Source organism: Uloborus diversus, chromosome 1 (genome assembly GCF_026930045.1).
Source record: "Uloborus diversus isolate 005 chromosome 1, Udiv.v.3.1, whole genome shotgun sequence".
NCBI lineage: Eukaryota > Metazoa > Arthropoda > Arachnida > Araneae > Uloboridae > Uloborus > Uloborus diversus.
The window spans coordinates 32,346,132-32,486,321 of NC_072731.1; the positions used below are offsets into that span (position 1 = coordinate 32,346,132).

Here is a 140,190-nt window from a genome sequence, read left to right on the forward strand (position 1 = left end):
AAAAAAAAAAAAACAATATGTATAAAATGTAATTTTTATTTAAAAATTGGGCCGAAGAGTGGAAGCTAAAATTAATCCCACACGACAAACTTCAATATTTCTTTTTAATGCACTCAAAAACATTTCAACTTCACTCCCAACACTTTTACTGTTATTGCATATTCTTAACCCATTCGCACCCAGCGTCATGCGGACGCTACGCAACAATTCCTCTCTTATCAGCCCAGCGTCACTTCCCTGCTACAAACTCTGATCGACGCTGACGTCCCAGCGTCACATATATGCTTTCTCAAAACGGAACGATTGAATTGAATATTTAAACGATAATAGATGGCGCTAAATGGCTATAACTTTGATCATATTCGAGTCACATGGTATTTGACCTTCATGTACAGGCTTTAATTTCTTATTTGGACCTCTCAATGGGATAGATTTTTTTTAAGTAAACAACAGTGAATCATTGCTCTGCGCATATGATTTATGAGGTCTCAATTGCTCTTGTTTATATCTTTGCTTCTCTTTTTTTGTTACGAGTAGTTGAAAGAGATATACAGCTAGCTGAATAAATAATGGGGGAGGGAGGAAGGTTAAAATATTTTTGCATATGTGTTCCAGACTTTTGAGATTCCCCATTCAATGAGACTACAGGAATGATTTCAAGTGGCACTGAAGTTTATGATTATTTTTAAATCCTTTCTATTATTCTTTTTCATTTGGAGATTGGAAAACTGCAATAAAAATGGTTAGCGAAGTGAGTGAAAGGGAGTGTTTTCGAGTGAATTATGAAGCAGTTTTGAGACTTGTCGCGTGGGAATTTAACTAGTTTAAATTCGTTGACCTAAGTTGTTTTAATTAAAATTACATAAGGAACATATTTTTTGCTACATTTCTTTTTCTTTCATTGCACACTCACGACGTCTAACTCTAACTTTGTTTTTATGCACATATCATTTAACTTTGTGCACATAGTTAAAGTTTTAGTATTCTACTTATTTCACTTCCTTCTAATAATGTAATCGTCTTTATATTAATAATTAGTAATCAGTAGTACATTGTTTAAGCAAATTTAAAATTTCAAGTCATTATTTTGAGATGCTGATTTTATATGAATATTTTTGTTCAGTTAGGCTTAACTGCTGTAAATGCTCAGGCCGATGGCGGCGGTCCATTTCGAAACGTTCGGTCCCGTAGCTTCGCTTCGTTTTCTGTGCGCTGGTCCTCAAGGGGTTAAAGTCGACGAATGAAAAAGAAAAATAAAAAAGAGCGGATCAAGAAAGACAAAAAATAATCATGCGCCGGGAATCCCAATCCTCTGGAAAACGCAATCAGAAATATTTTACCCTCCCTCCTCATGTATTAATCAGATAAATATATTCAACTACTCTCAACAAGAACATCAAAAAAAAAAAAAGCAAAGCTATAAACTAGGAAAGAATGAGTACTTTTGCGCAGAGCAACTATTCCCCTACTTGTTTACATTATGAGGATCCAAAAATCACTAATGCAAAACCTAGGGTTGTACATTATGATCGGTTAGCCCCATACTATGGCCATAGTTCATGAGTATTACGTAAACAACCATGGTTGATAACATAAAAGTTGTAGATAATTTTTGCTTTTAATGTTTAGTAATATTTCTTGTTATTATTGTGTTTTCTGTATCTGTTAGTAATTAATTAATGTGTATATTTGTAAACTTGTGATAGAAGTTTGGCACCCTTTCTGGGGATTGTACTGCCCGGGACGTGCAGTTCTTGGGAAGGGGGCAATGTTGCAAATCCTGTAAATAGTAATTATTGTAGGAACGTAACCTGTAAATAGTTTCCCGTAATGAATATACAACCCCTTTTCATATGGCTAAAGTATACTACCCCTATTTCCTTTTTGTTCATTGGTAAAATTTGATAACGGTCTACTACTTTACAGAAGCGTGTGGAATATTTGAGAAATTTCTTTTCGGTGTCTATATAAGCCGTTAGCGATGGATAAACAGTGGAGTTTCGATTCAGATTTCGAACTGAGAGTGTGTATTAGCTCTGTTTATAGCGAGGCATTTCGCTGTGTTGTTTTCGTATTTGGAAGTAAATACGTGTGTAAACGTTGAGTTTACGGTGTTGTGTGACAATTGCTTAATTGCTGATGAATAATTTAGCAGTTGTTGACGATCTTTCCTGTACATAGTGTAAATAAATTTCCTGTGCTTTTATCAAGAACTGTGTCTTCATTTCAAGAAAGTGGAAGTCGCACCGAATCCGTTACAATACCTTCGAAAAATGAAAAAACACTAATATTTTACTTTTAGGACCAAAAAAAGAATTTAAAAAAATGTGTGGTTAAAGCAAAATTTGCCGCCCCTGAAAAAATTGCCGCCCTAGGCAGCTGCCTACTCTGCCTATTGGGAAATTGGGCCCTGGTGTCAATACCTTTCAGAAAAACTAATTCCTATAACTGCATCACAAAAATCGTTCCGAAGCTAAAATTTGACCATTTGCTCCTCTAGAGAAATGTTGAAAGAGCAAACCCGTCTTCGTCTTTGCATTTGCCTGAAGGGAGAGGGGTTCGGTTCCCGTGACAGCCATTAACGCCTAATTACTTCCCTCTGTGTGAAGCTGTTTAGAGAGGGACCTTTATTCCCCTCCCCCCCTTTAAAACCGAGTGAAATTCTGCGCCATCTACATTTGAAAGTTGGCAAATGAAACTAGAAAACTCTCCCTTAACACCAGGGCCTGTCATCAGTCGGTGGACCCTGGTATCAGATATTATAAAGAAACCGCTTGTGAACCCCCCCCCCCCCCTCCCATTCACTTATTCATTTTTACGCGACATTTTTACCTCTTACATATCCCCCCCCCCCCTCTCTTAATTCTAAAATGAGAGTACTAGTGGGTTGGTAAGATAACTTTATATCAAAAGTACTAAATAAACGATCAGCAAACTTCAACATATTAATTAATTAGCATACTAATTTACATCAGAACTAAACATCCGAAATCTAAATATTTTATTTCAGTTACTGGAAAAACCAAAACATACTTTTTCATTGTGTTCGTGTGCTTTTCACTGTGGATTTTTGCAGTCAAAATGTTCTAGACTTTTGATAAACGCTAAACACGTCTGTTTTTTGTTCCCAAACGTGCTAAATACCCCTCATGTTGTTGTAAAACAATTGTTAGAAGATCTTCGAAAAAAAAGTAATTCATCATTTATTGAATTACCTTCTCAATCAATTTGGCCAGCCTGAAAAATTGAGACGGATGGACATTCTCCATATCCAATTCTAAGTTCCGCAGTACTTCTTAAAGCACGTGAATCAATTATATCACTGATATAGTAGAGATAAGCAATTTGCAATTATTCAAGATATATGCATTTTCTTAAAATCTGAGCTCCCGTTATGTGTGTGTATCTGTCTGTCGCACTCTAGCGCCAAAATGGACGGACAGCTTTATTTTTAAAAAAAATTTTAAAAAAAATCGAAAGGGGAGTTGATCGGGAGTGTTTTTAGCTAGGTTGTGTTTTTGGATGACATTAATTAACGAAGATATTAGTTAAAAACCTCTGAAATGTTTTTCGCGATTTTTGCAGTGAGAACATAGTTAAAAATTTTAAAATTTAATACCAAAATAAAGAGAAATTTTTTCCGCCTTCTGATAAAATGTGTTTGGAGCTTCTATCTTTCATAAAATTCGAATTATGACGTTTTTTAATGCAGATTTTAATAACCGCTAAGCATTTATTCACGCGATTGAAAACCGAATGGGGTTGTTTCCTTCAGTCAAAAGTAATACTTTTAGTCACTAAAATTGATTGAATAAGCAAAAATAAATAAATAAATAAATAAATGACATAACCCAAAAAATTCTTTCATTTTTCCAACAGTTATTTTTTAATTAATTTTTTAATATGTCCGATTTTTCAAACAAAGCGTGGTCTTGGTGACGTCATAAATGATGCTCTTTGACGCATCTTTGTACCGCGTTTCCACGTTATGATAATCAAGAAGCCAATTAAAATTGAGCTCTACGCTTGCTATTAACCATATCGTAGCCAATACACGTGAGTAAAGATGCGAATTAAATATTTTGCTCTGTGAATGGCAACACAGAATGGCATTTCATCATTTGTGATGTCATAGACAAGAAATGTAAACAATGAAAGAGCGCAGATTTTAGCATTTTTTTTAATATTAAACTTAAACAAATTATTTAAAAAATTGTCAGATCCTGTGTTTTTAAGCATGCTCTTTCAGAAAAAAATACTTTTAAAATTTTGGAAACGACCCCATTCATTGTTGACCAACAAGGGAATTAAAAGCAGTGATTTAAAGTTTTTATCTGTTGCCAGTTTCAATTTAATAGCAAAAAAAAAAAAATACTTGACTTTGATTTTAAATAATATAAGACTTTTAAAAGGATTTTCAATTTTCCCTCTTGATTCTGCAGTTGCGACTCAATCGGAGGTTTTTAAAATTTTTAATTTTATCGTTCCTTGTGAATATACGCATTTGCGTTTTATTCCGCAATTTTAACTTTAAGACAATAAAAGTCTTCAGATTTCAAGCGATAAATGTTCGCATTGTATCCTTATCAACTAGAAATCAGTCCGCAGACCACCTTTTCCACGACACATATATAGTGACCTTTATAACTTTTTCCTGAAAATCACCTTTTCGGACAGCGTTTTTATATGAAGAAGGTTTTTCAAAAAAGTACAGAGATAAATACACAACGTCATGTAACACTTTTAAGAGTTTTTTTTTTTTTTTTTTTTTTTTTTTTGAACTACTAAAGCTTAACAAAGAGTAAATATTAGGTTTATTTTGCATTCAATATCATAATGCTCCTTGAGAACACAAAAAGCGTTTCCCCAATAAGAAAAATATGCATGTTTGAGCACTCAAAGCTATGATTGAAAGCTATATAATGATAAGAAATTCTCTTCATGATTTGAGCCGCACTTTTCTTCGTTTGTGGTGTCATTTTCTTGGAATTTTCGAAAACTACAGGAATACTTAAATTGTCCTTTCTGACCCAGGAAGATTATTTTGTCCTTTTGAGTGCGTTATGAAAAGTGCTTAGTATTTTTTTTTTTTTTTAATTCTGTTATTTAAGCACTTTTATTATACTTGGCCTGATTGTCTCGGAGAAATCTGAGGCCTGGTTTCTCTTATATCTCTGCTATTAGACTACTTAGAGACTTCGGGATTTCACTAAATGATTTGCTTAATCTTAAGGTACAACTTAGCGCTGAAAAAATAAAATTCTAAAATAAAATAATTATTTAAGTTAAGATGGAAAACCGCAAGTTTCATGTAATTTCCTCATTAAATGTTTAAATATAAAACCCATTGTTACAAATTTTGTTGCCTTTCAACACTAATGTTAAAAGCAATCATAATGAAAATTTTGAATCAAGGCTCCTCTGAAGCAATCATGAAATTAGCAAACATAAATCCTACAGAGGAACAAGGATTAAATTTTAGTGCCTACTGCTTAAAGTTTTAGACACGTACATAGGTTTTCTCCCTTTTAGTGGGGAGCATTTATATTAAAAACGTGAGGGTAAAATTATTCTATTTCTGAAATACATTTACACTAAAAAGAATAAAAGAACAGAATGTTTTTAAAAATACCAAGCACTTTTCATAATGCACTCAAAAGGACAAAATAGCTTTTCTAGATCAGAATTCTTGTATTTTTCGAAAATTCTACGAAAATGACACCACAAATGAAGAAAAGTGCGGTTCTAGTCATTTCAAACCAAACTTTCCCAATAACAAAAATATGCATGTTTCAACACTCAAAGTTATGATTGAAAGCTAGATAATAATAAATCCTCTTCATGACATGAGCCGCACTTTTCTTCGTTTGTGGTGTCATTTTCAAAAACTACAGGAATTCTTAAATTGTCCTTTGTGACCCAGAAAAATTATTTTGTACTTTTTGAGTTCATTATGAAAAGTTCTTGGTATTTTTTAAAAAATTCTGTTATTTGTTTGTTTACAAAATAAGTCAATTTTTGTTCTGCGCACTTGGATCGTAATGGAAACACAATGTTGTCAGCCCCGCCTTATCTCGTAACGGATAAACGAAAACCCCGCTTATACGAATAAAATCTCCAGGAACCGAATATTTCCCAATGTTAGACATTTCGCAATGTTAGGGATCCCGCTTAATCGAACAATTTCCCCGGTTAATCGAATAATAGTGATCAGCTTTCGCATATGTTTTAGCTGAGAAAATTTTTGAATACATAAAAAATTAATTAAGAGCAATTACTGAAGCAAAAATTAAAAATTGTATTTTTCGGCAAACAACCGGCGGGGGAAAAAACATTCATAATCCATCAAAGCATATCCACTATTCTATTTATTTTCTTTTATCGTTGCCATTACCAACTGACAGTTGATAATTAAATTAAAAAACACAACGAAATATAAACATTGCAGAAGATAAGAAATTGATAGATATTAATTGCGTAAAACACGGTAATTGAAGTTTGAAAGGTGCTCCCAAAATACCTTGAGCAAGGAATTCACTATTATGGACTGTCTCCAAAAAATATTAACTGAAAAAAGGTGTCGGAACAAAGATTCACTACCCATAGTTGTAAGTGACATATAATTTTCATATGTACTTTTATTTACTTAGCTTATTTAAAACGCTTTTTAATAAAAAACATGTTTCTTCTATTACTTAGATATTGATTTATTATAACGTTTTAAGACAAACGTTGTCAATCAGGAAAAATAAATAAAATTTCCCCGCTGATTCGAATAATATTTCTTGGAACTCACGGTATTCGTTTAAGCGGGGCCGACTACCAGTTTTCCATTCAGTAGGGAAATTCATCACAGACCTCCTACGATCAAGAAAAACCATCGTTCAGCTCGCCTTAAACCTTATCATACTGCCCTGTGCAGGTAAACAGCAGTAACTGCAGAAATGATTTTTCAAGATATTTGAAGAAACGCGTTTTGGATTTAATGCTAACAATAGGAAAGTGTTGGAATAAGACGTCTTTTTCGCGCGTTATTTTCAGTGGAAACCAAATAAGCGAGCTTGTACAGTAAAGATAACGCACAATAGATGACAAAAATGCAAAAAAATCAAAAATGAAAAATTTGCAGTTACTGCTTTTCCCCTGCACACGGCAGTACAGTATTGCACCATTGATATCCTTAGACCTCATTAACAATTTCACTGATGATCTCCGGGGTGGGGGGAGGGGGAACTAACCTTACGGACATAGCTTTTTCTTCCGTGCCTCTGGGGGTGATGGGTAGTGATTGGTGTTTTCGGAGGAAAGGAAGAGAAGACAGAACTAATAAGAGAGATGGGGAAGGGGGAAAGCCCGGTAAATGTATCTTTACAGAGTTTCCTAAAAAGTAACAACGACTAGGATCATTCAGCAGTTTTCCAAAAATCATTAGTGGGTCCCCTTATTAAGCGTGCAAGTTGCTCCGATATTCGATAAAGTTCGATAATTTTCCATGATTAAGTAGGAAGAGAATAAGCTTGATCCATTTCGCCGTACGAAACTATTCAAAATAGTTATACCTGGATGGAAACAATTAAAAACTCATGTTTAAAACTATTTTCGTCCCGAAATGTACTCGAGAGAACTCGTACTGAAACTTCACTTTGACAAATTCAACAAAATCTAATAAAAGTGAATATATTTTTAACGTAATGAAAATACGTTTTTAACAATCGTTTCATAGCTGTTGACATCCATCGAACCGGCTGATAATGTTTACGTGGAATAATTCTTAAGTTAAAGCGTTGCTGCTTGGAAGCTTGGTCAAAGCTTTTTTACTATGTATGCGGAATTTAATGAAAAAGAAACGTCATAATTTGTGAAAATACGCATTGCTACAGTATTTCCTAATAAAGATTTCATTTTAAAACATTGCATTGGGTTAAATAGCAGAATGAGCTACAGGTCAGAATGAGCCGACTAACTAGTAAGATCGCAGAACAAGCAGCTCTGACACAGAACATTGCAATCTATGGTATTCTGAGATGCATAATTACAGTGGCTCCCAAAAGTGTTCGTACACCTACGACTTTCAATGAAATATGACCCTATCCACTGGTTAGAATTAATATTTCGGAATAGGCATTTAATTATAAGATCTATGATCAATTTTCAACAAAACTACATGAAATTTTTTTTTTAATTATTTAAACTTAATTTTTAAAAATCAAAAACCAAAAAGTGCCGGAAATTTTATCTGACAAAAGTCTTCGTACACTTTAAAAAATATCTATATATTATTGAATAATCTAACGTTTCAGCCTGCTTCCCCGGTAAAAATCAGAAAAAGACGAAAGAAGGCTTAATGCAACTTAAAAATATCCCGAAAAACAAAAAAAAAGTAAAAAATAAATAAAATAATTAAATAAACATCGAAAAATTAAAAATTGGAAAGTAGGGTATTGAGATGGGGAAAATGTCTATCGGTCTGTCCCCCCTCCCCCTAATAACTTTTGAATGAATAGTTCGATTCGAACAAACTTTTTTTTTGTTCGAAAGATCTCGGCAAGGACACCTCATTCCCATATTTCACTTTTCGATTTGAACTATTTTTTGTTCAATTTTGAAGAATTCAAAAAAAATTTAACAGCGCCTACGGGGAAATTCAAGGAAATTCCGAAATGTGAGGCGAATTAGCTTCAAACTTCGTAGGGAAAAGCTTTTGATGGAAAACTTGTATATAAAATATCTTTTTGATTTGAACAATTTTCCGTTCAATTTTGAACAGTGCAAATTCCTTAACATTAGCGCCTTTGGGGAAACTGAAAGTCAATGTAGATTCCGTACTTGTTAGGTGGATTTACTTTAAACAAATTTTGTTGGAAATAGCTCTTGACGCCAAACTCCAGACTCCGACTCCGAGAATTTAGGGGTACATGACTCCGACTCCTACTCCTGTGCCCGACAATTAATCGGAATCCGACTCAACGACTTCGACTCTGACTTCGTAGCTTTGGCAAAAATTTTTACACGGAGGACAAATGACTGACTCCGATCATTGGATATTTGACTCCGACTACTTTATCCCAAAATGAGATTGACTCCGACTCCGATTCCGCAGCTATGGTTTTAACTGTGAAATAATTATTGTTGATATGACTTTTTTTTATTTTCACGGTAAAGTTGGATTTTAGGTATTCAGTTTTCGGCGAATGAACTCGAAGTCATTTATGTTTCTACATAAAGATATGCGCAGACGATTTTTTTTTTTTTTTTTTGACAATGAAAGTTATTTCTTTAAGTTGACATTTTAGTGTTTTTATTTATTTTGGTAAGTGCATTAATTCATTCAAAAAATTATTTTTGGCAACAGGGGGAAAAGAAACGATTTTTTTTTTTTTTTTTTTGATATGATGTATTTATTTTAATGATCTTATTAATTTCAATTATTTTTTTTCGTTTTGAAAACTGTTAAAGATTTTGTTTTAATTGAAAAAAGTGTATTAGCAGCTTTGTTTAAAAGGTGCTGCTATTTTATTTTTTATTTATTTTTTATTTTTTATTTATTTTTTATTTTTTATTTTTTTTAGATGAGTAAAAAATATTTTATTCCTAGAAATAGCTTAAAATATTTAAAAAATATGTTTGAAACAATTTGCGATAATAGCTATTTTTGAGAAGTTTTAGAGTTTTTTAGTTTTAGACGGAACTTCTTGTTATTAAGTAATTATTTAGTAGAATATCATGCAGTATTAACAACACCTTTTAAACGTCTGGGAATAGATTTCATTCTTTTCTCTCTTTTTTTTTTTTTTTTTTGCGTAATTTCTGAGTAAGTGTTGAACCACACTTTAAGTCTCACTGTTTCTAGCTCTATTTTCCTTTCAAAGCCGTAATTTTGTAATCTACCCTCCAGATATGTCTAAATATGTTACATTAAGTTCAAATCTGGAGATTGAAGGGGTATTTTCTAAACTTTAGGGCAATTTTTGAGGCACGCTAGACGCAAACGTTTAAAGCCGCGTGCTTCTTAATCGTTTTCTTGATAAAAAACAAAGTTGTTTCCGATAACCAAATTTTTGTCTAAGAGTTTAAAATTGGTTTTTAAAATATTTAAATGAACTGTATTATTTATTATTTCATCAAAAAATTCCAAACTACCAAGTCCTGATGCTGATATACACTCTCACACAAGAACCCCTTCACCGTCCTGCTAAACTGATCCAACTAATTTGAAGATCAAGTTTAACCAAAAATGTTGAATTTGATTTCATCTGTAAGACGTTATTTCAAAAACGCTTTGGAGATTATTTTTCATTTATTTTGCGACAAAAAGCGCAAGCTTTCCGATGTTCGCACAAACAAGAAATTTCTGCGGGAAGAGTTCCCACTTAATCCAGGTAATCAGAGAACTTGGCGAACAATTTTAGGTGAAAATTAAATGTAAGTTTTTTTTCATAAAATTCTGCAGAAAGTGTTACAGCATTCAAATGTGTATTTTTCATAAATTTTTTAACTGTAGATCTCGGATCATGCTTTGTCAACTTTGACTTTTTCTTGCCTTCTTTTCGGTCAGATTCTTTTCTTTAAAGCATCTTATCAAGCACTTGACTGTAGAATGGAATAAATTAACTAATTTAGAGACACATTTCGAATGGTGTTTGTGATTTTTTACGAATACCAGCCATTTTAAAGTAATAAGCACAATAATAAAGAAAAAACGTGCTGATGTGTGAATCACATGACTTTCTTTTACACCAATTCAATGTCATTTTCTCATTATTGGCAGTTTCAATATGATTCAATTCACTAGAGAGACAGTTATGAGAGTTTTCAACATTTTTTTTTTAAATCCAAAATAAATTTCGATACATTTGTATGAATAAGTCGTATGAAATTTTTAAACTTTATGCAGCCACAAGATGTCCCGTGTCAGAGCTTAGTTTGCATAGGAATTCTCAGAAGCTAAAATCTGTACTTATTTTATTAGGTGATTTTTTTACACGTTAAATAGAATTCAGATAGTTTATAGCTAAAGCTTGTTGTCAGAAGATCAGCACACCGCATTTATTTCGCTGTACAGGTTCGTATTTTCTTAGCTCCCTTTTAGCTGCGTTTCTATTTGACAAGGCTAGGGTAAGGTGGGGTCCCGTTGGTTCATGTTCTCTCGTTGACCCGATTAACTTCTCGGTGGACTTGACCTCTACGTAAAATGCCACAGTGAAGTGTGAAGTATTGCATACGATGTAATTAAGACTTCGCTTGTTCCTCCTTGTTAAGGAAAGCAGGGAAATCGGAGTACGGTTGTGTGTGCGGGGGGGGGGGGGGAAGGGGTGAGATGCTAACACATTTTATTTTTTGTTTAATCTTTTATTGGAATGAATGTAACTAAACGGTCTGAAGTTGCATTTTCACGTTGCATCCGTTTCACCAAAGCATTTCTTACGGGGCATCAATTTTTGCGCAGGAGCTCAAATTTCTAAAACATAACATTGAAATATTTGTGACATGGGTTTAAGTTACATCCATAGATCAAATGAAAAACAAATAATGGAATTTTTATTCAAAGTGTATTATACAAAAGAATCAGAGCTCAATTACCAACCAGACCAATTAGGCTGTTGGCCATGGGTCCCCAATTTTTAAGAGCCCCAAAAATACTAAAATTGCTGCAGTTTCTATGTAAGAAAATTAAGGTACTCTCCTGAATTTATCTAGTTTTTCATGTGTACAAGTGTGGGTTGCTTTGAATAAGTGATTTAACACCTGAACACCCCAGAAACTACCACCCCTGATTCTTTATTAATGCTTTTGTTTAAAAGGTTTGACTGTAGAGGACCCCCAAAAAATTTTCTTTATTGTCTACATTAGTCGGACCCTGAAAATATTACATACAAAGATCCAATTCGTCACACATCACGCAAAGCGAATATATGCATTGCAAGAGCTTACAAGTTGACCGCAATTCGTTGAAGCCTTGTTACTAAACTTACTAGATATTTACTTCGTGTAGTGAGTTTTTCTGAATGTAACTAGACTGCCAACTGATTATAGCAGAGCAAACATGCTGGAGGCAGTCCTTGTTTCAGAAGCCTACACTTTGATTTAGAAAGGCATAAAATGGAGTTAAAACTGCATAATTTGGGTAAAGCAGCTGAAATTATCTGAAAACTAGAGCTGCTAGAGAAACTTTTAAATTTATTTCTTCGTTTAAACCATTTCTTTAAATTAAAAAAAAAGAAGAATACTCCCCTAAAACAACTCCCGTAACAGACCAAAAAGGTTATTTTGTTTTTACAACCTCAATGATATAAATCAGCAAAAGTGGAAATAAATAATAATGTTTCTTCCCTCAATGATCAGTAAAAGGGGAAATTTAGGGTGAATTCATTCTGATTAGTAGATGCATTAGTTCGCACAACGCTCAGGGGTCGAACGGTGCGATGACACTTCTTCCAGGCCCACTCAAAGAGAAAAATCGCGGTATCAGTTGCGGTTTTTCAACAGTAGCAAATGAGTACATTAGTTAAAAGAGAAGAACGATTGAACATCTGGAACTCTTCAAATCTTCAGATACAAAAGGCTTTAGAATCTCCATGGGGGGTGTGTCTCCCCGACTCCCGCGAGGAAATGGCAACCCTCCGCCAAGCCAGTTCACCGTTGGCGACGAATTTGTTCCTAAATGTCGGCTTTTGTCCCAAAACATGTTTTCGTTAGTAATTTATTTTCTCTGCGGAGCTTACAAACCGGTCTCGAAGTGAAAGTTCTTCTCCTTTATCTATATTCTTTGGAGAACTCGAGATGCGATAATCGAGAACTCGAGATGTGATAATCGAGAACTCGAGATACGTTAAACTAAAACTCGTAATAATCGAGTTCTCGAGTGATCTTTGACAATCGAGTGATTCGATTATGAGAACTCGATTATGCCCATCACTATAAGCAACTGCTTGACGTTTCATTTATTTCATTGGTTAATGCAACGCCATCATTAGATTTTTATAATACGTATTTTTAAGCAATTGAGAATTGCTTATTATTATCCTCACTTGACCAAAGTTGATGTTGCTCTGATTTTTTCAGATTACCATGACGACGATTGTTTTTATTATTTATTTAGAAAGCGAAATGTACGTCGTCATGCTTTACAAATCATCTGCGATTCGATTTTATTCATATTTTTTAAGGGTTTAAATCAAGCAGACTTAATGTTAAAAAAAAAAGAGAAAGATTTGTGTAAAATTCTGTTGTTACAGGGAAAAAACACCTATATTGATGAACTTAAGCAGTATAACTTCCTCTAAACACAAAATTTCTAGATTAATAATTCGAATCATTTAAGATTGATAAGAAATAAAAATACATAACGTTATACGAATACAGTAAATAATCTTTATGAGAACTGTACTGGTGTGGATATCAGCCGTAAAATATTTATCCTTAGTACCGCAACCCAATCACCATTTTGTTTTTTAAGGATATATACCTCGTATTACCTATTCTAGAAAATCACCAGTCATAAATATGACGAGGGCAAATTTCTTGGCAATTTCCATTCCATTCCATTTGTAGAAACATTAAACCCAACGAGTAGGGTCCTACCGCAATTCTTAATTGCGAAAAACATAACTTGAATTGAAGACGATAAAAATCCAAACTTTTTTCTTTTTCTTTTTTTTTTTTTTTAAACACAATTGAGTCCCTGAGTAAAGTTGAAGAGACCGCAGAAACAATTTCGCTACAACGAAATTTTGTTATACCGACATTAAAGGACATTACGCAATGGTGGTGATTCCGGCTGAGCCCCCCCCCCTTTTTTATGGTTCATTTATTATTTTATTTTCCAATTTAGGAACCAAAACTAGAATTTATTTAAAAAAAAAACAGAAGTGTCTAAATTTTCAAGTTATAATTATTAGTTTTACTTTTTATATCTGTTTACGAACATTATTTAGCACAAGCAGTAACTTTTAACTTATGTTTCCATTGCTTAGATGTTAGAAAATAATTTGTTTTACTTAAGTAAGCCATACTTGCTTAATGAAATAATTACTAAAATGTTAGTGACATCTCAAAATACTTTGGGGGTAAATAATGTAAGTGTAATTCATGTCTAATAGTCCAGTCAATGAGTGCTCAAAACAGGGGTGTAACGTGAATGGAATAAGCGATAATTTCAGAATATTGTTAGGGGAACTTTAGAATATTGTTAGTGGCAGTTGGTAAGTAAATATACTAAAATTCCCTGCCCCTAGGGGGTGAGCTAAATGCGGGAGGGAGGGGGAAGAAAATTTTGGGTTTTTCGAGAAAATGTCGGAAACGATAGAAAAAATGCGTTTCAATTAAAAATTCAAGCTAAATAAACTTCCTACAAAACTGTTTCTACACATATTTGTCAAATTGTCAGTAATTTTCCGGGTATATATTATGAAAAATCGATGATTTTCGTTAAAAATCTCTCTTTTTTGTCAAACATTTGCTCCTAGTGGCTCCCAGGATCAGTACTCATGAAAATTGTCACTGACAAAGTTGTAGGGCTTTAAATTTCCTTCAATTTGATATGTTATGTTGTTATATTTTATTCAACTAATCAAAAGTTGCAGAATTTCAAACACGCACTTTCATGGCAAAAAATGGAACACTTGCCATTTACAAATTTCAAACTGACTAGAAAGGATCGCGCACTTTCTCTTTCCTCAATGAATTCGACAATCCTGATGGACAATTTAAACATTTTTACCCCCCCCCTCCCCTCTTTGTCACTAAGTTCGTTTTACAAGTTACTTTTCATAATCATATTCGTATTAAAAAATGCTTGATGTCACACTTCTTACTCTTTCCTTCCCCCTTGTCACAAAGTCACGATTTCACGACTCCCTCCCCCCCTTAAACATCATTTGTGTTGTAGTAATCCACAAATACTTCTTCATTGTCCATCAGGATTGTCGAATTATTTGAGGAAAGAGAAAGTGCGCGATCCTTTCTAGTCAGTTTGAAATTTGTGAATGGCAAGTGTTCCATTTTTTGCCATGAAAGTGCGTGTTTGAAATTCTGCAACTTTTGATTAGTTGAATAAAATCTAACAACATAGCATATCAAATTGAAGGAAATTTAAAGCCCTACAACTTTGTCAGTGACAATTTTCATGAGTACTGATCCTGGGAGCCACTAGGAGCAAATGTTTGACAAAAAAGAGAGATTTTTACCGAAAATCAGTGATATTTCATAACATATATCCGGAAAATTACTGGAAATTTGACAAATATTTGTAGAAACTGTTTCGTAGGAAGTTTATTTAGCTTGAATTTTTATTTTAAACGCATTTTTTCCACCGTTTCCGAAATTTTCTCGAAAAACACAAAATTTTCTTCCTCCCTCCTTCCTATTTTTAGCTCACCCCCCAGGGTCGGGGACTTTTAGTATGTTTACTTACTTATTACCCCAAACACTATTTTGAAGTGAAAAATTTATTGCATATTCCATGCACGCTACAATGCTTTCATTGACTGAACTATAAGTGTTTCCTCGGGTAAAGTTATTATGTACATAATTCATCAGAATCTTAAGAAAATTGTGAGTTAAGCTGGTAGATTTGCATCAATTACCACTCATATGCTCTCAAAACTAACCTTAGCAAAATTTTGTACTTTTTTCTTTATCTTTTTCCTTTCTTTTCTCCGCCCCCCCCCCAAATCTTTCTTTCTTTTTTTTTCTTTTCTATCGCTAAAAATCCTATGGCTTTTAGTTTTTTTTTTTCTTTTTTTTTTGAGCAATCACGATTGCTTATTGTCTTTACTTGACCGTCCTTGATGTTGTGGTTCCTTTTTCAGCTTGGACCAGAAGCCTCTGCAGCACCACCGCCCACCGTCCGCCGCAGGCGGCGCGGCTGCCCCGGTCCTGAGCTATCCGCTTCTCCTGGTCGGAGGCGTCCATGTCCTACACACACGCACGCTCACACACTCACACATGCCTACGTGCATACACACAGGTCTACGCGCATACACAAGCCTACACACTTACACACACAACTATGCACACGTAACCGCCCAGGAGGAGAGGCAGGCTTGAGGGGACAGGAGCCGTTTCTAGAAACAATAACTCCAATGAGTAGGGTTCTGTCACAGTTCGTGATTGCGAAAAACATGATTTGAATTCAAAATTTGAGAATTCAAATTAATTTTCTTTCTTTTTTTTTTTTACTTTGTCCCCCCCCCCCCTCCCACACAATTTTTCAGTCCCAATCGCCGCCTTTATCCTATGCTTATATAATTTCTAAATCTCAGTCTCCGGTATAACAGAAGTTTCGCTATAACGAAATCCGATTGTAGTATAATATTGTTTTAACAATATAAAGAAATAGCGAAAAAAAAGCACAAATAACTGTCTATAAAATGCAGAGTTTCCTTGACAATGTGTTCCCTATTTAAGTTGTTTTTCAATTTCCGTCATGTCTCCCCCCCCCCCAACCACACTATCCCCAAGAGCGATGGCGCCTACGGATACCTTCTTACTTTATTTCTAAAAACACCGAAACACCTTCTTTATCTTTATCTTTACTAATAATAAAGCTGAAAGTCTCTCTGTCTATCAGGATCTCTGTGACGCGCATAGCGCCTAGACCGTTCGGCCGATTTTCATGAAATTAGTTTGTAGCATGTGGGAGTGCACCTCGAAGCGATTTTTCGAAAATTCAATGTGATTCTTTTTCTATTCCAATTTTAAGAACAAAATTATCATCAGATGAACGAGTAAATTACGAAATTTTCATAACGTGGAGCCGTAACATGGGCACAAACCAATTGGCGAGATACGAAATTATCATAACGTGGAACCATAACATGGGTACAAGCCAATTGGCGAGAAAATTCACCATACAGTATTTGTAAATATACAGGCGAACCAAAAGATCTTTTAATTTGTCTATTACGGGCAAAGCCGTGCGGGTACCACTAGTCCCACATAAGGGACGACGAGAAGAGAAGGCTAGGCGCGTCGAATTGCAGCCGTTGTCCAGGAAACGAGGTTACTCTGCGTAGGGCGCGTGCCAGTCAGCGGCGCGACTTGCCGAATTTGGCGAGGGAAAAAAAATAATTTAAAATACCAAGAACGAAACAACTATCCTAGAAGTTTTCAAAGAAATTAGATTTGTCTCAAATATATTTCATCATATTTTTATCACAAATGCAAGGCTGTGAGTGGGATTTCATTTTACAGCGGCGGAGAGCTATCGGTCACAAAGTAATTAGCAAATAATTCTGAATGATTAAAAAATTAGCAGAAAAACAAATGAAAAGTCATAATTAAAAGAAGATAATATGCTCTGACAGACACATGCTCTGTCACTGGTGATTTCTTCGTTCACTGATAAAAAGCGTGTGCCCACTCGTGAAAATACTAACCATCCAGTATACATATCATCTATTTCAAAAGAAACGATAAGACGACCGAAGTTAAGATAGGTAAGGAGAACATTAGTACAATAGCTGCGGACATTTGCCATGGTAATAATGGGTACCAAAGGCATTGAAAAGAACCGCATTCTTTCAGAAGTATAACAAAGGAAAAACTATGAGGCATGTTCTCCAAAGCGCATCTTCATTTTTCTACTGGAGATTAAAGTACATCAACAAGCCTTTAGCGAAAAAAGAAATGAAAATTTTCAATCCTTGCCTGCAATTTTATTAGTTTGTTAAGAAGTGGATCTTTTACCCTGCCTCTGGCATGGAAATCGTATTCATATGTGCCTCCTGTTATCCATACCTTATGTATATATAAATCTATAGCTTCTTTACAACTTGTGCTTTCAGAAGAAATGTCTAAATTAAACTGAAATTGCCATTTAAAAATAAAACTTAGCTTTCGGGACAAAATTGATTACATATTTGAAATAATCGGCATCCTTTGTTACCCCCCACATTCTTTACTTCTGTTTTGAACAACTTCTCTTTAATTTTTAACATGCACTCGACTTGCTCTCTGGAGTTGAGAAAAGCATCCTAAGTTCGTTTAAATCTTTGCAACAAAAAAGGAACTCTTAATATTTACAGATTATTTTCCATAATCCCGCTGATTAAAAAATCCAACTGTGCCAATGCCAACCATTTCTTCGGAATTTGGAAAAGGTGCCATTCTGTCTTTTTATACATATGTATATAAATCAACGAAGTTCCTATGTGCAGAAAAGTAAAAGAAAATGTAACAATGTTAAATCGTTCAAAAGAGAACTACAGACACCTATTTTCAGGTTTCAAGAAGACCCTTTGTCATCGAAAAAAAAAAAAAGATTGGGCTCACTTTTCTGCATGAAAACTGGGTGTTTCTTGAAACCCCAAAACACATGTCTGCAATTCTCGGAATATTTGTGTAACTCATGGTTGTTTTATTATCTAAAATAATATACTTCAACCCTGTATAGGCGTTTTCATTTTATACACCCTAGTAATAACGGTAAAAATCAAAGACTAAATAACCAGTTTTGGGGGGGGGGAGATTGCCCTTTTTAAAAAATTCTATTCAAATAAAAAACTTAGAAACTTCATGGAAACAATTACCTATTACTGCATTCCGGAGCTTATAGAAGATATTCATTTTGAATTTTTCAAAAAAAAAAAAAAAGGTCGATTTTTAAGCTCAACTTATTTATGAAAAAAGTTAAAAATAATAAACGAGAATGCATCGAGGTTTGTGCAAATAGAAAAGTTATAGCTCTCAATTTTACGTGACTGAAAGTATATGATTAACCCCGAAACTCAATTTATTAAAAATTATTTTACTTACCTTAGCGTAGTTAATGTAGCCAGCCTACTTTATAGGTATACTTTGGGAGTGAGTAAATTTACTTCCTATAAAAAATTAATTTAAGATAGGGGGTTCTAAACTTGGAGGGGGTGGGGCGAATTTATTTCGTATTTCGAGGGAGATGTGTATGTTTCAAATTTAAAATGAAAAAGTAAAACTTTTTCATCCAGCAGTTCATCGGTGTAATAGTATTGTAATAGTTCATCATTTGTAACAGTGTATCTGTACATACTTGTGATCATTATTTTTTATTTTTCTTCCTCCATAAACTTGTCAAACGATCCAAAAAAAAAAGACTTTTGCCGCAGCAAGGATTTGTACATAACAAGTATTCGTTACATTCAAACAAAATTCGGGTTTCTTTCATTTTTGCACAATAATTTTCTTGAAGTTTGGGCTCATTATGTAAGAAACGAAAGGTATTTAAAACTACCAAGTAAATAAATCTCAAATTCAAAGAAAAAAAATCCCAGTGTATTTGTCATTGCAGCAAGTAAATAATTGAAAACTAATATTTTCATTTAATTTTTTATTTCTTACTCACGAAAACTGTTTTTAAAAATGTACAATTGCTTGGAAATATCGATGGAAAGCATAAATGAGAAAACAGACCAGGCGGAAATGCTTTGACCACAATGTGGAGAGTTCATTCAAGAGTGATAATGACAATCAGATGTTTTTCCTTGGGCGATGCGAAGTGGGGAGAAACGAGTTCTGGGGGGTTTGCTTGTCCACAGGAAACCCGCCAAGGTTAACCTTGAAAACTCAAGTCTTCGCCAAGACAGAAGTCGAGTTACGGCGCTTTAATTTTCTTTTCATAATCAAATTCTTACAAATTAAGTATATTTAACATACAACAACTTCAACTATATGTCTCAACCACATACATTCTCTATTTTTTTTCACATCATTTATGAATTTACACCCGTTTAAACCTCCAAATTTACTAGAACTACTTCTCATCGCGGAGTAACACATCTCGTACCTTTATCTTCAGTGTCAACTTAGATTGGAACATACTTTTTTTTTATAGTCGGAAAATTTTATTAGTTTTATGGACGGAGAGGAGGAGAGCTCGGCGACCAAAAACTGACAAGAAGGGAAAGGGACCTTGGCTCTCGGTCGTCCCTGCCCTGCCCTACCCCTTTTCCTGGTCACCCTACAGTGTTTCGATTAGTACAAGCTAGGTGGGCAAAAGTCATGTTCAAAATTCTAAACTTGAGTATTGGGAAAATATAGACTATAAGCCAAAACATGATTCTTAGTTTTATTTTTTTATGTCTAACTCCCTTCCGTCACGTGAGAAAAAAAGGTTTAAAGGTAGGTATCCGTTTGCAATAGAATAAATCAATTGAGTTCCAGACATCATTTCATCACACAAAATTAAAATGTTCCTAATTTCGTATGATTTTATTGTTCAAGGTGGATATTATTTATAATAGTAAGTGCCTTTTTTTTCCTAATTTAATTAATCTATCTGATAGTTAAACAATGTTTAAAAAAAATTTAAAAGATGAACGAAGGATATTTTGCCCGTTTCAAAACTTTCAAGTGATGGTAATGACTTGTACCCATTTGTACCCGGGCTACATTTTCTGTATATAGTAGCTGCAGCTTTCCCATTATTAATAAGACGATAAGACGTATTACAGTCAGCACAGTACAACATATTTTTTTTTTTTTTTTTTTACCCAAAGCGCGTTTTGGTTGCTTCAATCATTCTTCAAAGAAATCCCTACTCGAAAGAATATACTCTAGAGAAAAAAAAAAGTTGTACTCGAGTGTGCTGACTATAATACACCTTATTAATAATGTGAAAAGTACAGCTATGGATGTACAGAAAATTTAGCCCGGGTACAAAGGGGTAAAATCACCATCACTTGGAAGGTTTTAAACGAGCAAAAACTCCTTCTTTTATCTTAAAATTATTTTTAATGTTGTTCAATTATCAGATAGAGTAATTAAATTAGGGAAAAAAGCACTTTAAAGTATAGTAACTAATATCCGTCTTGAACAATTAAATCATGTGAATTTAGGCACACTTGAATTTTGTGTGATGAAATGATGAATTCTGAACTTGACTTTTGTCCAACTATCTTGTATTAATCGAAACACTGTGCACTCCTGACAACTTATTCTTTTATTTATGCTTAGTTCGTGTATTGTTGTGTAAAGTTTAAAGTACTTAAATAATCAGGAAATATTGTTTGAAATTTATGCAAAATGGCAACTTTTAGAAGCATGTATAGTAATCAACTTTTGTTGGACATAGCTGTTTAAAAAGAGGAAGTTTTAAAAATAATAATATTTACTTTTAATATTTCAAGAAGCAAGACAAAAAAACTGCAGTCTTTGATTATGAAAACTAATTTGTCAGAAACAAATTCAATCGCCAGTAGTTTTTCGAAACTGCCAACAATGAGATAACTGTGCCAAAGCAGCAAACCATTGTTCTGCAACTTTTTTTATGGTTATCGTGTTTAATATTTGTCGTACCCTACGGTTATTGACCGTCCGTTAAATACAGCTAAATCCAGCCGCCATATTTGAAAAAGGTTGCTAGATTCTTTTGTTTATCGCCATATTTGGCGATAAGCAAAATGAAGCAATTCTTTTGATACAATCGTTACGGATCAAGTTAAGTTACTTCATTAATGGTGTACAGTTAAGAAAAAAAAAACATTTAACAAAAACAATTTTTTATTTTTAATGATTTAAATATATTAGTTTATAATTGAATTTAAGAACCATTCCTAAATTGTGTTTTATTCATCCAATTCGTTTTAATTAATTTAAAAATATTTTTAATGTCACATAAGAGGCAAATATGAAAAATTATTTTTAAAAAATCGAATTGTACCACGTTTGAAAAGCAAGCACTAATAAGCCACAAACAAACAAACAACACAGTTTAAATGCAGTTACTTGTTTTATTATAACTTCACCGTGAAACTTGGTTATATGTTAGTTGATTAATATACTTATGGTAGAGTCATATAGGGTCATAAACTTTTCATACAGGGACTCTAATAACTCGTTGGAGCTATCTGTACAAAGTCCCCCCCCCCCCCAAAAAAAAGAGACACCATAAATGAAAGAAAAAAGACTCCTTTAAATACTCCTCAACCCCCCGAAAAAAAATCAACGGCAAAGTTTGTTCCATGATCTGCAGGGGTGCCCTTTCCTAGGGGTATCACACTCTTGTGTGATACCCCTCCCCTCCCCCCCAAGAACGAAACCAAAATACCTGTAAAGAAAATCTTAATGGCAGCGCAGTTCTGTCCCATGAATCCCCCCCCCCCCCAACACATACAACCATGCTCGTCATATGGGTGATCAGGGATTCAATTGCCCTTTCCCCCTGGATTTTTGAAATGTAACTGAAATTGGGCATTTTTGTACGAATTTGGTGGTTTTTTTTTTTTTTTTAAATTAAATGCATTGCGCACAATCTGACTGATTCGAGCACTTATAATGTAAGTTTCTAGAATGGAGGGGGGGACTTTATCCCCCTCCCTCCATTCCAGAAAATTTGAAATGGCGGGCCTTTGGGACAAAAGACACATTGCTACAAACTTACATACATGCTTACATAATAAAGTGCTCGAATCAGTCAGAGCATGCATAAATCAAGGGCGGATCCAACTTCTGCTTTTAGAGGGGGTTATTCAGAAAAGGGGGGAGGGGTCGTGTCACATATATTGCTCTTCTTGAGCTCAAATGGGGGGGGGGGGGTACCCGTCCCCATCTGGAGCCGTTCCTTAATAAAATTTGCAATGGATAGCAAATTTGCGTATTCTATACTTTGTTTAATATAAATTTCTCATTTCAGTACGAAGATAATTTTTTTGTTTTAATCAGATCAGTTTTTTTTTTTTTTTTTTTTTGGTGCATTCATTTCTTTGTTTTTTCGCAGCCCAATGCAAATGAAATGCTAGAAAAAATTTTCGTTAGTAAACTCCTAAAATCCCATAGTTAAAAAAAAAGAAAAAAAAATCGCAAAACAAAATTTTGAACAGGCATCTCGTTTACAGGACCAATCTGTGAGCTCAAGGCCAAATTGCAACAAAATTTTGAACAGGCATCTCGTTTACAGGACCAATCTGTGAGCTCAAGGCCAAATTGCAACTGTTATTCCCTCCCCGCCCCCCCTCGACTGCCTGCATACATAGACATTTGTATGTGTAATTTTACGGAGTAACTAAGAAAATATTTCCATTTTAAATTAGTAATAAAAAAGAAAGCTTCGATTATTATGAAAGGGCGTTTATTAAATACCTTCAATAAAGCATTGACATTTTTTCTGGTGGCTGGGCAGCTTAATTTTAAATATAGTCAAATTTTGCCCAATATTTACTAACGAAAATAATTTCAGGTATATAAATTAGTATGAAAGTCTCAAAAATCATATTCATCATACCAACATAAAGGTAGTGTTTGTTGAAAAAATTTCATCATTCTCTAACTTTCTGGTTTTGTCTCCACTTATTTAACAGATGCCCTTAACATGTGAAATCTACATTTTTAAATTAAAATGTAGCTTTTTTTCTTTTTCATATATTCAAAACTAGGGAATAGAAACGCGGTCCATCGTTTTCCGAAAAGTTTCACTTTTGGTTTCGATTCTATCCCATAGCGCAGGTGTTCCCAAACTTTTTCGATTCGCGGCAGCCTTAGAAGAAATATAATTTTTCGAGGCATCCCAGTCTTTGTTGATCATATATGTGTACGAATGTTACCGTGGGCACTTCGTGGCATCTTTTCGCAGATTAATCGGTAAAAATCGGCTGAAAAAAATTGTTAAAGTGGCCGCTGACCGATATGCTAATGCATTGTCGCATCTCTACTCCGCACCAGCAAAAAATGACGTTGATATTCCATTTAAATTCTTGAGTCACTAGAAAAAAAAAAATAAATAAATAAAAAATTATGTTTAAAATTTTTTCTCTCCATAAGGGAGAAAATGAATAAAATACACGACATATAAATCCGAAAAATGGGGGAGGAAATCAATAAAATATTTGTTAACTAATTAGTCTCTTTCATTTCTATTTAACTATATTATACTTTATCCTTTATTTTGCGGCCTCTTGACAGAATGTACTACACCGATCCCTTCCATTTTGGTGGAACTTAGAAATATCAATCATGAATTTTAATCTCTTTTTGATATTTTCAATTTGGCCCAGGTTCCATAGTTGTGGTACGCCCTTTGTTAGCACAGCCATAAAAATATATTACTTTTTTCAATTTTTCAGAAAATTTGAAGTGATAAACAAATGTTACACAACAGTTTTTAATTTTAATCTATACATTGTCTTTATCAATAAAAGTATTAATTTGAAATTAAACCTTGCCAATGTTTGGAAAATAAACAAAATCTGGAAAACTAAGAAATTACAACAGAGAAAGCGAAAATGAGTGAGCTCTATTTACAATTCATGTATTGATTTAAAAAAGGGAAAAGCATATCCTCTCTGATATATAAATAAGCATGTCCTTGATGAACATTGCCTGACTGAGACAATTTCTCCCACTCATCAATTAGTCAGAAACTAATGCTTAGTTTCTCTAATTAATATTTCATTATACCTTTTATTAGTGTTCATTTTCAAAAGAGAAACATATCCTCTGTAATATATAAATATACAAACAATTGATGAACTGTATGTCTGAGACAATTTCTTCTACTCATATTTAATCAAACATAACTGAACTAATGCTTATCTGCTACATTAGCAACCAGACTTCACCTGATTAAAATGGTCCCTCCCCTTTCTGGCAAAAATAAAGTTTATAAATTGATGTAACTTTATCACACTTGTAAGATATCACACAGAAGTAGCAAATTTGAGGATTTGCAAAAATATAACTATTTAGTCAAAAAAACTAAATATACAGACACATAGACTTGGATATAAGAATTTTATTTATAGCTACAAAAAATATAGGCACCATTTCAAAATATGCAATCTTTACTTTGTGATTAATGAAACAGAAATTTGATACATGGTTATAAACAAAACTCTTTTAATAAAGTTGATTTAATCTTGCTAAGCAGGTGGTGCAGTTGATGCCATTATTTTTTTCAAAAGCATCTTTACTTTTAACATGAAGCCTTAGGATAACCATATAGCAATACAAAAATCTTCGGTTTTCCCTTTGGCCCAGATCAGGGATTATGTGGGTTAATGACATCAGCTTTGATTACTAGACTACATGGAATGCAGCTGAGTCCCTGACCCTAGAGGCACCCTTGGGTAAGATATCAGGACATGAAAAAAATAGCAATGAGGTATCAAGGAAAAGGGATTACTTGTGATGATGACTCACTGAGCAAAGCATGGGATGTTCAAAGAAGCTCCCACACCTGGAGTAAAATTGCTTTATACATTTCTATAAAGGTTGTATAAAGTGAGAGAGAGATGTTTTTAAAGAAGTGATATGAGAAAAAAAAAAAAAAAAACCTTTATTTATAAAAAAAAACACACACACACACATACAAAAAAAGTTTAGTTGTGCAAGTCATTGGAAATTAAGGGGTTCAATGACACTAATTCCCCACACTTTTGGTTACACTTCATTATGTTTAGTGAAAATATATAATACATTCAGATCTCAGACTGGTTCAAACTTCAAGTTATGGGAAGTTACCACAGCCCCTCAAGGAATATTTGAGATATTGAGAGTTGATTGTATAACACAAATAAAAAAATGTGTTCCAGAATTTATTCCAGACGATTGAAGACCTCAGTGATCGTTAGTGGTGACCAGGGCTTGTTAAATATATCCATGGTTAAAGTACAAGTTCCCATGCCAAACTGATACTTTTGGGACTGCTGGATCAGGGGTTGCTTGGCTCCTGGTCAGAATCAAAAAACCAGAACTGTCTTCAAGGCCTCATCCAACTGGTTAATCTCCATGTTGTAGTAAGTATGGGGACCCTGGAATGTTGAGAGAGAGAGAGAGAATCCCATTCTTCAGTTGATTCAGTAGCTACTCTTCAGGCTCGGAAAAACCGAAAAGCACAAGCAGAGTTAATGGCAGCAAATGAAGCCAATTCCCTCTACAATGTGCCATTCAGTCGGGAATTTCCAGCCTCTGCAACTGGACACCTGAAATAGTTCTTGGACTCTGGGAAGAAAAAACAATTTAATTTAAAAGCAACAATATTATACAATGCTAATGGACACAATACTGTTTTTCATCCTGTTCAGAAAAATAATATATTTTATTTCTCAACATGTTTGTAATTAAAATATTTTGTCAATAGGTACAATAGTAAAATAGCTGTTATCAATAGCTTATTTGCTATTACTTTTTTTGTCATCTATTACATCAAGGTGTAACCATGTATTATATAAAAAATTTACTTAGCTATGATTGCTTCATAATAGAGATTATATCAAGAATAGAAGCAAGACACATTCATACGGAAGATTATTCAAGAATTAAATGCATTGCCTGTGTATTACAAGAAAATTCTCTAAATATAGTATGGCACAAAACCAATTCAAGTTGAGAATCAAGTTTCATAACAGTCTGGGAGTAACCCAAGTTTCCAATTACACAGATTAACAATAGAGAATAGCATCCATAAGAAAGTAACAATTTTAAAGATCAAACATACCCACACTTCCGTTGATTCAGTAATTACTCTTCAAGCTCGGAAAAAACCGAAAAGCATAAGCAGAGGAAACGGCAGCAAATGAAACCAATTCCCTCTACTATGTGCCATTCAGTCAGGAATTTTCAGCCTCTGCAACTGGACACCAGAAACAGTTTTTAGACTCTGGGGAGGAAAAACTTAATTTAAAATTTGAATGCAACACTATAACAATGCTATTGGAATGGCATACAATAGTTCTAAATAGGTATCCATCCTATTCAGAAAATAATTAGTATATTTTGCTTCTCAACATGTTATTAATTAAAATATTCTTCAACAGGTACAATAGTAAACTAGCTGTTATCAATAGCTTATTCTCTTTAACTCTTTTTTTTGTCGTATATTACACTAAGGTGTGACCATCTATTATAAAAAAAATACTTCAGCTATGATTGCTTCATAATATTACATCAAGAATAGAATGCACGACCTGCTTATTACAGGAAAATTCTCAAATTATAGTATGATACAAAACCAATTCAAGTTGAGGATCAAGTTTCATAACAGCCTAGGAATAATTACACAGATAAACAATATAGAATAGTTTCAAAAAGTAGAACTGTAATAAATTAAAATAGATTGGACATCTTTCTGCGAATGGAGAAAAAATCTCAAGAATAAAAACAAATATCAAGCAGTAAAAATCCTCAACATATAAGCACTTTAACCTGGAGCGTTTGTTGCTGCTCGCAGCTACTGCACCCCACATGATACTTTGATTTAAATACTTCAGTATTTTCCTTAAGCATGTGACAATATCTGGAACTGGCAAGAAAATCAAATCTGCAAGTTATTTTTCTGAAAGTCATGAAGCAATTCAGCAATAAAAGCATGATTGACAGAGCTTTTAAAGGATGATGAGTGAATTATTTAATTTGAGATTTCCGTTACACAGAATTCTATTAAATAGCAGAAGCTAGAAGGAAAAAAACGATTGTTTGATAACTGTTTTATAATTCAAAAAGGTAAGAATCTGCATCAGATGAATATCCTCCTGTTTAAAAACATAATTTGGTCAATAGGTACCTGCATTTTGAAAAAGAAAAATGCATAAATTATTTTTCTTCTAGAAAATACCATATTTTGCTCCTGTCTGTAACTTTGCAATTTTACTCAAATGAAACAGATACACTATATAGGAAGCTAAATATAATAACTATTGCAGAAATAGTTATTAGTTAACAGAGAAATCACATTTCGTCTAACGAGCAAAGTATTAAGTTCATAGCAAGAAATTATTGAAATCAAATCCTTATTACTTCATATCCATAATAACGACGTTCATCATTGAGCGAAACCGTTTTGTAAGATACTATTAAGATGCATTTCTTTAGAAATTAGTTGATTTAATATGAAATCTACACTGAATTACAAGCCGTTATCTAAGTTTACTTATGCTTTAATTAAAATATGAATAAAATTGTACCATTGTTTGTTTCCTTTATGAATCAAAGCAAAATCCTCTTTGTTCTCATGTTCACGAGCACCAAACCATTACGAGATCACTTTTAAGAAAGAGAAATACATAAATTAATCATTTCATCTCAATAGCTCAATATTAAATACATTGTAACATGTTATTGACATCAAATTACATTTATGACATTTAAGATTGAGCGAAACCATTTTGCAAGTCATTAGGCAGTTTTTGAATAAATATTCGTTGAAATAACAAATGAAACTTGCAACATTACTAATTTCAAGAGTTAATTTGTGTTTTTGTGAAACATAAATTCAAATTAATCATTAAAACGTACCTCACAATCACCTAAATCCTCAGGCCCCCTCGTGTATCTACCGTTTGTTCGCGCGCCAAACCATTGCGTCGCCAAACGTCAAGGTTGCCGTAAATTTCCCTGTAAAAATCGCCAGGATTTAGCTGTAATTAATGTCCGCCCGGTTATTGTTGTGAGTTTTGTGTAGGTATGCAGCGAAGATCTGTGTTGTACTATACTCGATTGCAAGCTTTCTTGGCTATGGAAAAATGAGCTGCGGCCAAGTGAAGGAAATAGTTCCTTGCGCTTTGCCAGATAATCGGGGGGAAATTACGCACTTTGCTTTAGAAATCGGATTAGTTAGTTAAACCGACGCAAAAGGGACATTTTTTTGTCATAATTTCTGTGAATCGTTAAATATTTTCAATTTTAAGAGCGGTGCAGCGCGGATCCATACATTCATTTGCAACTGAACGAACCAGCCAATCAGAGCTCACAAACAGTTGGCGATCTCCGGATATTCTGCGTTTGGCGCGATTTTGCTCAAGTGCTCCACTCTCGTTGAAGTATGCCAAAGCGGATTAATTCGCCAAGCAGGCAACTGCCAGTGCGGTGTCTTATCGGAGATCCTCCTGACAAACCTACAGGCGGTCTTTTCACTCAGTGTTTTTCCTCCGCGCTTAATGACGTCACTGACAAGTTAACTTGCAAGCTAGTATACCTGTGGATATGTTTCGTGGTTTCATGTGCTGAATGCGAGCGAAACTTTCTCGCTGTGTGATTACAGGATTATTTGTTTGCAAGATGTTTGTTTTCTGTAAGCCACCGATCTACAAAGTTAATTGAACTTTTCTGCTCCTTTTTAATATGCCTGGCAATCTGTGATTAGCGTGATATAATAAGTATGTTTTTATTTATGTTGGGTGTTGATCATTCAGAAATTGTGAATTTTTAATTGTGTTTCCAGCTAAATAGTTTCTTCTCTTCAGCGTTTGTATAAATTTTTGTTTCTAGCCCCTAAAAACAACAATACTGTTGAAAATGATTCTTCGTGAATGTAAATTTCAGTTACTCAAAAGCGGACTCGTCATATTCAAGGGATCTAGAAGGGTCCCCCGTTGTTTGGGAGCTGCGAATCCTGTTATTTGATCTTTGTATTTTTCTTTATATTTAGAAAGTTATTTAAAAAATATTTAGTAATGAGTGAAATTGTGGATTTTTATATTTCCTAATATTTTATCAATCATAGCAGACTTGAACAGAATCACTGAGTTACACACTGACCATAGCGCTGAAAGGTAAGTAACACCTTAAGCAATGATATATGCCCATAAAGGGGGCTTGAGCACCTCTCTAAAAATTAGCACCACTAGTTTATATATATATATATATATATATATATATATATATATATATATATATATATATATATATATATATATTAATTGAGCATAAAATATCAAAACATTTCAAAGCAGCACATTGACGAATTTCGCATAAAAAATGCTTTACTTTATATTTTGATAATTTAATTTGCTTTCAGAACTGTACAGTCTTGAGCAAAGAAGAGACCGAGGATTCAGTTGTTTAAATTTATTAAAATGAAAGATGTTACGGGGCTGAAGTTTAGCACTAAAAACAGGACAAGGGGTCATTGTTTTAGGCTACTATTTAAATTTCAGGCTAACATGGATAATAGGAAAAATTATTATTTTAGCAGGGTAGTAGAACCTTGGAACAGCTTACCGGAAGAGGTGGTAATGAGCAAGGCAGTAGATAGTTTTAAGAGGGCCATTGATCTTCACTGGGGATTGTAAATTGACTAGGACCAGTATAGCTGGGCCCAGAGCCTGTTGCTAGTTGTCACTTTTGTATTTGTTACAATGCACTTGTAATTAGAATTCCACATACATTCAAAACCTTGACTCTGATAGCATCATGTCTCTACCCCTCTAAGACTCCCTGTTTACATCACATGAAGAGTCCCTCTCACTCTATTTAATTACATGACAGTTTCTCTAAGAAAAGGCAGTAACAGTCATTTAGTACCCTCCAGGTCAGGGCCCTATGCAGCTTTTTAAACCACAAATTGTGGTAGGTAGGGCATAGGCGACTAATGCAGGAAAATAGTGGGGGGTCAATAGAAGTGTAATCAACAGGTAGTGACTCACAAAAGGGGAGGATCAAGAGTCCGCACCCCTCCCATCGCCTTTGACTTTTTTTGATTGATCATGTCATCCTATCATCGTAGGAAGTAAAATAATTCCAAGCAAGGGTAACAGTAATTTCAGATTTAAAAAGTGAAAAAATTAAAATTTGTTTTCTCTCTTTTTCCCCTGCTAAATCGAACTGTATGTGAACATAAATTGTTCTGTAATGATGATTTTACTTCACTTTTTATTTTTAATTTTGAGAACAGTAAATATATTCATTCTTGTACTTTCTGGTGTTTTAATTTTAAGTATTTTTTATTAATAAATTTATTTTATAAACTAATGTTAAGTAATTATTCAAAAATTCTTTTTAAATGCTTTTTGTTCCCAGCAATCAATAAAATCAAAAGTGTGTTTGGATGCATGTTGGACTATGATATGAGAAATTATGTTAATTGGTTTAAAACCACCATTTAAAAAAAGTTGATGACTGTACTTTTTGAAAAGGTATAATTAAGTTGTAAAGGTGGTATATGTAAACTAAACTAAGCTGTTTTGGCGTCTTGGAAATTTATTGATTCTGACATCTACTCAACAGCAAGGTGCATCCTTAGGGACGGATCCAGAAATGTTTAAAGGAGGAGGCGGTTGTGTTTTTTAACTTACCTCTTACTATGCATCTGATTTAATCATGCTTAGCGGGAGGGAGGCTGCCACAGCATTTTTATTTGAAGCAACTGAACTATGGAGGATTAGCCAAGGAGATCCTTGAACCAATTATTTTCCTTTTCTGTTGAAAGAGATATCCTAAAACTGCATTTGGGGGATTCTCGAAAAAATGTCCTGTGCGTAACCCTAAGTTTTTTATTTTATTCAAGTAACTATTAATTGAATATGGGAATAACTGTTATGCTTTGATAGTATATTAAAGCATGTATTATTCCCCAACAGCATTATTTTTAAGGGCTTTGGATAGCTGGAAAAAATTAAAAGCTTAGCGTTATGCACGGGACATTTTTTCGAAAATCACCCATTTTATAACTTCAATTTCGTTATAATTCTGCTGGAAGGCCTCAAAACCCTCTCCCCATAACATCACCAAAAGTAGTCTAAAATTACCTCTTTGAAACTTATGTTTCGAAATGTTTCTTGAATGGGGATTCAACCCACATTCCTTTCCTTATCGTCCTCAAAAATGGCCTGCACTTCCGTTTTAGGACTTCAATTCATTAAAAATTGCCAGTACAAGGTCCTTCAGGGGGACAATTTACAAGGGAGGGGCAATCGCCCCTCCCTTGTATCCGTCTTTGTGCATCCACTCAAATATTCTTTCCCAACTGCAGCAGTGCTTTATGCTGAATGCTTATACAGTAAACTCCCGATTATTGGTGGTCGGATTATCTATGGGTTTTTCAAAATTTTTTTTCTTCAACGACGGTGAATAATGATTGTGTTATTGTTTGTTTTTAGCTTTTACATATATTTTTTATAATCAATGTTACTGTTTTTATCCAAATAACTTAAATGTATGTCAGTGTTGCCAGATGGTCAAATTCAGATTTCCCCAATTCCCTTCCAACTTTTCCCCAAAAAGCGATGTTTTCTACCAAAATTCCCCAAATGCAAAATTATTATTCCACTAATATTTTTATAAAATGAATCAACTTCCTCTAATATTTTTGTCTTTTGAAAATCTTTTTTTCCCCAAATAGCCAAATTTTCTTATAAAATTCCCGAACTTTTTTTTTCTTCACATTTTCGCTTTTTTTTTCTTCTTTATCTTTCTTTATCTTTACTAATAATAAAGCTGAAAGTCTCTCTATCTGGATATATCTCTGTCCGGATCTCTTTCTGTCTGTCAGGATCTCTAACACACATATAGCGCCAAAACCGTTCGGCTGATTTTCATGAAATTTGGCAAAGAATTAGTTTGTAGCATGAGGGTGTGCACCTTTAAGCGATTTTTTGAAAATTTGATTTTGTTCTTTTTCTATTCCAATTTTAGGAACAATTTCCCGAGAAAAATTATAAGATGGACGCGTAAATTACCAAGTTATCTAATGTGGAACCGTAACGTGGGCAAGCCAATTGGCGAGAAATTCATCATGCATTATTTGTAAATATACAGAGGGACCAAAAGACCTTTTAATTTTCTACTACGGGCAAAGCCGTGCGAGTGCCACTAGTCATAAATACAAGCGCCTGACCGAGAGATAAGAAATGACCAAATATTTTTTTTCTACTCGCATTTACTACTCTGCTTCTGTATGTACATTTAAACTATGATTTTTGTATATATTTATCCAAGAACACTCTTCATCACACTTATTTTTACCTGTTTCACGTATCAACTAGTTACTCACGCAGAACATTAATTGCGAATTCCATGGCATAATATTCCACATAATGCGAAATGCAAATTCCATAAAGTTGAGCAAAGCTAACCCAATGCTGTTTGATACAAACAATGTTCCCACTACTTTTTGACGTGAATTTAAATACGAAAAAAAATCTTTTTTCCTGAGGTTTTTGTTTCCCCAGGTTTTCCCCATTCCCCTCAAAACCCATTTCCCCAAAATTTCTCCAGAGAGCACCAGATTTCCCCAAAAGGGGGAAATTTCCCCCAATCTAGCAACACTGATGTATGTGTGAGTTTTATTCCTATTTTTTAGCTATTGTATACACCATTATTGTTTTTTAACTATAATTCAGATTATCCACGGCTTCGCTTATCCGTGGTTACCGTGCCACCTTAATCGCAGATATTCGGGAGTTTACTGTACTTAATTTCGTTGTTTTGTAGAGGCTCTTTTAAAAGTTATTTTATCCCTGATCTTGCCTTTGTCCCTTGATTAAAGTTATCTTTTTCTTTCAGATTTATTTGTAATGTGGATATGGAGATTATGGAGAATGTGGAAAAGAAAGCTGCGACTTCTTCTAATAATACTGTTGCTTCCAATCATAGTTATATTTCTTCTTGTTGTGAGTTTTCAATCCAAACTGGCTGACAATAACTCCAGCCAATTGAAAGTACTACATAAGAAAAATGAACAAATTGAATACATTGACAAAAGAGGTGTTCATGTGATTGTGGGCCATTTTATTGGAAATGATTTGCCTTGGGATGCAACGCCTAATCTCACTGATGGTAATGCTTAAAGTATTATTTTATTTCACTATTTTTTTTATTAAAAAAATTAGAGACGTACCGAGTACTCGGTAACTACTTGGTACTCGGCCAATATGCCGAGTACTCGGTACTCGCCAAATTCTGATCAGATACTCGGCCAAAACCGAGTAGTTGCAAAAAATTGAATATTGTCCAAGACAGATGCTAAAATTTATATAAAGAAAAAAGCAAGCCTTATATTCTGCAATCATTTACAATTAAAATTTATAAGTCAAATTTAAATTTTGAGAATAATGAAGTTTGTAATGCTTCAGTGAAATAAATCTTTATTTTAATGTCCCCAAAGTTAATAAAACTTATTTATTAAAAATTATGCAAAAAAGGTAAACATAGAAAACATGGAATTTTTATATTAAAAATGAATTTTTGCTACAAACAAAAATTAGTTATAAAAAATATAAAAATACCTTTGCTTAAAAAATAAAGCAACGTTAAAAGCATAGTGCAGGAACACTGCAGACATGTGTTTTGGTGTTACAAGGAATTCCTTTTTCAATGCACAAGATGGGAGCTCGTGGATTTAAAAGCATCCGACAAAAGTTGGATTTTTTTGTCGAATGTCTTTACATTCTTTAGCTCACATGTTATGCACTGAAAAAGACGTTCCTTGTAACGGGGGGAGGGGGGCAGAAACACGTGTCTGCAGCGTTTCTGCACATTTGTTTTATCTGCTTTTAAAAATTATTTATGTTTGGCGGACTAGAACTATAATTGATTGGTATACAGTGAAACCCCTCCTGACGGACACCTGTCAAAGGCGGACACGGCTCTTAATGCGGACAATTTTTAATTCCCCAGTTCCAATGCAAATAACATTATTAAACCCTTGACCTGCAGACACTTCTCTATTGCGGACAAAAATAATTCTCCTGTTAGTGTCAGCATTAAAGGGATTTTACTGTAATTTGTTTTAATTCCAACTTAATTAATCATACCTTTTATTTATTTAGTTTTAATTTAAAAAATAATTTTTTTGTGAAATTTTTGACACAAACAAAATTGTTTATATAATTCGTAATTAAATTTCAGCAATAATTTAGTTTTAAAAACTTTTATATGGATAAGGAGGTCTGGTTTACTATTCCAAAGTTCAAAATTCATCACATGTGTGTCGGTGGTTCTTCTTAAAACATAATCGATACTTGGTAACTCGGCCGAGTAGTGAAAGGCCGAGTACTTGGTACTTGGCTACTCGGCCAAAGTGCTACTCGGTACGTCTCTAAAAAAAATCTTTAGATTCTTGTTCATGTTATTTCTGATTATGTGATATTAAACTTTATGAATTTTACTTCCATCCAGAAAGAGCGGATATAGCATCTGATATGTATCAAGATCTATTAGGGGTCTGGCCAGAGGAAATTTTGGTCCGTTGACGGACCCTTCACAAAAATACGATCACTCAAAACAGACCCTTCACAAAATTCCGATCAACCATAATGGACCCTTCACAAAATTCTGATCAACCATAATGGACCCTTCACAAAATCCTAATCAACAAAAACGGATCTTTCACAAATCATTTATTGTAAAAGCAGATCTAAAATCGTAATAATGGCTAATTTTTCAAAAGAAATGTCTGCATATTTCTGTGATGCTTACTGTTTTTGTTATCACAGCAGAATCAAAATAGCCAGCAAGGATGTTGTTGTTATAGATTTTTCTGAAAATGTTTTTTGACCCCCCCCCCCCCCCCCCCCCCCCGCAGCTTGATATTGCTGCCTCAGCACCTTTCTCCTGCTGCTCTCAATCTAAACAATAATAACATATATCAGCTTGATATTGCTGCCTCAGCACCTTTCTCCTGCTGCTCTCAATCTAAACAATAATAACATATATCAGCGAATTGAACTTGGTACTGCTAATGAATAGAATAGCTATAGGTTGGGGAAGAAATACACAAGTTATCACTTCAGATACGGTTACCAACTATAGAATTAACATTAACACTAAATAAATTAACATCTAGTAAACCTTTCATAGGGACTTGGAAAATATTCCTAACATTTTAGCAGCTTGGCAATTTTTGTGCCTTTATGGTATGATGTTTTAACGTTATCAAAGAGCCTCCCCCCTCCCCCAATGCATTTATTAATGTTTATAAATTTAAAATTTTCGTTTTTACAAAATAATTTTATTTTACAAGAAAAAAAAAACGACCTTTCACAAAAAAATTTTTGATTTTTCACAAAAAACGGACCCTGTGAAAAACCCTGGACAAATCCCTGTCTATAATTGAGATATTTATCAGCTGATACTTATCAGCTTTAAATATTCCCCCCCTCCCTCAAGTTTATGTTGCTTAAAAATTTAATGTTGTCTTCAAATAGTGTTACAAACTAAAAAATCCAGATTACTAAAATCCTAGGGATCCCACTGGTGACTAAAAAGCAACTAAAGTTACTATTTTGAAGCAAAGGTAGCTATGGTGACTATTTTAACCAAAATATGACCAAGACAACTTTTTTGCTATCAGTTGTAAATAACGGCAACTAATTTAGTGTAAAAGTGACTAAAATACATATACCTCCCCTCCTTTTTTTCCCTGGACAAAAAAACTGAAAATTTGTTTCTAAGTTTACCTCTTACTTTCCCGAAAAAAATCGGGAACATTTTACTGCGTGTATTTAAAAAGGAGTTGAAAAAGTAGAAAAATGAAATGCTATAAACATATTCACGATCAGAAATATGTAATGATTGTCAGTAGCGTACATTGACTTTGGTGCACCTCCAAGCAAGATTTACAAGTTTGAATTAGTAATGGTTAATTTAATCAAGTTCAGTTGACTACAAAGTACATGTATCCATACTCTCTAATTACAGGGATTCACATTGAATATTAGTCTTTGCTGGCTATCAGGTTAGGAAGCGCTGATCTATCTAAAATTTAAGAAAAAGCTTTTCAATTGTTTAAACTTTGAGAAGTTTAAAAAAGAAAGGAATATAATGAACAAAGATTATTGTATTCTATGTTATATTTGATTATTTTAAATGTTTTTTTTCTGGTTGGGGTGCCATAGCATATCATGGACAATCACAATTGCTACGAATTGTAGGCAATTTGAACAGTATCCGATACATAAACGAAGTTTTACAGCCCTAAGCTATTCCTTTCCTGCAAGGATTGCCATGAGCTGTATTCCAGCAGGATAATGCCCGTCCACATGTCGCCAGGACTGTCAAATCCTACTTTGATTCGCGGCAGGTACAGCTTCTTCCTTGACCTGCATATTCTCCGGAAATGTCACCAATTGAACATGTGTGGGATTTCGTTGGGTGGCGTCTCGCTCGTGATCCTCGTCCTGTTGCTCGGACAGACGAACTTTGGTTGCGCATACAACAATATGGAATACTCTTCCGCAGGCAGATATTCAAACTTTGTTTCACTCTGTGACAAATCGTATAGCAGTTCTTATTGCGGCACGTGATGGCCACACAAAATACTAATTTCTATCTCTTTTTATTGTTTGTTTGGTTTGAAAATGTAATCATTTATTTTTACCATTACCACTCGACTGTGTATTAAATTTCATTCAATTATGATGCTTCCTTCATGGCGTTGTAGTTTTCACAAACATTAGTGTAGTATCAGCCCCCCCCCCTCCTTTGGGAAGCAGGGGGTCCTTTCCAAACCAACAAATTTATGTGAACATGAAGTTTAAAAGTTTTCAGAAACAAACTTTTATTTATGTGGTACAACGAAAGTTTACATTAAAATACAAGTATAAAGTATGAATGCAATTTAAGTATAATGTGCCCCAGATGCCTGAGAAATTCCTCCCTCCCTACTGTAGTGTGCTCTATTGTCGATGAAATTTAATCGCTTAAATATAAAGTAAGATGCAGTTTTGAAAAATTTTAAGACTTAAAGTATTTACATTTTTTATAAAATCTGAAATCCACTTTGGGTGTTTCCCCCAGACAAGTGTCAGCCGGGGCGGTCCCCCCCCCCCTCTCCCCACTGTCTGATGGTGACACTACTGATTAAAAGGCATGATGTCTTTTTAAAAATTCATTAATTTATTTTTTATAGCTGAAGTCAATGCGATTGGTTATGCTCCACTACCTAAAGCCGGTGCTATGGGAGAAGCTTATTTTGTTTCCCCAGCTGAAAGAAAAAGAAGCAAAAAACTCTTCCATTTAAATAAATTCAATTTGGTGGCCAGTGATCGAATTCCTGTGAACAGAACATTACCAGATGAGAGAAGACGAGGGTATTTATTAATTATGAATCTTAAAAAATGAAATTCAATTGAAAGCAATTAAAAAAATTCTAACTATAAAATTTGTTTTAAACTCCTCAATATTACTGATATAATCATCATTGTTAGATTTATGTCATCACTTCAAAAAGCTTTTATTCATTACTATTACTTTGCAACAATATTTTTCAAAAATTTTAACATGCAATAATCATAGCTAGATAATGTAGACATGGAAGCTGGGCATGGATACATTTGGCACTATGCAGCTACATTTGCTGCAGATATATACATTACGCCCAATAGGTTTTAAATTAAAAGCAATATTAAACAATGGTTATCTTCAAAATCGGTAGATAAATCAGTGAAAAAGTTCATCTCTTGCTTTCATGGATATGTGATTGAAAGCAAGAAAAGCATTGCATTACTAAAAATTTTACTTGCATAATCTATATTGTTTTACATACCTGCCAAATGTAGATAGTTTTGAATGGTGTAGTCAGATACTTTATATTTTTATCTTACTATGGTAAAAATAGGGGTGGAAAATCTGCGCCAATTTTCAAGTTCTGATGCAACCTGATACAAAACAGTCAAATTCGCGATTTTTGCGCCAAACTGCGCCAAAAGTGTGATTTTATTATCCAAAAACATTCATTACAAGAAAAAAATAGTTGTTGCATTCACTTTGTGTCATTGAGAGCTAAAAAGAAGCATATAAGTAAAAGAGGGGGTAAAGAATTGCTTATATTCGCCGAAAATTGCGGCATCCTGTAAATTTCCTTTTGCATCCTGTAAATTTTTCAACAATTTTGAAATTGTTGGAAGTTATTTTCACCTATGTTACTTTAAATTGGCTTATTTTATTTCTTATTTTATAATTATTTCATGTTTTGAATAAACTTAAAATGTGGGGAAAAGTGTAATAGCAGGTCAAAGTGGAATGGGGAAATATTTACTCTGCTCTTAGTGCCACCTCTCTAGTAATATTTTAACTATGTAGTAACGTATGTAGTCTACTCCAGTCAAGAAAAAATGTCTCTAAAAATCAAATATCATAATACAAGCCATTTTCAAAAATTTATAAACAGTGAAAACACAGGGAATTCAAAAATCAACAAAAAAAGAACAGGGAAAATCCAGGTAATTTTGAAATTTTCCTCAAAAACCCGGAAAATACAGGGATTTTTTTTTTTTTTAATTTAAAGTTGCAAAAATCAATGTCCAAATATATAAACTACCAAAACATAAATAAATAAATAGTAATAATAGTATTGATAATATTAATGAAGTTCAGAAATAAAGTAGGTAAAATAAAAAATAGTAATTTTGCTTCTTTTTTTTTTAAAGTAAATATTTAAAATGTTGATCCTAAAAACAATCTTTTTATTAAGATAAATAAATACCTTTGTGCTGAACAGTAAAGTAAGACAAAACAACATTAGAAGAAGCACAAATTTGTAAATTACAGCAGACACATGTTTCGGCGTTACAGGGAATGCCTTTTTCAATGCAAAAAATAATGAGCTTATGGATGAAAAGACATCCGACAAAAGCTTTTGTCGGATGTCTTTTCATCCATAAGCTCATTATTTTTTGCATTGAAAAAGGCGTTCCCTGTAACGCCGAAACATGTGTCTGCTGTAATTTACAAATTTGTGCTTCTTCTAACGTTGTTTTGTCTTACTTTAATCTTTTTATTGTTTCATTTAACATGTATCTTGAATTTCATGATAATTTCATTTAAAGTGTAAGAAATAAGTCGTAAATATTCATTGTTCTGTTTAACTTTTACACTTTTAGGTCCAAGTAATGAATAATTAAAAAAAGGCTTTTTTTTTTTTTTTTTTTTTTTTTTTTTAAGGAAAAAAAAAACCTTGCAGAAAAAGTTAAACATATTCAATCACCATGCTATTATTTCAGTTATTACAAATTCTTATGTATTTCCCCTTATTTATTTATTAAAATATTTATTTTGATTTTATTGCCTGTGTTGTTATTATCAAGATATTAATTTTCTTTTTCAAACATCAGTGTTCACTCGTTTGTAATGTGTCATTTTCAAAGGGAAAACACAAGTAATTTTTTTTCCAAAATTGACTGGCAGCCCTGACATATTGTAATATTTTGTTATAAGTCAAAAACTAGTTTTTTCATAATTCAGTGATAAAGTTCTTATTGTTAACATTCTAAATACTAATTTAGACCTACTAATATTTGGTGCAGTATTTATTTGCTTAATATTATACCAATTTATATTTTAAATGCTCTTTACAGTTAGTCAAGTGCATGCGTGGCAAAGTGAAATAGTTTTTTCATTTACTTATACAATCCTTTATCAAATCACTTACATATTTATTCATTAATTATTTCCTTTACCATCCTTCATTTTATAATTCCCTTATTTATTCATCCATTAACTGAATTTTTTTATTATAATTCACAATTTTATTCTATGACTCACTTTTCCTCATACATTAACTTATTTATTTATTCGTTTATTGTTTCATTTCCTTTTCATTAAATCATTAGTTCTTTTCTTCACTTATACTCATTAATTTGATCAATGACATTTTTAACAATAAAATAGACAATATTTCATTAGAAAAATATATTATTTTTCACTTTGCCCCATAAAAAAAAAGGAATGAAAATGTTCTTTCGTTAGTACCGTAATTTTCAGCGCGTATTTCGTTAATTTTGAAAAAAAGTAAATTCTCTAAATTTTTTCACTTTACTCCCTACTTATAATACACAGTGAAACCTGTGTATAATGATGCTGTCTGTAACTATAAACCTGTTTATAATGATATTTTCCTTGATCCCAACAGTATCGTTGTAGACAGGTTTTACTGTATGTAAAAAAAGTGTCTTAAGAGCTGAGCTCATAAAAATATGAAAATTTATTTTTCAATAAACTGCATTTAAGCAGTATAATCTCCTACCACACATACCTGCAGCCATCTCTTTTTAAATATTTTTGAAAAAGTAGTTTCTTTAGGACATTATGTACTTGCTGTCAAGCGTACCTGAATCTATTATGTGTAAATTATAAAACAAAATACAGATTATTTAATACATTAACTGTAAGAAAATTTTCTCTTGTACCAAGTGAAATTCAAACTATTCAAAAAATACACTTCGACTTTGAGCGAAGTGAAACATAATGCAAATTGTTTCATTTCCTTTCATTAAATCATTAGTTCTTTTCTTCACTTTTACTCATTAATTTGATCAATGATATCTTTAACAATCAAATAGACAATATTCATGGCAGGTAAAGTGTAAATCGACATACAAAACAGTATAATGAAGTCCACATCCTTTTTCTTATATATTTTTTTTATTCAACCAATGAAATGTTACTCCTGAAAATGAAGTGCTTAATAAAGTTAAAAGCAGGGCCGTCCCGAAGGGAGGCGGCGAGCGGAGATATCGCCCCAGGCGTTACAAAATGAGGGGGCGCCGCAAGGCGCCCCTCTTTTCGCCGGAACATGACTATATTCGCACGAAATGAGGGGCGCCTTGAGGCTCCCTCTTCGTATAAAAAGGCCCCCTTGGTAAAATTACCTCATTTCAGGTATCATAAATACGCAGCCATAGACACACAAAATAGAGAATCATTGCATTGGTTCTCTATTTTTTCCTATGGCACGAAAATATTCCTGTCTCTCAGTCTCCAAAACATTCATTTCCTTTGTATCATTGAAACAGATGCAATTTCTGAGAATATAACTGTTTAAAATCAAACAAAAGGCACTTCTCATTTGTATAGTTCTCACCAAATTTGCTCGAGTTATGCCCCTGCATGCAGTGACGTAATGAGAAATTTTTTTTAAGGGGGCACTGTGAAAAAAAATGTTTTTTTTATTAATCGAATAGGAAAAAATGCAAAAGGGTTTCCGGCCAAAATTTTGAAACTTTTAGTTTTAAAAACGCAATTTTGGCCTTAAAACGCTATTGTAGGCCATGTTTATTGACGTTAGGGTAAGGGAGGGAGCTCAGAGCCTTGTTTCCGATGAATTATTTTTTAAAAATAGATTGAAATCAATTCCTCCCCCCCCCTGAAGTTTTCGAAATTGAAGTTTCAAAAACGCAGCTTTAGACAAGCTTTGAAGATTTTATGGATAGGAGGATCTGTAGCATTTCCTAGGAGAATTGTTCAAAATTATGGTCAAAAAATTTAAGCAGTGTTTTACTTTCAGGGGCTATCTCACTTAAATTTTTTGTAAGTGTCGTTTGAAAAACCCATTGCTTGTGATATTAAAGAAAGGCGGCATGGGGACAAATATTTTCTTAAACTCAATTCTTAAAAGCAATTTGTAAGGCCATATTTTGTAATATTATTCCAGTGATTTTTCGAAATTAGAGCTCCAAAAACTCAATTCTGAGCGATTTTCGGTGTTGTTGAGTATTTGTAGGCTTCTCCCTAAAACTTACAAATATTTGATGCAAAAGAATAACATCTTTGTTTGTAACATATAAGAAAGCTGATATTAAATTGGTACAAGTAAAACCAAAAATCTCTTGAAAAGAATCATTGTATGAGTCCAGATCGAAATTTAATTTTGATGTAATTTACTTCGATAAATACATTTTCTCTTTATAATCAGCAAATTATATTCGTGTTCTTAGTTTGAGCAATATGAATAACCAATTCAGTTTTAATTGTTTGTTCTTTATCTAGTGGGATAACATTTTACTAGATAAATATTTGGATTTTTAACATTTCCGTTTTTCAAAAAGTTTTTGGGGCATTAATGTCTCACAAATATTAAAAATAGATTCATTGCTTGTGTTTTAATTTATATTTTGCATAGCCCTTTGATTGTTCTGTTTATCAATATGTAAAAAATTCAAGTATGTACTATGCACTGATGTTATAACTAACTTTATTTTTCTGTGTGTATGGGGGGGGGGCGCCAGGAAACTTTCGCCCCGTGTGCGGTCAGCTCTTCGGACGGCCCTGGTTAAAAGTAATGTTTATTTATTGCCTGAATGAAAAGAATCAGTGAACTCTCTTTTTATATAAATGTTGGTGAATAATTTCTTCAGTAGTTGTTAATTAAAATTTTGAAACACTTTTAGCTTCTTTTTTAAGAATGTTTTAAATCTTCAATGGTCTAAATACTGAAAAAGTCTTTAAAGCTTGAGGAACTTTTATTTATTTATTTATTTGTTTATTTTATTTTATTTTATTGAAATTTTATTGGTCATTGCAAGAGTGATCTATTAATTCAAGTATTAAAAGTAAAGTTTCAGATATTGATGCAAGATGAGAAAATATAAGCAGGTTCTATAAGTTTGGTTGTGTATGTGTGAGTAATTTATCAATGTAATGGTTTCTAAATTATATTCATGACATATTGGGATATAAAATCTTTTATTTCTTCTTAGTTTATCTTTAATACATGTGATTTTTAAACTTTATTTTATTTTCAAATCTTTGTTAAAAGAAATGTTTTTTGCACCCAAAAACTTTACTTTTCAAATCAACTAATCTGTTTCAAAAAAAAGTTTTCCTTTAGTTTTTTTTTAACCTAAGTCAAAAAGAATCTCACATCTTCGTACCAGCATCTCTTCCCCCTCCCTCCTCTGTTTTTTTTTTTTTTTTTTTTTTTTTTTTTTTTTTTTTTTTTTTTTTTTTTTGTTCTCTCTTGACTTTGTATGTAATAAATTTACAAAAGACATTTTTAAATTGAAATCCTTTAGTTGTTCTCTGGGCCATGTAATGCTATAAATAAATGTATGCAAATGTTAGCAACAACTGCTAAGAAACAACTCAGTGGTTTTTTTGCCAAAAGTTGATATTTCAAAATTGTCATCTTTTCAGGAGAGCGAAAGCAAAACATGATGTGTAAAATCATGAAGTTTTGGTGTAGAATTATATGAAAATTTTTTAGGGTTTGTACGCTCCTTCAAAACTCCTCCAATACTCCTTCATTTAGGAAATTTTTTTGAAGGGCCCTTCAAACTCCTTCATTTTGTTTTAACTCCTTCAAAACTCCTTCTTTTTTAGTTCAAGACTACATAACCTTCCTCTATGACAGTAACTTTAAATACTTTGGTTGACAATTTTGTCGCAATGGGGATTGTATAAGGGTGATTTCTTTAAGGGATAGTAATTTCATATTTATTTTTTTTTTTCATAAAGATGTGATTTACAAATTAATCAGAAGTCATAAAAGTTGAAGGTTAAAATATTATTAGATGACACTAAGACATTTCATAAGTGAAGTAAAAAATGCTTAAATGGTGCTTGGTCATTTTTTCAAGTTTTATGATTATTGTTTTTCCCTCCAACACACTCTCAGCAGCAAAAGTCAGGTTGTCTAATTATTATTTAAATATTTAAAAATGCATAAGTAGATGTACTGTATTAAGTGATGTCATGCCTTGAGGAGGAGATGGGTTCATAAAATTGTGACAAGGGGGGACGAAGTTGTGACAAAATGTAACATCACAAGTTATTATAACGATATGTTTATAAAAAAATATGACATGTGACAAGAGGAGGAGTAGGTTGGTGTGTGAACCTTTGTAACAAAGGGGAAGTTGGTCAAATATGTTGAAAAAAAGTGCAACATCATTTAATGACAACCCATTAGTACTCCTTCAAAATCTCATTTTACCCCTTCAAAACTCCTCCAAAACTCCTTCACTTTATTTCTGAAATTGAGTATGAACCCTGTTTTTATTATATCATGTTTGGTAGTTCATATTTTTTCCCCTTAACAAATTTTGGCATAGAAAAATACCCCTCTAAACACATATCATGATCGGCAAAGTAGAGCATGGTCAAATGTGACCTATCAACTGTTGGCAAATAACTACAGAACTAAATTAAGATTTTAGTTAGGTATGCATTAGGATTAATTGTACATTTACTAAAAGTAATTCACACTTTTAAATTACAATATTGCTACCAAATTGGGTTTTAAAAATTATTTATGTACTTTTTTACTACAAATGTTTTGTATTTGCTTCAAACTGTAGTGACATTGTACAAAATTAAACATTTTGTTACGAAACCTTGGGTTCACCTGATACAAAACTGATCATTCTTACACAAAACTTTTTACTGATACAAGTTTGTTTGTTCTGATACAAAATTGGCATTTTTGCTGTTACAGAAATGAATTTTTGATTTTCCACCCCTGTAATAATATCACTCATATTGTCTATAAAATGATAGAAAATAGATAGAGATCTTACATTTTGCCATGCATACTCTTATTCTTCAGTATATTTTGATACAATTGATTGCATTCTGATAAAATGTCAGTTTATGCATCTGTTATTTCTATAAGTAAAAAAAAATGTGTATCAGGGCTTCTGTATCAAAAAAATAATTTAAGGAAAACTGTATTTAAATATTTGAGGGAAACTTATCCTACTGTAACAAGTAAATTGTTGTGGACAAAAATTAACAAATAACAGTAAAAATCAGTAGTTAAATGCTATGATTTTGTGAAAATTACTGTTAGCATATTTTTATTAAAATTCCTATTGTGGAGTGAGAATGTTTTATTAATTCCAAAAACTTATGCTGTTTAATGTTCTGTAAGAGTTCAAAATTACTATTATTTAATTCCGTAATATTTTTTGTCAATGAAATTTCAAGCACACTTAACATAATGACTCAATGTTTATAATATGTTTAGTTATTCTCTTGTGCATGTCATACATTAGCTCATTTGAAAACTTGATTTTAGGTTTTTAAGTAAAATGTATTTTTTTCCAGGTGTAAAGACAAATTTTACAATGTGCATGAGCTTCCAACTACTAGCATTATTATAGTGTATCATAATGAAGCTTGGTCAACATTACTAAGAACTGTTCATAGTGTCATTGATAGATCTCCTAATCATCTTATAAATGAAATAATACTTGTTGATGATGCAAGTACCAGAAGTAAGAGTTTTTCTCCCTATCTTGGAATCTTAAATAGTTGAAATAGATACCATATTACCCTTTATTAGCCCACATGCTGAAAAATTCAAGGCTCACCAGGCTTTCAATAACCCTCGCTAGCCTTTTCCTGCATGCAGGGGAAAAAAAATGTGAATATTTCTTTAACATACTAAATATAGGTTTTACTTTTAAAATAATGTAAGTTCTATACAGTAGCATCACTATGGAGGGGGCAGACTGACCTGTGACACCCAAAGTGAAATTACAAGTTTTTGAAAAATATAAAATTAAAATGCATTTTTTAAACACCAAATTTAAAAATTTTTCCGGAAAGGGGGGGGGAGGGTGACACCACAAATTGTCACCCATGCTATGTACGCCACTGGTTCTATATATTATTTGATTAATGTTAATAAACAGTTTATTTTTGTTAAAATATTAACTATTAATACAATTTTTATTTTTCTGATAAGCAAGATCTTATTGATTAAAAACAGTTTCATTTTAAAAAAATTTTAAAACAAAGCAAACATTTGTAGTTGTAAAATTAAAATATCTGCAAGTACGCAAAGACAGCAAATCATACAGCTATTCAATAAAAAAAACTTACATCTCAGGAAAAACTTTAAAATAATTTATGTTTTAAAAATGAAATACTCATTGCATAATGATACATTAATACTATACAGCGTGTCCGAAAAGTCTTTGACACATTTCAAAAATTCACAGAAAAGCAACAACTTATCATATGAGTATGCGGTTTGCACCACAATACTTCATAGGTTCAAGAATTTTTTGTGACATCATACAAAAAAAAGAAAACATTACAACTATAAGTAATCCTTATGACTATAAGTATTTGCTATATCATCACAGTAAGAATTTTTTTCACACTGGGACAATACAACTGTCAATGTAAATTACTTATAATCACACTTTTTTTCCTTTTTTTACGATGTCATAAAAAAATCTTGAACCTATAATGTATTATGGCGCAAACCACATATTGATACGACAATTTGTTTTTTTTTTCTATGAGTTTGTAACTTAAAGACTTTTTGGTACACCCTGTGTTATTTAATATATGTTTGGTTACACTTAACAAGAGCTGGTCATCTGAAGAAAAAAAAAGAAAGAAAACAGGGCTGTATTTGTCCCTCTCAAAGTGAACTTATGACATAAAGTTTTCTCATTGCTGTTAATAAACTCGTGACTTGTAATTTCCTCACAATCTTGCAGAGAAATTCAACGTGTATGAATAAAAAACTCAAACTTTATTCGTAATGGCATGCAGTAGGTACTTTATTATTTTACCTCTAAAAAAAGCATCAATGACTGAAACAAACTTCATAGTTGTCCTGATATTTCTGATTTTCCTGATAAAAATATTTTGTCCTGTACTTCTGATTTAAAAAAAAAATACTTATTTTACTAGATGTTTTTCATGCAGTAGTGCCAAATCAAGAGCTGGTCATCTGAAAAAAAAAAAGAAAGAAAACAGGGCTGTATTTGTCCCTCTCAAAGTGAACTTATGACATAAAGTTTTCTCATTGCTGTTAATAAACTCGTGACTTGTAATTTCCTCACAATCTTGCAGAGAAATTCAACGTGTATGAATAAAAAACTCAAACTTTATTCGTAATGGCATGCAGTAGGTACTTTATTATTTTACCTCTAAAAAAAGCATCAATGACTGAAACAAACTTCATAGTTGTCCTGATATTTCTGATTTTCCTGATAAAAATATTTTGTCCTGTACTTCTGATTTAAAAAAAAAATACTTATTTTACTAGATGTTTTTCATGCAGTAGTGCCAAATCTGTGCCAAAAAATAGTTTCCTTTGCCAAAGGGGGTATCCTCTGAGTTTGGAAAAAACACTGGATTTATGCTTCACCGAAAATTGCCGTGCTATGTTTGAAATTTCAATCCTTTTGTTTCCTCCAAGTGTTTCAAGTATTTTGAAAGTTGGAAGTTGTTTTAATGCATGCTTCTTTAAATTAACTTATTTTAATTGTTGTTTTAATATTTCATTCATATTGTTTACAAATTTTAAACCTGAGTATTTTTACAAATACTCAATAAATAAAAAACAATGTACAGCACAAATTGCATTCAAAATTACTTCTACATGTTTCTGAACTGCTCTTCTTTAGTGCATTGAAATCAGGGTTGGCACGTTTCTGCCAAGGCGGTTGAAAATCCTGGTAGAAACTGGTTAAAAATGACGTGACAAAAACCACTTTCTGCCACATTTGCGGAAGAAACTGGCAAAAACTCACAAAATGGCAAAAAATTAATTATTGACGAACATTAAGAAATGTATGGAAAAAGCAACCAGTTGTTAACCAAAGCACAATTTAATTACAATATTATCCCTATTCAAAACCAAATGTTACATTCTTTGGACCCTGCAGTTGCCTCTTAGAAAAGGTGGTTTCTAAAATGTAAAAAGTTTCTCAATTTAAAACACACAAATGAGAAACTTTAGAATATTCTTGCAACAGAAGAGCCGATAGACAATGCATCAAAGAACAAGCAAGGTTGGTGAAACTTTCATCAATTGTATATTTTTTTAAACTGGTCCACCATGAAGAAGTGGTACAAATTAGACTGGAAAAATAAGTTTTGAGAAATGAGACCTATTTGTTTTACAAAGCTGTGACATTAGGTACAAAATCTAGGTTAATATTGGCTAGTAAAATTCTGGCACTTTCTTCTTGAAGCACATGATGATTTCAATCATAAGCAGTTTAGATGAAGCATCCAGGGGCGGCTGGTCACTATGGGCAGGGTGGGCTGCCTCCCCCCCCCCCCCCCGAAAAATTGTAATTAAATAAATACATTATTAACAAAAATATTGTTTTGTATTTCATTTCAAAAAAAAAGTAGAACAAACAACAGCTTTCAAACATCGAGCCCCCCCCCCCCCTCCTCCTTCCCCGTGTATCTCTAAACATTACCAGAAAGTCTTTAAATCCCATTAATTTTAGCACTGTGCACAGCTTTGAGAGCTGCAGGCTCGCTTGAAGCTGCCCTCGCCATGCCTCCACCCTTAGCCAATCGTAATGATTGAATCAGAAAGCGAAAGACGGTGGGTGATAACACCTTGTGGCGTAGTGATAATGATTGTGTTACGCGTTGCCAAGTAACAACACATTTTTCAAAGACTAGAAATTTTTTTGTGTAGTCTGAGCTTTTGCGTGTACGATTATTTACAGTCATATTCACCAAAATGAACTTACACGGTTCTTCAGTGACACCTTGCCTCAAACAGAGGACTTTGTAGGAAAGTAGGTATAGTTTGTATGTAAATGATAAGGCACAACAACAGTTGCCTCTGGAACGCAGTTCTGAACTTGTAAAAAATTGTTCAGTACCGCAGGTACACGAGAAATGCAGCTCTTTTCCCACTCACACCACAGAGTTCTGACTTCGTCTCCCAGATCAAACAAAAATTCCTTTTCACAGAAGCCTTAGGAAGATTTGAAGAGAAGTCTAGAAGATTTGAAATTTTAAACTTCGAAACCACACATAGTCCATCAGCAAGTTCAAACCTGCCTCATCTCTCCTCAAAACCACTCCAAAAGTGCCATGAAAAACCTCACCTGATTATTATTATCATTACATTTTTTTTTTTATTCAAAAGTTTTAAAAAATAATAATAATAAAATAAATACACAAAATTCCAATTAATCATTAACTCATTATACTCATTTTGATACAACTGTATTTAACCAATACGTCAAAGAAATATTTATTCCCTACACATAAGAAAATCAGCCACGACCTCAGGTCTATAAAAAAAAAACAATAAAATTGTAATATACACACTATGACAAAAGAAGGAAAAAAAATTCATTTGTTCATTCTTGATGAACAGAATTGGGACATGTCTGTTGCTCATAGTCTAGTTAAAGCATCAGCGTTTCCGTCATCAATGCCCTTTTTAGGATCAACCTTGAAATCAAGTTGTTGGAGACTTAGAAACCATCTAGTTAGTCTCGCATTACTACCCATCATCTTATGCAAATGCTTCAAGGGGACGTGTTCAGTCTGTATGATCGTTTTCTGATGGTTCAAATTGTGATTGAGCTTTATAAAACCATATACAATAGCCGCTAACTCTCTCTCTCTCTCAATGGTACTATAATTTTGTTCAGCTTTCGTAAACTTCTTGCTCAAATACAGAATAGGATGTTCCTCCCCATTAAAAATCTGAGACAAAACAATGCCGGCTCCTAAACCACTGGCATCAGTCTGCAAAATAAACTCTTTGGAATAGTCCGGTGCATAAAGCACGGGACTTTCTTTCAATTTATCTTTCAACTGCTTGAATGCCCTTTCACATTCTGCAGTCCAAGTTATTTCAGCTTTCTATTCTTTTCCCTTCAAGGCATTAGTTAAAGGGACTGCAGGAACAAAATACTTAGGGATGTATCTAGAATACTTTGGGTTAGAAATTGGCTTACTGGTAGGAAGCAAAGAGTAGTTGTGAGAGGAAATCATTCTAATATTGTTTTGCTGACGATGTAAAAGTTATGGGGATTGTCGAAAATGAAGAACAAGTAAAACAGCTGCAAGAGGATTTAGATCATATTACTAAGTGGGCAGATAAATGGGGTATGGCAGTTAATGTAGGGAAATGTCAAGTGCTACACTTAGGTCATGGAAATAAACGTATGAGATATCGTTTACAGGGTTCAGTCATAAATCAGACAGAAAATGTTATGGATCTGGGTATCTTTATTAATCAGGACTTCAAGTTTAGTCAACAGTGCAGTATTGCTAGTAACAAAGCCAACAAAATGCTTGGGTTTATCAATAGATCTATTTCAAACAAATCTAAGAAAGTTCTTCTGCCTTTATATAGGAGTTTAGTAAGACCTCATTTGGAGTATGCTGTTCAGTTTTGGTCACCTTATCTGAAGAAAGATATTTTTGTATTGGAAAGGGTTCAAAGAAGGGTAACTAAATTAGTAAGGGGACTCTCAGATTTAGATTATGATACCAGACTTAATAGGCTTAACATGTATAGCCTGGAGCAAAGGAGAGTCAGAGGGGACATGATTCAGTTATTTAAATTTATCAAAATGAAAGATGTAAATGGATTAAATTTTTGCGGGGAAAGCAGGACAAGGGGTCATTGTTTTAAGCTATTTAAATCTCAGGCTAACTTGGAAATCAGGAAAAACTACTACTTTAGCAGGGTCGTGGGCACTTGGAATAGCTTACTGGAAGAGGCGGTAATGAGCAAGGGAGTGGATAGCTTTAAGAGGGCCATTGATCTTCATTGGGGACTAATTAATTGACTAGGACCAGCCTAGCTGGGCCCAGAGCCTGTTGCTGGTCGTCACATTTGTATTTGTAATAGTATCCCGCCATTTCTAAGAATGATCTTATTTGAGTTTTGTTTTTAGGTGTAGGAAAATCATTAATTGCCTTGATCTTGACCTCATAGGAGACCTTTTTCTGGACCCCCACCTCATGACCAAGAAAAATTACATGGTCCCTTGCAAATGTACACTTTGAGGGTTTCACTGTTAAACCCGCCTCTCCTAATCTACACAACACCGCATTAACGTGCTTCAGGTGTTCCTCCCAATTAGTAGAAAATATAGCAATGTCGTAAATATATGGTAACGCATACTCTTTCATTTCTTCTACAACTTGTACCATCAATTTACACAAATAAAATTAAGAGTTGACTAGGCCAAAAACCATTTTATTAGGAATGAGACTCAAACGGAGTCACTAACGCCGCATACTTCTTAGATTCTTCAGAAAGCGGTATCTGAAAATACCCTTTTGTCAAATAGTGCAGTAAAAATAGGGGTCAGACCCTAAATTCAAAAAAAAAATAAAAAAGTTTAAACCTGTTGCAAATTGTTTATTATCCTCCCAATAAGAACAGGTAAAAAGTCCCACCCCTTTTTGCGTCAGGTTTCGGAATGGGGGGCATCTAAAAATTGCTGTTTTGAGTATTTTTTCGGAATTTTTAGAGTACATTTCAAGAGGGATATTATGTCATACTAAATTTAAAAGCATTAAATTAAAGGTGTTTACCCCCCCCCCTCCCAAAAGGGATGACACAACCCACCAATGCTACTGAGTCCCCCTATCCCAGTAAAACGAAGCAACACCCCACCTCCTCCATACATTTCAAGTGGGAATATTATTTTATTCAAAGTTAAAGTTAATAATCAAGTATGTTCATCCTCCAAGTGCAATGGTGCACCTCCTCCCAAAGCTACAGCATCCCCCCTCCAAATAAAATAATACCCCAATCCCCTCACTCCCCTTTCCATTTCAAGTAGAAGTATTATTTCATGCAAATTTAAAATGCATTAAATCAGGACTGTCCACCCCACAAGAACAGTAGCTCACCTCCCAAAAGGAAATAATATACTAAAAGATCCCCCTCACCCCCTTCTGATGGCACATTCGATTAAATAGTCTGAAAAGTTACGCTGAACTGTTTTTTTTTTTTTTCCTTTTTACTATATCACTTTTTTGCAGTAATTAAAATCAAAATTTTTAGTTTGTGTTATAACATGCATGGCCTCAAATACATCATCAGATTGAAATAAAATCTCCGTCAGAACTGTAGTTTTCAAATGATTTCTCCTAAGCTTATACAAAAAGTCTTCGTTATCAAGATCTTTTTTGGAATCTAGATCCTCGGCAAAATCGTTATTGTTACAGCTATGTCTAACACAGTTTGTGCGAATAGTTGAACACTTCAATCCACTTTCAGACTTATCAAACATTCACTATATCCAATGAACCCCTCAGAGCAAGCACAAGGTATGAGGTGTAGAAAGTCTCATAGAGCAGAAGAAGGCTGTCAGGGGTGGCAAATAGGGGGTGCGAGAGGGGGCGGTTGCAACTCCAAATTTTTCACTAACAAGGAGAGGTTACGGTCTCGGAAATTCAGATCGGGATGAGATTTGGCAGATTAGTAGTATCCCTTAAGGGTACTCTCAGGGTAAAGTAATAAAGCGCACTAGCCATAAAATTCCGAGAAAACAGCCTTTAAAGATTTACGCGCAACTTATTAACTAGTAGAGATTGTTCGTAAACAAGCGCCCGGTGGTCATGTGGGCAGCGCGCTGGGGTTCCATGCGGTCAATCCGGGTTCAAATCCACTGCGAGTTTTTTCATTTTTGTTCATTTATAAAGTGACTATTACCGCTTTTTGCAGTTTGCAAAACTCTATTTACTATTCTCACAAACAAGTGATTACACATTTTTAGATATTATAAACTTTGACGAAGTAAATGATTTTTGCAATAAAAACATAATCAGTTTCTTTGTGGATGAGTAAGAATGTTGTTGTATTGCATATAAGCAGGTAGTCAAATTTTAAAAAAACCTAACCGTACTTAACGAGCAATGGTTTTGCTCCTTGATTCTGTTATTTGTAAATTTATCGTCTGCTGTATTTTTCATTGAATATTCAACTCTTTATTTTCCATCTATTATTGTTTGCAATGTTCATATTTGTTTTCATCATTAAATTTATTTATCGTCTGTACTGTATATTAGACTGGAACATTCTATACCGTGAAAAAGGATTTCAGTTTTTAAAATATTGTGAATCGAAATGGTCGGTTATTGAAGTAATCCTGCAAATAAAATCTGTTGGCAAAATGGATCAAAATTCATTGCACAAGGAATTGTTGAAGCAGAGATTAAAAGATGCGGTCGTTTATTACGAGAGCTTGCTTACTGAAAACCATTTGATTGCAGCAGAATCATCAAGTTCAATTTCTCATGAAGCAGTGTTAATGGGCGATGAAATTTATGAACGTACTATGGATATGCTGGTTAAAAAAATATTTGTAACTGATGACGAACTTGCTCATGAAAATGAAAACTGTGAGGAGGAACCTTTTGAGCAAGTCGAAATTCAAAGCTCATCAGCTGAATACGAACCAAAAGAGAAAAAAAGAAGAGAGGTAGAGCATCTTCCTTTCGATTACAAAATTAAAGTTGTGAACATAGCAACGGCTCACCCCTCATGGAATCTACAAACCTTACAAAAAAAAGGTTAAAAAAAATGAATATTTATCGCAATGGGAGAAAGAAATAAAAAAAAAGGAGGAAATCTATTAGATCAATACGATGTAATCAATTCTTGGACATATGATCGTTTTCTAGAAGCTCGAGAGAATTATCAACAAGTTACTACTCGGAACTTGCAACAGTGGGCTTTAGCAGCAGCACGACAGTTTACAGATTTTGAATTTAAAACATCTGACAGTTGGGTAAAAAAATTTCAAAAGGAAGCATGCCATTCGTCAGCGAAAAGTCACAAAATTTGTTTCAAAAAGAGAAACTGCGACGATCGAAGAAACTTTGGCTTCTGCAGACACTTTTGTAATCCAGACGTTAAAGTTGATACCGAATTTCAAAAACGATTATGTTATCAATGCTGACCAAACTGGTAAGTAATTAAAAACTTATTTTACAATCTTCAGACCAAGGGCGGATCCAGCTTCTGGTTTAGGAGGAGGTCATTTTCGGAAAGGGAGGGGTAAAAGGGTAATTTTTGTGCGAAATGGGAAATTTTTTTTCAAAATATGTCCCAAAAATGCAATTTTATTCTTTATTTGGTCATTTAAAAGATGGGTCATGACCCCCCCCCCCCCCCACAACCCTCTCTCTGGATCCGCGCCTGATTTTGACAAAATATTTTAATTCCCATTTCCTTTTTCCAGGATGTCAGTATCAGTCGGCGTACAACAGGACTTTGGCTCGAAAGGGAAGTAAAACTATTTTCGTCAAAAGGCACGACATGAATAGAGCAATGCATTCATATACAGCTCAATATTCTTTTACCCTGTCTGGAAAAGTTCTGCCCTTTGTATTTGTTTTTTTACAAAAAGCAACTGGTATTTTTGGCCCCCGAATTCAAAAAACAATTGATAAATACTAACAAAAATATAAAAATGTCAGATTAACATCTTCGAAATCAGGAAAGGTAACGACAAGACTATACATCGAATTTTTAAACCGTTTGCTTGAAGTTTTATGTGGGAAAGGAAGAATTTCTATTGATTATCGACTCTTCGGGAGGACAAACAAAACCTGAACTATACGACCAAATTTTCCAGGATGATGAAAAATCTCCAACTTTTCAGTTAAAGGGATTCCACCAAAATGTACTCCACTTGTTCAACCTTGCGACGTCTATTTTTATAGACAGGTAAAGAATTTAGTAAAAAATATACATAATTGCGCGTTTTTCGTTGAAAATAATAGAGAAATAAATGCCCGTGAAGACTGCATAAAAATACAATCAATTGTCCATCAACTGTCATCGCCAATTTTTGATAAAATGATTCGATATACCTGGTATACTTCTAAACATTCTGACAAAAGAGAAATTTTCCTGAATGTAAATGAAGTATGTTTTCCAACGACTCTTTCACAAAAAAGTTGATCCTGTAAGCAATCTTCCTTTATAAATTGTGCGAGATATCAAAACAGTTTTTGTTTTCCATGTTTTTATGATAAATATCATTCTGGTGTATGTATATAAATAACAACTATATTGTTAAAAATCATCTATAAATTAAGCTCCACAGTAATTTTGTAGCCGTTGTAATTCAAATTTTAACTTGTATCGATTTAATTTATCTCCATTTTCTCTATTCAAGTGCTTTACGTGTTTAAAAATTTCGCATTATCTTCAATTCAAATTGTACAAAGCTGTAACAGTTACTTTATAAATGAACAAAAAAAAAAAAACACTCGCAGTGGATTTGAACCCGGATCGACAGCATGGAAGCCCAGCGCGCTGCCCACATGACCGCCGGGCGCTTGGTTACGGACAATCTCTACTAGTTAATAAGTTGCGCGTAAATCTTTAAAGGCTGTTTTCTCGGAATTTTATGGCTAGTGCGCTTTATTACTTTACCCTGAGAGTACCCTTAAGGGATACTACTAATCTGCCAAATCTCATCCCGATCTGAATTTCCGAGACCGTAACCTCTCCTTGTAAGAATAATAAAAATGGGAAAATTCAATATAGATATCTTAGAAAATCATTTGCCTGAATTTTCAGAACAGAAAAAACTGATGCAGGATAAGCGTTTGCCTTAACTAAAGAAGTAATCTCTCCATATGGGTTAAATATTTCAAAATTGAGTAATCTATGTTATGATGATGCATCTTGTATGAGATGCTCGTACAGTGTAGAGACTGCGCAAGTTTTACGCGTAAATTCCATGTCTTCTTACATAAATTTTTATGCTAGTATTATAACTTAATGTTTAGCTGGTAAGTGTTCGTTGATGCCAGGTACTAGAAACACATTTTAGCAACTCGGTGTATCATATGATTTCATGGAAACTTTTTGTAAAGATATGCTATTTTTCAAACACATCACACATCAAAAAATACTTTCACATACAAGGTTCGTAAGGGTCATGGAAATCCTGGAAAGTCATGGAAAAAAATTAACAGAATTTCAAACCTGGAAAAGTCATGGAAAATTGAAATTTTCATTGAAAGTCATGGAATTTTTTTTTTCAAGTCATGGAAAAATGTCCTGGACAAAGAGAAAGGAACAGTAGCTAAAGGAGCATTAACCCCTTGAGGACCAGCGCATGGAAAACGAAGCGCAGCTACGGGACCGGACGTTCCGAAATGGAACGCCGCCATCGGCCCGAGCATTTACAGCAGTTAAGCCTAACTGAACAAAAATATTCATATAAAATCAGCATCTCAAAATAATGACTTGAAATTTTAAATTTGCTGTAACAATGTACTACTAATTACTAATTATTAATATAAAGACTATTACATTATTAGAAGGGAGTGATATAAGTAGAATACTAAAACTTTAAGTATGTGCACAAAGTTAAATAATATGTGCACAAAAACAAAGTTAGAGTTAGACATCGTGAGTGTGCAATCAAAGAAAAAGAAATGTAGCAAAAAAATATGTTCCTTATGTAAATTTAATTAAAACAACTTAGGTCAACGAATTTAAACTAGTTCAATTCCCAAGCAACAAGTCTCAAAATTGTTTCATAATTCTCTCGAAAACATTCTATTTCACTCACTTCGCTAACCATTTTTATTGCAATGTTCCAGTCTCCAAATGAAAAAGAATAAATAAAGAAGAACAATATCAGAAAGGATTCAAAAATAATCATAAACTTAAGTGCCGCTTGAAATCATTAATGTACTCTCATCGAACGGGGAATCCCAAAAGTCTGGAACACATACGCAAAAATATTTTAACCTTCCTCCCCTCCCCCATAATTTATTCAGCTAGATGTATATCTTTTTCAATTACTCGTCACAAAAAAAGAGAAATAAAGATATAAACAAGAGCAATTGAGACCTCATAAATCATATGCGCAGATCAGTGATTCACTGATGTTTACATAAAAAAAAATCTATCCCATTGAGAGGCCCAAATAAAAAACTAAAGCCTGTACATGAAGGTCAAATACCATGTGACTCGAATAAGATCAAAGTTATAGCCATTTAGCGCCATCTTTTATCGTTTAAATATTCATTTAATTCGTTCCGTTTCGAGAAAGCGTATATGTGACGCTGGGACGTCAGCGTCGATCAGAGCGCGTAGCGGTTACGTGCCGCTGGGCTGATAAGAGAGGAATTGTTGCGTAGCGTCCGCGTGACGCTGGGTGCGAACGGGTTAAAAATCTTGAGTGATTTAACAGTATAGCACATAAAAGCTATTAAAAGTGAAAAACTGCACGTTTCAAAAATCAAATCTGAATTTTTAAATCTCATTGCATCCACTTCTGTCGCAGCCGCTTGCCATTTTTTGCGATGTGATTTTACTGTCTGGGCATCACTTATTTTGAATTTTTTGTTATTTTCAACACTTCTTATGTTTCATATTCTGTAGTAGCAAAATTTCACGTTCTTAGTTTCGCCACGCCCACTCAAAAAAAAGTAATTCAATTGCATGCAAGTTCGATTCCATCACTCGTAAGGACTTTATTATTAAATTTATCAGAGTTTATCTTAATTTGTTGAATGTTTTAGAAAATAAAGATCTATAAGTCAGGCGATAGAATACAGAAAAAGAGGAATTCTAATGCTCTAAAACAGTAGTGCCCAAAATACAGCACGCAAAACTAATCCATGCGACCCACTACTACGTTTAATGTCGAGAATTACAAGTGTTCTGGAATTTCTGAACCTATTAATTTATATGCATTTGAAAATATGCAAATTTGTAAACAAAACAAATATACTTTTGAAGCAGAAGATTGATTCATTACTGAATGATTTTTTCAAAAAAGATCTGGTTTAGAAACATAAAGAACTAAACTATGTGGCTTTACTTTAAAGAACCAATATACTGTCAAGTTACATGGATGATTAAAGGCACTGTTGACACTAAAAGGAAACTTTTGAAGCAAATTTATTGAAACTTAGTGATGACTCATTCAACCTTTGTCCCATTCAATATCATTCTGCCTGTTTTTTTTTTAAAAAAATAAGCATCATCATATTTGTTTCACTGCATTTTTACTTTACAAAAATTTATATGTTGAAGACAAATAAGAATAGTTTTTTAAGTGTGCACTTATATTTTTTCCATTACGAATAAGTGCTTCAATGAGGCTGTGGCATTCATATAGACATTTTGCTAATGCTCATTTCCAAATATTACCAAGTTTGAGATTAAATAGTGCTATTCTCTTCGTGTAATGAGGTCATGGAAATTTTCATTGAAATCATGAAAAAGTCTTGGAAAAGTCATGGAATTTTTTTATCCAAATAGAGTATGAACCCTGAATGTATCTTGAGGCTCTTTACTTGACAATCTCTGAGTGGCACAAGATGGTCTTCAAGAGTTAAATCTATAAAAGACCCCTGGAAGAATTACTGGAAAGCGACCTTTTCATTGATAAATAAATTTGATGTCATTTTAATATGTATGCCTTTGTTTGAATTTTTTGTTTACTTTATTTACACTGCAGAGCCTTTTTTTGACAAATGCTACACTCTATCATAAAAAATGTAATTTGCTAATCTTAATTCTTGGATTGACAAAAGACTCTTAGTAATTTTTGCACTGATGCATACTTGAACCAGGTGTGGAACTTTGTGACCGAACTTTTCATGTATCACTTTTCATGTTTTTACTGTATGCCAATGTAGAAGAGGTGACAAAACCCAGATGAAGTTTTAGTCAAAATATTAAATCAATATTTTGAATAAACTGATCAATTCAGTTTCTCAAGAAATGGAGACAGGATTTAGTGAGATATTTTTATTATTGGTTTTAAGTTCAATATTATGTAGGTCGGTTATAGAAAGTGAAGAAGAAAATATTACACTTACAAGCAATAGCATGAGGGAAGAGGAATTGTTTTGTGAATTGTGACTATACTTTCTAATGACACAAAATAAATACTAGCCCATTTAAGAAGCTTTCTTGGTTATTTTCAAGAGAGAAATCTAAAATAAATATGCTTTTTGACATAACTTACTAACAACACAAAATAACTACTACTAACTAACAACACAAAATAAATACTAGCCCATTTAAGAAGCTTTCTTGGTTATTTTCAAGAGAGAAATCTAAAATAAATATGCTTTTTGACATAACTTTCTTGCTTCCTTTTTTTTTTTTTTGACTGTTTCAATCAGGCCAGTCATTTGAATGATGACTTTCGTGACTAAATTGAAAAACCAACATAAATAAAGCACAAATTTACACGAAAATACAGCATATAGCTATTTCGAGGCTACAATAATGGAGCCTTTTCATCAGTGTAAAAAACTCCGCATACAACCAGAAAGTTGTAGGAGAACTGAACGTCAACCAATTTTGACTTCTGTGTCTCAGGAGGTTAGAGAATTCCTTCGGAGGTTAGAGAGAGCCTTCAAAAGCGCAATGAGGCAAAGCAAGACCTTCCTCTTTAGCTATACTGGCAATAAATTAAGTCATTGGATATTGATTAACTATAGTTACAAAATTTTCTGTTCTTCCTGACTCCAAAAATAGCAGATTAAAACTTTACTAAAAAATAAAAACTAGTACCGAGATATTTTATGAGATAACTTATAACAAAATTAATTTAAAGCTTCGGTCGCAAAAATTTTAATTGTTCTTTACAAACCTAATTATTTTTAACATTAAAACCATTTAATTATCAGTTCTTATTAACCAATATGTATTTTATACCGTACTGAGGAAATTCATGTTCAAGAAACTCGACTCCCTAAGCAAAATGCTGAAATGCCGCCCCCGAAGGCTGTTGTAATAGAACGCAGATATTTCTGTGATGCTTTCTCCTTCTTTGCACCCATCAAAAATGATACTAGCTTTCCCATACTTACAAGTGACATATACATTGCATTGCTGGCATATTTCCTTGAAGCTTGCAGATCAATACTGAAAAAAAAAAGAAAACAATCGAGAAGGTATTTTCCGTCTATAACATGTGTGACACCAGCTGTATGTTTTGTGACAGTGGATGGATATTTTGCTTCAGATATTAACACTTTAACGATATAGGATTTCCTTCCTTCTGAAACCAGATTCATCAAGAAACTGATGGAGGATCAGTGTACGATTTTAGCAATTTGTTGTTCCATCTTTACTGTTCATACCATTCGGTGTAAAAGATGGTTTGGGCTTAATAGTAACTACTCTCATAACAGAAGCTAGAGACATAACTGCATACCTCCTTTACAAAGAAAAGCCACTAAATGTTTTGCCTTCCATATCCTTTTATGTTACTACTCCAACGTTAAAGGCCTCATCATATTTTCCCTTATTATCAGCGACCGATCATTATTGGCGAGCAACACCACTACCAACTTGAGTACCCGTAGAGAGGGAAAAGCAGTATTTAGCATTCTAATATTGTATTGCTCATTGCTCTCATCAAGAACCTTCTATCGTTGAATCACTACATGTTCTGGACCACCTAAATTTTTCACTGCCTTGAATCTTTGGGTAGCTGATGTAACACCTTTATCAAATTTTTTTTATCTCATAATGTACTCAAAAGTTTCAGATAGTGCTGCAAGCATATGTGCGCATATTTAGCATAATTCACATAACCAGCTGCATAAGAAAGAGGCGGCTAGGTGTTTGCAAACGAGAACCCCCACTGACCTAGAGGGTGCAGAATTGCAGCACTATCCATCTCACTATTGGCAGTTTCGGTTTATCCCCCTTTACGATAATGGCAAAAGATTATAGAAAACTTGAGGTATTAATTAAGAAGAAGGAGGTAAACTTCAGTCAATTCAGACTTTTTTTAATGCTCCACAGGGATTTTGTTTTAGATATCATTCCAGCGCTTTAAACAGTTGAATAACTCCAGTCTCAACTAAATTGGTTACTGAGTTCACTTTGATCTTTTAGAATCATCCTTCTGACATTACTATATTATTGTGCGGCATTTTGCACTTCGGAAAAGTTTAAAATCAGTGAAATTTTTTCGTGAACTTCACTGCAATCATTGATTTTAGAATACAAATTCAGCCCCCCCCCTCCTCCAAGCGATGGCGCACCCCTCAAGTGGGAAGGAGTACCCATCCATAATAAAAACCCTCAAAAAAAAAAGAAATACCCCTTGAAAAAACTGCCTTAAAAATTCCGATGGCGCAATCTGCGCCATGGACCCCCCCCCCCCCCCCCCCCCCCCCCCCCCCCCCCGGCCTGTGCACCCTGATTAATTAGCATTTTTTTTAAGTAATAGAAATTATTTTTATTTCAAAAAAGAGGATTTTTTCGCCCCCCCCCCCAACTTTTTCCCGAAACCCGAGGCTCAAAGTGCTGGGACTTTTTACCCCTTCTTGCTGGAAGGGTAAGAAGATATTTGCAACGTTTCAGCTTTTTTTTTTTTTTTTTTTTGGATGTTTAGGTTTGGCCATTTTTTGGCTTAATTTTACTGTATTAAAATCCATCAAGGTAATAAACGGTGGGTGCCGCAGTATTTCCACCTTCCTCTTCTATATTCGGTAGCGGAAAAATTCTATACCTGTTATGGCATTCAGTCACCTATAATCTAAGCAGGGCCCCGGGCTCTTTTCCTATACTCTCAACAAGTGTCATTGGAGAAGAAAAGTCAGATTGACCAATCTTTATTATTTTTAGATCCAATAGTCTCTAGTAAAACAGTTAAGTGACCGGAATCAGTTCAACCCTGTCAAAATAAAGCATTTCCCTGCATGTCAAACATAAGCAAAATTAATTTTTAAATCATCATGCCGCGGAGCAAGTTTCACTTTTGATGACATGAGGAGCGTTTCTCGATCAGTGAATTCGCTATTATATATGTGAGGATAAAAACATAAAAGAGAAATATAAAGATACCTGTGTCTAATTGATTTACAATTGAAAACACTTTTTTGCCTAAAGTAGCTTTTTGCTTCTATTTGAGACAGCTTTTTTAGATAAACCATTGAAAGAATATGTGTCCCATTTGCCGGTGCCAGTGAAAATAGTACACTCCTCAAACAGAACTGGACTCATACGTGCTCGTCTCATGGGTGCTGAAAGAGCAACTGGAGATGTTCTTACGTTCTTAGATGCCCATTGTGAATGCACAATAGGCTGGCTGGAGCCTCTTTTGTATCATGTCTCAAAGAAGCGGTGAGTAAAAAAAATGTATTGCACAAAAAGTGCATTTTTTGTTGTTGTTTAAAAATAGATTTGAGCAGCATAATTACATAAGTTTTGCTTTGTTTTGAAATAGCTTTTGTGGCATTCATAACTTCCAAGTATACAAATTTTTCAAAACAGCAAAATGTGTGCATAAATATCAAGGCTCACATCAGAGGCTCCTCAACTTTTTTTTTGTTTTGTGGTACCACCTTCCTGTTTTTGCTGATTATTCTGAACACTTCCTAGTGGGTCATTCTAAAAGTCACATAGGGTAATTATATCTCTAGAAATTAAAAAAGGTAATGTTGAAAAAAATTGCAAAAGGAAGTCTGTGGCGAGTCTGCATCCAGAAGACGTCATAGCACCTACAACCTTAAAATTTGGTACAAAATTATTTTGAGCCCCGGGGATTTGCACCTGGGAGTTTTTATTTAAATTTTTGAATTAGCTTTTTGTAATCAATTTTTTAAACTGAAATTTCACTTAAAATGCCTATTAAAGGGATGAAAGATTTCCTACATCCTTTAACTTTCTATATCATTCAAAAGAGATTTTTTTTCTTCCATCAAATAAAGCTTGTTCCAGTTTTCTAAACTAATTAGAACGGCACATATAAGGGTTTCTATTTTAGCGAAAAGTCCTAGGTTCAACTCAATATAAGCCCAAAGCTAAAGAGCAAAACATATTACTAGAGACCACGAATTTGAAAGCGACTTTTCAAACACTCAAAACTGCTATTTCACAATGCTCAGGACCCCTTTAGCACTTATAGATGTGCAAGTTGGTACAAGTTAGTTTGGAGCCTGGAGAGGGGTGCTCTTCAAGCCATTTTTTTTTAAAATTTATTATTATTTTTTTCTTTTAATACTTCAGTTGTGTATATTTCTTATCAGGGCGGCAAATAGGGGGGTGAAGAAGGGGCGGTTGCACCCCCAAATTTTTTGAGAGGAAAGATAAAAAAGGAGTAAATTCAATTTACGTAATTCGCAAACCAATGTTAATGAAAAAAGAATCTTGCTGTTTCTCCGTTATGGTTGAAGAGACTCGACATATTTTCAGATGTGAGCAAGTGTTTTCCGTTTCTTTAAATAATTAGAAATTCATCAAGCCTTTACCGGTTTTTTCGAAACAGAAAAAAACTGATGAAGAATCGTGGTTAATTTTAACTAAAGACGTAAACCTCATATAGGCTAAATATTTCATTCTTGTCTGCTCTGTGTAACAACGGTTATGAGAGGCTCGTGCAGTGGTGTGGCAGCATGATTTTTACTAAATGCCGTGGTATTTTACATTCATTGTTACGCTCATATTTTAAATGTGTTTATTCAATGAGTGTTCATCACTTTCTTCTGCTAGAAACACATTTCAACTGCTCAATGCATAGTATACTTTCATAGATACGTCTTAAAAATACATACTATTTTTGAAAAAAAAATATCTCACATCAACAAATATCTTTTCTGTGGGCTCTTTAACAATGCAATCTCAGAGTGACACAAGAGAGTCTACAAGAAACAACACAAGATGGTCTCTTAAAACATGAAAACCATTCTCAATAATTTCAAAGCAGGGTTCATTCCATGCGAAATGAGCAAATCAGCTGTGGCTGAAATGTCACAGATTTCAATGAAAATTTTTATTTAGGTAAACCATGCATATCTATGAGGAAATGCAAAGTATGAAAGTTTAAAAACTGTTTGTTGCTTTGTTATTGAAATTAGAATTTGATACTTACGCTAAGCCTAAATTTTCAGAGTTCATTGCTGCCAGTTTGTGACTCAATAACTCCATAAGTTATAAACTTACACTTAAAAAATAAATATTTCCGTATTCTATAAACAAATCTCTATTGAGAAAGAGCAAAGTAAAATTTACTCGGATCTTTTTTTTTGAATCTGAGATATTAACAAAGATTGAAATTTTGCCAATTTACTTCAGATTTTAAATCACTCTTCTAGCTCTTTTAATGAAAAAATAACAGTAAAAATGATTCAGATTGAAAAACCATCTATAAGTAACTATCTGCTCTAATTTAGTAATTGTTTATAAATTTCTTGATGACAAAATCGTACTTAGAAAAATCGAAAATTTCATTTTTTCCTCTATTTCAGATGTTTTTTTTTGAAGATTAGGGAATGCTCTAAATTTGCTCAATTTTTTTTACATAATATATCGAAGTGTCTTTTAGATGCTACTAAATTTTAATCATTGGTATCAGCATATTTTTGTTACTAGACTAACTTGAACTAAGGTAAAATTTTTTTAGTTATTTCTTTTTATTTTGTAAGTTTAGCAAAACTAACCATTTTTTTCGTGTTTCATTTTCTCAAAATCATGTTTATGAAGTACATGCTGAAATGTACATGTTTTTAAATTGAAATAAATGTCAATTATACTTGCTTTTGTATCATTTAGTCGTTTATCACGTTCTTTGAATTCTCGTTATTTCACATAAGGGTCAATCCATAGAGGTTCCACACAGTATAAAAGTTATCAAATTAAAATAATTATTTTGAAAATTACAATATGTTTTTTCAGTATAATGTATTATATAGGGCACAATATACGTAATTTAAGAAGGTGCCATGAAGTTTTTACACTTTTTATTTCTGTTTTAGTGTGTGAATTGACTAGCGAAATTGCTTAATTTCAAAGACCTGTATGTTTTTTACAAACCAAATAAAAAAAACAATATGTATAACATGTATAGTACTTGAATGGAATATTCAATTGGCCAGGAAATTTTATTTTTAATTCAATCCCCTTTTGGTTTATAGGGGTCTAAAAATGTCATTTTTGTCATTTTTCCGAAATTTGAGGGGCTGTAATCTATAAAGGGTACACAAACACACAGCGACAGTTACATACTCTTTTTAGCATGGTTCCAGTGATTAGTTTTTGCTATATTTCATTTTGTGTTTCTGTCCCCTACGTGAGTTATCCCCCTTTGAAATGAGTAAAATTTTTATATTTGGTCTTGAACTAACCTGTTGCCATTATTTTAATTATTAACATACAGCTACGTAACTCAGCATGTAAGACTATCAATTTATGCACTTTAACATCAAAGCGTTAAATTAACTGTCATAAATGTAATTCAAATAGATTTTGACCGAAATGCAAAGGTCTATAAGTCCCATTTTTGACTACGAAAATCACCTTTGATGACCTCCAAAAAAATCAAAGTTGAGAGAAAAAATAAAAGAGGTTTTAAACATCTTTCATATGCAGCTTTTAGGGATATGAATTTCAAAAAAATTAAAAGTGGTCGAGCGCAACCATACGTCGAACCTGTATGGATTGACCCATAAAACAGAAAGAAAATGCTATTTTTCTGAATTTTATTTTACGTTTGGAAATCAAAAACCAATTTCGAGTTTCTTCAAGCAAATAGTAGAAACACAGCTCTATATTCTTGAAAAATTTTAAAGTTGTCTGAATTTTCCCTCATTTGAATTTTTGTGTGTACGTGAAGGGGAAAATCATCACTTTACAAAATGTCACTAAGTTTAAAACTGATTTTGAAGGCAAATGAGTTAAAATACAACTTCAAAAGTAAGGTATTTCTTTTATGATACTTAGCACATTATTGGGTATTAATTTCATCAAAACTAATGCATTCCTTAGAGATTGAGATTAAAAAATAAAATGCTTAATTATGAGAAAATTGAAATATTTTCAGTTTTTGAGACTCGGTTAAAAGTTAATTATAATAACTTTGAAAATTTTACTGATATCAGATTGATTACCCTACTCCATAGATTGCAAAAACATATAACTTTTATGTTTTCATTAAACAATTAACAAGATACAAGCCTTCAAAAGTGCAACATTTAGCATTTATGAGAATGCTGTTCAATTTGACCAATTTTCAATCGCATGTAACTATTTAAATAAAAAATTTTAAGCAAAAATATTTTAGATATTTTTATATAGGCATAAAAGGAACCTGTATATCAAATTTCATAAAAATCTGTTACCATGCGGCCACCACTTTTTTGCGAATTTTGCATGGAATGACCCAGCAGTGATTTTGGAAAACAACTCTTTCAATTTACATCTATACCAATATTATAAAGAGAGAGGACGAATTTTTGTGTGTTTATATGTTCGAGGTAGTCTCCGGAACCACTGCACCTATTTGAAAATTCTTTCACTGTATGAAAGGTTCCTTCTCACTGAGTAACATAGGCTATAATTCGAAAAAATCCGATAAATAGTTCTTGTTTTATTCTAATTTTGGCCCAAATTTCACATAAATTGCCTATAATTGGCTATTAAAGTTGGAAAAATTACTTGCACATATTAATATAATATGTCGTTGAAAAGGGTAGAATTTTCCGCGTTCTAAGCAATTTGTTTCGATGCTCTAACTTCATTACGATGGGAGTACTTTGCATTTTTAGCTCGAACTTTTTTAGGCTTAGCTAAAATTTAGGCACTTATTTTCTTCATTAAATCTATCAATAAAAAGTGAAGGAATTGTCCCACACTTTTCTTTTTGGCACCATTGAAAAAAGCGACATTTTTTACTCCAGAAATATCTCGACCTTTGGTCGAAAAAATTAGCTTCTATCTTCAAAGGAACAAAAGTTACAAGCGTTTTTAAATCAATTTCGAAATATGTCAATTTGATTCAGGTTGTCAACTATTTTATTTTCACGTTTCCACGGTTACGCTTTTTGAATCCTCAGTTTGCATTTAATATATTAAACTTATTTTATTTCATGTTTCCATGGTTACGCTTTTAAAATCCATCTTTCGCATTTTAATTTCTTAAAAGTATTTTAATATCTGTTGTCAATGTTTGGAAAGGTAATTTTGCATGGTGTTTTTTTTTCTTTTATTTAAGTCTGATTGTTGATTATATGTCACTCGACGCAATTTTTATTCTCAAGGTAGACCGGGCAAAGCCGGGCAACGCAGCTCTTAATCTATAAAGATTTGAAAGCTACTGTTAATGTGTGTGTTTGTTTGTTTGGCGAAACATTTGTTATTGCCAAAGAAAAAACATCCGCTTCACTCGCAAAAGGACTGGGTTCCGGTAGCGTTGTCGCTTAGTGCATTAGGCACTGAGCAGTTCAGTCTAGGATTATTGTTTTAAGGCAACCGTTAAATAACCCGTCAATTATCATTGTTTTGGCGATTTGTTTTGAAATAAAAGTAACTTTTGATTTGTTTTATCCGAGTGAAATGTATGACATTTTCTTTTTCTCTGACGATGATTTTTGAATGATCCACAGCACGTTTTTTTTTTCGTTAGACAGATGAATTATGATAGCGTGGTTGCTGGGCAAGTTTGGCAATAAACAATAGAGTTATGGAACTATTTTTACATTTGAAAGATATTATTTGATGTCTTTTTTTGTTTATTTGGCAAAATATTTTATATTGCAGTAAAAACCGCTTCACTCGCTAAATAGAGTTTTAAAGCAAATGTAAATCTACTCATTTGACGAAAAGTTTTAAATTCTAAAAATAAATAGTATTTTTTTTTTGTTGTTGTTTTGAAAAGGTGAGTACGCATTTTATACAAAGAAAAATGATCATTTCACATCAGAGAGAGAGGGGGCGTCAGTTTTTTTTTAATTCAACGGACCTCCATTAAATTTTTAGCACGAGCATCGCTGTGCGGGTACTGCTAGTATTGTATAAAATAACAGATTTAGTTTCTAATGAAATTAACACAAGATTTGATGATAAACATTTTCCTGTATTGTTGGCTCTATATTATCTAGATTGGATGTTGAAAGCAAAAAATAAATTGTTTCAATTTGGAGTAAAATTTATTGCATGAAGCAAGAAGAATTGCTTAGAGACTAGCCTAGAATGGACTATTCTATGATGAAAATGAAGATCATCACAATTTTTAAAGTTACCTGAGTGATTTTGAAGAGCAAGATGTGAAAAGTGTGTTTGCATACGTAACTTAGTCACTTCAATTATTCTTCAACCATTCCGATCAGTTCAGCTCGTAGAGAAAAATCATTTTCGTGTTTCAGGAGGTAAGAGAATTATTTTTGAACCACAATGGGGGGGAAAAACTTAGCTGAAAAAAGAGCATGACACTGGGCATTGCTGGATTAGTAACAAGATTTCTTGTTCTTCCGTATTTTAAAAATCAAGCATAAAAACTTTATTAAAAGGTGAAAATTGTAATACCAAAACACTTGGTTTGATAACATATTCTAAAACGAACTACAAATTTTGTCATAAAAATTTAAATTGTTTTGGAACACTTATTTTTATTAATTTTATGCCCATATCATTTTTACTTGCTGTTAGTCAATATGTGTTTTGGTTCCATACTGTGATAATTCATATTTAAGAAACTCGATCCCCCAAATGAAATGCTGAAATGCCGCCCCTGTTTCTTATCAAGTTCTTTTTGTCTTCGGGCATGCCTTGTTGCCTATGAGCAATTCTGTGTCAGATAAATTACCTTCTTGACCTCACCATCCCAGTCTCAATGAAATTTGGCATTAAGGACACACATGACAAGATATGTAATCCTGCCAATTTTCAGATTTTTAGTTTGAAAATTGTTCAAAATGTAAGCCTGTTAAAAAAAACTCAGAATGTGCTAAAAAATTTTAAAAAATATGCTTACAAATGATTGTAACTTCTCTCCTAATTATAGTAGAATGAAAATACAAAAAATATTGAAAACAAAAAAATAGAACTTTCTATTAATAATTGATATATAACATGGCTTACTTACAATAGATTTAAGTTTCAGGTTTTGATTATTCACCATGACGGAGTGATATTGCTAAGGATGGCTTACCCCTTTAAATTGTATTTTCAAAAAAATCCTAAAACACGTCAATTTTAGTTCTTTCAGTTTTTTCAAATTTTCAATCATTATGTTCATTTTTGTACTTCAAATTTAAAATAAAAGAATATATTGTACCTTCTATTATCCAAAGTATCCATTATTTAGGGGTAAATTCCACCCTGTTAAAAGTGTTAGTTGTCAATTAAAAAAAAAAAAAAAAACAGATTCAATATTTTTAAATGTTCCACTGATGTGCAAAGTTTTATACCAATCGACGATTCACACTTGGGTAATGTTACTTGTTAGACAAGTTAGTACAAATACGGTTTTCTTTTATTGCCTTTTTCTGATAATTACTATGATTTGTATCTTTTAATTATTGTTCAACTTAAATTGTTGTATAATTTCTGAAGCTGGCTACATATTAAATAACTACATCCCATGTATATATCTTTTTTATTTTGCAGATCGCGAATTGTCTGTCCAATCATTGATGTAATTCATGATGAAACTTTTGCGTACACCAGAAGCTTTGAATTACATTGGGGTGCATTTAACTGGGAATTACATTTCCGTTGGTTTCCTGTCGGTGAAAGAGAATTACGAAAAAGAGTGAATGACTCAATGGCACTGTTCAGGTGAAAAAAATTAATTCCTGAACGCCGAACTTCTGTGTTATTTCCAATGCAAATTTATTTATTCATTATTATTGTTAATATGTTTTTTTTTTAGTTTTATGCATGTGTACTCTTTTTGTTGAGTTTCATTTGGGTTTAATTTTATTTTAAGGACTCCTGTGATGGCTGGTGGTTTATTTGCTATTGATAGATCATACTTTGAAGAAATTGGAAGATATGATGAGGAAATGGATATTTGGGGTGGAGAAAATATCGAGATGTCATTTAGAGTATGAAATTAATTTCTCTTTTTAAAATCAATGTTAATTGTACATTGATAGCCTTTTAAATTGCTAAAACCAGAACAAAAAGCAAATAAAAGGCTCTTATTAAATATGCATACCCATCATAATGGGAATATTTAAGACTAGTAAACAATAACTCGAAAATTGCTCGTCAAGGAATGACGGGTGAAAATTGCTTCTACATTTGAATGAAGCAATTGCCTGTTTGGTGATACTTTGATAGTTGAAATGTGAACCCGAACTCCAGTGCATGAACCCTAAAATCCAGTAGATAGCGTTCATTGTTGACCATTTTTACATTTTTTCAATCTCCTAAAATGAGTCTTACCAGTAAAACAGTCCAGTTACTGGATCCATATCATCCCTGTCAAAATAAAGCATTTCCCTGCATGTCAAAAATTACCAAACCGTGGCACGAATATCATTGTTGGTGACGTCAGCGTTATTCAATCATTGGCTATTATATATATGAGGATTCTATTTTAACCAAATGATTGATTTTAAAATAGTTTATTAATAATAAATAATGTACTCTAGAATATATGACACAATAGAATTATAATGTAATTCTATTACATTATAGTTATAATTTTTTGTGTCAAACATGTGGAAAATCTGGATTTTCATTTTTCCAGTTTATCCATTTTGTCCAACTTCTTCCACTGTCCTGAACTTTCTGCAAAAAAAAAAAAAAAAAGATTTTTAACCCTGTGCATATTGCTTATCTGCCTGCACATATTTTGATTGGTTCATTAAAAATTTCAGAACAATAAGTTTTAGTACACTAACTTCAAAATAGTCAAAAATAAAAAAATAAAAACAAACTAAGAAGAATAATAAAGGAAATTGAAGCAAAATATTTTATGAGGTTTAATACATGGATGTATTTAAAATACGAAATGTACGTGCTTGACTGTTTAGTAAGAAATTTACCTTTATATATATATGCAGTAGTGTCTCCTTTAAGGGACATTTTTTCTGGTCCCAGTCCTTTTGAATAGGGACCTCCATGTATTTGCCTCTGATTGAGGGACACTCCATTTAAGGGTCAGTTTCAGAAAAAAAAATCATGTATAAATAAGTAAGAAGTGTTGAATTTACTTGAATTCAAAGTTCACTTTCTGTCTAAAAGTTAACTGTTTTGTGTTATTTAATTTTTACATTAACATGTACAATGAAGCAACTATGTATTGTAAAATTCTTGCTAAAATTTACATTCATACTTTTGAATCTCAGCAGTTTGTTTACTTAGACTCAGCTTCGACAGATTTCGCACTGACCATAACAATCTTTATGTAGAAAACTTGAAATATGCACACTAATTGAAACTTTAGTTTGCATTGTATTAGATCAAAAATTACAAGAAATCAAAGACATTCACGTAACACATTACTTGAAAATAATTTTTTTATGTTTCATAACCTAGCCTTGCCAAATTTTTGATTACAGTTTAATTATTAAAGTATAAATTTTGAAACTTAAAAACTTTGATATTTTTTAGCAACATATTTGTATGTAACATTTTCATTTTTAAATCTTAAGTTTTAATAGTTCCCGTTAATTATACTGAGCTAATTTATTTAATACATCAACTCATATACCTCCAAAGAAGTGACTCTGTTAAAAGCACTGCCTCTTGCAGACCTACAGCATTCACCGGAATAGCATCCATTCTGTTTACTTTTATGTACACTCCATATAAAAGTAAATTCATAGTTATCTAATCAAAAGTTCTGAAGTGCACAAAGTCATGTAGTCCAAAGGTAAACAATTGTATGTGTTACTTCTCTGAATACATTGTTTTTGTAAATATTTCAATCATTGTACATTCTTTCCTATCTAATTTTCTATTTTTAATGTATTTATGTTTAAAATTGTTTATTGCTTATCTCTATACATGACTTACTGCATCACTCTCCAAAGTAGCTCTGTGCTATTTCAATATTCCACACAATAAGATAGGAATGATATGGTCTGCAATGCAAGCTTATTTAGACTTTAAAAGAAACATATCTGCATTGATCTTCTTTGATTACAAAATAGACAATAATCAATTTCATGGATCCATGTCAGTTAAAACTTAGGCAATACTTTTAATTTAAATACTTTGAAACGGAACAATGTTATGAGTTGGAACATTCAAAATCAATATTTAAAAGATGAAAAAAATACCAATTGTTTCATTGCAGCAATAATCTAAAACATTGTTAGTGGCTTTTTTTTACAAGGTTTATTTAGGTATGTTCTTAAAACACTCTTAGATCTAATCAGGACTTAGTAGTTTTTAAATTGTTTTTGATAAAGATGTAATGGTAGTTAGTATCTATGGTACCCTTTCAATTTATTTTATTCTTTAAACAACTTATTTGTCCCTACTTTTACTAAATAATCTCAAGTAAAAATCAGCATTTTTATCTTTTTACTTTCTTTTACAAAAAAAGGAAGTATTGTATTCACGAAAAAATTTTCACTCAAAAATCGACCTTGATTTCCCTATTACTCACCCCCGAACGAATATTGAGTTTTTTTTTCGACTCGACCAAACCTGGATAAGTGCCTAAGAACGTATTAGACACGTGAAATATCCATTTTGACGATTCCTGAATTAATCACAACGAGTTTTTTCGTGACGTCTGTACATGCGTATGTATGTCACATAACTCAAGAATGGTATGTCCTAGAAAGTTGAAATTTGGTATGTAGACTCCTAGTGGGGTCTAGTTGTGCACCTCCCCTTTTTGTTGCATTCAGGTCTTTCTAAAGGGATCTTTTGTCCTTTTTTGGGGAAATCATTGTTAATTTCGATGTAAATTCAAGTGGTGTTATAATTTGGCAGACACTTGGCAATATAAGGCCAGTATTTTAGTCGCCAACTTGGCGTCAAATTTGGCGATTTTTTTTTTTTTTAAATCTGGTTTCAATTTGGCCACTGATGGTGATATTAAACAATTGAATCACATTAAAATTGTCCATAATGGGAAAATGACATTAAATTGGAGTAAAAGGAAGTCATGTAATGCACACATCAGCTCGTTTATTTATTTTTTTATGGATTCTTTTATGTATGCCAAATTATGATCTTGTTTCCTTATGATATTCCAAAGCCAGTTAAAGGCAGAATTGAAAAATGCCAGTTTTGAAATTTAACTAATTCCTAGTTGATCAACATTATGATTTTATTTATGCATTTTTCATGAATGAACAATCAGATATTTCAAATGCAAGCTTTTGAAGTAAAAAGTAGTCATTGAAATATTTTAACAGCTTCTCTTTGTGTAATGTGTAGGTTTGGCAGTGCGGTGGCTCCATTGAAATAGCACCTTGTTCACATGTGGGGCATGTCTTTCGTAAGTCCTCACCCTATACTTTTCCAAGGCCAGGTGGGGTTGGTGCTGTTCTGCACAAAAATCTTGCTCGTGCTGCTACTACATGGATGGATGAGTGGAAATCCTTCTATTTTAAATTAAACCCTGGTTAGTATTTTTGACAACCAATTCTTTTCATAAATTATGCACAGGAGAAACTGTGTGTGTTTTGTTCTTGTAGTTGATAAAGCTTTAATATATTTATTTACCTTGCAACATAAAACACATTATCAAAACCATGTTAAAACCACCTAAAATTTTAAAAAATGCATGAGTGCTTTTAAAAAAGGTTGATATCTATATGATTTTTTTATTTTCTGAAGGAAACCTAAAGTGTTTTGATATCAAAAACTATGACAATAGTAGTTTTGTTACTCAGGTTATGTAGTTGCATACTGTATTCAATGTTTCATCTTTGCACACATTGCACAGGTTCAAAACATTAGTCATTGGACCATAGGCGGATTTAGGACTGAGTTCTTGGGGGGGCAGAATTTTTTTTTTTTGGAGCAACATTTTTTATTGCCCTCCCCCCCCCCCTCTTCCATGTTTTTATCTGTTTTCTGTGATGCATAAGACCATTCTTTACTTCTTATGTGCCGTTTTCATTACTGTGTGTAATCATGCTGTCCTTTTTGATAGGGCTCGACCGATGACATTTTTTGGCCGATGGGCCGATGCCGATTGTTGGCCGATTGTTCAAAGACGGCCGATGGCGGATTGTTTTCTCCAAATGGCCGATTGCCGATGCCGTTGGCCGATGCCAAAAAAAAAAAAAATCAAACAGAAATAAATTGCTAAGATTATCAGGGATTTAAAGGATCATTGATTTATTTCACTTTACTTCCTTTCTACGAATAAGGAAGCGTAATCACAAAAAAAAATCAGATTTCTCGACCTAAATTTCTATTTTACGATCACCCAATTTAAACTTCACAAGTTTTTTCGGCACATCTGTACATGCATATGTACCTAAGAACATATAGATGACCAAAATATCCATTTTGAACGCCTCCTCAGTTAATTATCGCAAATTCTCTTGTGATGTCTTCATGCGCGTAAACTCGCGTCACTTAAAAACGTTATGAAGTAGTAAGTTGAAAACGCATAGGTACGTAGTATGATCTAAAAGTTCGAAGACAAGTTGTATAAAACCTTACCCTGAATAGTTCACATTACTGAAGCACATTTATCTACAAAATAACCTTGGAAGACTATGCACTTCTGCCAACGTTCATATAGCTTTTAGAAGCACTCCTGGAGACATTTCAACCTCTTGTAAAGCCTCTTGCGCTGCTGCTTTAACTTCATCGTGGGGAAGAAAACGACTTTCATGTTGCAGATGCAATGTTCGATTGGTCAATACTCTGATATGCCAAACAAATAACCTAACGTTTCGTCGAACTTAGTTCCATGTGACTTTTATCTGTTCCCAGCAACAAAAAAAAAAAAAAACATTTGCATGGACGCCGCTTTCTTCCGTCAAGAGAAGATAAAGCTGCATCATAGAAGGTAGCGAAAAGTGGCTTCTAGGAGTGATTCCAAAAGTTATATGAACACTGGCAGAAGTACATAGTCCCTCAAGGTGACCTTTTGAAGGTGGATGTGCTTCGGTAATGTGAACTATTCTGGGTAAGGTTTTATACAACTTGTCCCCGAACTTTTGGGATCGTACTACTTACAATTTGTATAGGGTGTAGTTATTCTTCTCCTTTTTTGACTGCTGTATGATGAAATAGAAAGAACAACAGCCAAAAAAAAAAAAGAAAGAAAGAAAGAAAGAAAAGAAGGAAGATAAACAAAGAGACTGTTTAATAACCTATTGATTTTTTTTAATTGAACATATAACTAAGATTTCAGTAATATTGAAAAAATGTATGGATTTAAGTAAACTAAAAATAATTTTAAAAACTATTATTTGTGTACCTAAATCCATTGTGTATTAATTATGTTGTTTAATCATTCAAAAAAAAAAAAAAAAGAATAAAACTATGAAACCGTCAACAAATAATGCAATTTAAGTGGAAAGATTGCACATAGACATTTTTTAGTCATCAAATTAAACCAAAAAGACAACAGATAAATTACAATATTGAATCATAGTAGGAATATTTTCGTACTTATTTAAAATTTATGAATAGAAAAGTTTGCATTTTTCATAAATTTTGCTGAAAAAAGAAATAGGCATGAAAAGAGCGAGGTTCTTAAAATGCAGCTACAATAAACAAACTCAATATTAACACCAAGTTAATAACTGAATAAATATACTACTTGATCTGTTGTTTACACACATAATATTGAACAATTTGGTTGTTTAATCTTTTATGAAGCTTTACAAAGAAGTTCAAATTAAATTTTTCAATTTAACAATAATTTTCTGAAATTTAAAAAATTGCATAATAGAAAGTCCTTGAAACTTTTCTACAAAAAACTAAAAAAACTCATTCATTGATTTATAAAAATACATAAAAATAGTTACTTACAACAGAAAAAAAATCGATCGCTATTAATGATGCAAAAAAGATGGCGCATTACGAAATATAGGTGAAACAAGTATGAGAAATACGCAAAATGACATTTCTTGACCAAAATAAATAATCGCTAAATATTTAAGAAATGCTTGAAACGACGAGGGATGGTTTGGATGGGGGGGGGGGTCACCCTCTGATTGTGGAGTAACTCACACTTCGGCCCCAACTTCGACCTCATGTTTTTAGTACAGAACCGCTACCACCAACGCCTCGGAAGATTTTCTGAATCTAATTCAGCACTTCCGAAGAAAAAATTCAAAAGTCCCTTTGATTTCCGAATTATATCACCATTCAAAACGTCTTTAATCAATTTCTTACATTACTTACATTAATGCTCTAAATTCTTTCTAAACAATAAATTAAGTTTGAAAAACAAATCTTTAATTTTATGAATTGTGTTAGTTTTAAACAACTCAGAAGTACAACTAGAGTTTAATTTCAGCAATTGAGGGAGAGGGAGGAGGGCCACACAAGTGTTCTCGGAAATTGGGGAAAATAGTCGTAAAAAATAAGAGTTCAAAATAATAATAAACATGGAGCAGAAAAAACCTTTTAAAACTTGCACCCGAGTTTGTTTTGACGTGCAGTGGCGAATTTAAAATATAGCAAATGTTGCAATTGCGCGAGAGGCCTCATAACCATAGGGGCACCGTAGGAGTTACAAAAATCCTTATGCTATAGGTTTTACAGCTTCCGTGATAGAGAAATAGGGCCCCAAAATGTATTTCAACGGGCCCCAAACTTGTAATTCCGCCGAAGCGATACAGAAAAGACTGCATTACTGTGATTCATATTACAAATATCAAAAAATTAAAAATTACCGTCGCACAGTGTGGCATAGTGGGCAAAAATCCACCGAACTCGCGGGTTTTGAGCTAGGATCTTCTATTATGGCTCAAAATGCGGCAAAATCCTTCTAATATTTCGTAGTTTTGCTACAATTTTGAATTTCTTAACCCTCTAAGCCCCGCAAAGCTCAGAATGGACCCAAGTCGCGATTTTGAAAACTAAAAAGTATGACCATAATTTTTCCCTGATATGTGGCTCAATGCTTAGTATAAATCGAGGAATCGGATGATAAAACACAACTTTTGATCACTGGCGGATGTTTAGAAATTTTTTTCACCATATAAGTCATTAAAAACATGATTTTTCAGGTTTTTCTGTTGAAAAAATAGGTTTTAACGGTCTTCACAAATCTCTTGCGCAAGAACAACTATATATTTTAAATCTAAACTACTACTTTTCAATCATTTTTCAAAGTTCAAAAGGTAAAATCCTCCCTACAACACCGAAAATTTGCTCAAAATCCGAATTTCAGCTCGAGATCCTACCATTGTCAATGTGCAATAGCGACAAACAGCTTATTTTGTATGTATACATTCATGTGTATGCATTTCGAGAATAAATCGTCTGCGTTCAAGTAAAGACCTCGACATTTAGAATTTTCAAATACTTTAATTTTTTTTAGAAAATTTAATGTATTAAAGTAACAGTTGAGCAAATGTGTAGACGCAAAATTAGAATGTTTGTCTGTTTCCTTGGAATAATCGTAATAATCGAATTGTAACAGGTATTTTCACTCTTTTACGTGAGTGTTTTTGTTGAAATTCTAATTTAAAATGTAAAAACACATGTTAAAATTTTTATGTTTTAAACTAAACAATTAATTCTCAGATGAACCGTTTTAGCCTCAGTGTTGTTCGTAACAACATCATTTATAGGTTATAATGCAACTAAATTTAAGGTAGGATTGAAAGGATAAATGACAGTATGATTTTACTTCACTTTATTTAATTTAAAAAGCGAATATTTACAAACATATGTCCATTAGCTTTCACTTTAGAAGTATGAAAAACAGTAAAGACATGTTATTTTACCTTTATTATAAAATTTGATTGAATTTATATCAAAGTTATTGTTGTTTTGTTGGTCCAACACGCAGATACTAATTTTAAAAAAATGTAATTTACATAATTTGTTTAAATACTTATTTATGCAACAGAGGACAAAGTTTTCCATTTTGTATACGTATGTAAAAGAGTAAACATACCTGTTACAATTCTAATATTACGATTAATCCAAGGACCAAGGACCAAACATACCAATTTGCGTTTACACGTTTGCTCAACTGTTACTTTAGTGCATTAAATTTACTAAAAACATCAAAAGCATTCAGAAATTCTAAATGTACACATATAAAATAAGCTGTTTGCCACTATTGCACAGATGTATTCTCGTGGGCAATGGTAGGATCTCAAGCTGAAATTCGGATTTTGAGCAATTTTCGGTGTTTTAAGGAGGTTTTTACCTTTTGAACTTTGGAAAATGATTGAAAAATTGTAGTTTAGAATTAAAATTGTTATTGTAAAAATATATATCTGCAATTCTATAACTTTAACTGTAGCAATATTAACTGTAAGTAAGTAGTTCAGCTACTACTCAACTTTGTATCTGTATCGCGTGTGGTGTGTTTACTATGATGTGTGCACTTTTTCTCGTGTAGTATGTATATTAATCTTAATGTAACTTGCTTAATTACTTAATATAACTAATTTGTCAACTCTGCTGCTTCTTATTTCAAGTGGTTATGGGCCCAGCAAGCATCCATTGTGCAGAGTTGTTAATGCAAGTTTAGAAATTGTTGACTTAGCGCCGGTGATCGTTCGTAAGGCCTAACTTCTACAGTGAATCACACGTGTGTTTTTGAAATTGATTTATTATCTCCAGTATGGATAAGATGAATTCAATTGAGAAGTTAGAGGGTGAAAGCAATTGGACTAGCTGGAAATTCGATGTAGAATTGCATTTAACAGTGCAGAAAGCAATGCCAATTGTCTTAGGTGAAATGGTCAAACCGGAAGCGCTAGCTACGGAAGCTACCGAAGCAGAAAGAAAAGCGCATGCAGCTTCTTTAAAATCCTTTAATGAGGCAGATGCGATTGCTCGCTACGTTATTGGTTGCAGTCTAAGATCTGAACCAAAGCAACATATTTTAACATGTAAAACTGGAAAAGACATGTGGGATGTTCTCCACTCTGTGTATGAGCAAAAGAATGAACGGCGACTCGATCTTCTGTACTCTCAGTTGTTCAACTACTCCAAAGATCCTTGTGACAGTATTGCAACTCATGTATCTAAGTTGCAGAAAATCTGGCAGGAGTTACAGGAAGAGTTAAAAGGTGAGAAAGTTGAACTTCCCAAGTCGATGCTGTTAAATAGAATTTTAAATACTTTACCTAATGAATATTTGGAGTTTAGGAATGCATGGGAATCTGTTCCAGGCAGAGAAAGAACAATTTTGAGTCTTACTGAAAGACTTTGTTTGCACGAACAAAGATTGGAAGAGTTACATCCTGTTGAGAACAAGAATGTTGCCTTTGTAGCAAAGCCCTCACATGCCAAGAAAACTCCTGATAAGACTTATTCAAATCAGAATGAAGCCAAAAACAAGAAATTTAAATGTTTTTTCTGTGGTCTCGCTGGTCACATGAAAAAGAACTGCAACAAGTGGAAATTGCAGAATAATGAGAAAAAGGAATCTTCAAAATCTGGACAGGTCTTTATGACTGTTGCAAATCAAAACAATCAAAATTATTGGCTCATTGATTCAGGAGCCTCGCACCATATTTCTTCGAAATTGGACTGGTTTTCTTCATACAAACAGTTTGATACTCCAAAGCCATTAAGATTTGGAGATGGAAGATCCATGTTTGCCAAAGGTATTGGTGAAATTAAAATTGAAATGTTAATACTTGGTAAATGGATACCTGGTCTTCTTACTAAAGTTTGGCATGTACCTGAATGTGATCAAAATCTTTTTTCATCTGGTGCTGCTTTGGATAATGGCCTTCATGAATATGCAGATAGCAAAGTACGTGAGTTTAGAACTTTAACTGGTGAAACTGTTGCTGTTGGTATTAGATATAACAGTGTTTACAAACTTCTTATGAGAGTTGTTCCTGATTTGGCATGTGTTGTTGTTGACAATGACAGTCTTCAACTGTGGCATGAACGCCTAGGCCATCAAAACAAACGCCATGTTCAAAAATTTTTGAAGAGAAAGGGTATTGAAGTAAAGCTTGATGGTGAATTTTGTGATGCCTGCATGTATGGTAAAATGCATAGACTTAGTTTTGGCTCTCGTCAAGATCGCCCAACTAGTCCTGGTCATCTTATTCATGCTGATGTCTGTGGTCCAATGCCAGAAAAATCTCTTGGAGGTAATAGGTACTATGTAGCATTCAAAGATGATTATTCTAAGTACAGAACTGTTTACTTAATGAAAGAAAAGTCTCAAGTCAAAGATATGTTGGGCATCTTTATGGCAGAAATGAAGACAGCAGGTTATATGATGAAAGAATTGTTAACTGATGGAGGAAGGGAATTTAATAACTATGAAGTTCATCAAATTGTGCAAAAAGCAGGGCTGCATCATCGAATGTCTATGCCATATACACCCGAGCAAAACGGAGCAATAGAGAGGGAAAATAGAATTCTAGTTGAAGCAGCTCGATCAATGATCCATGCCACAGAATTGCCAGAAAAACTTTGGGGTGAGGCAGTGAATACAGCAGCCTATGTACCCAATCGAACAGAAGAAGGAAAATCTCCCTTTGAACTATGGTATAAGAAAGTACCACCAGTTGACCATCTCAAAATATTTGGTACTGAATGTTTTATTCATGTTCCAAAAGTCAGAAGGAAGAAATTTGACAAGAAAGCATTGAAAGGCTACTTAGTTGCTTATTGTGGTAATAGAGATGGGTACAGAGTTTGGATTCCTGAGAAAAATGATGTGGTTTTGTCCAGAGATGTGGTTTTTAAAACAGAAAAAGTGGCTGACAACATCTACCAAGAAACTCTTTCGCCTCTACAATCTACAGAAGATGTTCCTGTTCCTACTGAAGATGGAGGTAGTAATGATGTAGAGGAAGCTGCTACAACTGAAGATGAGAATAGATATACTACTCTAAGAGATAGATCCCAGTTGCGAAAACCAACAAAATTTGATGGATATGTTATGCTAGCTGAAGTTGAACCAACATCTCTTCATGAGGCAGTAAACTCAAGTAATGCTGAAAATTGGAAGGCTGCTATGGAAGAAGAAATGAACTCTCTCACTGAGAGTGGAACGTGGGAACTTGTTGATCTACCGATAGGAAGAAAAGCTATAGAAAATCGTTTGGTTTACAAAATAAAAAGAAATTCTGAAGACGAAATAGAGCGGTTCAAAGCAAGACTGGTTGTTAAAGGATTCTCCCAAAAAGCTGGTATTGATTATCAGGAAACATTCAGTCCAGTGGTTCGTTGGGACACTATCAGATCTATTATTAGTGTGGCTGCTAGTGAACGTTTGAAGCTTGCTCAGTTTGACGTGAAAAGTGCCTTTCTAAATGGAGACCTGCATGAAGAGATCTATATGAAGCAACCTCATGGATTTGATGATGGAAGTGGGCGTGTTTGCAAATTAATAAAAAGCCTATATGGCTTAAAGCAAGCTCCCAGATGCTGGAATCAAAAGTTTAAAGATTTTCTTCAGAATTGTGATCTCAAGCAGATGGACAGTGATCCTGGCTTATTTGTAAATGAAGATAAGACTTTGTTTTTGATCTTATATGTGGATGATGGAATTGTTGCTGTGAAAAATAAAAATCAGTTGGAAATATTTCTTAAAAAACTTACAAAAGAATTTAATGTTAAAGTTGAACCAGCTACATACTTTTTGGGCATGCAAATTAAATATTTAGATGATGGTTCTATTTTCATTCACCAAGAAAATTATTGCAAAAAGATCTTGGATAGTTTTAATATGTCTTCAGCCAATCCTGTTTGTATCCCCATTGACAAAAGTTTGTTATCTGAACCTTTTGAAAAGCTTGATGAAGAGGTACCATACAGAAGAGCAGTTGGCAGTTTAATATATTTATGTTTGGTAACTAGACCAGATATTGCTTATTCTGTTAGTGTTCTATCTCAAGTTTTAGACAAACCTTCCAAAATGCATTGGTGTTTAGTGAAGAAAGTTTTGAAGTATCTTCGAGGAACTTCAAAATATGGTATCTTGTATAAGCCAAATTATATCTGCAAGCAATTGGAAGCATATAGTGATGCTGATTATGCTGGTGATACATCAACCAGAAGATCTACATCAGGGATGGTCTTCAAGTTTGCTGGAGGAGCCATTACCTGGGCCAGCAAGAGACAGACTTGTGTATCGCTCTCAACTACAGAGGCAGAATTTATTTCAGCCAGTGAGGCTTCAAAGGAAGTAGTGTGGCTACAGAGACTTTTCCAGGATATTTGTCCTTTGATAAGTGTTCCTGTGTTGCAGGTGGACAATGAAAGTGCTATACGACTAGTCAAGAACCCTGAATTCCACAGTCGTACTAAGCACATAGATGTCCGCTACAAAGTCTACCGCTGAGAAGTATCAGAATGGGCAGTTAGATGTTCAACATTGCGAGAGTAATTCTCAAGCTGCTGACATTTTTACTAAACCTCTACCAAAAGCTACATTCCAGAGACTCCGCCAAATGATTGGCATGTGTGAAATAGAGACTTGATCTATGATATAGACCTTGAAAGAGAGCCCCCCCCCCCTCTTTTTTTTTGTATTGCAGATATCAATTTAGGGGAAGTGTTATTGTAAAAATATATATCTGCAATTCTGAAGACCGTTAAAACCCATTTTTTCAACTAAAAAACCTGAAAAATCATGTTTTTAATGACTTATACGGTGGAAAAAAGCATTTCTAAACACGCGGCAGCGATCAAAAGTTGTGTTTTATCATCCAATTCCTCGATTTGTACTAAACATTGAGCCACATGTCAGGGAAAAAATATAGTCATATTTTTTAGTTTTCAAAATCGCGACTTGGGTCCATTCTGAGCTCTGCGGGGCTTAGGGGGTTAAGATATTCAAAATTGTAGCACCACTACAAAATAGTCGAAGAATTTTGCTGCATTTTGAGCCATAATAGAAAATCCTAGCTCAAACCCCACGAGTTCGGTGGATTTTTGCCCACTATGCCACACTGTGCGTCGGTTCAACGGGAATCTAGCAAGATGACCCAAAAAACGGTTTCGCCATCTCATATTTGTTTTCATGGTCTTCAATTCGGCAATATATCACCAAATAAAATGTCAGTCTAAGACGCTATATTAGTTTTGCATTGAAATATGTAATTAATAGCCACAAAAAATGAGTAAACTGGCTTTTCAGAACACCCGATCGAAAACAAAAAGGAAAGTGCACAACTGGGACGTACGCACACCCCACATGCGAAAATTTAACCTTCTACAGCTTAACATTTTTGAGTTATGACTATGAGAGATATATACGTACATCCAGCTGTAAGAAACAACGCAATAATTAAAACTTGTTTGTACCTGAATGAAAAATTAAAAATTCCTTCAGGGGTGACTAAAATAAATTCATACTGAAATTCAAGTAAAAAATTTTATTAAGAAAACAATAACTCCCTTTTCTATGTATTAAAAAGTAAAACTGCAAAGGTCCTTTTTTTTTCAAAAACATCGGCCAATTCCATCGGCTTTTCGATGTTTTTTAAGGCCGATGGGCCGATGTTTCCTGCAAGTTAGCATCGGCCGCCGATGCCGATGGCTAAGTTGTTGAACCATCGGCGCCGATGCATCGGTCGAGTCCTACTTTTTGAATTGACCTTAAAAGAGAGGGAGCTGGTATTAAGAGAGTGACGCAGGGCTCCCTTTTAACTGGGATATAGAATATCTCCAATTTTAGGGGGCCTGGGATCTCTGGAGGAAATTATATAAAATGGATATAAAATTCTGCATTTTGAAGTCTTATAAGGGTTAATTGGAAATAATAGGCAAATCATTTTTTTAAAAAAGTTTTACGCTTTAAAAGTGCTTTGTGATGCAAGTTAATACTTTAAAAGAAATGGTGCACAGGTTTTGAGAATAGGTATAAAGAGAGTAACATACTACCCATTTGAACAATTCTTAATTTATACACTTGATAAGAAATAAAATTGAAGCACACTTTGCTTAGGAGTTTCAAAGACTTGTCTAATTATTTTCAAGGTTTGGTTAGTTAGATTGGGTTTTTGGCTCAAGAGCCCTAGTAGGCTATACTGCGCCAATTCTTTTCAGGGATTTTAGAGCCAATAGTTTGCACTTTCCAGTCTCTGAAATTGAGTAGTAGATTATACAGTTGTACGGTATTGTTCAAACTTTGTAAGAAACGCCTATTTTAAGTTTAAAAGAAAAAATAAACTTTAATTTCTCATTGCAACTTTTTTTTTTATTATAAGTAGTGCAGAAAACGAAAAGGAATAGGGGTGGTGTATCATTTTTTTTCCCAGGCTAAATAATGCAGTAAAAGTAAGATAAAGGCAATCAATACAAAAGAATTTCCAAAATTCTGCATTCGGGATTAAATAAATAGCAAGATATGAAGCATGTGAGTCACAAAAAAATTTATTTCAAGTAATATGATATGTTACAAACGCGAGAACCATGATTTTTACATTTTTGATGCAAGATGTAGCAAGGAGCTGAATTTGACACATTCTGGCATTCCTCCCCCTACAATTTGTTAGAAATTTTAAAATTTAAGGTTTGTAGTCACACATTTCCAAATATTCAAGGTTTTCAAGTACTTGAAAATGAAATTAGTTTTTCAAGCACCAGTTTTCCAGTTCAGTTTTCCAGTAGCAACAGCTACTGGATTAGCTGATTTATTATGCGGCGAGATAAGTCATGATAAGTTTACTAGATTTTTAAATGGTAAGGCTTTTTAAGGAATGAATCACAATTTTTTTTGAGTTAGCTCTCCACTTCAAAGCAGGGGCCCTAAGCTATAGGCAAATCCGGCCTTGCATGTAATTCACTCTTACCTGCAGATTTTTGTTTGATTTTTTGTAATTTTAACGAAAATTCGTCGGTTTTTACAGTTAAAGGATTTTTACGATTTTACCAATCTGTGTAAGGTTTTTATCGGTTTTTATCAAATTTCAGCAAATTTTTCCAAAACTTTTGATGACTGATTTACTCAGATTTCAATAATGACAATAACTGTATCATTTAGACTTAGATGATTATGACTTACCTTAATTTTTAAACAGTATTTAGAAAGTAAGGAAAATGGTATTTTCCCTAAGTAAAAAGATTCAATTAATCAGAACGTTCAGATAACTGAAACTTATTCAGTTTGCGATAATATTTATTTTTCTTTCTCAAAAAAAAAAGACAAGCCGAAAATTTTCCAAGCGCATGAAGTACAGTTCTAACTATTAGTTTCATATATATACGAATTTTTTCCTTTAAAAAATAAAGAAAACACTGTTAGAAAAACATTTTATCAGGTAATAATGCGATCTTACAAGAATTGTGCAAAGCATTCGTGCCGGAAATATATCTCTCTCACTTTTTCTTTTATTCAGACGTTTTCCTTACAACGTATGATTCTGGAAAATCAGAAATTTAGTTTTGAACTGCTAGGGATTGAGAGTCCTATTTTTTCCTCTAAAAAATTAACGCAATGTTTACAGTGATTTTACGTTCTGTTTGTTCAATGGTTGGACAATTTTCCCAGTTTTTTGTTTCATTGTTACATACATTCGTTGAGTATGGTGTTAACTGTTACATTTGATATCATTTTGATGTACAAAAACCTTTTAGCTATGTACTTCTTTTGCAATAGCATACATTTCAAATCAGCCAATTTCATTTGAACGTGTGATACTAGAAGGTTCTTCAAAATCTTTCGTTTCTAACAACACAAAACATCTAGTTTTTGAAATCACGCAAATTGAAAATAAGCATTCTGAAAAGAGAAAACAAATCGTAACAAGTAGATCATTCTATTAGCGCAAATTAGGGAGGGGGGAGGGAGGGTCCCAAACGTTAATTATTATAAGTGTTGCAGCTGAATGCATAGCTCGTTTAGCCTATATTTCCATTCATATACTTGCCCAAATGGTTTTCAGTTAATGTTCGGTTTTTTTCCTTTTTTTTTCTCCCTTCAGAAAAGAACATTTGCTAGTCTCTTCATTATCATTGAACTATTCAAAAAAAAAAAAAAAAAAAAAATCATGATTTTTTTTTTTTGTTATAAGATTTTGGAAGATAAGTTGCTACTATATGAACTCCTCTCAAAACTGGGGGCATTGCACCCTTTGCCCCACCCCTATAAATCTACCCATGCTCTTCTAAACTATAAACAAAAACAAAAAAATAATGATTTTTTTTTTTGGAAGATGTGTTGTTACTACATAAAGTCCTCCCAAAACTGGGGGGGCATTGCCCCCCTCTGACCCCCCATAAATCCGCCCATGCATTGGACCATTGTTGGTGTTGCTTGTGGTCTAAAACCAGCGTTATTCCCAAAAAAAATTTTATAATTTAAAATCTGCTCAAACTAAGCCATAAAATGTCTTTCAAATTCAAAGTGACTATTTCATGTCTACTACAGTTTTTTTTTTTTACTCTTTTTAAAAAGTTTCTATTTTATACCCAACAAAAGATAGTTGTAGATGATTCAAACAAGAACTTGCATTACTTTCATAAACTTAATAAAGCACTACTCTAGCTCAAGAAAATAACAAATGCTTTGTCTTCTCATGTTTTATATTCAGATTGAATCTTGTTTGAACCGTGGGTACCATTCCTCAGGTATAAAACCTGAGCTATGATATCTTTCAAATCGTGGATTTGATATCAACTGCATTTTAATTGCTGTTTTGTTTCTAGTTTGAAGATTAAAAATTCAATAATTTTAAATATGTGTGCAAATAAAATTCATACATCTTTAGCAGACATAGATTCAAAAATAAGTTTTGGAGGAGGTAATAAAAGAGTAATAAAAAGAGCACGGTTCAACCAGTGGCGCAACTACATGATCTGGCGAACTAAAGAAATTGCACCCCCCCCCCCAGGGTTCCCCCCCCCCCACATGGGAAGTCACCAAAGGCCATTGTGACCTCCAAAAAAAAAATTTTTTTTATTTTCTTTTTTAGAATTGTTTTCAATGATGCCCGATGTTCCTTCTCAGTAGATGTTATGTATGTGTCTCTAACTCTTTTTCTTGCAAGTTTTTTTTTTTTTTGAGCAATCACGATTGCTTATTGTTCTCATTTGACCGTTTTTGATGTCCGTGCCTTTTTCAACTTGGACCAGAAGCCTATGCAGCACCACCGCCCACCGTCCTCTGCTGGCGGTGCGGCGCAACTGCTCCGGTTTTGAGCTACCCGCTTCTCCTAATTGGAGGCGTCCATGTCCTACACACACGCACGCTCACACACTCACGACTTCACATACATACCCTCACACAAGCCTACGTGCATACACACAGATCTATGCACACACACAACTATGCACACGTAACCGCCCAGGAGGAAAGGCAGGCTTGGGGGGGGGGACAGGAGCTGTTTCTAGAAATGATAACTCCAATGAGTAGGGTCCTGTCTCAGTTCGTGATTGTGAAAAACATAATTTGAATTCAAAATTTCAGAATTCAAATTAATTTTTTTTTTTTTCATTTTTTAGACATTTTTCAAATTTTATCATCAAAAAAAAAAAAAACTCTTTGATTATTTTTTTTTTAATCAGTTGAAATGCCGCCTCCCTGGCTGCTACGCCCCTGGCGAGAGCCACTCCTACCAACCTCTAGTTACGCTACTGGTTTCAACCTTCTTAAAATTTTGATAACAAACTTCTCAAAAGAGTTATTTTTTAGTATATTTTAGGATTTCTTAAAATCAATTAATCTACTGGAAATACAGTTTATATACAATTTACTTTGAATGAAGACATGCAATATATTTTCAACATTTAAACCAATTAAATATTATACTTATACATAATTTCACCAAATGCCATAATGATGAGTCATAATACCATGCACATAGCTATAGCTTTCACGTGAAAAGGGTTCAGCTGTGCACAAAGTTAAATTAGTTCTCATCTCATGGTAAAATTTCAAGGTATTGTTTATCATAAATGTTTGTTCTAAAAGCTGTTGTTAACCTCCAGAACTTTTTGGAGCTGAAGCTTGTTGTACATGAAACTACTATTGTAGAAAACCACTGTTGCAGCAGGAGCTTCCGCTCAAAAAGATTTCTAAACTGAAGTTTTAAAAAATCACATGTTTTAGCTATTTTTGGTGGAAGGAAAAAGTTGCAAAACTGGAATGCTAAAAATGCAATTTTTGGCCTTTTATGATAAAATCCATGAGAGTTCGGAAGCTTTGAACTGAATATTTTTGCGAGCTGTAGACTTAATTTTAGGCTGTCTTTGAGTAATTTAAAGCGAAAAGGCTTTGAAACTGTAGTCTTACAAGAGGAATTTTAAGCTACCTTTGTCAAAATCCAGATAAAGAAGAGGAGGTTCAAGGGCTCTCCGCTGGAAGTTCTGAGAAGTCACCCACAAATGATGCCCCACTTAGAGGTGGGAAGATGGATTCATGAAATTGTGAGTTTGTAACAAGGGAAGGGGGAACCAAAAAGTGAGATTTTTTTTTTGATTGAAATAAAAATATTTTTGTAGTAATATGTATATGAACAGTAGCGTGACATATGAGGAGGGGAGAAGTAAGATAAAATCAGGCATCGCAGCGTTCCTATATTCCTATATTTTCCTATATTTCTGAAAAAGTTCCTATAATTCCTATATTTTCCTATATTTTCAGTTTCTGATTCCTTTTTTTTTTTTTTTTTACTTTTCCCTTCGACTTTTGGCTACCGCCTTTTCCGCGATCCACGTGCAGCCGCCATTTTATCTTTCCTACTGTGCAGGGCTCCCAAATGGTTCGCTTTTCCCGCCAAAGTCCGTGTTTTATGGTAAAGTCCGCTTTAGACTTTTAACATTATGGTCTGATTAGTTTGCTTTTATATTGTTTTTACTTAAACTAGGGGGCTATCGCCCCCTGCTCGCTATCGCTCGCCAACCCCCGGAACTGCTTACGCAGTTCCCTGTGGATCGCTTCGCGATCCATGCTCGCTTCGCTCGCTCGCTGTATGCCAATACATTAGCCTAGCTAAAATTTTCCGTAAAAATTAAAGTTGGTAATTGCATTTAGGTCACCATCCATTTAACCAATATGAAAATTACGTTCATAATGTTAATTTGTCTGCTTTAGCCAGATTTTCGACAGTTTAACTTTGCTGTATGTAAGATGACTGCCTTGGCAATGTGCACAACTTTACCATTATAGATACAAAAGTGTCTGTCATTGCTTTGGAGAGATTGCACTTCTACCTGTTGGTCCGCGGAAGGTATTTTATTTCCCTTCTACCACCCATTGGAAAACCAATGAAGGCATTCCCCTATCCGCCACCTGGGGACGCGCCCTCTAGGGGTTACAGGCTCCCCCGAGGGATGTATTTACATTATTTACACTCTTATATATTTACATATTTACACTCTTATATATTCTAATCTGAGAAAACTTCCTCATATACACAATTAAAAATGTCCCGTTTGGGAGCCACAACTGACACTGCTTCAAAAGATCTTGTTCTTGATAATGCCACATAGAGCTGGCCATGACTAAAAACAGGCTCAGAGAGCACCAAACATATTTTCTCAAACGTTTGTCCTTGCGACTTATTCGTGATTCGTGTTCGTGCGTATTCTGTGATTCAAGATTTCAAAACAACGTAGAAGTTTGTTTACATGATTTATCGGCGAAGTGTTGCCAACAGAGGTTTAGAAATTCACCCCTTCATTTGCCGGCACGTAAGAGAATTATATCTTCACACATTGCTCCACAATCATGTTCATCGGCAATGTTGTTTTGAACGCGTAGGCGCTTTGAGCGTCGTCTACTCTCTGCTTCAGTACGATTGGCTCGTCTTAAATTGGATTCAAGAACGGTTTCCTGCCTTCTTTGAGCTTTTCTTTGCTGATTAAGGTTGAAATGGGCCACAGCCCGACTCAAACTCATCTCAAAAAAAAAAAAAGTTCGTTGAGTATTCTGTGATTCAAGATTTCAAAACAACGTAGAAGTTTGTTTACATGATTTATCGGCGAAGTGTTGCCAACAGAGGTTTAGAAATTCACCCCTTCATTTGCCGGCACGTAAGAGAATTATATATATAGATATCAGATTTTAAAAGTTTTTCATTTCGTTAAAAGTTACTGTTCTCCCAAGCACGCCGCCGCAGCGCGTGTTAAACAAAGTTCGTACGCCCATGAAAAACCTTGAAAAGTTCTTGGGAGGAAAAAAAAGGTCACACACACACATTTTCTAGTGTTTGAAAACCTCGAAAAAGTATAAAAAGTTTCTTTATTGCTTGAATTTATTTATTGTTTGGATTGTGCTTGTAATTCTTTTAAAAATATTTCATTAGTGCAATTTTCTGAGCATATATATTCAATATGATTTATCGCGAAAAATTGCTTTCGTGTTTAAGGTTTCAATCCTTTTGCATCTTGTTAATATTTTGATTCTTTTTACAATCCAAAGTGATTTTGACATGTGCTTACCTTAGCTTAGCTTATTTTTCGTTTAATTTCAATAATTAATGAAGGAATTATTTTGGAAACCATGGCAACATTGAACTTACTCGGCTCGGACGCGGAAATATGCTTCTCGCTTTTGAAATTTCGATCCTTTTGCATCTTGTAAATATGTTGATGTTTTCCACAATTAGAAGTTATTTTAGTATATGCTACTTTAGTTTAGCTTATTTTTCGTTTGATTTTAATAATTAACGAAGGAAATATTTTGGAAACCATAACAATAACATTGAGCTTATTCGGACTTCGCGGAAAATTGCATCTCGCGTTTGAAATTTTAATCCTTTTGCATCTTGTGAACATTTTGATGTTTTGACAATTGGAAGTTATTTTGACATATGTTTTTATAGATTAGCTTATTTTTCGTTTAATTTCAATAATTAATGAAGGAATTATTTTGGAAGCCATGGTAACATTGAACTTACTCGGATTTCGCGGAAAAATGCTTCTCGCGTTGGAAATTTCAATCCTTTTGCGTCTTGTAAATATTTTGATGTTTTCCACAATTGGAAGTTATTTTGACATATGCTACCTTAGTTTAGCTTATTTTTTGTTTAATTTCAATAATTAACGAAGGAAATATTTTGAAAACCATAACAACATTGAGCTTATTCGGACTTCGCGGAAAATAGTTTCAATCCTTTTGCATCTTGTAAACATTTAGATGTTTTTGACAATTGGAAGTTATTTGGACATATGCTACTTTAGATTAGCTTATTTTTCGTTTAATTTCAATAATTAACGAAGGAAATATTTTGAAAACAATAACAACATTGAGCTTATTCGGACTTCGCGGAAAAATGCTTCTCGCGTTGGAAATTTCAATCCTTTTGCATCTTGTAAATATTTTGATGTTTTCCACAATTGGAAGTTATTTTGACATATGCTACCTTAGTTTAGCTTATTTTTCGTTTAATTTCAATAATTAACGAAGGAAATATTTTGAAAACAATAACAACATTGAGCTTATTCGGACTTCGCGGAAAATAATTTCAATCCTTTTGCATCTTGTAAACATTTAGATGTTTTTGACAATTGGAAGTTATTTGGACATATACTACTTTAGATTAGCTTATTTTTCATTTAATTTCAATAATTAACGAAGGAATTATTTTGGAAGCCATGGCAACATTGAACTTAATCGGATTTCGCGGAAAAATGCTTCTCGCGTTGAAAATTTCAATCCTTTTGCATCTTGTAAATATTTTGATGTTTTCCACAATTGGAAGTTATTTTGACATATGCTACCTTAGTTTAGCTTATTTTTCGTTTAATTTCAATAATTAACGAAGGAAATATTTTGAAAACAATAACAACGTTGAGCTTATTCGGACTTCGCGGAAAATAATTTCAATCCTTTTGCATCTTGTAAACTTTTAGATGTTTTTGACAATTGGAAGTTATTTTGACATATACTACTTTAGATTAGCTTATTTTTCATTTAATTTCAATAATTAACGTAGGAATTATTTTGGAAACCATGGTAACATTGAACTTACTCGGACTTCGCGGAAAATTGCTTTTAATGTTTGAAATTTCAATCTTTTTGAATCATGTAAATATTAAAATATTTTGCCCAATCGAATGTTATTTTCCCATATTCCAACTTAGATTAGCATGTTTTAGGTTTAATTTAGTAGAAAATAAATAAATTTATTTTATGGGAAGCATGCCAACATTGAACTTGGTTCATGAAAATTTGCTTCTCTGAGCTTTCAATCGTTTTGCATCTTATAAATATTTTTATATTTATGGCAATTAGAAGTTATTTTGACATGCTACGTCAGATTAACTCGATTAAATTTTTACTTAAATAACTAAAAAATTAATATTTTTTGTGTTGTTTAATTCAAGCTTATTTAGTTTTCCAAACATAATTTTGATTATCATTAGCTTATTTTCGGTTATTACTGTTTTTTTGTGTGGGAGGGGGAGGGGTATTAAATTTAAACAATTGAGCACATAACATTTTAAAGTAGCGTCTGTATATGAAACAAAGTTGAATTATGTTATTATATGAAGTTGAATTTGTACATCATTTCATTGTCATGATGCCTGCTGCTGTTGTTGTCGTGTGCCAAGTAGGCTGGCAATTTGAGGTGCACTGCTTCACTTTTCCAACTGTAGAGTAATTTGGTGTGAAGTCCGACTTCTACAGTACACACATGCCATAAGGACCCGTTTATAGGGTTCAAGGACAGGAGAGAAAGTACGTCCATGCCCGAGCCAGGATTCGAACCCGGACCTTCCTATCGCAGTCGGACTTCTCTGACCACCAGACAAGGCAGGCGGCATGATGCCTGCTAAAGGGGGGAATTTGTTCCCCCCCCATAAAAGTTCAAAGCACTCATGGCCCTGCAATCATGGATTATTTTTTTTAATGTAAGCTTTATGATTCTTGAAAATATACTTTGAATATGAAAATTGCAAAACTATGCCTCATGTGATCTGCTTCTCTTTGTGATTGAGAATTTCAGACATTTTTAGGGAAACTTTCAATACAGTAGATCTGTTTGGTGTGTGATGGATTCATATCGGTGGAGAAGGGATATAAATGCTATTAAAGAAGCATTACAATACAGAAAAACACAAAAATAATTTTAAACTATAGAAAGATGAAGCACAGCTTCATCTATCGTTCAGTGAGACTACCAGCATCCCTGGTTCAATTCAAAATGTATCATTACGCCCATTTAGTTCTATGGAGGCTGCCTTAAGTGCTGCGCTAAGTGCCTCCTCCCTCCCATCCAAATGTTTGTGTAAATAATATTATTCAATGGATAAAAAGATCAGTTGTGCAGAAGGTGATAAAGGAATTGTATCATTAACAAGAAGTTCCGTCTAGAACTAGACGAGCCTACTTTCCCGTATACCCAAACTACTTTCTAGTACCTGATCAATATTCTCAAAAATAGCTAAAATCGCAAATTTTTTCAAACATATTTTTTTTAATATTTTAAGCTGATTTCTAGGAATAAAATATTCCTTACTTTTCTTCAAAAAAACGAACAAATAAATAGCAGCATCTTTTAAACAAAGCAGCTAATACACTTCTTTCCATTAAAAAATTTTTTTAACAGCTTTCAAAACGAAAAAATAATAATAATAAGTTCATTAAAATAAATACATCGTATAAAAAAAATCGTTTCTTTTTCCCCTGTTGCCAGAAATAATCTTTTAAACGAATTAATGCACTTACCAAAATAAAAAAAAAACAATAAAATGTCAACTGAAAGAAATAATTTTCATTGTCAAAAAAAAAAAAAAAAAATCGTCTGCGCATATTTTTCGAGTTTATTCACCGAAAACTAAATACCTAAATTAAAACTTTAGCGTGAAAATAAAAACAAATCATATAAACAATAATTATTTCACAGTTAAAACCACAGCAGCGGAGTCGGAGTCAATCTCATTTTGGGATAAAAGAGTCGGAGTCGAATATCCAAGAATCGGAGTCAGTCATTTGTCTTCTGTGTATAAATGTTTGCCAAAGCTACGAAGTCAGAGTCGAAGTCGGGGAGTCGGAGTCCAATTAATTGTCGGGAACAGGAGTCAGAGTCGGCGTCAGGTGCCCCTAAATTCTCGGAGTCGGTCGTCAAGAGCTATTTCCAACAAAGTTTGTTTGAAGTAAATCCGCCTTCAAGTACGGAATCTACATTGACTTTCAGTTTCCCCGTAGGCGCTAATGTTAAGGGATTTGAACTGTTCAAAATTGAACAGAAAATTGTTCAAATCAAAAAGATATTTTATATACAAGTTTTTCATCAAAAGCTTTTTCCTACAAAGTTTGTTTGAAGCAAATTCGCCTCACAGTTCGGAATTGCCTTGAATTTCCCCGTAGGAGCTAATGTTAAGTTTTTTTGAACTGTTCAAAATTGAACAAAAAATAGTTCAAACCAAAAAGCGAAATATGGGAATGAGGTGTCCTTGCCGAGATCTTTCGAACAAAAAAAAGTTTGTTCGAATCGGACTATTCATTCAAAAGTTATTAGGGGGGGACAGACCGACAGACATTTTTCCCCATCTCAATACCCTACTTTCCAATTTTTAATTTTTCAATATTTATCTAACTATTTTATTTAATTTTGACTTTTTTTTTTGTTTTTCGGGATATTTTTAAGATGTATTAAGCCTTCTTTCATGCTTTTTTCTTCTTTCTCTGATTTTTACTGGGAAAGTAGGCTAAAAATCAGTATTATGGTTAATTAACAAATTATTTTCAGGGATTTAGCAGCAGGCAGCTAATTTGCCTTTTGATGCTTCCTTGTGTTTAAATGAATGGTCCTCTCTAGATCCTCTTTTTAATCCTAACTGGTCCTCTTTTTGATTGAAATTGGTCCTCTTTTACCCTTTTCTAAAACTAAAATGTGTTGGGAGCCCTGCATTAGTTTCTAGAAAAGTGAAATTTTATCTGCACAATTGCATTCGATCCTCATTGATTTGGAGGCTTTGGTATGAACTTAAAGAAACGGTTTTGATTACTAAAATGCAGTTTCCTAACGACTTCTCATTTATTTATTTTGAAGTAATTTAAAAACCTATTTTAACTTAAATTTTCCAAAGTGCATGTTTTTGTAAACAAGTGCAAGGTTCTATTTATTAATTTTTTTAATGAAAGTAGTAAAAACTAACCCCCCCCCTCACTTTTTGTACTTTAAAACTTTGGGACAGTGGTGGCCACCAAGTTTTTTAGGTCTGGATTATTTTGCTTTAATGACCAAATATTTCTAAATCAAATATATATTTTACTGGGTGTCCTTCAAAGTCATGGGAAATCGTGGATTTCAACTATGATCGAATTTGGTACTGAAAAGTCAGGATTTTGAGGGGGGAAAAATGGTCAAAAAGTATCATATCAGAGATTTTTCTGAAAAAAAAACACAGTATACATTTAAATTTTTAATTTGCATACATTTAAATTTTTACCTGAACACTTTTTTCTAGAAAAGAAAAGGAAATTCACAATAATTTCTTTTTCACAAAAATAAAGAAAATTCACAAAAAATATTTTGCTTTTTTGCATAACGGGGACTTAAAAAATGAAACCTGGATTGACCCCTGATATTACTGTGACATGTGACTTTGATTTCAGGATAGCACATGTTTCAACAACTTATAAAACTTGAAGTTTGGCTTTTACTGCATTGTCAAGTGATAACATAAATTAGAACAGAACTTCACGAATTTCATTCTAGAGCACAGCTTGCCCATCGCAGTATCGGATCATGCAAAATCTTTCATTAAAAATTAGATTAGTGACACAACTATTTTAAGAAAGATTTGTGTTCATCTACAAAAAGTTTCGTCTATTTTTTTTTATTTTTAAAGAAGTATGCCTTAATATGTTTAGTACAAATTACAGTTTTACGCTCTTTTACTGTTTGTAAAATTGATTTTGTGTGTATTTTTAGACTTATTTATGCATATGTATTGCACTTATGTCAGGTAGTGTAATTACATGTTTTTAATCGAATAGTAGTATTGCATTTTGAAAAAAAATGTCATACTGGCGAGCTTTGTTATCGAAATTCCTGTATATCCTTTTTTTTTTTCAAAATATTCCTATATTATTTCGAAAAATTCCTATATTGTTTGCAGAAAATTCCTATATTTTCCATCGAATTCCTATATTTTTTTCAGAAAATTCCTATATTTTCCTATATTTTTGTTGGCAAATGTCACTTCTATCCCTGTAAAATGCGACACTTTGGGACAAAGACAGGTAGAGGTGTGAAATATGTTTTTAAAAAAGTGAAATCATTCATGGTCAGCCCCTAAGCTAAAATCTTAAACACATTTAGGTTGTCTTTGGAGAGATAATGGAGAGATTTCTTTCCAAAAGGGGGTTTTGTAAAAAAAAAATTTCCTAGAAAAACAATTCCAGATCCAGTCTTAAAAACTCAATTTTAGTCCATTTTTATCAAACTTAGAGAAATAATTTTGTATGAATGTTTGAAAAGTCTTTTCAAATATCCTTGATTGAAATGAATTTTCACACATAATCTTATTTTACATTATTTACTTATCTTATCAAAGAAGCATCAATGAAAGAATTGTGATGTTATCTACCCTGGAATTTGAAAGGAATGTGTAAAATATAATCTTCCTCACAAACCCCTAACCTCTAATATTACTCCTATGGCATACAAAGCTCTATACAATATCTCTTTGACTGTGATTGCTGAAGAAAATTAATTTTATTCAAATATATTTTGGGACTTTTGCACATAAGAATTTAAAAAATTATCATAAAACTTTGTTCTGTCAAATGAATAGTTAAACATTGTTTAACAGAATCGTTTTATTTTATTTTATTCCATTGAGGGAATGCATACTCCTTATGCCTTGCCTAAAATTGGTCCCTTTTACTGAACTATGCATTTTTCTCAAGCACAAGGAAAGTTCAGTTCATTTAATTAAAATTCCTTAAGCTTATAATTAACTTTATGCATCAGAACACATGGAATGTGTTTAAAAATGACAATGCATTACAACCGAGAAATTTTAACAGTTGTTAGCTATATTTTAGGTACACCGCTAAGTATAATGTCTTTCTTTGCTTATTTCTGAAAAGTTTCATTAATATAAAATAATCATCATAAATTATTTTTTATTTCACCAATTTGATATTTGAATTAATATTTATTAATTTATTTTAGAGGCTGCTAAATTAAATAAAAATATCAATATTGAATTCCGACTGAAATTGAGAGAGAAATTAAAATGCAAAAGCTTTCAATGGTACTTGGATAACGTTTGGCCCGAGCATTTCTTACCCACAGATGATACATTCTTTGGAAAAGTAAGTTTATTTGAATCCCATCTTTTTATTATTATTATTATGATTATTGTTTTTTGTTTTTGCATGAATCCCACAAATTATTTCTACTAAATTGAACATTTTTTTCTGATACAACATTTCTGTAGCTACCCAATAAGTTACTGATTCACAAAAGTAGGAGTAATTTGCTGAACAACAGTTCTGTAGAACAGGTCTCTGTTAATCTAATGTCCAATCTTTTTTTTTTTGCAAAAGTTGTAAAGAAAAAATGTTTCCAAATTTTGCTCTGATAAGTTGACCTTCCAACTTTGAGCCTCTCTTTTTTTTTTTTTTTTGAGCAATCACATTGCTTATTGTTCTCCCTTGACTGTTTTGTATTCTTATGATTTTATTTTCCCCCGCCTCCCTCTGCAGCACCACCATCGACCGACCTCACGATGCTGCTCCTCTAGCCAAAACAGTCTCCAGGTTGCGTCCACAATACACCCACAAATACAACCACACACGCCTACACACACTTGTGATTGTGAAAGACATAATTTGAATACAAGATATCAAAATTCAAATTATTATTTTATTTCATTTTATTTTTATTTTGTTTATTTATTTATTTATTTATTTTATTTATTTATTTATTTATTTTGATTGAAATGCGCAACTTACATGGGACAATATGCAGAAAGTAAAATTAATTCATCATTCGGGCAGAAGTATTTTAGCTATAGAAGGATCAAAACCGTATGTTGAAAACTGAAAATATCTTCTGTTGCAATATTACAGGTTGTGGGTTATCAGTTGTTTTGTATCTTAATTTTGCGTTATTTGCTAATGATGAAATTGTTATCATATCTTTATATTCTTGAACATAATAATTAATTTTCTTTTATTTTAAAAATTTTAAATCTTATTTTTACAAGCAAAAAAATCTTAACATGTTAGTTTTGCATATCAAATAACACGTCTAACTCACATTTTTATGATATTTTATAGTACTGATTATAACTAAATAGATGAACAGCTTACTGATTTTTGCCGAACTAAGTGTTATTAAAACTGTAACATTTTCAACCTAATTATTTGCATTTTTTTAAAAGTAAAATTTGAAAATGAATATGTCAATGAATGAGTTTTCTTCAAAATCACTTTTTGTACTAAAACTTTTGTTGTAATGCATCTGAAAATTTTAATAAAACACAAATTGCTTTTCCTTTCCTGCATATCATGGAGGGAATGCTACAAGTAAGTAACTACAACTCAGTTTGTTTTTAAGCTGCTTTGAGGAAAACTCAACAAATTTTTTTTTCACAATTTTGTGGTAATGTGAAGATTTGACTTAAAAATTATTAAACTACTATTCCTAAATTTTATTTAATTAGATGCATTTATGTCTTTCAAGCAAAAATTTTCAACAAAAGTGAAACATTCTGTTATTTTCCAGGTTTGTAGTTAACTAGTTGAAAGACTCAGTCAATATATTACTGAACTGAACATAAAGAAATAGTGTTAAATTTATGTCAGCAAAAATGAGGGATATTTGGCTGGGAAACCTAGAGATATGCAAGGCATGTTTTATTTCTTCCCTTATTTACCTTTCAGATTCGGAATTTAAAAAGTGGTAAATGTTTCCAGAGAGGAAGTTCATCTGCTCCACAACATACGATGGGCAAGATGACTTTATTCTCTTGTGTTTTTGAAATTTATCCGAGACAGGTAACTTTAAGACATTAATTTTGTACTTACATTGTGCTAGTATTATGCTTAATACTTTTTATAATTGATCAGTTGAAAACCAATACACTCACTACTGTCTAGTGGTCAGGTAGTTGCCAGTTTGGAGAGCTGGCAACAATTTGCCTGACACTGAAAAATATTGTCCCCCCCCCCCACACACACACGTAAGGAAACTTTTTTTGCTTCACAGGGAACTGGAATACATTTTGATGAATGAAAATGTCTTTATCAACATCAATCCCATATGTGTTCAATGTGCCTGTTTCAAATAAGTTTCTGCAACAATTACTCTGAAAAATCAACTAATGCTGGGAAAGGGCTAAACAAATCTTTGGAACTTTTTTTTGAACTCGATAATTATGTACATAATATAAATCAAGTCAATTTGTATCATGTTATATACAGGCAAAGAGAAAGCCGTCAGCTTTTTTGCCTTCACTCATTGTCTTGAAGTAATAAGCGTATTATAATTACGATTTCTAGAAAAAATCTTTGTTTTTTAAATTAATACTGATTTAAGCTTAAAAGCTATTACTTGGCATTTTCAATTTAATTGTTAAAATTGAATGTTAAATGAAAATCAACTTTGTTTTTTGCAATCGTATTATTTGTTGTCGCCTCAGATTATACAAAGGGTTCTTTTTTTCAGACTTTAAAATTCTTTTATTTTAAAACTAAGTTATGTACACATATACATTTTGAAATTAATAAATGTTTTTTGCATTCCAATGTTGTTTGTTATAAAAGTAATCTGAGATTTTTTTGACAAATAATGAAATCATTTGAAATTGAGTTGTGTACATAAGTAAATATTTTTACTATTTTTCAATAGTTAAAATGCTGTATTCATTCATTAAAACCCAAGTTCCTGATTAGAGAACAGCTCAATATGACTGGTTGTCAAAAGGTTTCAATTTGTTTTACATAAATATGGTCTATTATTTACATAAGTAAAACTACGTTAGGGGAGAGTGTTGTACCTTGGGACATCTGTACCATGGGACACTGCCAATTTCCGAGAATCTATTTTTAGCAGCCATGTTTTTGTAATCTCTAATAGTAACCTTCACCACCAAATGGTGCCATAGTAAAAATCAGCATCAAATGAGTAAAATTGACCATTTTGTGAGAGTTAGAAAATTTCATGACTCCAAAACAAATATTTTCTTCATTTTTATTTCATTTTCTGTCCTTGTATTTGTAAATCTAATCAATTGAATTTTATTTTGTTATAAAAGAGAAGTACTTTAAATATTTTGCTTATGCAAAAATAATGATATTGCATCTGGATTGACCATCATTTTGATTTTTCTTAAACCACGTGGTGATTGTACCTTGGGGCAGAATTTTTAATTAACAGCTTAGAGCTTTTAAAACACTGCATTTTATTTAATATGCAATGGTTTTCAGGTAGGGTAAAGAAAGGAAACCATTATTATTGGTAACGTAAATCAGGGAAATTCAGTGAACTTAATCAGGGAAGTCAGGGAACTTTTTTTCACAGTTCCTGTCTCCACCCTGTTATATGCGATATCGAAATCTTGTTATGCGAGACTTTGAAATAATAGGAGTCAAGGCAATGTGTACTGTGTTGTATTGAAACCAAGTCTTAAGCCAATATTTTTATAATTCGCAACTCCAATAAACTATAGGGGGCGTTGCAGCCACTGTCTAATGGTGGTTGAAATAGGTAAACTAAAAAAATGTTGTGACTTTTATGCTTAGTGAACAGTTATTTTTCATCGTGTTTATGGTAGGTTTCATTTCTATTCTTCTGAAATTACATTACATCACAAATTGTCTGAAGCCTGTAGTTTAGTCCAAAGGAAACACATGGAATCGAATGTTTTACCTTTTTGGGTAGTTTTGTTAATCATCGCAACATAACGCATTCAAGCTCTGGAGTTGTGAATAGCTGAAATTTTAGTTCAATGAAGTATACAAACAAACACTGGGAACCAAAACATACAATGGTCCCACTGATCCAAAATTGGATTTGCTGTAAACGATACAACTAAATTCTTTTATACCTCAAATTAAAACTATTATGCACACAAGTAAAAACTTTATCAACTTTCTTTACTAAGACAAAATCGCTTATTATCAGAAGGAATATCTGAGCTTTTCTCTAGCAATAAAGTTTGTCTGGGCAACAACAATGGAACAAAATGCAAAATAAAATAAATGGAATTATTCTATTTATTTTGTTTTAAATTTTGTTTCGACTAATTTTTTAATTTATGGTTTGCCAAATTTAGCTTATGTTTAACCCTAATGTTATTTATTGCCTTACAATACATTGAGGATAAAATGATTTTCATCTTTTTGTTTTGACTCAGGACAATCATGAAAAAAATTAAATATTTAAAAGTAAAAAGTTAGTGTGTTAAACGGGCAAACCAAACTTTCAAGCCAGAGGCCACAATTTTGGTATCAGTATTATAAAAACAAGGTAAAAATCTTTTTAGAGTTTACATTTTTTTTTAAAGTTTATTGAACACAAAGGAAATTCTATCTTTTAAAATGTATGTTATATCAAAACTGTGTAGTATTAAATTCTAGTTTTCTACCGTGTAATATCGAATTTGTGTTATAATAATAGCAAATTTTGTACCATGTAATGTTGAAACTGTTGTTCAAGTACCATGTTATATGAGTGATGCCTGTTCTCCGAATCAGCAATAGATTGTTGCTTGGATAGTTACTCCAATAGGCAGCATTTTTGGAGCCTTCTGCTAAAGTTAAGAATTGGTAGATGAGAAGTTTGGAAAAGACACACACATAGAATCTTTATTTTCTGTAGAAAGTACTCGATCTTTTTTCTCAGTTGAAATTTTATTCCAGTCAGCTAAGAAACACTTATAATTACTTGCACCTTGAAATACTCGATGAACAGTAAAAAAAAACAACTATTTAGTGCACAAAAGTGAAAAACTGCTATTAAAGAGGCCCTTTAAAAAATTGTAAAGACATAATCTTTTCTAAATGACTAAAATTGATCGTTGTGTGCTTCTACATAATTTTTGGTTGTAAAATTAGTCACTATTAACAATTTAAAGGGAATGCTTTTAAAATTATAAATTCTACAAAGTACTTAATAGATTTTAATGTCATCACTGCCAATAGGCATTAGAGATGAGATGGGCTTAGCCCGGGCCCGACAGCCCGAGTCCCATCCGGAATTGGGCTCAGGCTCTAGAACCGAAAATAGGTTTCGGGCTGGGGCGGGCTCGGACTCAAACTAAGACATTCAATCGTCAATCTCCAAACAAATTCAAAGCAAATAAATATTATCATGCTGTGAGAAAAAAAAAAAACATTTAAATCAGTTCAATCAATGAAAATTTAACTAAAAAAAAAAAAAAAACAGAAAATAAATTAAAGATTCAGCTTTTGAAGTAGAGCAATTTGATAAAATTTAGAAACTTCTGTAATGAAGAATATTTAACATAACATTTTTTATTAATAGAGCAATTTTTTTTTTTAAATGGAACCAATCGCAGATGCAGTATAAGTACCCATACTTAGTTGCTTGGTTTTTGATACAAGAAAGTTTCCCTTAAGACAATTTCATCTGGGCTTGGTTACAAGTTTTGGGTTCGGGGGGGGGGGGGGGCAGGCTCTCAAAAATGACCCTGAACTCATCTTTAACCCTTGAGGACCAGCGCTGGGAAAACAAAGGGCAGCTACGTGACCAAACGTTCTGAAATGGAACGCCGCCATCGGCTCGAGCATTTACAGCAGTTAAGCCTAACTGAACAAAAATATTCATACAAAATCAGCATCTCAAAATAATGGCTTGAAATTTTAATTTTTCTTAAACAATGTACTACTGATTACTAATTATTAATATAAAGACTATTACATTATTAGAAGGAAGTGAAATAAGTAGAATACTAAAACTTTTACCATGTGCACAAAATTAAATGATATGTGCACAAAAACAAAGTTAGAGTTTGACATCCTGAGTGTGGAATCAAAGAAAAAGAAATGTAGCAAAAAAAAAAAAAATACATGATCCTTATGTAATTTTGATTAAAACAACTTAGGTCAACAAATTTAAACTAGTTATATTTCCCACGCAAGTCTCAAAACTGCTTCATAATTTGCTCGAAAACATTCCCTTTCACTCACTTTGCTAACCATTTTTATTGCAGTTTTCCATTCTCCAAATGAAAAAGAATAAATAAAGAAGAACAATATCAGCAAGGATTAAAAAATAATCATAAACTTCAGTGCCTCTTGAAATCATTCCTGTACTCTCATTGCACGGGGAATTCCAAAAGTCTGGAACACATATGCAAAAATATTTTAACCTTCCTTCCCTCCCCCATAATTTATTAAGCTAGATGTATATCTCTTTCAATTACTCGTAAAAAAAAAAAGAGAAGCAAAAATATAAACAAGAGCAATTGAGACCTCATAAATCATATTCCCAGAGCAGTGATTCACTGTTGTTTACATTAAAAAAATCTATCCCATTGAGAAGCCCAAATAAGAAACTAAAGCGTGTACATAAAGGTCAAATACCATGTGACTCGAATATGATCAAAGTTATAGCCATTTAGCACCATCTATTATCGTTTAAATATTCAATTCAATCGCTCCATTTCGAGAAAGCATATACGTGACGCTGGGACGTCAGCGTCGATCGTCGATCAGAGCGCGTAGCAGGGAAGTGACGCTGGGCTGATAAGAGAGGAATCGTTGCGTAGCGTCCACGTGATGCTGGGTGCGAACAGGTTGATAGGCATCCCTTGAAACACTAGACATAGAGAAAAAGAAATGAAAAACTTTTGTAAAAAAATTTTTTTTTTAATTTTGTAATGTAAAGAAAAAGCTTATTTGTATCACTTTTTTTATTATAGTTGTTTGTTTACACTAAAAAAGAACAAATTATGACTGATGAATCTCTCTGCTTGGATTCGCCAGAGGGTGCTGCTGATACTTATGTTGTTTTACTTGCTTGTAATGAGTTATTGAGACAGAAGTGGAAATATGATGCTACTGTAAGGAAAATTCTTTATTTTTTACTCTACATTGAGGTTGATTTTGTGTTTCAATTTCTAAATGTTAGTTTTATCATAGTATTCTTGCATTTATACCAATGTTATTTATAGTGTGTTAATAAAATATTTACCTTGATTGTTTTATATTAAGTGAACAATGCACACCACCTGTCCCCATTTAACCTGCAAGATCTCTATTTTTGCAACCGTTAGTTTTAAATGCATATCCCCTTGCAAAAAGGGTCAAAATAAGATCCAGAAACAAGATATTGAAAATTTGTAGTAAAAAAGAAAATGAGTGAAAAAATATGAATTTGAACTTTTCATACAGACAATAGGTCATCTAACATATATTCAGGAAAATAATTTCCATTAAAAGATAATTCTAACACAAAAAAAAAAATTGACATTAGTACTACCAATATTCACCGAGATATGAAACGCAGCATTTTGCGACTTACTCCACTGTACACTTGCAGTCAATAACACGTTTTGGGAAGAAATATAGCTGGTAACAGTTCATTTCTTATTTTTTCAATTCTCATCCTTTTTAAATCTTACAGTGTTAGAATAAATACAGAAACAAACTAATAATGCATTGAAACAATTTTTATTAATTGAACCTGTGTATTGTGAGAAAACATTTATCTTGCTAATATTTTTTGAGCCTTTTTTTTTGTGATACATCAAACATAGTGTTCTTTAATGTTTGAATTGAAAATTTTCTTGATTTTTACCTTGTATAAGTAAAATATATAAGATATCGCCGATAGGTGAACTTTGTGCTTAAGTTTCAAACGGTTTGCATCCTGAAACTAGTTCAATAATTTTGGTATATAGGCGGATTTAGGACTGAGTTCCTGGGGGGGGGGGGGGGGGGGGCAGGATTTTTTTTTTTTTTTTTTTTTTTTTTTGAGCAACATTTTTATCGCTCCCCCCCCCCCCCCAACCTCCCATGTTTTTGTCTATGCTTTACTTTTTTGTGTTGTTTTTATTAATGTGTGTTTTCATGTTGTCCTTTTTGAATTGACCTTAAGAGAGGGGGCTGATATCAAGAGAGTGACACAGGGCTCCCTTTTAAGTGGGAAATAGAATATCTCTAATTTTAGGGGTCCCGAGGGTTTCTCCCCCGGAAGAAATTTTGTAAAATGGATATAAAATTCTGCATTTTGAAGCCTTATAAAGGTTAATGGGACAGACAAAGAAAGTGATAACTAGATTATACAGTTGTACAGTATTGTTCAAACTTTGTTAGAAACAGCCATTTTAAGTTTGAAAGAAAAAATAAACTACAGATTTCTCATTACAACAACCTTTTTTTAATTATAAAAAGTGCAGAAAACGAAAAGGAATAGAGGTAGTGTATGATTTTTTTTTCGGGCTAAACAGATTAACAATATGCAGTAGAAGTAAGACAAAAGCAATCAATGCTTAAGATTTTCCAAAATACTGCATTAGGGATTGAATATATAGCAAGATATGAAACATGTGAGTCACAAAAATTTATTTCGAATAATATGTTACAAACGCAAGAACCATGATTTTTACATTTTTAATGCAGGATGTGGCAAGGAGCTGAACTTGACAAATTTTGGCATTCCTCTTCCTCTACCATTTGTTAGAAATTTTAAAATTTAAGATTTGTAGCCACATGTTTCCAAACATTCAAAGTGTTCAAGCACTTGAAAATAAAATTAGTTTTTTCAACCAATTTTCATTTTTTAAGGAACGAATCATGCAATTGTTTTTGGGAGTTAGGGACCCACTTCAAAGCTTGGGCCCTAAGCAATAGCTTGTTTATCTTGTAGGCAAATTCAGCCCTGTTTGTAATTCACTCTTACCTGCAGATTTTTGCTTGATTTTCTTGTAATTTTTACAAAAATTCCTCAGTTTTCACAATTAAAGGATCTTACCAAATTATTCTACCAATCTTTGTTAGGGTTTTTATAGATTTTTATAAAATTCTACTCAAATTTTCCAAAACTTTTAATGACTCAATTATTTAGATTTCAATAATGACAAGGACTGACTCACTTAGACTTAGATGATTATGACTTACCTTACTTTTTAAACAGTATTTATAAAGTAAGTAAAATAGTACTTTCCCAGTAAGTAAAAATATTCAATTAATCAGAAAACTCAGATAACTGAAATTTATTCAGTTTGTGTTAGAATTAAATTTCTCTCTCTCTCTTTAAAAGGCAGGGGGAACTATTTTTTAGAATCTCTCAAAAAGCCAATTAATCTACTAAGAACAAAAATATTATGCACAAATCCGCTTTAAATGTGGACACAAATCATAATGAATAGATGTTAGCGCGAATGGGGGGGGTCCTCCCCCATTTGCTTTAGGTTCTAATTCGTTAAAATAATCGTCAACTATTATTGAGTGTTGCAGCTTAATGTATAGCTTGTTTAGCCTATATTTTCATACACTTGCCCAAATGGTTTTCAGTCCAAAATAGTGAATTTAGACACATTTTCAGCACCCCAGTGACAGCTGCACTATTTGTATTTAATGTTAGTTTTTTTTTTTTTTTTTTTCTTTTCTCCCATCAGAAAAGGACATTTGCTATTCTCTTCATTTTCACTGAACTATTCAAAAAAGAAAAAGTCATGATTTTTTTGTTTTAAGATTTTGGAAGATGTGTTGTTAATATATAAAGTCCTCTCAAAACTGGGGGGTATTGCCCTTATGCCCTCCCCCCCCCCCTATAAATCCACCCATGCTCTTCTAAACTATTCAAAAAAGAAAAAATAATGATTTTTTTATTTTTGGAAAATGTGTTATTACTACATAAAGTTCTCCCAAAACTGGGGGGGGGGGGGCATTGCCCCCCTTTGCCCCCCACCATAAATCCGCCCATGATTTTGGAAATAGGAAGTTATTTTATCCTATTCTACACTAAACCAATTTATTTTATGCTTTATTTAAGTTTCAAATATATTATTATAATTTTTGAAGCTTCATTTAACATTTCTTTTCAGACCTTCCAGTATTAGAATAAATGTAGAAATGAGCTACAAACTGATGCATTGGAATGCAATTTTTAATGAATTGAACAAGCATTTTATTTGTAATTACGACATGTAATATTGTTACAAAATTTTGATTGACTTTAAAGCTTAAAATAGTTTACCTTGAAAATTGCATCTACCTTGAGGTTTCAATTTTTTTGCATCTTTTAGGTATTTTAATCATTTTCAAAGCTGAAAATTATTTCAACTTGCTGATTTAAATATTTAAAAAAAAACTTTTTTATTTAAAACATATTTTATTTTTTTAAGTTTAGTTTTAATTATTAAATTATTAGTTTTTATTTTAATTCATCTAAATTTTTTTTTTCTTTTCTTTTAAGTATGACTTCATTCCAATAACAATGAAGTATGTTTTACTATTTTTTGAATTCCACAAGATTCAGAAACACTGCAGAAATTTTACAAATCTTATCCCAAATTCTTATGAAATTGAATTAAATTATGAAACTTTCTGTATGAATATATGTATGTGTGATAATGCATATCACATTTTTTTACCCATTTGCATTTTTCCCATGTTTTCGGTCATTTTAATCGTTTTCTTCCCCCATTTTGTTGTTTTTTTTATTTTCTTGTGCATTCCACGTTTTCCCCGCGTTCCCCGTTCAATTTCGCGCACTTTATGTTATCAAATATGTGACTTATTCACTTTTCCCATCATTTAGCTTTTTGTCAATTTTTCAAGCGTCGATCCGATTTTTTGCATTTTCTTGTCGGCCATTAAAATGGCGTAGCGTCCCCTTCCCTTCGTTGTTTGGGCGCCAAACGCACTCATTGGTTCCCCCGCATCGCCGCGTACCCGGATCTGATTGCTCATTTGCCAATTCATTTTTCCACCCCACTTCACTCTGCTTGCTGCTTCCAGTGCAACCGGACGTGCATCTCGTTGCTCCTCTTTTGTCCAACGATGGCGATGAAGAAGCATCAGTGCGCAGCGTCATGGGACGGCCGTTGCTCTCCGCGATATGGTTAATGACCTCAAGATGAGGTGAAAGTTTTATTTTTTTATATATGTTTTAAATCATAATAATCAAGACCGTTATACTTCGTCGCAGCCGAAGATGAGAGCATAGAAGATCCATCACCTGTTTGAATGATGGCGTCCGATGGCGGCACGCAGAGTGCACTGGAATCGTCCCCTTAAGTAACTACCCTTTTGATGATCTACATAGCATGTGGTGACGACATGGATCCGCAATTACCCCGAAATTACCCTGATTCATTTTTAATCGTGGGACGACCTCAACATTCACCATGGAGATTACAGCCAGCGCCATTTTTTTTTTCAACGTACATTGGCCTGCAACTGACATCGTCAACCATGAGCCATCCCTGAATTACACCCCACCATCTTCATAGTGAACTGTCCGTCCTCCGTCCCATTTTAATTTGGTTATTTCACCACCATCCGAATGAACTCTCCGTTTTTTTATCTTTAACGAACTTAGCAACAAACCCCAGCTCCATTTTTTGAACTCTTAAGTCTGTATTCCTCGCATTTTTTTTTTTTTACTAAGTGTGAAATGTTCTGGTGATCACCATGCCAAATCCCTGTCTTCGTGTCTGCTCTGAAGTTAACATAGAATAAAGAGTGTATGGTAATGAATTTTGTTCTCACTATCGTCTACAAACACACAACCCCTGGGTAAGTCTTTTAAATTTTGTTCTTTGGCATTCAAGGCAGTCGTTGATCTGAGGTTATGCGCGGCTGCGATGCTTCCACTTCCACGGCCTAAAATTGTTATCTTTTTGGTTTTCGAATAACTTTGCAAAATTAATCGCGCGCATCATGACAGTATGTATAATTTATATTGCTAATTTATACAATTTGAAAGAAGTAATGTCTGACAGTGGGGCGTTAATCTTTAAAAGTGTTATTTGGACCTGTTCCGTAATGCAATTTAACCTGCTCCCACTAGTGATTTTTTATTTTCTACCCCTGAGCAGTGGGAAATATGTTCACTCAGGGAGAGATCTCCGATCCTTCTTCTCTCGGTAGAGTTCACTCTACAGCAGCATTTTCCAAAGTGTTCCGCGGAACCCTTGGGTTCTGCCAAAGTATAAGAAGAGTTCCCCCCGCGAGTAAGCCGTTGCATAAATTTATTTTCTACTACTTTCAAGAAAAATGAGATAATATCAAGGATCTAAAATGTCACTCCAGATTGAAGTAGTAATCGTCATAGTGTTTTGCATCGACACACCAGCATAATGAGGTAACTAACATCTGACCTCTTAAGGAAAGTTCATGATGAAGCTTAAGAAATAGTTTATGCTATCAAATCTTGTTTTCTTCAGTCAAAACTATTTAGTAAGATTTATGAAGACATGGATAGGCAGTGTAAATTACTAATTTTCCATATGAAATATGCTGGGTATCCAAAATTTAAGTTTTTAAAAGGTTGTATGAACTTCCAGATGAAATGAGGATTTTTCAAATGGAGCAAAAGCATCAATATTTTCAGCTTTCTTCAATGTTTTGCATGAGGAACGATGGCTGATAAATATTTTGTTGACATTTTTGGTAAGCTGAAAGAAGTGGCAATTTTCACTCAAAGAGAAGCAGTAGCCATATTTGTTGTGAGAGAGAAAAAAAACAGCGTCAAAAAGAAAGCTAAATTTTTGTGTTCCCTTCCTAAAAAGAACAGTTTTGAGCGGAACAGAAGATTTTGCTCTTTTAGAGGAAATTTCTGCCAGAAACAATCTATATAAAGAAAACGCAGTTCTACTATTTCGTAATATTAAAACCATTACTGTTCATTTGAGAAATTTATGACACAGTTTATGAGAATGACTCATAATTGAACTTCAGAGTTCATCTGCTTAAAACCAATTTTTTGATTTAGTTTCAATCAATAAATTTTGGTTTGGTGTTGAGAAGAAATACCCGTTATTGGATGATAAAGCTATATCTTAAAACTTCTTCGGCTCATAATATCATTTTAATGAAAAACAAGCTTTCCAGTCTATGCGTATACCCAACCCGTTATTAGATAACAAAGCGGTATCTCAAAACTTCTTTGGCTCGTAACAGCATATCAATGCAAAACAGGCTATCCAGACTATGCGTATACCTAAAAACAAACTCAGTTATTGGATTCTGCTCCTGCTAAATGTATTTAACCTTTCAACTAGAGCAAAAATGTATAGTTATTATCAGTTTTACAATGAATTAATTTCATTCTTCATAATAGGGGCCCATCCCGAACTTGTTCGGGTTGAAAAAATTAACTGTCTTAAATAAATGTTCTGCAGTTTTTTTTTTCCTTTCAAAATATCATGGTATGCATGTTATCATGGTATACTCGTACATACCTTTTTTGTATCGTTTCTATGGTTTCAATCCTTTTGCATCTTATTAATATTTTGGTGCTTTTTACAATCCAAAGTGATTTTGACATGTGCTTACCTTAGCTAGCTTATTTTTCGTTTAATTTCAATAATTAAAGAAGGAATTATTTGGGAAACCATTGCAACATTGAGCTTATTCGGACTTCGCAGAAAATTGCATCTTGCGTTTGAAATTTCAATCCTTTTGCATCTTGTGAACATTTTGATGTTTTTGACAATTGTAAGTTATTTTGACATGTGCTACTATAAATTAGCTTCTTTTTCATTTAATTTCAATAATTAACGAAGGAATTATTTTGAAACTACAGTAACATTGAACTTACTCGGATTTCGCGGAAAATTGCTTTTAGTGTTTGAAATTTCAATCTTTTTGAATCATGTAAATATTAAAATGTTTTGCACAATCGAATGTTATTTCCCTATATGCCACCTTAAATTAGCATGTTTTATGTTTAATTTAGTAGAAAATAAATAAATTTATTTTATGGGAAACATGCCAACATTGAACTTTGTTCGTGAAAATTTGCTTCTCTGAGCTTTCAATCATTTTGCATCTTTTAAATATTTTTATATTTCTGGCAATTAGAAGTTATTTTGACATGCTACGTCAGATTAACTCGATTTAATTTTTATTTAAATAACTTAAAAAATAATAATTTTTGTGTTGTTTAATTCAAGTTTATTTAGTTTTCCAAACATGATTTTGATTATTAACCGAGCTTATTTTCAGTTATTACTGTTTTTTTTCATGGGGGGGATAGCAAATTTAAATAATTGAACACATAACATTTTAAAGTAGTGTTTGTATATGAAACAAAGTTGAATTATGTAATTTTAATGAAGTTGAATTTGTGTACATCATTTCATTGTCATGATGCCTGCTGTTGTTGTCGTGTGCCAGCTAGGCTGGCAATTTGGGGTGTGATGCTTCACTTTTCCAACTGTACCGAAATTTGGTGTGAAGTCCGACTTCTGCAATACACACATGCCATAAGGACCCGTTTATAGGGTAAGCAACCATTCACAGCATAACAACACACTCACACAGAGAAAGGACAAGGACAGGAGAGAGAAAGTGTATGTCCATGCCCGAGCCGGGATTCGAACCCAGACCTACCTGTCGCAGTGATACTTCTCTGACCACTAGACAAGGCAGGCGACATGATGCCTGATAAAGGGGCATTTGTCCCCCCCCATAAAAGTTTAAAGCACTCATAGCCCTGCAATCATGGAGTATTTTTTTTAAATGTAAGCTTTATGATTCTTGAAAATATACTTTGAATATGAAAATTGCAAAACTAAGCCTCATGTGATCTGCTTCTCTTTGCGATTAAGCATTTAAGACATTTCTAGGAAAACTTTCAATACAGTAGATCTGTCTGGTGTGTGATAGATTCATATCGGTTGAGAAGCGATATAACGCTATGAAGAAGATTACAAACACAAAAATAATTTTAAACTAAAGAAAGATGAAGCACAGCTTCATCTATCCTTCAGTGAGACTATTAGCATCCCTGGTTCAATTCAAAGTGTATCATTACGCCTATTTAGTTCTAAGGAGACTGCCTTAAGTGCTGAGCTAAGTGCTTCCCCCCCCCCCCATCCAAATGTTTGTGTAAATAATATTATTATTCAATGGATAAAAAGATCAATTGTGTAGAAGGTGATAAAGGAATTGTGTCATTAAAAATCAGAATTATGGTTAATTAACAAATTATCTTCCCGGATTTAGCCCAGCAGGCAGCTAATTTGCCTTTTGGTGCTTCCTTGAGTTTAAATGAATGGTTCTCTCAAGGTTCTCTTTTAATCCTAACTGGTCCTCTATAGTCCTCTTTTTGATTGAAATGGTCCTCTTTTACCCATTTCTAAAGCTAAAATATGTTGGGAGCCCTGCATATGTAACGTTGTACGTATGACCTGCAGTTTTGATGATGTTGATGGCATACGAAATTTTCATTGGAAGTTGCAATTACTTATATTAGATATGGAAATGTGCAAGGACCATGGGATTTTGAGAAATATTCCTGACTGACCTGCTGCGGATCCAATAAGAATAATATGGTAAATCAAATTAGTCCGTATTGATTTTACTTGAGGTCCAGTTCCATTGCATACTCAGGATTTAAAGTTTAGTCAACAGTGCAGCATAGCTAGTAACAAAGCCAATAAGATGCTTGGGTTTATCAATAGATCTATTTCAAACAAATCTAAAGAAGTTCTTCTGCCCTTATATAGAAGTTTGGTAAGACCTCATTTGGAGTATGCTGTTCAGTTTTGGTCTCCTTATCTTAAGAAAGACATTAATGTATTGGAAAGGGTTCGAAGGCGAGCTACAAGGCTAATAAATGGACTTTCTCATTTAGACTACGATTCCAGGCTTAGAATGCTAAAAATGTACAGTCTTGAGCAAAGAAGAGACTGAGGGGACATGATTCAGTTGTTTAAATTTATTAAAATGAAAGATGTTACGGGGCTACAGTTTAGCACTGAAAACAGGACAAGGGGTCATTGTTTTAAGATATTTAAATCTCAGGCTAATGGATATCAGGAAAAATTATTATTTTAACAGGTTAGTGGAATCTTGCAACAGTTTACTGGAAGAGGTGGTAATGAGCAAGGGAGTAGATAGTTTTAAGAGCGCCATTGATCTTCACTGGGGATTGTAAATTGACTAGGACCAGCCTAAATGGGCACAGAGCCTGTTGCTGGTCGTCACATTTGTATTTGTATACATAAGACAAATTGAAGTTTCGTAACGAAATTGTTCAAATACCACCTTTAATTTTGATAGAATAAATATGGGCTCTTAGAATTATTCTTAAGATATAGAGATCATACAGAGTCCCTAAAAGGACTTTAAACAGGCTCAAAGTATATCTGCAGGTGTTCATCAAGGGAACAGAGGAATAGTTTAGTAAGAGTCACCAGCAAATGCAAAGATAGCACTTCTCTTAACGTTGTTTAATCTTTTAGTTTGTTTAGAATCCAGGGCTTCTATACACAAACAATGGCTCATGAACATCCGTAATATAATATGCTGCAAACCTTTTGAAGACGCTATCCAAATGGCTCTTTTTTTTTTCTTATGAAATGTACAGAGTCTTTCTGAAAAGAGCCATTCAAAATAGTTTAAACCTGGAGTGATCAGTTTTTCGACCTCTAAGAAAAATTGCTGCAACTAAGCTTGAAAAAAAAACTACAAACACATCCTCAGTCTGCCTGTTAATTTTGGTTAAATTTATTAAACTTTTTTCAGTTCTGCAAGGGTATGCCGATAAACATTAATTTGCCTTCTGGCATCATAGGCAAGTCGCTGATGGGTTACTAATTTCATTGCTTGATTGGAAATATACTCATTCCGTAGGTTGCAATCATGTATTAATCTTGTCCGGAACATGTAAACATGCAAAGTAAACCCTCTCTCTTTATAATATTAGTATAGATAAAAAAGACCTCAAAGGGTGGCCCGAAATACATGTAAAATTACAGCTTTTAGAATCACGGATTAATATCATCTATCTGCACTACCTGAATTCAAAAATTAATTTACTCGAAGTGAATCCCAGTTATTATTCATTTGAATAAATTTTGAAGCATTGACATTCTGCCAGTCTAAATGTTTTGTGATGTCCAAGGCTAATAGAATGCTATATACCTTATCCTTTGCAGCCTCACACACATGTATAGGTTATGGCGGTTCTCATGCCATCATGGTTATTTTTTTTCACTTGTTTCTGTTCCTGAGCATTCAATCCATAGGGAATCTTCTACTAATTTATCAATGCAAGTGCGAGATAATCAGCGCTTGTGCTTACGTATATAACAATAGACCAGTACAAAACATAAACTGGTGGCGAAAACAAACTATTGATTTAAAAAATTAGTATAAATACATATATGCATTATTTATAGCTATGTCACTCAGTAAGAATGCACATTTCATACAGTGAAAGAAATTTTTAAATAGCTGCAATGATTCCGGAACGAAGCAATAATTTCAGTCCGATTCCGCATCGAAAACTTGTGCTGCCATCTGATTATAGAACAACCAGTTAACTTCTAATTTATTATAGTTGACTGTAAAATTACCGAAAAATAATGACTGGAATTTTGCTGAAACTATTTTTCTAGTTTAAAAGTAGTCAATTAAGGAAGAAAGCTTTTATCTTTTTTTTCAGCTAAGAGAGGAGACATTACATTAGTTTTGTTATCTGGTGATAGAACAACATGTTAACTTCTATTTTATTATAGTTGATTGCAAAATTGATGAAAAAAATATTGACTGAAATGTTTTGTTATAATTATTTTTCGAATGCGAAAATGATCAATTAGGAAAGAAAGCTCTGAATTTTTTTGCAGCGAAAAAAGGAGGACTTCTGTTAAAATCTAAAAAATTTGCTAGCTGTTTAAGTTCGTTCGAGATTTTTATAAAGCATTACAAAATTAATGTTCAACATTTAGGATATTTATAAAACAAGAATATTAATGTATGTATGTGTGCATATATGTGTGTATGTTAATTATACACAGGGCCTGATTATTGCTGAATAGGCCATGGCCTATGGCCCCTGTTCTTTAGGCCCAAATGGCCCAAGAAAATAAAGCTTGTAATCCAAATGTTGTTGCTATTCAGTGCGAAGGGGGGGGGGGAGATTACCAAAATTTAAAAGTATTCTTGCACAATGAACAATTTTAGAAATAAATCATTAGAATCAAAACAATTACATTTTAGATTGTTTGTAGCTATAAAAAATATCAAACATTGTAAAATGATCGACAAAAATTCATAACACAAAAAGAATTTATTTCATGATAATTTAAAATTTTCTCACAACATTAATTAAAAAATAATATTAATAACACTACAAGGAAAATGCAGCGGAAATATAAAAACAAATAAGGTTTACTAAAGAGCATAGCTTTTAATAATGTAAAAATCATAAAAAAATATCAAGTTTGAAATTTTTTCCTGAAAGTAAAAAGGAAAATTAGTAAATATGTTTAAAGTGATAAATTTGCAAAACCTCCCAAACCCGTGTTTTGAAGTCGCGGAGAACTCTTTCTTTTTAATACAGAAAAGATGTCAGCAGAGACAATCGACTACGGTGGAGTTTTTAAATCAGCAAGCTCACATCTTTTTTTGAAAGGAAAAAGGGGTTCCTTGTAACCTCAAAACACATTTTAGCAAAGATTTGTCTTTTATATATATATATATATATATATATATATATATATATATATATATATATATATATATATATTCTTTTTTTTTTTGCTAGGATCATTAATAATATTGAGAAACAATTTATGCACACTTTCCTTTATTTATTTTTAGCTGTGCATTGCAGTTTCACCCACGTTAATAAGACAACATTGTATTGAAAAACTATTTTAAGTATGTCACGCTATGATATAAAATTACACACCCTCGTCCATCGATGTTTTCCGATAAATAAGAAAACCGAAAAAAAATTTCAATTAAAAATAATTGAAAACCCTTGATTTAAAACTTTATATAATATTATGGTTACTTTAATAAAACAACGCTAAAATTCTTTCGCCTACAGCCATATTCGAACCTGAGGTGGTTGCATCACTGGCCAAGCACCTAACCGACTGAGCTATGAACGCATATTATTTAAAGTCAGGTGATGCAATAAATAATGCATTATAAAATATTATTGATTTAATTTCAATTTATTGCTGCTCCACTCCTATTAGTCATTGGGTGATGTTATATAACCTATAGCCTTCCTCAATAAATTAGACTTCAACACAAAAATAATTTTTCAATTTGAACTAGTACTTCCTGAGATTAGCATGTTCAAACTAACAAACTCTACAGCTTTATATTATTAGTGTGATGATATTTACATTTCTAAAAGCTTTTTCAGTAAAACTTATTTATTCATTTATACTTCTCTGTGTATGTTAATAATATTAATTTTCAATAGCGTAATGAGAAAATTTTCAATTCTCATGAAAGAAATTCTTGTGTTATGGATTTTTGTTATTCATTTTACAATGTTTGATATTTTCCATTGCAGTGTTATTGTTTTAACTTTAGCTTATGAACAGTCTAAAGTGTAATTGTTTCCCTTTTCATGATATATTTCTATAATTGCACTTGTTAACAAATTGCCAGATGGCAGCCCTTGCAACGCGTAAAGAGACTGAAAATAACGGTTCGTGTTCTGGAGATTGCCTCGAACATATAAACAACAAAAATCCACCTTCTTGCTTTATAATATTAGCATAGATAATGTAATTTGTTGCAGGAGCAGTTATAACTGTGGCTGTTGCAATAATTTCATGAAAAAATTATGTTTTATAAATAGGTCTTATTTCTAATTGAAAGAAATATTTTTTAATCATACTGCCTCATAATTTTTTAAAAGGTTACTTTTGGTACATAGTTAAATAGCATGCTGCAAACTTGGGCCGAGGCAGCCTGATCAGTACAGTACTGAGTTCATGGTTAAATGGTCACGAGTTCGATACTGACAACGTACGAAGATCTAACATGTTAGCTAATTTGATTAGTGCACGTTCAACCAATTGTGGTCAAAGTCTTCCAAGGCTTTATCTGAAATCAATATCTCTGGGGATAGTGGGCTTGCTGTTTAGCTTAGCCCCTGGTCATAATTTTAAAAAAAAGGCTATTTTTAGTGCCCTTTAAAAACTAGCAAAACTACCTTTGTGGTAGGTATACAGAGGACCAGTGGCAGATTTTTAGCTTTGAGTGCCGGTAAATGCATATTTGGGGAACCCATCGCAGAACTGTATAAAACAATTATCTTGTGTATTTTTGATTCCCTATAGGGCCCTTATGGTCATGCGGAACCTTTGCAATTTGCGACATGATAAATCCGACGTTGCGGTGAAGTATGATGTGGACATCGCGAAACTTTCCTCTCTGTATTTCATATGAGCAATCGATATTTACGTGTTACTGAATTTACCAAAATTTGGTTTTAATGTGACATTTGAAATTTACAATTTATATCAGGCATGGTTGGCGCAATTTGCTGTATTGGAGGAATTTCCTGTATCAGCTCAAGTAAGTTGAATAAGTGTCTTGACCACTATTCTAATAATGCACATTGCACAGGGGCACTGAATCATGAAAGAGAATACCAGTCATGCTGTACGAGAAAAGCATTACAAGTCCTTCTCTTGAGCAATAAACGGCAATACCAAATGCGAATTCAAAAATGTTTCAGTTGAGTCCTCCTTGTATTTTAGATTTTATTTGAATTTTATATTATTTTCCAAGATATAAGTAGTATTGCTTAGCGAGAAAATTATTCTGTTGTGTCATCCCTTTGAAATTATTCGTGGCAAAAATTTATTTACACTTCTTCCATTGAAATGTGTGCAAATCCTTGTGTACTGACAGTCAGCAGTCGCGCTAAAAGCGAAAATCATTCGATTGGGTCAATCTCTGAAGAGATTAGTGCCAAAACTAACCAACTCCCGCTCACATGGAGATGCACATGAGTATCAATTTTCTTTTAATTCCATACATTACATTTTTAGTAAGATAAGTTAAGTTTTAAGTAAGATAAGTTTTAAGTTAGCACCCTCAAGAAAGACAAATACATGCTGAATACAAACAGAAGGATAGATAGCTTCTAAAAATGACTAAGACAGGTTCAGTTCACCTTAAAACGTGTTGATCTGTAAAAATACAAAATTCTCAAGTAATCAATAGTTTCTTCTATGCAAGATAAAGTAATCGAATGATGATCATTTTTCATCTTCATCATTTCACTCCCAGATTGTTAACAATTTGTCTTTTAGTCGTAAACAAAAATGGGGTTCCTTGAAGTAAAAGTAAATTACTAAGGGTTCTGTGACCTAAAAAGTTTGGAAACCGCTGCTCTACAGGATGGCATTGTGGTTTGGATAGAAAAATATACAATCACTAGTGAAAATACCCGGCGTTGCCTGGGCCAGTAATAATTAAGAGAAAAAATCGTTACTTGCTTTTGTTTTCTGTTTTAAGTGAAAGAATTTAAAACACATCTTTTTGACGTGATTAAAAATCGAGTTTCTTCCTTACCCATAAAACTAAAATAGCAATAAGTATAAAGAACAACATAGTATTGATTTAGAAACGAAAGCACTATATTTAAGCATATACAAATTTCCAAAACATGAAATTAATCTTCTCATGTTTAAAAAGATTAATCTGTTGATATTTTTTTTTAACATGGAGTCTAAAACCTTCTCTGTATGGCTAAGAAGTACGAAGTGATTTAAAAAAGTAGCTGCGCTCGTAATCCCCTTATACTTGCTTTAGCTATTTTGGGAAATTTCAATCATTGTGGGCTCTTGGTGCGATTTTACCGAATTTGCGAGAGTCGTTTTGGGGTACCTTCGATGATTCTCCCACCTTCTTTCCTTCCTTTGTAAAACGATATGATATTAATTTTCGTTACAGAGATATCGTCACCAGATTCTGAGATACTTTTGGTCACCATAAAATGGCGCTAAACAGTTTCATCCGAAATGTTTCCAAAATAAGTTGTAAAATCTGGTGATTGTTTGAAATTGTGCAAAAAGGAAAATTAATGGAAGTTTTTGTGCTGTTTATGGATTTGCCTAATTTAGTTGCTGGATTATTTAACATAGTAAAAAAAAAGTCTTTTGAAAATTCTTTGATTGGCGATATTTTGTTCACATGGTGAAAGCTGAGAAACATTATGACGTAGTCTTCAGCTTCAAAAACAGCGATGTTGAAAAAACTGCCAAATGCATCAGCTACGGAAATATTTCTGCAAAAATTTTGGCGATCTGCTGGTTGATTGGATAATGAGTAAGCGTTCAATCAGCATAAATAATAATAAAAACCATTAATTACATTAAAAATCCGTTTAAGTGGAAAATGATCAGCCAAATCATGTATTATTTGCCAATCTTGTGCAAAAATCTTACATCAAGATTTGACTTGAGAAAAGCCTTGAACAGTCACGAAAAGCAAAGATAGTCAACAATACAACAATTGCCGCTATCGACAGGGAGTTGAGATGATACCCTAAATACTGTATTGAGTTGAGGAAAACCTTCGAACATGAAACTAAAAAGCTCATAACTCGTTTTTTATTCTACTTAGAAATTTCGAACAGGTGCCATCTTCAGCAGAAAAATCAGAGCTTTCAATGGACATATAATGTAAATATGTGCAAGTATTTTTTCATCCCAATTTTAGAGAATTTATACAAAAATTGTGTTTTATTGCCCCCCTAAGGGGGTTTTGCCCCCCATAACGCGACGAACACTACCCTATGTGTTATTCTGATGCATAAGCTATATTATTGTAAAGTTTTATGAAAATCCGTTCAGTAGTTTTTGCGTGAAAGAGTAACAAACATCCATACATCCATACAGACAAACTTTCGCATATATAATAGTAGTAAGATTCTATTATGAACTGTAATGCTGGCTGCTGTTATATTAACTGCTTCATATATGTTTATACACATACTCACATTCACTTTGTCATTGTTGTTGTTTTTTTTCAATGAATTGAATGATTAAGTTTTTAATTTTTTTGTGCTAAGTAATATTTTTATTGCAAGCTTAACATTCTTATTTGAAAGATAAACTGCAAAGTGTGATTATTTTGTGAATTAATCATGTAATAAGATTACTGTGTCACTGCAATCCTAATAAATATAACTTTTTTTTTAGAAACAAGTGCTTGTTCATGTAAAGTCTGGTCTTTGCTTAGATTTACCTTCTTCAACAAGACCGGATGCACTAACTCTACAAACCTGTACAGATTCACGAAACCAAAAGTGGATGCTAGAATCTGTAAACTGGAAAGCATGAGCTTAAGTTTCAACATTTTTATACAAGTATTAATTAATACTGGATTTTTGAATAGTTTTCATCGGTAAATTTTGCATCATAAGAAAAGTTATTTCGTTAAACAACACATTGCATGATTCCTTTTTTTGAAGTTATTCAAATATCCATTGGTTATATTTATGAGTTTTAAAATTTAGTTTGAACAATGTCATTTCTAAAAAAAATTCTTTCTTATTTTTATTTTATGTTATTTATTTATTTATTTTTTAATTTCTTATTACTGTTAATGCCAACAAAATGTATTTCAAGTTTATTATTCTATGTACTGACAGTTATTTTATTTATTTTTTATTTTTATTTGTTTATTTATTTATTTTTTTGGTTCACATATGTAGAGGAAAAAACTTTTATACAGTTAAAATTAGTTTTCTCTTCTATGTAACCAATTTTTCATATTCTTTTGAATTTTTTTACCACATTTCAACCCATGAAAAAACTAATTTCTATTAATTCACAATTTTAATATTTACAAGGTTTCCCCCCCCCCCCCCCCAATTTTGTGAAAATTTTGCTTAATATTGAATGAACTAAGGGATTAGATAACTAATCTGATTATAGAATATTGAATTGTCACCAGGTATGAGGTTAAATCTACTTTTAAAAGAATCCAATCACATAAAGTTAGTGAAAATGGAATTGAAAGATTCTAATGAAATCGTTGAAAGGTTATGAGGTTAAAATGTCGTGAGAAATTTCTATTTCAAAATCGACTTTAAAAATCAAATACTATAGTTTGCAACAGATTAAAATTATACTGGAGAAGCGTTTTTACTCAAAGTTGTTGCATAATTTTGCTTTTGTTCAACAAAATCATTTGAATTTAAATTAAGCTCTCAATGATAAGAGATATTCTGGTCTTTGAGATTTGGAACAATTGCAACTATCATTTAATTCCATCAAGATCGGCAGGTCTGAAAATATTTAGTGTCCAGAATGTATTGTTGTTATGAGTTTATTATTAATCTCACACCAGCTGGACTATAATGATGTAGGTAAGTCTGTGAACAAGAGCGGTAAGTTCAGATCAAGAAACGATCTGAATCGAACTGCTTGCAGTTCCCTAGGGTTGGTGAGCGACAACCAGCAGGCAGCGATAGCTACCTAGCACAAAAAATAATAAGTAATAAATAAATAGAAATGATTTTAATCAAAGTATTTCTTAGCTTTTATTTGCAAACACAATATGAATAAAAGCATAAAAGCAATAACATGATGCTTCACAAGCATGAAATATGAGATGTACTTTTGATGACCAGTATTGTAGCATCTAAAGTCATTTTAATACTTCTTTTTATGAAAGTGCCTTAAAACTGTTCATAATTGTACTGTACCTAAAAGTGTCTCTTATACTTATTTATATAAATAAATGAAAGCCAATAGATTATTACACTTTTCACATAAACATTTTAACATATAAGTCCAAGTAAATTGTTTGCTATGAGCAGCGTTTCTTTCAGACCTTTTGTTTTGGAAGTTTGAGGGGGCGGGGCAAGGGCTTATTTAAGGGCAGGGGCGTAGCTAAGGGGGGGTTTGGGGGACAACCCCCCCCCCCCCGAAACGTTAGTCTCAAAAAAGAGAGAGAGAGAGAAAGAAGAGAAGAGAAAGAAAAAAAAAGAAGAAAAAGAAAAAATCAAAATGATTTTTTTCTGAGTAACAAAGGTCAAAAATTCACTTCGCTTCCCTCCCCCCCAATGCCATTGAAAATCTGCTCCATGTGTGACCCTCAAGCATAAAGACGCCTCCCTCTGCTGTGACAATTTTTTGATAACTGAGTGAAATTTGACACTTTGCTTTAGAAATGAGATTGATTTGTTAAATCCACGTATATGCAGCCTTCCTTTGTCATAGATTTTGCAAATTGTTAAATATGTTTAATTTTATGAGCCGCGCAGTGGGAATATTGCATACAGTCGAATCTGTATATTTCAAATTTCACATTAAAGAAAAAATCGAGATAAAAAGGTTTTGAGATACAGGGGCTTTAAGAAACTTTTTATAGAAATTTGAAATATGATGGTGAAAATTTGAAATCAATACTAAAGACAATATGGGCTCTTGATTAAAATTCCTCTTTATTAGTTTTGTTAGGTATTTATTCTATTATTACATTATTAAGTGCTTTATTGCGAGTTTAAGGAATCATTTTGATGGTAAAAGTAACTTTAAGCATATCTTTTTCAAGAAAAAGTCTTTTATTGCTTTTTAATCCCTGATTTTTTTTATTTTTTTTTTTGATTCATTATTGATCCTCTTGAGGTAGGTTAGCAATTGCTGCAAATCTAACTTGGCCAGTATTCTACAGTTTTCCTTTTTTCATCACTTGAAAAAAACTTATACTTTCTTTTCACTCCTATCGTTTCGGTTTTCTAAGGAATCACAATTTTAAGAAAGAGAGCAACCAAAGAACAGTACTAATCCAGGTAACAGAGCGAAATGGCTTTTAACTTGAATGACCTTTAAACATGAACTTGAAATGTTCATCTTACAGGTCAAACCTGTGAATGTCACCCATTTACTCTTCTTCCAAGAAAGTGCGCGAAACGACTGTCCTTTGGTTAATCTTCCTGGAAAGCTTATTTGTGGAACACATTTCTCCCTTTTTTCCACTGCCTCTTCAGCTCTTGAAGACAATTGCTCTGTTTCTGAGTTGAAGAAAACGTTTTTGTTTGCTTCTTTAAAGATCATTGGGCTTCGAAACCGAAAGTGATAGCATAACGGGAATTCAAGACAATAGAGGTTTTTGTTGGTCTGGTCTCGTGTGTGCCATAGGTCATAGTCAAAACGACCTTTGCTAACCAGAGTATCCATTTCAATCACATTGATTTTTCAGCCAGTATTTACTGCGTATTCTTTTGGAAACGTGCAGTCTGTTTAAAATAGTACATTCTAAGTGAAAATTGTATCATAATGAAGCGAGCAAAACCGATAACAAGCTTTTTTCAACCCAAAGAAAAAAATTAAAATGACGAAAAGGATTGCTCAAAAAGAGAAAGTTAACGTCGTCTGAAGAAAACGAAGAACAGTCTGCAAAGCGCATTAGTCCCATCGGGCCCTTCTGAAGGTAATTTTATTTTAATTCAAAAGAAAAACTGCATAGCATTACATGAATAAAATGTTTAAAAACGAAATGAATCTAGATTATTTCTGTTGAAGTATGAAGTGAAAAGGGGAGCGCTAGAGACCAGCGCGAGCACCGAGACCACAGGTCTATTGTACTATCCCCGCTTAGGCTACTAAAGGAGTCCAGTAACAGAAATAATAGAGATTAATTATAAGTAACAGAGATTATTTCTGTTAGCTTGGTTCGCATTAAAAAGTAGAAAATAAAGACTTCTGCTTATAATACTCGAAAATTGCTGTTGCTCTCTCAAATAGATATTTATGTAAATTCTAAAGCAGCTAATAAAATTAAAAATAAAGACTTGAATGGAGAACAGATGGTATGCATTTGAGCGAATAACTTTCTACCGCCTATATTTCTTCCCTAACTTTTTTTATTCAAATTTTATTAACTGCTTTAGAATTAGCATAAATGTAAATACATAAAAAGCAACATATAAATATAACGATATGAAAAGCAATTTCATTTTTTGCTTGTTATAATTCAAGAAATCTTTTTTTTAATTTTATTTCATACTTTTAGTGCAAACCAAGTTGGGTAAAAATAGTCTTTATAGTCTCACCACCAATGAGATTGAAAGTCAAACATCCAGTTTACAGGCGGAAATGGAAGTATCTATTAGCTTTCAGGGATGCCAGCTTTTGTAGATGTGTGTTAGCCTCTAACTTAAGCAGTCATACTGAAATGAATGGCACACGCTCATCAGATATGTGATGTCCGCTTGATTTGGATAGACTGGTTTTGACAAGACGTTGCTAGAAAATTTCACTTTAAATTAAATGGAGGGAAAAGAAAAAAAAGTTGAATTTTCCAGAACATAAAAAAAAAAAGAAATATTTGCTTTTGTTTTGTTTGACACAAGTTTCGGAATTGGGGCACCCCATTCCAAAGTATGTAAGATTCACCTCTCTCTTACTTTTTTAATACTAAAAAAATGTACATACATACATATATATATATATATATATAAAGTAACCCCCCCCCCCCCCCCCCCGAAAGTCGGGTCTAGCTACGCCTCTGTTTAAGGGGGCGGTTCACTTTAAGAGCTCGGAGGGGTCAAAGGCGTATTTAAGTAGTAGGACACGCACCCCCCCCCCCCCCCCCCCGCAAAGAAATAAATTCAAAACAACCGACTCTGAATAATTTTATAATTCAAATTTGTAAAGTTAGCTCTTTGTTTGGCTTGCTCGCCCCTCCTGAAATAAATCCCTGTATGCGTCCACAGGAGGGACAATATGAGTTTTAAAAAACAATCCTGCTTCATTATATTGTTCCCATAAAAATGATAGACATTTTAATTTTTTTTAAAAACATATTATAAATGGAGGTTTATTATTTTTTTTCAAAAAACTTCATTGAAATTAGTTTTAATAAAGCTGTCAGCTAAGAAAACATGGAGAATGATTTCTGGACAGCCTTGTAAATTAAATATTGGAGTTCATTCTTTTATACAACTTTTAAAGCGAACAGTACAATATTATCATGAGTGATCATTGTAAGTTTTTAAATTAAAGAAAAAAGAAATATTAAAAAACATAAACTTTCCTCAAAATAATTTGTTTTTGACTCTGATTGCAAAGATGAATGCTAAAGACAGTAAAAACTTCTGTAGGGAGATTTAAACAAGTTTACATATTAGAGGGTTCAAATTCTCGAATAATTATGAAATAAATCTGCTTCTGAAAGGGAGATCCGCATAGATTTTCAAAAAATTTCTAATTGGCTAAAAATGTTGTCGGCCTAAAAACTGTGGGATGACATAAGGGGGGGGGAGGGTTCGTAAAAGATGTCGAATTTTCAGAAATTTCTTTCAAAAAGAATGTTGATGTCACCATATTATTTGTCATATAAAAGAGAACATAGGCATTTTTATTACAGCCCGCCAAAGATAACTCACAGCCCACTATACCTTCCCCTCCATACAATGATCCTAATCCAAGAAACTTTTGATTTCCAACGAGATGTATTTTTAATACCATGAGTGCCCATAAAGTAAATGTCTTAAGGTTCTGATATGAACCTCACCAATGTATTGTGTGAGTTAATAACTAGATAGATAGTAGATAACATAGTTCCAACTATCCCATCCCTATCACAATAGCAATAATAATGGACAACAAACGAAAGAGGGCAATAAAAAGGGAAAACATATCTTTTTCCTTAATTAATTGCTCGTATTTTTTCAGAGTAAAAAATGTGCTTTTAGCAGTTTGTCGCCTGCGAAGGACTTTCCATCAGCAGCGACAAAAGCTACAGAGACCAATATCCCCCCACCCCCTGATGATACAGTTCCGAATTTTCGATAATTTCCTTTTAAAAAAAATCTTTACATATTAAAACAAGGGCAATCCAAATTGTTCTCCGGGGGGCAGTTGGCTTCCTCTCGGAGGAGGGGGGCAGTTCAGATTATACTGAGTTTTGTATTTTTCTTTCTTTTGAATCTTCTTTTCAACGCTGTATAGTCTCAAGCATTTTTAGACATATTATGTATGTATATGATTGCATGCACATATTGTGCATAATGGATTACTGGGAGTATACCCTCAGAAAAATTGATGGGAACATGACTGCTTCTTTCGCAGAAACACAGTATGAAAATACAGTTCTAAGAAAAATAGGTTATGTATCCAGGGGTCTGTCCAGGATTTTTCACAAGGTCCGTTTTTTGTGAAAAATCAATTAATTTTGTGAAAAATCAAAAAATTTCGCAAAAAAAAAAATTGTTCAAACGAAATTTTAGAATTTAGAGATGGCACAAACTGCATCAATTAAACTTAAAGTTGAGTGTTTTCCTCTTCTACCTTGAGAAAATCATTCTGGATTTTTTTTCTGATATTTCGCGGGGGGGGGGGGGCATCGCTCTTTCAAGTATCAATATTTATCTACCATTCTGCATTATGTTAAATTATACTAGATATATTTCTGTACAGTACTTAAAATAATTGTATAACAAAAATATAAATAAATAAAATAAAATTCAGAATAGGGTTCAGCATTCAACTTTTTGACCCAAGACACTCTTAAAAAGCACAGAATTTCGTTTAAAACTTATAAATTCCGTGATTTTAACAAAAATAAAAAGATATTTCAATTGTTTACCTCTTAACAAAGCGTAATAATCATTGAAAATTCGAAAAATCGGATTCCCATAGCGGATGCAAAGAGATCGCAAATCTCAAAGTGAAGGCATCAAAAGTATAAAAACGGCTTGTAAAAGAAATATTTTTGATAAAATTATTTTAAAGTTGCATTTTAGAGTCCTATGATAAACATATCATTAATATCTGTGGACACAGTTGACCCAAAAAATAAAATAAAATCAACCATCTATTTAGCATTTTAATTTTTGACTCATAACAGAAAATGGAATTTTGCTTTAAAAATTTTAAATGAGCGTTCTAACAGAAATAAAGAGACTTTTCATTTATTTGAATCCTAATAAAGCGAAGTTAGCTTGAAAAAAGAACAAAATATGATTCTCATATCGGATGTTAAAAGATTGCATTTTTCAAAATGTAGACATCTAAAGAAAAAAAAAAAACTGTAATTAAAAGAGTTTATTTAAAGTTAATCATCCTTTTCAGCATCGAAAAATCAAAACCCATATAATTTTCTCCCAAAATAACAATTAAACATCGCACCGCACCGTAAAAACGCAAATATTGACAAGCTGGCAAGATGATGAGAATATTTCTAATCAAGTCATTATAAAGGTTCAACGCCAGACGCTAAGTGGTGATAATTTTGAAGTTGGTAACACTATCTGAAGCGATCATATTTTTTCCTCACCCTTACTATCCCTTTGCAGTTCTAAGTTCATTTCGCAGATATATATTATTATTGTTTATTAAATCATGAGCGGAGAAAAGTGCTTACCAATGCCTTTTCAGAAAAGTTTACAAAAACACCGCTGCTAATTAGCTGTGATAAAACAAACAACCATTATATTTATTTGGCAGTAGCAATTATTTATCGCTTGCAGGAGCATCCCAAGAGTGCGATTTTTTTTATTTTTTTTCAAAATTAGCCGATTTTGTATAAGCTGATCCCTCTAATTTGACGTAAAAAAAGGTTCCAAAAATTATCGGTTTACACACAAAAATATGCGTTATTTTGCTTTCAGATTTGCTCTTTCAATAAACAATTTGACAGATCCGATCTTGTTTATCAGAATTTTGTGAAGGGTCCGTTTTGTTTAATCGGGATTTTGTGAAAGGTCCGTTTTGTTTGATCGGGATTTTGTGAAAGGTCCGTTTTGGTTGATCGGATTTTTGTGAAGGGTCCGTTAACGGACCCAAATATCCTCTGGCCAGACCCCTGGTATCACAAGTAACAAACATGTGTAAATTATCCAAAAAAAAAATTATTTTGCTGCTGTAAAAGAGCTGTGCACTTTGTGTAGAAATAGTCTTTGTATAATAAGTTAGCTGAGAAAGAGCTCTATCAAACACTTTAAATACTCATCACCAAGTAATGAATTCTATGCTGCTTTTATTTACTCATATAATACTGCATTTATTTTCTTCTGGACAAGTGTTTATCCACAGTAAATCATAGAAAATACCTGTGATTTGCAGCCATAATGTTTAAAATCTTTTTTCTAATAAACAATTAACCAATTGTAGGCTATATTTCTATGTGTGTCTTTTCTCTTTCCAGGGCCATAGTTACAAATTTTAATATTGAATACCATAATTGAACCATATAAGACCCGATAAATGTTTTTCTGAAAGATTAAATATATTCTGGATGAAAGGAGTTAAAATAAAATTAAGGGGTTTAAATAAAATTCCACAAACAATTAAAGCTAAAGGTTCCACTAAAGGCAGACTATGCAAAATTTACCATCCAGTTGGTTATAGTTATATCTTTGCTATGTGTTTAAAAGCTCAATTTAAAATTGTTTGTACTGTTGCATTTTTAAATTTGTATACTTTTGCATTTATTGTGAAAAAATTTTGAAACATTTTTAAAATGTAATATATTGAACATAGATATAACTTTGTAAATATATTTTTCTATTTGAAGAATTTGCTAATTATGTATGTGGGGGGGGGGAGGAGGCAGGGAGAAGCAAAGGAATGTAAGTGCCAAAATTAAAAATAACCAAAAAAAAAAAATACTTGTAGAACCTTTCCTCTCTTTTGGGACAAGAGATAAGTCAGATAAACATGATAAGTGTTGCTATATGGCATATTTAGAAAAAAAAATTAAATGAAAGCCTACCTATGTTCTCAACTTTAAAAATGCATTTTACCCAAAACTTTAAAACGGCCACCACCACTTATATCCCTTTGCTTCTCACTGCCTCATACTATGGCATGCAATTCTTGCATATATCATCCTGAAATTAGTTTCACATTGTTGTAGTGATAACTTTTTTCTTACCAGAACTCAAGATTGGAGGGGGGGGAGAGATTGACCCACCGTTAAAATCATCCATGTTTTGTTCAACACTCGAATTAGAAAACAGATTTTTTTTTTTTTTTTTTTTTTTTTTAAGAGGCAGAGAACTTAAAATGGAAATAAAACAAAAAAATGTCTGTATTGCTATCTGAAAATTTTCAAATCTAGGTTCACATGGTATTTATTTAATGATGACTACACAACTTCTGTAACTATAAAAAAAAATCTTGCAAGTTTTTCATTTTTCAAGTGAGCATAAATATGTGGCCTAAAATGATAACTCATTATTTAACTGTTTATAAAATATCCTTGTGCATCAGTATTCAAGCAAAAATGTGATCTACTTGAAATTTGAAAATTCCTCTTAATTTACTCTGCAGTTCCATGACACGAAACACATCCATTTACATGCAACTGTGATATCTAACTGCAAAGTAATGAACCTGTTACCTAGGTATGATGAAATATTTCATCATATGTAGACTACTACTGCATTGGGCCTTACCAAATAGTATCACTATTAATATTTTTTGCTTTATTGTCCCTGTTGTGAAACGAGTTCAACAAGGATTTGTTATTACCTGGGTGGTTAACAAGTTTAATAATTAATACAGTCAACTCTCTATAACTCGAAGCTTTATAACTTAAATATTCCTTTTTCTTGGAGTTTTATTGGGTCTCAAACTCTTAAGAATGAGAACTTCCCAAAACTAGGAAAGTTTTAGCCGATTAGAGTTATGGAGAGTTGACTGGATGAGTATTGTTCTGGATTTTTGGTGTCTTATTTTCTATGTTGTTTTTTAATTATTCTACTGTATCTTTTATACAGTAATTTTCTATGTGATATGTTCTTGGTGGAAGTCTACAAAAGTATTGTACTTTTTATTAATTTGTTTATATAAAGTATATTTTTTTTATGTTTTATTATCACTCATTAGTGATTGTATACAAATCAAATATGACAAGTGCAAATAAAAAAAAATTATCTACCCATTTAGTTTGTGTTTTATTGTAACTGAAACAACCATCTTTTTGTTTTGTAAGCGTGGTATTCTTTGGAAAGATTTTTATCCTCTAAGTAATAACGCATTATGTCTAACTGAATGAAATACAAAATAGATTTTTTTTTTTCAAATGGAAGAATTACTCAGATATATGGGCAAAGCTGTTGCATTCACAATATTTCTCCCAATATGCAGAGGAGGGAACAACATGCAAGTGAAACATAAGATGAAGGTATGCAAAGGATGTCAGTTGGTAATGAAACATATAGAGGGATTTTTGGGTTACTGTAATTTGGCGGTATTACTAAATTTTATTCTATTAATATCCACAAGACTGAAATACATTAGCTCTTAGTATTTGTTGTCAAAATATTTGGCAACAATAGGGAAGATTGGCAAAAATCCCGGTTATCAAAGTTTAGAGAATGTTATTAAATTAAAGGCCACAATACCAAAATTTTCATCACAAATGTAATATACGTGTACTTTAGCGATTTATGTAACACACTAAAAAGTTAAAGAAAGTACCCAATAGAAAAAATTACAAAAGTTGTTGAACTTTCCATTGCTTCTAATAAACAAAGGTATATGAGATGTGCAGAGTTGGATTCAGCCTTAATGGGGTCCAAAGCTATTTTAGGTATGGGGCCCTTTTCATGGGTGCCCATATGCAAAATTTTAAGGGGGGGACTCAGATATTTTCCCTATGGAAACCGATTTCCATACAGATTAGAGTTAATAAAATTTGACATTTTTAATAACTGATTCATTTATTGCTGGAGAAGAAATGTTCTGAAATTTTTGCAAAGAAAAAAGTACTAAAAGCAAGGAAGTTTTAATTTCTGGGGGGGGGGGGGAGCTCGAGCCTCCATCGCTCTTTTGTAGCCTGGACAACTTTGTCATAAGCAAAACTAGCTAGCCCCCCCCCCCCCCATGTGTCTTTTTCATTGATATAGTAACCGTATTTTTTAAATGCTCCTGCAGTTTTTTTTTTTTTTTTTAGTTTGGAGGGGGATGGGTATCAGAAAAATGATGACCCCTTTAAGTGGGGTATGGAGTATACCTAATTTTAGGCAGTCTGGAATTTCGGAAAAATTATTAAAAAATTCTACTTTTAAGGCTTTGAAATAAGAAATGTGAGGGAAAAAATATGCAAAGAAAAAAACCTTTTTACACTCTGTTGTAAATAAGGATTAATCAAAATAAAAATTGCTTGTGGTTTAACAAATTTATTTTAATCAACTGAGAAGAACAAAGGAAGAGTGGTTCGGTATATTTAGTTTTTGATCATCTCCCCAACCTATTAACAAACACAACACTGAATTAAATGTAAAATGATCAATAGTGAAGAATGCTTTAAAAGAAGTGGTGTACATAGCTAATGATTTCTCTTAATAAGAAATGAAATTGAAACACTTATCAAGGAGTTTCAAAGTCTTATTTTCATTATTTTCAAGGATTCTAGCACAATTAAAATTATTTATGGCACTTCATTATTACTTTCCAATCTCTGACATTTAAATATTTCACTGTATAGTTTTACAGAATTGTTCTAACTGTATAAGACATACCTATTTTAGTTTTAAAGAAAAGGTATAACTGAAGATTTCTCATAACAATTTTTTTTCAAACAGAGCAGAAAATGAGGAAAAATAGAAGTTGACAAGTGCTAACCACTCGTCTTAATAGTATTGGGGGAAATTAATCATTGAGCATACTATCACCTATTTCTGCAAAGAAAAAAAAACAAAGGAACAAGTTTGAGTTTTTCATTTTTTGCCTTACATTTTCTTGCTATTTAAAGAAAAGCTAACTGCATTTGAAATCTATGGTGCTGGGTGTACAAAAATATATAGTGGAGCTACAAATATGTTAAGGGCCCCAATTTGTTAACCTAAAATTCTAGAGTAAGATTAAGAACACGATGTAGAACTGCAAAAATGAAAATGTTGATATTTGGCACAGAAACTACCAAAGCAGAATGAGAAATTTCAAAAAAAGGAAACAGATTTTAGGACATGGAACGCAGTTTAAACTACTTTTGGGGGAAATATAAAGGCTCTCTGGGAACTTTCAACATTTAGGTCATAAAACACAATTTTAGGTTGTCTTTGGCAAGGGTGCCCGTGACCACCTTAGGGGGTGGGGGAATCATGGCACAGACTGTACCAGAGGCGAACTGGCCCATAGGCTAGTGGACCGATGCCCCCTCAAGCCTGAACACTTTTTTTGGGGGGGTTTGTCAAAGGGGTGGGGGTGCTGAAAATTCTTTGCTGAAAATGCTCTTTAATTCTCAATACCAAGAGCAGCTTCTATTTTCATAATATTTGCTTTATTTAGACCAGCAGTTCCCAACCTTTTTTCCCTGGCGAACCCCTTCCAAAATCTAGAAGAGGTTGGCGAACCCCTTGTGGAGTAAGTAATAGGTAAAAAAAGAAAATACACACTATAAAATTCGGCATTTTTTTTTTCAGTTTGATGTTGCTCATCACTTCATAACAATAACAAACACATGACGGCAAAATATAGAGGTACAAACATAACTACAAACTAAAATGATAGCTCTTCAAAAAAAAAAAGGCAAAATTCCACAAAAAAGAAACCCAATTAAAGCTTCAGTACAAAACTCTTAAAATGTGATATTTGGGTAACAAAGAAGCTAAGTTCAAAGTTTAGCTCAATTGTCTGAATTTTAGTCGTGCATTAACTTCAGTATTTAAGTTGCATCTGTATTTATCTCTAAAAATGTTGAAAATTCTTCTTCACATAAAAACGTGTTAAAAATAATTTTAAGTTTACTTATTACACTCGCACTTCGCGCATTTTCGCATACGACAAGAGTAGTGTTCGCCGCACTAAAATGATAAGTTAACTAAACATAAAAAATTAACTAAAGATATTTCATATGCTCGGACATGCACTATGTAATGTTTCCATCAATTTTAACTGAATTTTCTGGTCAAAAGCTAAAGAGAAACCAAATCACCTGGCTTCAATTCCATCATTCTCAATGAAAGCGGAAAAACACGCGCCTCGTAATGACAGACTTAATTCTTGGAAAGTAAAATATGTCAGCCAATATGCTAACATTTTCGTGCAGAATGTATCGAATGTTTGAGAGACAACTGAATAAATGTTGAACAAAAAACCGCTTGACCTCAAGACTTTACAACAAACAAGTATCCTAAAATTCCGCCATTATAATATTATTTTTGCGAACCACCTTTATCTCCCTCACGAACCCCCAGGGGTTCGCGAACCACCGGTTGGGAACCGCTGATTTAGACATTACCAGGGGCGGACTGGCCAGAGGGGCCATTGCACCCTCCTGCCTGTGCACAAACTTTTTCTTTTTGACCTTTTTTTTTGCCACCTTTTTTTTCCCAAGGTTGTTAGGGATTCCAAATAATATTATCAATTATTTACGTTTATTTTGATATATTTGGCTTTAATCAAATCCTTATTTTCTTTTATCTTTCAAAGTCACAAAAGCTAATTTCAATGTTTGTAACATATTTCCTGATCTTAGACACGTGCGTGCCTTACGTCATGAAATGACGAAGTTTCTTTTTCAGTTGATTGGCCACCGTTCTAACATCGGAAAATGCGCATCTCAAATGCATGTCTTGAAATATACTGCTTGACAAGTGCTAAGGAACAATTACATTTTTTGGAATAGTTAAGACTAGATAATGATTAAAGAAATAGAACAAAATATATAGTTAGTAGGGAGGATGTGCCTTTATTATAAGTACAAAATAATAGAGATATTACTGCACTAATTAAGTAAAAACTTAAAAATAAAAAAATAATCCTACTTAGATGATTTTCATACAACACCAAAAAAGTTATCTAGGTCAGAATGATGGAGACATGAGTACCTTAATATGATGTATGATTACCAGGGACACTGATGCACAATTTACATTTGTTTTCCATACTCCCCACTAATTATTGAGGAGTGCTTGGGGATGTTTTCCCCAGTCCTCTCTCAATGCGGATTTGAGTTCTTGTACTGTTCTGGGAGGGACGGTTCTTTGCGCAACACATCTGCCAAGAGTCTCACATGCGAGTTCAATGGGATTTAAGTCGGGAAAGTAAGCGGGCCACTGCGTACAGAGAATGTTTTCACTTTGCAGTGTGTCCGACACTTCAATGCTCCAGCGTGGCCGTGTATCGTCGTCCGTAAAGAGAAAATCTGAACCGAAAGCACCCCTAAAAAGACGAACATGGTCCAGCATAACATCTCTGCAATACATTCACGACGTGTTGCTTTCTTATTCAAAAAATGTGAAACTGTGTTTTGTCTTTGTGCATGATGCCTGCTCACACCATGACGCCTGGACCGTACCGATCACGTTCGCAAACAAATTTTTGTGCATAACGTGTTCCACGCTCTCTCCACAGTAGTTGGTGACCAGAATTACTTGCATAGGCAGATTTAGGACTGAGTTCCTGGGGGGGCAGGATTTTTTTTTTTTTTTTTGAGCAACATTTTTAATTGCCCTCCCCACCCCTCTCCCATGTTTTTCTCTGTTTTCTGTGATGTATAAGGCCATTCTTTACTTTTTTATGTGTCGTTTTCATTACAGTGTGTAATCATGGTGTCCTTTTTGAATTGACCTTAAAAGAGAGGGGGCTGGTATTGAGAGAGTGACGCAGGGCTCCCTTTTAAGTGGGATATAGAATATCTCCAATTTTGGGGGTCCGGGGGTTATTCCTTCGGAGAAAATTATATAAAATGGATATAAAATTCTGCATCTTGAAGTCTTATAAAGGTTAATTGGAAATAATAGGCATTTTTTTAAAAAGTTTTACGCTTTAAATGTGCTTTGTGATGCAAGTTAATGCTTGAAAAGAAATGGTGCACAGATTTAGAGAATAGGTATCAAGAGAGTAACATACTACCCATTTCAACAATTCTTAATTTATACACTTGATAAGAAATAAAATTAAAGCACACTTTGCTTTAGGAGTTTCAAAGATTTGTCTAATTATTTTCAAGGTTTGGTTGGTTAGATTGGGTTTTTGGTTCAAGAGCCCTGGTAGGCTATACTGCACCAATTCTTTTCAGGGATTTTAGAACCTATCAATAATTTGCACTTTCCAGTCTCTGAAATTGAGTAGTAGATTATATACAGTTGTACAGTATTGTTCAAACTTTGTAAGAAATTATATGCTCCACGCTGTTACATTGCGTAACACTTGACAGGGATCCCAAGATTAATAACTTGGGATCTCCATAATTGCGTAATGGGGCTTTCCGCGATTGCCTACTGCGCAGTTGCATGAGAACGCCTGGGTTGTATGGCTATAGACAGTCATGAAGGCATGACTGCAAAAAACCTCCTGACCGAATAGCGGGATAACGTTATGGCATATATTTTGACCACTATTCGGGAAAAAGGGCAACTTGGCTGCCCATCATGTATATTGTAAGTAGAAAAATAAATTACAGTTGAACTTCATATATCAAACTTCCACATATCAAAATTTTCTATATATCGAAATCCCAGCAAATTTCCATGTTCATTACATAGAAAAATTGTTTCTATATATCGAAAAAATCTCTATATATCGAAATATTTTCGAGATATTCGTGGATTTTTTTTTCCACTTTAAACTATTTGTCTCATGAAAAAATGAAGGTTAGATGAGAAAATTACGTTTACTAAAGGTTGCTACGGAACTCATAAAAAAACCTGGGTTTGAGGGCTGTGTAGTCAGTCGTTGTTCCGTTCTGAATTTCTTAAATTCCCTTAAGTTTATTTCAAATCTTAGCTGTAACCAGTAACACTGTAAAATCAGTTTCAAATTATCCCTTTTGTTTGTTGATTATCATTTCTAGTCTTCTTACCTTCATTAAAAAACATTAAAGTTAAGTAGATTGATTTTTTACTTTTCTCTCGATCACATTGTTAAAACGAAAATCCCCTCAAGTTGCGATCAAGTTGAATTGCGAAGAATATGAAGATGAATGGTTGGCATAAAAATGTAATTTCTGTTAATTTTTTAATCATTAACTTTAATTTAATCCAATACTCGTATAAATTATAAAATGGGTTTCATTGACGAAAATTAGCTTTAATTTTAATGTTTTAGGATACTTTTATGATAAAATAAGATCGTTTCCATACATCGAAATTTCTGTATATCGAATTTTTTTCGGCAATTTGCTACTTCGATATATGGAGGTCCGACTGTAGTTTGTGTGTGTTGTGAACATGGTCTCTTCAATTCTCTCCCTCTCCAAAATTTGATTTATGGAAAATGTGACAAAGAAGAAGGGGCGAAAATCCTCTTCAAACTTTGTAAGAAACGGCTTTTATTTGTTTAAGAGAAAAAAAACTTTAATTTCTCATTACAACTTTTTTTTAATTATAAGTAGTGCAGAAAACGAAAAGAAATAGGGGTGGTGTATCATTTTTTCCCCGGGCTAAACAGATTAACAATATGCAGTAAAAGTAAGATAAAAGCAATCAATACAAAATAATTTCCAAAATTCTGCATTCGGGATTAAATAAATAGCAAAATATGAAGCATGTGAGTCACAAAAATTTATTTCAAACAATATGTTACAAACGCGAGAACCATGATTTTTACGTTTTTGATGCAGGATGTAACAAGTAGCTGAATTTGACACATTTTGGCATTCCTCCCCCTACAATTTGTTAGAAATTTTAAAATTTAAGGTTTGTAGCCACACGTTTCCAAATATTCAAAGTTTTCAAGTACTTGAAAATGAAATTAGTTTTTCAAGCACTTTCCATTTTTTTAAGGAACGAATCACAATTTTTTGGGAGTTAGGGGCCCACTTCAAAGCAGGGGCCCTAAGCTATAGCTTGTTTATCTTATAGGCAAATCCTGCCCTGCACGTAATTCACTCTTACCTGTACATTTTTTATTATTTGAACGAATATTCGTCAGTTTTTACATTTAAAGGATTTTTATGGTTTTACAAATCTGTGTAAAGTTTTTATCGGTTTTTATCAAATTCCAGCAAACTTTTCCAAAACTTTTGATGACTGAATGACTCAGATTTCAATAATGACAATAACTGTCTCATTTAGACTTAGATGATTATGACTTACCATAATTTTTAAACAGTATTTAGAAAGTAAGGAAAATGGTACTTTCCCTCTAAGTAAAAAGATTCAATTAATCAAAATGTTCAGATAACTGAAATTTATTCAGTCTTCGATAGTATTTACTTTTCTTTCTCAAAAAAAAAAAAAAAAAAGACAAGCCAAAAATTTTCCAAGCGCATGAAGTACATTTCTAACTATTAATTTCATATATACAAATTTTTTCCTTTAAAAAATAAAGAAAACACAGTTATAAAAACATTTTATCAGGGAATAATGCGATCTTACATGAATTGTGCAAAACTTTCGTGCCGGAAATATATCTCCCTCACTTTTTCTTTTATTCAGATGTTTTCCTTACAATGTATGATTCTGGAAAATCAGAAATTTAGTTTTGATTTAGTTATTTTACGTTCTGTTTGTTCAATGGTTGGACAATTTTTCCAGTTTTTTGTTTCATTGTTACATACATTCATTGAGTATGGTGTTAACTGTTACATTTGATAGTATTTTGCTGTACAAAAACCTTTTAGCAATGTACTTCTTTTCTAATAGCATACATTTCAAATCAGCCAATTTCATTTGAACGTGTGAATCCAGAAGGTTCTTCAAAATCTTTCGTCTGTAACAACCCAAAACATCTAGTTTTTGAAATCACACAAATTGAAAATAAACATTCTGAAAAGAGAGAAAACTAATCGTAACGAGTAGATCGTTCTGTTACAGCAAATTGGGGAGGGGGAAGGGAGGGTCCCAAAAGTCAATTATTATAAGTGTTGCAGCTGAATGCATAGCTCGTTTAGCCTATATTTTCGTTCATATACTTGACCAAATGGTTTTCAGTCCAAAATAGTGAATTCAGACCAATTTTCAGTACCCCAGTGACAGCTGTACTATTTGTATTTAATGTTCGTTTTTTTTCTTTTTCTTTTCTCCCTTCAGAAAAGGACATTCGCTATTCTCTTCAATTTCATTGAACTATTCAAAAAAGAAAAAATCATGATCTTTTTCTGTTATAAGATTTTGGAAGATAAGTTGTTACTATATAAACTCTTCCCAAAACTGGGGGCATTGCCCCCTTTGCCCCCCCCCATAAATCCACCCATGCTCTTCTGAATTGTTCAAAAACAAAAAAATAATGATTTTTTTTTAAATTTTTGGAAGATGTGTTGTAACTACATAAAGTCCTCCCAAAACTGGGGGCGCATTGCCCCCCTCGGCCCCCCCATAAATCCGCCCATGATTACTTGTCACACTGAAACAAGATTCGTCAGAGAACATCACCCTAGGCCAATTTTTATGATCCCACCAACATGTTCCTTAGACCAGCGTAATCTATCTCGACGATGGCGTGGTTGAACTCTGATGCAACGTACAGGCTTCCGTGCATACAAACCGACATTATTTGCTCGCCGTAAGATGGTTCTTGCAGAAACATGCGTACCGGTAGTGGTTGTTAGATTTGCAGCTATCTGTCCAAGAGTGAAATTTCTGTCCCTTTTTACCACGAGGGCTACATAACGTTCCTCTGAAGGTGTGGTGCTCCTACCATGACCCCCAGCATGCTTTTGCAAAACATTTCCACCTTCAGCGGCCGTCTTGAATCGGGAGATGGCACTTTTTGATACACCCATTGCAGCAGCCACAGTGGTGACACTTTGACCTGCTTCCAGTCGTCCAACTGCTCGTCCATGATCGTAGATACTCAAATGATGTCTTGCTGACATTTTACTCTTAAGTATTTCAAGAACCAAACAGAATTTCAGAGAAAAACCTTTTTTAACATCCAGCACTATTTTTGTTAAAAACCAAACAGCGTGAATTTACATACGAATTTTGAGCGTGTATACACTGTCTTTTATACAGATAACGAGTCTTGATCTACCACGTCATCTGAACTTGAATTTATTTCCATCGGCCAGGTGGTTGAGGTACAAATTTGCATAAATCACTTGTTCCTTAGCAATTGTCAAGCAGTGTACATGCAAATGACTCTGGCTGACTATCTATATGTAGTTTCGATAGCTCAGATGCTCCTCTCTCTTTTAAGGCACACTGCACACTATTTTTAGTTTTTTGGTCAGCCAATTCGGCTGTTTGCTGTCATGCTCTTGATTAAGCATTTTAAAATTGTAAACTTAGTCAGCAAACCTGAAGTTTAAATTAATGGGACCTCGATTAGATAAATGACTCTTCATTAGTCATATTACAAATTTATCAATAATGGTTTCGCATGTTTACTAAATTATCTATGCTTCGAAAGATTTTATTTTCTAATTTCATGTTTCATATGTAAATAGCTCGCCAAGGATATCATTGTATTATACTACCATGGAGGAAATAAAAAGAAATAATTTCAACCACAAGTATTGTTTTCTGCAAAGGACTTGAAAGGGCACTAATTAAATTAGACATTGGTGCGATAACTTCATTTGATTTAATCTCATCGCACAATAAAGATTGGCGCTCTCTCGAGGGACACAGTGCACCCCTGACTGTGCCATTGAAACTTTAAAGAGGGAAAGGGGTGCTTTGAGAGGTATTTTTTTTTCTTTGGGGGATCTTTGCGATATTCAGGAGAGTGGGCATCCCTGCCTTGATTTTAAGGAAGGGTCTCCCAGTGAGAAATTTTCTACATTAAGTCCAAAAAATGCAATTGTTGACTTTTTGGTACCATTAGAGGTATACCCTAATCTAACCTGAATAAGACAACCCAATAAAGTACAAATGAAAAGGCACTGTGTAGTTCGAAATTTTTGAGTCGATTTTGTTTTAAATATTGTTTGGAATTGCGAGAATTTTTCATTTGAAATTTGATTTCCATTTATCTTCTCTTAAAGAGCAATAGGTTTACCATTTCCCATTTCAATTCTGCAATACTAATAGGCTACACTACTTCATTTGATTTAATCAGGAAGAATCTTGGGTTTCGTAAATTGAATAAGGCCTGCAAATTCTCTTAGACTTGCCTCTGCTTTCTTAGTAAGATGCAGTGGCGTAGCTAGACCCGACTTTCGGGGGGGGGGGTTACTTATATATATATATATATATATATATATATATATATAATCGCTTGGAATTTTTTCCTTTTCTTCTTTTTTTTTCTTTCTCTTCTCTATTCTTTTTCTTTTTTTTTTTTAGAGTAACTTTTCGGGGGGGGGGGGGGTTTTGTCCCCAAACCCCCCCCCCCCCTTAGCTACGCCCCTGGTAAGATGTAATAGAGAGCATGACATGATCTGGACAGCAAGTCACAAAAGCAAAGAAAAAGCAACAAAACAGAGTGAAAGAAAACACAGAGACAGGGAGACATTTGCCATCAGAAAAAAAAGCCCCACAATGCTCAAGCCCCGACTAACTAAAAGTGAGGTCCTAGGCCCACAATAATTTTGTTGCCCCCTGAAGACTATTTTTGAATGCATTTTTGGGGGGCCACTTTGTCTATCACACATG

The 140,190-nt window shown here is 33.1% G+C and overlaps 1 protein-coding gene across 3 annotated transcripts; it reads left to right on the forward strand.

Annotated features, from left to right (window-relative positions):
- Nucleotides 1–28,891: 28,891 nt before the first annotated feature.
- LOC129234532 (polypeptide N-acetylgalactosaminyltransferase 13-like) lies at nt 28,892–121,593 on the forward strand. Of its 3 annotated transcripts, none has more exons than XM_054868546.1 (12): nt 28,892–29,063; nt 33,190–33,462; nt 37,535–37,715; nt 45,448–45,617; nt 62,020–62,227; nt 69,485–69,655; nt 69,807–69,924; nt 73,226–73,412; nt 97,000–97,142; nt 98,718–98,831; nt 103,721–103,861; nt 119,945–120,324. In XM_054868546.1, the coding sequence occupies exons 2-12, from the start codon at nt 33,201–33,203 to the stop codon at nt 120,083–120,085; spliced, it is 1,836 nt and encodes a 611-aa protein (XP_054724521.1). In that variant the 5' UTR covers nt 28,892–29,063; nt 33,190–33,200; the 3' UTR covers nt 120,086–120,324. The 3 variants fall into 3 exon arrangements, with proteins under 3 accessions (XP_054724521.1, XP_054724520.1, XP_054724522.1); XM_054868545.1 differs by having other exon boundaries at nt 28,917–28,978; nt 119,945–121,593; XM_054868547.1 differs by having other exon boundaries at nt 28,917–28,978; nt 98,751–98,831.
- Nucleotides 121,594–140,190: the final 18,597 nt, after the last annotated feature.

Coding starts and splice junctions, on each gene's coding strand:
- LOC129234532 (XM_054868545.1), top strand. Junction 73,413..96,999: donor CTATTTTAAATTAAACCCTG/GTTAGTATTTTT, acceptor AATTTATTTTAG/AGGCTGCTAAATTAAATAAA. Junction 97,143..98,717: donor ATGATACATTCTTTGGAAAA/GTAAGTTTATTT, acceptor TTTACCTTTCAG/ATTCGGAATTTAAAAAGTGG.